A 126495-nucleotide genomic window follows, 5' to 3' on the forward strand; every position below is an offset into this window, starting at 1 on the left:
GGATTCGTAGAGGAGAGGCACATGTACAAGAAACATGGCAGAGACCAAGAGTCTAATCTTGAGCGCCAAGTGAAGGCTCTAGTTGAAAAGATGTTGGTGGAGAAAGAATTGTCTATGATGGAGCCACAGACACCAATGGGGCCACCCGGAGAACTGGCGGTAGTTGGCAGCCCTCCGGATGTTACTAGCAGTCAAGGTTCCAATGCAACCAGAACCCCCATCGATCACATACGGGCGCCAACCAGTTGCAAATTGGTGGTTCCGATGGGCAGGCAAAACATGATCATTGAGGTGGCAACGGGCGTGGCACATCCTCCGGGCGGCACGTGGCACAATAGGGACATCCCGTAGGACTACACTCGGGTCGAGGTGCATACCGTGAAGCCCAAGTTCATGACTTGGAAGATAGAACACCCTTTTCTCGAGGGGCTCGTGTTACTCAGAGATGTCATGAACCAGTTCATCCTCTGGCACAGACGGGACATTGTATTGACCGAGTCTTCGCCAACTCCGACTGAAGTTTATCCTCTAGAGCGACCCGTCGAGGACGGGGAGGTATACTCACCGGCCCATGACCATGACCACCACACGCTAGAGACTTCTCCACCTCGTACCGAGCAAGGGCATGATGGCATGCCACATCCTTCTCCACCTCGTACCGAGCATGGGCATGATGACATGCCACGTCCTTCTCCAGCTCGTACCGAGCAAAGGCATGATGAGATGCAACATCCTTCTCAACAAGCGCATCTGATACATGAACAACAAGTGTCTCATGAATAGCAATTGCCTCGTGAACAGCCGATACATGAAGAACAAGTGGCCCCTGGAGCAGGTGATGCACAAGTTGACAAGGACGTGCCCGAATGGGAAGCTCAAAACAAAATCCCAATCAAGATAAGGCCATCGTATGTGGGCATTAATGACATCTCGTCGGTGCACAAGTGGATGGCCCATGACCAGTTCAAGCCTAAGAACCAAGTAAAAGAATTCAGAGCACCAGCTTCTGAGGAGGGCACCACTAGCAAACTGCACAAAGGGTTTAACAAGTATCCAGCTGTTGATAACCTCAAATGGTCAAATGATTGCCTAGATAAATATGAGAAAGGCAAGAACTTCCTACCAAACTGAGTCATATAGTGCTTACCACATGGAATGAGAAAGTTCCACGATTGGTACTTGCGTGCTTAGATAACAGAACTAGAAATTTTACAAGCATGGATCCCTGTCGACACATTTGGAGCCCCAGGTGGGCAAATTGCCATTGAGTTTAGGGATATCCAGGCATGCTTCCACCTCGGACAAATGGAAATGAATCTAATTCGCATATGGTGCCTGTAAGTCCTTGCCCTCTCGATATGATATGAATGTAATCTTTTGATTTTGTTGTAACTAACCCACGGCATGATTTGTAGAATGCAAGCAGACTTTGTGAAAAAGAGGCCAACTCTGAAACATGGGTATATAGACCCTTCACCTATAGCATCAACAAATTTTAATTACCCTAAAGAGTGGAAACTAGATTGCAAAGAACTAGGAGCTGGAAAGACACTTAAGGAGAAAGAGGACATCAGGAAAAAGAAAATATTGGAAGAGTCCCTCAAGGTTGTGGCATACATTGCTCTATGTTTTAAAAATCTCCAACAACACGATAATATATGGATACCATACCACTTCAAGTAAGTTCGACTGTATACTTAGCTTTGTTCAATATACTTTGTTCAATGCAAAAGAGCTTATGTGTTCCTTCTATGACTAAATTCATGCAGCGATCACTGGATTTGCATAGACGTCTGGCTCTCACATAGCATGGCATGGGTCTTTGATTCAGCAGATTTCCCAGTCGAGACATACAAAGACTTCATAGCGATTGTCAAGACGTATACATATCGACAATCCTCATTTTAGCTACTATGTTTGTATACATACTTGTAAGGTTCAATGTGGGATACTAACAAGTTGCATTTGCTAAAACCATTGGAACAGGGCATTCAGGCACTATGTCCAGGAACATAAGGGGAGGCATCATCTAAATAGGAAGGAAAAGTTGTATGTCAAAACTCTATGTGCGGTAAGTGTCATTTACTTTGGTACTCCATATATTACGTGTCTGTCAATAGCATTACTTAACATCTCCATATGCAAAACATACAGTGCCCCAAGCAGAAGCCTAGGAGTCTACATTGTGGATACTACACATGTATTATGATGAGTACCATCAGTGGCTACAACAGAAATCCCAATCTGGTAAGTTTGAACCTCTTCGCTCGTAGTATGAAAAGTTCGCATATGTTGTGATATAGTAAACCTAAACTTATTCTCTTGTAGTTGGAGAAAGATAAAGACACGAGAAGGAACCCATACAAGGATGACGAGCTCTTAGAGATGGTTGGCGACCTTTGCAACTTCATAATGGACCAGATTGTGTACCATAAAGGCACTTACCATCATCTTCTTTCCGACTTAGGTAGTAATCCTCTATACCAACACCTTCGGGAGACTGATAGGCTAGCCCTAGGCCGTTGATGACAATGTGGACTTGTGGTATGGTTTGGATCAGACTTTGGAACGGTTTGGACTTTGTTTTGCATGTGGACTTATGGATTTCTTAATTGGAGGCGGCGCTAGCCTGGTGCCGCGGGCTGGCTATCCGGCCGGCCGGAGGGCTAGCTAGCTCTCAAGCGAGGAGAACGAAGAGGGCGGGAGCCAAGTGAAGTGAAGCGAGGCAAGTGCTGTACCAGTAGTCGTGGTGGTCGAGAACATTATTTATAGCGCCCCGCCCCCGCATGCGGCGCTCTCGCTCTTCTCTCTCACAGGACCACGGCTCGCGCGCGCGGTCATCGACTCCGAAATAGATAGATCTCGTCTCAGTTGCTTTGATGATGTTCTAAATAATGGTCTTGTGTTTGTGGATGTATATATGTATATTTGTGACGGTCAGATTCGAATTTGAATTATATATATATATATATGGTCAGATTTGAATTTGAATTTTTTTTACTGGAAAATCCACTGTAGGGGCGGTTCTTGATTGAACCGCCCTTACAAAAACACACAGCAGGGGCGGCTGGTGATACAGCCGCTCTTACAGAAATCCACTACAGGGGCGGCTGATATTACCAGCCGCCCCTACAGAGGGCACTGTAGGGGCGGCTGAAAACACCAGCCGCCCCAACAGAGGGCACTGTAGGGGCGATCAAGAAACCGTCCCTACATAGGCACCCTCTATAGGAACACCCTGGGAAGGGCGGCTGGCGCAGCCGGCTGGCGCAGCCGCCCCTATAGAGGCTCTAGAGCCGCCCCTACAGTTAACTTCTGTAGTAGTGTTCCTCGCTAGCCTGGCGCGCCATTGCTCGGCAGTGGCTTTACAAGCTCCAAACACCTGCCTGATTGATGCCCTTTCTCCTCTGAATACGAACGCATTCCTTGCTTTCCACAGCTGCCAACACAGAGAGAGCGATGAAAGCTGCAAACTCTTCTTGAGGCAGGTTCCCTGGGCGTTGTAGCTTGTGCAGGTCACGCACACTTTGCCCTGGAGGCATTGTAAAGCCAATCTTTAGCCAATATTGCCTCGCGATCCCACAGCCGTGAATTATATGCTAAAAAAGAAGCCATCAAGGTCAAGGACGATCAACCAGAAAATTAGAAGCCATGTCGGAAGAGCTGGTAACCAATTTTATTTTGACTTTTTTCTTTCGTTCATCTTCGGCTCCATCTAACTATCTTCACTTCTTGATGGGAGACTCTTTGGTGGTACTGACGTGACATACAAAATCAGACATCCTATTACCTTGAGTTTCACCTTATTAATTACCGTGAAATAAGCATGTCATTTCATTTTTTTTCCTTTCGCACAATTAATGATATATATATATATGTGTAGCCACGCCATATCATTCGTTACCAGCTATGTGTTTTTACCATACAAGCTTCCCGAGGGTGAGGAAAACATTGCTCATTCGGTTTTTTCGTGAACGACGTTGACACGTTTTTCATTAAAGCGAGAAAAAGTGAAAGAACAGCTTACACAACGCAACTATGGGAGAACCCATAGTGCACGATAAGAACCACAGAGTAAGTGGTTAGGAACCTAAACAACAACAGAAAAGAAAGAAATGCAATAGGGGTAGGACCTTCATCACAAACCTAACCGACTGGACCTGCAACGTAAAAATACATCAACACAAGGTTGTCGACATAGGAGATGAAGCCGTGGTGGCAAAGCATCCATCGAGAAGAGATGATACTACGGCGGCAAAGTATCCGCTCGAGCACGAACATCTAGTAGAACGGCGGCAAAGCATCCGCCAGCGGCAACGCAGCAAAGTATCCGCAAGTAAGGGGTGGTCCCGCACTCAGTAGCAAAGTATCTGCCTGAGACAGGTGATCGAAGCGACGTCAGCGGTAAAGCATCCACCCGAGCAGCAACGACAGCAGCAAAGCATCCGCCAAAGAGAGCAACAACGGCTAAGTATCCACTGGGAAGAACCAAACGACTATGGCAACATCAAACACAAGCTGGGAAGACCAGAGCGAAGACGAGGTTGAAGCACACGTAGGCACATCACAACAAGAGCAACTCTGACGAGAGAAGCGGGAGGTGAAACACGGACACGGCTGCAGAAGCTCTCCAACGGAGCCTACAAGAAGGGGCATCCGCAGACGCCAACTACGTTGGGAGAAGCGCACGAGAGTGGGCTTCCGTCCCACAGCCTACCCAGCGGCATGCGCAACGAACCAAAACTTCGACGACGCCTCCAAGAAGGTACATGGCGTTGACTGCACCACCGTCGCCAGCCCAGAGCAAGAAATCGGGCAGGGTTTTCACCCAGAGACGGTTCGACCCTAGGCGATAGGGGAGGCACCTTGCGGATAGGCTTCGGCCGCCCATGCTAGGCACCTAGTCGCCTGCCGAGCCACACTGCCGGAGTGGGGGAAGGGAGACCACAGGGTGCCACCTGTCCACCCTCCAGCACTAGGGTACTCACCGGCCGCACTGCCGAAAGTGAAGACACTCGAATGGGCAGGGCGAGCGGGGTGGCCGCGACCCGAACCGCGGGGTACGCGATGCCGACTGGCCATCGCGACGACCCCTAGCGGAACCAGTCGCGGGCTAGTCCGGATCCCGCAGACCATCTACAACCGGAGAGGGGAACCGGGCCGTCGGTACCACGCCAACCCCTAGATGGTCCCCTCTCCAGCGGAGGCGAAGAGGGGGCCGAGGGGGTAGCGGCGTAGCTCCACCCGGCGCGCACCCGTGGCAAAAGCTTGGAGTGGACGTCCTTGGGCACGGCAGCGACCATGGCCACCAACAGTAGTGCCCGACTAAGGCAACCGCGCCACACCAACCTCCGTCATGTGCACGAATCCGTAGATCCAGGTAGGAGAGGCGAGATATGGCCCTGGGTGCCTGGATCCATCCCGTTGGGTGACCGACTTGTTGGAGAAGCAAGTGGCGGAGGAAGAGGGTGAAGGAGTGGGGGGTGGAGGGTGGGGGCTGCGACGGGTGCCCGTTTTTGCAGGCCGTCGCTAGCCACCACCGCCGCACACCAGAGGGCGGCGTTGGAGGGGCGCTTGGGCGGCGCCGGCTAGTCGCCCCGAGTCATACATGTGTCCTTTACATTACTCGGTTATGCCTCATGAATTTTTGTCTAGAAATGAGCTTTCAAGAAGTTAAATAATTTCTCTTTCAGATTATTCAATTGGCCAGCAACATATCGGCTTTCACACCCTTCGCCCTCAAACCAATTCATCATGCCGGACTACTCCACCTAAATACTAGCACAAACACAACACGTCAATAAACAATGCAATATTCCTGCCCCTATACCACCTAATAACAACTGACATTATGAAAATATGAAGTAAAAAAACCACATTATTCATTTATTCTAATGAACTTACTTTACGAATTGTTCAAGTACTACATAGTCCACGGCAAAATAATCTACTGGAGTACTTAATTAGTATTTACTTTGAAACTTTGATGTGTCTTCTTTGAGTTGTTGCTCAAATTTTCCACAGCAACATGCGGAGAACTTATTTAGGCCTGTCAAAATTTTCCGCAGCAACGCATGGAGAGTTCACCTAATATAGTGTTTGTTCTTCCCCCAATAGTAAATGTGTAGTTGTTTACATCAGAATTTGGAAGAAGGACCTCAGGGGCTCGAGAGCTCCCAAGATCATGTCAGCAAAGGATCAATTGCGTGCAGACCAAAAATAGCTAATTCGGATGCAGCATTAGAATCGACTTTCTTCAGATAGCGCCAGCAGATAACGACAGAGGCTACGATCAGCGCTGGGACGAGACATGCTGGACTCTACAAAAAGGGAAAGATTAGAGTCCAAGTTATCTTAAATTAGGAATGTTTTCATTTATGCCAAAGATTGTAACAAATCATGCTCGAGTAGGATTCATGTTTAGACTCCGGGTATAAATATTAAACCCCAGCTATTGTAAAAAAGACACACAATCAATCAAATACAAGTCAATTACTTTTTTCGGCTCCGGCCACCCCTTAGGAGTAGGAGTAGAGTAGATCTCAGCGAGTTCTTCAACAAGTACGACAGCATCGATCCGGTCGACCTCCACTGCTTGTTGTAAGTACCGTCATGGCTTATACCTCTGTTCGTACGGCTGTATCGATCCGGTCGACCCCCACTGCATGAATTAGATCAAGGTCAAGTTATCGGCTCTACCTTAGAATGACAATCTTTGGTAGATTCATTAAGTTACCAATATTGCTTATTGCTTTCATTATTTATCTAATTACAGCAATATAACTCTGTCCGATTGAGATTGATTTGGATCGGCCTTATATCTTATTTAACCCATCGTTTGCTAATCTAGAACTGACCTAGTCTATACCCTAAACGATGAGTTATGTTTTTATCGGATGTTTTATATCAATCATAATCGTGCATAGCGTGCGGTTAAGGCATATTGCGTCTTAAGTAGATCTATTGGCTAGCGAAAACCGTTTTATGGCCCGTTATCACGGCCTGTGTGATTCTGCCTCACACCCCACTGTTAGCACCGTGGAGTGGGAATCGTTATTTAGTAGATCTATTCCTGGTAAGGCATGACCCTAATTGTGCACTATGTCTGAATCGGCTGTTTTAGCCGATGTCGAGTGCTTTCACGAACAATTCGCATCACTAGACCGTTGAAGTAAAGATAGGTTAGCCCCATGATCTTATTATTGTGTTACGGCCTGCATGATTCTGCCTCATGCTCCACTGATATTAGTAATGAGTTAGGATCAAGTCTATCGTTATTTCTACGGCCTGCATGATTCTGCCTCATGCCCCACTAGTCATGGCGATAGATGAGATCTAACATGTTCACTAGATTTATCTTTATTAAACGGTTAAATGATGTTGAATTGTTTCTTTATATAAAAAGGGGTTCAGTTATTTGTAATCATTGGCTCAGCATAAACCGATCATTGTTGACATTTTTTTGCCATTGATTAATATTTGTTTAAATGATGATATTTACCCTGAATGATAACCGATTTCTCTTATACAACCCAATGAGTTTTAATCAATTTATTCTTATGAATATGCTGGAATCGACTATTTAGTCGATCTCCTCTCATATCGGCTCTCATAACCGCACATTCGAGACTGTCTGGCAACACCGGCAAGTTCCGTCCTTAATTACTGATAAATTTTCTCTCCTTGTCAATTGCAGGGTCAAATTGACTGGCACGTCTCGGGAGGATTGCGCAGGATCGACCATCCCTGCGCTGAAGCTAGGCGGATCTGCTCCATCGAGCGGACCCTTCCAGCTTGCTGCGTGTGTCCTCGGCACGGGACGAAAATTTTGTGTCGACAGTAGTGTGTACCATAAAAAATAACAAATTGAAAGTGGACATCTAGAATAATAACACACATACCCCTCTGTCCCTAAATAATTGTCGTTTTTGTTTTCCAAGCATTAAACTCTTTTAATTTCGACCAAATATATATAAGAAAATATTAATATTTATATTACATAATAAGTATCATTAGATACTCCCTCCGTCCCAACATAAAGGTCGTTATGGGATACGTGCAGATCAAATTTTCTATAAACCCAGTCAAACTAGCACGGATACTGTAGCGACAGTTGTTTATGAACGGAGGAAGTAGTTAAATTTCTGATTTAGTCCGAACTTAGAATGAAAGCATAACATTGAAAAACAGTGATGGAATCCTCCAATCCCGATTTCATCTTATCTCCTAGACAAACACAGCCTCAATTTCAATGTTGCTTCTCTCCAACGGCCCACGCCCAAACCTCCACTCCGTCCAAAACCCCACCTTCGCAGCCATGCTTCGCCGCCTCTTCCTCCACCACGCTCGCCAGCGCCTCCACTCCTCTGGCACCGCCTCCTCCGTTCCCCTCTCTACCCCAACCTTCGCCATTTTTGGCGCCAACACCGGCGTCGGTAAGACCCTCGTATCCGCAGACCTCACCGCTGCGCTCCTCTCCTCCCCCTCCCCTTCCGTCTCAGTCCGTCGCCTACCTCAAGCCGCTTTAGACCGGCTACCCCATTGACTCCGACACGCACTTCGTCTTCAACAGGGCCGCCGCTGCTGCTCCGCGCCTCCCCCTTCCCCCGATCCACCCGCCTCGTCGCCTCATCACTGTTCGCCTAAACGGATCGTTTAGCTCGTTTAAACACCATGTAAACGCTACACGGTGGTGCACCGTTTCCGTTTAATCACCCGTTTATCCCGTTTAATTGGCCGTTTAGCCCGTTTAATGGGACATTTTGTCCGAATAATGGCTAAACAGTAGGTGACCGACTGTTTACCGTTTAGCATTTAGGAAAATACTGCGCCTCATGCCGCACCCTCTTCCTGTCACCCGCCGTGGAGGCCAAGGCGGAACCCCTCCACGAGAGCCAAGAGAAGGTGGTGACCTACAGAGCGGGTGCCGTGGAGCAGACGAAGGTGCTCGCGTGCTGCACGGCGTACGCGTGGCGGGAACCGGTGTCGCCGCACATGGCAGCAGAGAGGGAAGGAATGGCGGCGGGGGATGATGAGGTCAAGGGTTGCGTCGAACAGTGGCTGCTGGAGGAAGGCGTGGGGGAAGGTGGGGAGGTGTGGAAACTGCTGGTGGCGTTGCCAGCCCCGGTGCCTCCGGTATGCTGTAGTGCGGACCTCTACCGGTGTGCTTGCCTTTCACTCCTTGCAGCTTGGCTATTGATTTCATACACATGCCTTATTTCTTTGCTTGATTTTATTGAATTTGGATATGATGTGTCTAGGACAGAATGGACACAAATGACATTTGGGTTTTGTTTGTTGCCTGTGGTGGTTGTTCTTGTGCATTGCAATTCAGCATCGTGATAATTGATCTGATGTCCATGCATGTTGCATATACTCTATCTGAAATATAGTTCAATGGAAGCATAATTTAGTAGACTCTTGTATGGAAATCATAGTCTTAGTGGCATTCCGTACAGCCATATCAATTTTTAGAAAAAAAAGAAGTTTATTCCGGTCTCTACAAGAGTTTTGCACATAACCAATTCTTATTACAGTTCCAGCCTCTTGCTGTTTTTTCAGCTCTCAAAAAGCGAAATCAAACAAAGGGATGATTGACTAAACACTAAGCCTTTTCAACAACGACCATCCATGCTTCGTGAATATTTCTATAGCCATAGTCTCTATCATGCGACATGTAGCAACAACAACAACAACAACAACAACAAAGCCTTTAAGTCCCAAACAAGTTGGGGTAAGCTAGAGTTGAAACCCAGCAGAAGAAATCAAGGTTCAGGCACGTGAATAGCTGTTTTCCAAGCACTCCTATCTAAGGCTAAGTTTTTGGGTATATTGCATCCTTTCAAGTAGGGATGAAAACGGATCGGATACGGACGGATATCACCGATATTACATTTGTTTTTATATTTTTTGTCCGGATTCGGATTCGAATACGGATAGTGTCAACTATGTCGGATAGGATATGATTGGATATCGACATCATAAATATGCGATTTGAGTATTCGGATATGGATACGGTATCGGATGTTGGATATCCAGACTCCGATACAGACAGATCTCAACCCCTCTAAACGGATTCGGTTTCGAATACGGTCGGAAAATATCCGTACCGTTTTCATCCCTACTTTCAAGTCTCCTTTTATTGCCTCTACCTAAGTCAACTTCGGTCTTCCTCTGCCTCTCTTCACGTTACAATCCTGGCTTAAGGATTCCACTATGCACCGGTGCCTCTGGAGGTCTCCGTTGGACATGTCCAAACCATCTCAACCAGTGTTGGACAAGCTTTTCTTCAATTCGGTGCTACCCCTAATCTATCACGTATATCATCAGTTCCGAACTCGATCCCTTCTTGTATGACCTGCAAATCCAACGCAACATACGCATTTCCACGACACTTATCTGTTGAACATGTCGTCTTTTCGTAGGCCAACATTCTGCACCATACAACATAGCAGGTCTAATCGCCGTCCTATAAAACTTGCCTTTTAACTTCTGTGGTAACCTTTTGTCACATAGGACACCAGATGCTTAGGCACCACTTCATCCACCCTGCTTTGATTCTATGGCTAACATCTTCATCAATATCCCCGTCTCTCTGTAGCATTGATCCTAAATATCTAAATGTATCATTCCTAGGCACTACTTGACCTTCCAAACTAATATCTTCCTCCTCCCTGAGTAGTTGTGCTGAAGTCACATCTCATATACTCAGTTTTAAGTTCTACTTAGTCTAAAACCTTTGGACTCCAAAGTCTCCCATCATAACTCTAGTTTCTGATTCACTCATGTCCGACTTTCATCAACTAGCACTACATCAGTCCACGAAAAAGGACATGTCGCTCTTCTTCTGCAGGGTGTTCCAGTGGTAATTGAAAATAATAGTGGTTTTTTCCCAACATGGTAAAACCCAATTTCATTAACGAAGCTACAAAATTACAATGTTTACAAGTTTGCAGACATAACTTCCTACCAACAACTTCCCCATGCCCATGCCTCTGACCACCAAGGGATCAACTGGCACTGGCCCTACTGAACACATCAAGCAAGACAACAGAACAAACAATGTTCACCAGCAAACACCAACCCAAGTACGGCTACTTAAACTTTTTTCGATACAGGCCAAGGGCACTGCCATCAACATGCAGGCTAGAAAATAGGACAACTACAGAAGACGATCACCCTAGCGCCATGAATGATGAGTTGCTAGTCATCTTGGTCGTCTTCCTCTGTGAACTTTCTTGTGGAAGTAGAGTGACATCGCCTTCAGGCTCTCCGCTCCTTGCTTCATTTGCCTTTCCATGTCTGGCTTCTGCAAGCCTGCCCAATAATCAAGAAAGGAGCACATCATACAGATAATCTCAGTAGGAGATTTGATTCATTTGTCCTAAAAACAAATAGCATTTCTTGTGCACCATATTGCCCAACAAAGAGCCGCCAGCCCCACTGCATATACAGGTTTACCATTCGGTAAGCTAAGCTTGATCCAAACCTAAAACTGATCAATATTACAAGGTCTGCAACTGACTCCAAGGGCATATGCCATCAGACTCCAAATGTATTTCGCCGTCATGCATCCAAAAAAGAGTTGTTCCACCGATTCCTTTTCTGTACACAAAGGCATAGATTTGATGGCCTTTCCAATTTCTTTTTGTGAGGTTATCCTTAGTAAGGATAGCGTTTTGAAGCTGAAGCCACATACAGAATTTTCAGGGGGATTTTGGCTTGCCAAATATGTTTAAAGTTTTGACACCGATGGTTTCGATATAAATGTTTATACACTGATTAACAGAGAAAGTTCCAGATTTTTCTCAATCCCATTTTGCCTTATCCTTCATATTCACATTGCATCTATATAGGATGTCATGCAATCTCCTAAAATGGCTCTATGGATCCTCCGAAAGGCATATCCTAAAAGCTAGCCGCCAATTTCTCATTTCTATGGTTGCAACTGAAGCAAGATTGCTCTTCATTGATCTCATATAACCTTGGAAACTTGTCCTTAAGGGACACCTGCCCACACCACTTAGAACACTAGAAGCTTGTGCTTTCCCCATTACCCACAAGCATGATTCTCCCTCTTAAGTAGATATGTCTTACTTTAAGCAAATCATTCCACACAAGGAGAATTGTTGTTGCTTTTTTCAGCTGGGAAATACCACCAGATTTCATGTATTTCCTTTGAATAATATCATGCCAAATACTGCTAACATTTTCCACCTTCTGCCACCATTTACAAAGCAAACTAATGTTCATTGCTCTCAGATCTTTGGTGCCCAATCCTCCCTTTTCTTTGGATTTGTTACCTTTACCCATTGGACTAGGTGATATTTCTTTTTTAGCCTTCCCCCTTGCAAAAAAACTTTTTCTAATAGTGTCCATATTTTTTATGGTAGAGATGGGTACGAGATACATAGACATGGCGTCCCAAGGCATGCTACTTAGGATGGAGCTAATAAGAATCACCCCCCCCCCCCCAAAAAAAATAGAGAGATCCCCTGCCATCCATCTAGCCTCTTTACCATCTTTTCCTCAATTGGAAGGCAGTCAACAATATGTAACCTGGTTCCAGAGATAGGGACACCAAGGTACTTGATAGCCCATTTACCAATTGCACAGGTTAAACATATTAGAGAAGTCAACCATTTTGTTCATGTCTTGGCTAACCAGAATCACCTCACTTTTTGAAAAGTTAATATTCAACCCAGACATGGCTTCATTACATGTATAAGAGCAGCTTTTCATTCCTTGTTTAACACCATTCCTAGTATAAGAGCAGATTTTGAAAAGTTAAAATAAGCCCCCTGGATATTGTCGATTTTGATGCTAAGGGTCCCAGAGGTCATGATCAGCTTTATCCATTGACACCATTTTTTATTAAGACCTCTCTGTCTGAGACATTCAAGCAACTATTCTGAAGTTTACTAGGCTATATACTGAATATTTCAAAAAGGTAATACAAAGATTCTACAATTGTATGCAAATAAGCCTAAATTTTAGTCAAATTCAAACATCTTGAGTTGTATGATGCAACTTGCAACAACAACAAAGCCTTTAAGTCCCAAACAAGTTGGGGTAGGCTAGAGTTGAAACCCAGCAGAAGCAATCAAGGTTTAGGCACGTGAAGTCTTCCAAGCACTCCTATCTAAGGCTAAGTCTTTGGGTATATTCCATCCTTTCAAGTCTCATTTTATTGCCTCTACCCAAGTCAACTTCAGTCTTCCTCTGCCTCTCTTCACATTACTATCCTGGCTTAGGATTCCACTATGCACCGGTGCCTCTGGAGGTCTCCGTTGGATATATCCAAACCATCTCAATCGGTGTTGGACAAGCTTTTTTTCAATTGGTGCTACCCGTAATCTATCACGTATATCATCGTTCCGAACTCGATCCCTTCTTGTATGACCGCAAATCCAACACAACATACGCATTTCCATGACACTTATCTGTATGATGCAACTTGACTCCTTAAAAATCGCTGCCAGGAATCCCTATATCTCATTCTTTGTTTCCCTCCCCATGTTGTCACTGAGATCGCCTGAAGGACATAAAAATTATTTGTGTCTATGCTCTGGCCTTCTCTTGCTTCGACAGATTCTGATTTGTCTTTAGGTGAGGATAAACAAATGACTGTTCATGCACCGGAGCAATTCCATGTTATCACAGCTCAGTAAACAATTGCATACTCCAGTTTCTGGTTCTGGATATTATCTGGCTAGTTTACTATTGGCAATTAATGATTCCTGAATTATATTTGTTGAGCTTGTGAATTCATCGAATAAAGCTTGTGATGTTCTGCATATTATTCTCTTCATTTATTTCCCTTCTTTTACATTTTAAGTTTTGCATGTAAAATAACTGCTAGGTCAAGCGATGGATTAAAATTGAAAATGCCTTAACCTCTTAAATCACCTTCTGATGTTAACTGTTAGCTTGAAGCCTTGGACACTTTAAACGTCTCTTTGTTGAGTTGATCTTTTAGCTGGCTATTATTGATTTGTTTCAACTCTTGACAAGCCTTTAGGTTACCTGCTATTCTGGTTGGAGATGGCCGTCTTGGTGGTATTTCATCCACTTTGTCCGCGTATGAAACTTTGTTGCTAAGCGGGTATGATGTGAGCGCAGATATTTTGGAAGATCATGAGTTATCAAATGACAAATTCTTGCTTTCTTACTTGAGAAATAGGTTTCTATTCATGACCATCTGTTTAATTCTATTATTTTATTAAATGAGTAGTTCTGCGGCTCTACTTCTGTTTATGATAGCTTTAAACTCTGTTGATTTTGTTGTTTAGGCTAAATGTGCTTACCTTGCCAAAAATTCCTGAAGATCCTTCAGATGACCTGACTGGTTGGTTTTCTAAGTCATCCTCAGTTTTTAATTTTCTTAAAGATGCCCTGCAATCATTTCATTTCAGAAGAATAGAGAGGTTAAACAGCATGCAAATAAAATCGAAGGATTTATTGTGGTGACCTTTTACTCAGCACAATCTTGTCCCTCAAGATTCTGTTACAGTAATTGATTCACGTTATGGTGAGAATTTTTCTGTGTACAAGGTTTGTCCACTTTCTAGTTCTACTCTTCTCTCTTCATTATTTCTTCAAAAGAAATTTGTAATGAAGTTCTGGTTGTGCAGCAAGGTTGGCTAACCATTATATTCATTCTCTAAATCTTTGATGTAGATTAAAGACAAAATGCTCGTCCCTCAATTTGATGCATGCGCTAGTTGGTGGACTCAAGGGCCTGATTCTAACTTGCAGGTTATGTTCTCACATTTCCTGCATATGTGATTTATTTTGCTACAACAAGAACTCCCTTTTACATTTTTTATTGTTAAAGTTGTGTATTTTAACTTTTGACAAGCAATTTTGTAGCCTAAACTTGTATACTGGAACTTTTGACAGGCAATTTTTGTAGCCTAAAGCCTCCCTTTGAGTGTCCTTACCTCTTTGATATATGATATACTGCCGTTACATAAGTACACATATTTCTTTTTTTAAGCCATGGCATTCCTAAAGAACACTTGTATCTGAATCGTATTTATATACAAGTATAATATCATTTGAAGGAGAATAGGAGCATGTCCTTTTATGAAAAGGCTATGGATAGATGGATTATCAGAGAGACCCTAGATAGCCACCCTTCCTGGGGGACTATCTTAGGATTCTTGCTTGACTCTAAACGGATACATGATGGTCCATTTTATAGAGACAACTTAATTACTTGACCCCTAAAGAAATATCCTAACCGAATCAATCTAACTTATCCCTTGCCATAACATGTCCGTTCTCTTAACAGTATATCTTGCCCATTCATGCATATAATTATGCACTTCAAAAGCTAACTGATAAGGTTTACTCTCAATTTGCAGCTGCGGGATGGCACACTTGTTAAGCAGTTTGTAACACCCAAAAATTTCAGTCTTTTGAAATAAGAAAATTTTGATTTAATTATGCAATTATATGTGCTTTTTCAAATTTAGGAAATAATATTTTTATGAAATTAAAAGTAAATATAAGGATAGAAACATGTTGATGCAATCATGCTGCTGCACATTTGTTTTTGTAATGATTAGCTTTGACTAAAATTTGAATTGAATTCAAATTCAAATTGAAAATGAGTTTGGAAAATTTATTTGGAAAAAAGAAAAAAAAAGAATTTCCTTTTTCTCTCCCCTCTCTTCCTCACTTTTGGCCCGATTGACCTTTTTCTTCCCCGCGGCCTGCTTGCCCTCCCCTCTTCCCTTCCTAGGCCGGCCCAGCTCGCCCAGGCGGTCGTTGCCGCGCCTTCGCCCCGCTCTCAGCCGCTGATGGTTCGGGCCCACATGTTGGCGCCGTACCCCTCCTCCCACAACCGCAGCACGCGCGTCAGCCACAACTGCCGCTACTCTACGCCCACGTCCCGCGTCGTGGGAGCGACCCCCCCACGCCCGGCCTCTACAAAAGTGAGCCGTGACCCCACTGCCCTCCCTGTTGTTTGTCCCCGCTCCATCTTCGCGTTCGCCAGGCGCAGAGGAAGTCGTAACCGCCGCACGGAGGAGCACCGTGATCCGCTGTCCTCCCCTCCGCGCGGACAGCCATCCCCGAACCGCCTCCGTCCATTTTTCCACCCGCGGTGAGAACCCGCTTGCTTCTCTCTACCTCCCCATGCCGTTATTTTCTATTTTAATGGCTTGTATGACCGTTTTCGCGTGCGCCCGATAGCTCCCGGCCGCCAGCCATGGCGACCGCCACCTTGGCCGCGTCCTCCGGCCGCCATATCGGCCTGGCTGAGGCCCCGTTCACCCCCGCCGTCTCCCGGTGCCCTCGGTTCTTTGAACCGTGGCCCATAGGCCAAGTTCTGCACTCGCCGGTGACTTCCTCGCCGCCGGCAATGGCTGCACCGCCGTGGTTGCACTGTTCTGGCCGGCGCCTCCCTTTCTCTCTCTTCCCCTCTCTAATCCGAGCCGTCCGTTGCTTGATCAACGGCTCTGAGTCGCCGATACCCCTTCGCGGGTGATTTTGCTAAAGAGTCCCTCGAGTTTGGACAAATAGAACCCGCCGTCCATAGCACAATTTCCAGAGTACGCTTTCCCCTTTTGAAAACGCAAAATACACTGTTTTAGTCCAAAATACGTTTTCGGTATTTACAGAAATGTCATTGCACTGTTTTGCTCATAGAATCGTAGTTTTAGCTCCGAATTGACCCGTTCAAATCGCGTTAGGTTCGCAATTAAGTTCTCTACTTATTAATACCACTGTTAATCATGTTTGCAACTTTTAAATTTCATGGTTAGATTTAATTAAATAAATTGCTATAGGAAATCTTGTTTAAATCATAACTTTCACGTATTAGCTCTGTTTTTTGTGAACTTCGCGTTGCCGTGATAGTAGCGAGACGTAGATTTTTTCATAAACATTTTAATTTGTTTTCTATACTGTTGGTGTACTGTTCTAACTGTAGTATTGTTTGCTTTGCATGAATGCTCCTGGAATGTTGTATGTTGTTGTGTTGGTCGTGTTCAGACGGTGAGGAGAACGTTGGTGACCAGGAGTACTTTAATGACCAGCAGGATCAGCAGGAGTTTGCTAAACAAGGCAAGTATAGCATGGGCCTACCTTGATGTCCTATTCACTTTAATCATTCACTCATGTGCATGTGTCTAACTTTGATAACCATAAGGACATCCTAGTTATTTGATGACGTGTTCCCTTGACTCCTTTGGGTTAATTGCATATGGGTAGATTGCTAGCGCTTTAACTGAACATGGTCTACACAATGGTTAATAGTTCTATGGAACTAAAGGTAAAACATGCTTTATAACAACTGATCCATAGGGCGAAGGAGCAAATGACTTTCAATCATGTTCCTCTTGGCCCTCCATAAGGACTTATATGTCGGCAAAAGCTAGGACTGATAGTGCAACCGTGAGAGTCATATGGCTCTGACTTTAGCTTAGTAATAGGATCTTTTCTAGCTTGTTAGAGGTTACCTTTATGGCGCAAAAGGGGCTTGCCACATTGGGTATAGGACTGCCTCTGTTCCTATGTGTATAGCCGCGATGGATATGTGCCATAGGAAAGGGGAGTCCCTACATCTGCCTACCGAGGAAACCGAGCGGCCCTAACTTGTTAGACAAACCTATGAAATGGCTTCATAGTGTACCCTGCCCGCTCACCTTGGCAGTGATATGGGAGTAATTAACCCGGGCATATGGGAATCACGACTCACGGTGAATGTGCACCACCTCTGCAGAGGGTTACAAACTGTTATAACAGCTGTGCTCATGGTCACGAGCGGCCCAGAAAACTCACAAAATAATTGGTTACTCATTGTGGTTCATTTATGATGGTATACGATGATAATATGATGCAAATGATTCTGATATCTGATTATGTGGGTATAAATGGGAGCTTAAGCATAACTTGATAATACTTGATAATAAAATCTTGACTTACTAAAAGTGCTAATTGCAGTAAACCAGTGTCATCCTTTTTGAGCTGCATAACCCCATGTTATCTTGTTAAGTACGGGAAGTACTTACGCTTGTTTACTTTCTATATTTGGATAAAAATCCCAGATGGGTAACAGATGACAACGTGTATGAGGAGTTTCCTGAGGATTATTAGGCTTGTGGTCAACCAGTTGACCTTCCCTGTGATGGAGTTCCACGAGAGAGTTATCATTTTATTTTCCGCTGTGTTGTGTAAGACTATGTGTTGTTATTAATCGTGTTATAAGATACACCGTGATGATACTTTATATAATTTGTCGACTTATGTGTGTGACTGATCCCTGGGCACACATGAGCTTTATGCATTCAATTTTATCCTTAAAATTGGGTGTGACAAATTGGTATCAGAGCCGTGTTGACTGTAGGACGCAAGCCTAGTTAGAAACGGTCATTTTAGCATCTTTGCTCCTCTGGTTTCATGCTTACTGTCTTATTCTTGTTATTTTATTAAAACATTTATGCTTTTCATACCTTAATCTATTACATAAAATTGTTGATTCTAATTCTATCTCACTTTAAATCTATAGATGTCTCATAACCCGAAGACCGCCCGCCTCAGCACTATAGGCTACCATGCCTTGTTCAACCCCCGTGCTCCACAGGTGGAGAAGGAGATTGTGATCATCTCCGACGATGAGGAGATGGCTACCCCGACACCTGCACCTGCTCCTACTCCAGTTGTTGCACCTGTCTATCCTATTGTAGCTACCTAGAGGAGTCATCAGCTACTTCACCGACACCTATGCCATCCCTAGCTGTCCCTGTGGTGGATGAGGAGATAGGCTGAAAGTGCAAGTACTACTTCAAGCCAGCCCTAGAGACGGCCTACTACCACACCCTCCTTACACATGTGTTGGATGACTACTGTCCTGATCTACATGCCTCCATCAGCTATCATTGTGCAGAGTACCAGCATCCTTTGGAGGCAACCTTTTGGAAGGTAGAGCTGGTTGTCACTGCTTGGAATGACATAAAAAATGGACATGAGGTGGAGATTGTCCATCGTGCCACTGCCAGGAGGGCCCATGCATTGGATGGCATGGAAGATGCAACACAGGACGCCTACATCTACTACCATGGCTGTCGTTTTGAGGCCATAAAGGAGGATCATTTTAGGTACCTTCCTCGCAATGATCATGAGGGTAACTGGTAGGTCCTGGCACCACCAGAGAGTGACCCAACTCTGGAAGCAACAGTGCACCATGTCCATGCCATGCAGGGGATAGATGAAGAGGTCAAGGGAGAGCTGCGTGCATCACAGAGGGCCGAGAGACACCTCCAGAAGCAAGTTGATGAACTACGTGCTCAACTTGGGCAGCCACCGATCTACAAGAAGAAGCGTCGGTCGTTCACCATGATTGACACCGCCCCATAGATGTTAGGTGCCTTGTTTAAGATTACAACGTTGTTCGTTCGTGAGTCATTTCTAGTCTTGTTTGGTCTTGTGAACTTTAATGATTAGATGTTTTTAATTGTGAACTTGGATGATTTGGAGTTTGTTTGATTGCTGGAGGTTTGTGGGCATGTCCACAACTTCCTTAGGTTTGAACCTTAAGTTTAGATGATGTTCTTAATGTAGATGAGTTTGCTTTATCTTATCTCTGTTGTGCTGTTTTCTGGAGCAACCTGTGTTCTTTATCTTGTATCTCGAAATCTAGGTTGCCAAAAATTCTGAAATTTTTGTGGAGATAACTAGACTTCTGTATCTTTCAAATGTCTCTAGAATCAGGTCAATAGCTGTTTAGGTTTGTGAGATCGAGCTGTCACAAGTTGAGGTTTCTGCGCAGATTGGAACCCAGAACAGATTCGGTTTAGCTCTATTTTTGACCATGTGTATGTCAGAATCTGTAAAAGTGATCTAAATAAAAGTTGTAGCTGATCTCCTAAGATTTCCAACCGTTCTTGGTACAGCTCTATTGGACCTCTGAAACTTGAGTTATAACAGATTTACTAAACTGCTGTATTTGAATCTTGTCTAGAAAATTTTCAGCATTGTTCCTTATCTTTATAAGCTCTCTATAAATTGGAAATCTCTAAAATTTTGCGCATTTGTTGGAAAGCAGATGGCCACAAGAGGAGGAAGAGGCAGAGGTCATGGTCATAGACGTGATGCTCTCATAAATCCACCACCACCTCCACCAGTGACTATGGAACAATTGATGGGAATGCAAGCGCAATTGATGCAAGCTATGATGCAACGCTTGGATAACGAACCTGCAAGAGGACCACTGCCTGTTCAGGTCAGAGATAAGCATGGAGAGTTTATGAAGGGTCACCCACCGGTGTTCACCCATGCCTCAGACCCTATGGAGGTAGATGATTGGTTGCGTGCTATGGAGAAGCAACTTAACATGTCACAATGCAATGATCTTGAGAAGGTGTCGTATGCTTCTGGTCAACTCTAAGGAGCAGCTTAGGATTGGTGGGATTCTTTCTAGTATGGATGCCCAAACAATACTCCTGCTATCACCTGGTAGGAATTCAAGGACAACTTTCGGTCATATCATATCCCCAATGGATTGGTGGAATTGAAGCAAGAGGAATTCAGATCCCTTAAGCAAGGATCCATGACTGTGGTGGAGTATCGTGACAAGTTTGCTCAATTGTCATGCTATGCTCCAAATGATGTAGCTAAGGATAAGGAGAAGCAACGCCATTTCCTCAACGGACTTTATAATGGCCTGCAGCTCCAGCTAATGTCCAACACCTACCCTAACTTTTAGTCCTTGGTGAACCGCGCTATTGTGATTGACGATAAGCGCAAAGAGATGGAAGTCAAGAAGAGGAGACTTCAAGGGCAAGCTTCTGGAAGCAACACCCATCCGTGTGCCTATCCTCGGTAGGGTTTTCAGCAGAGGAATCAAGGACCATCTAACCAGTGAAACCATGGTCAGTATCCTCAGCGTAACCAGTTCCAGCAATGCCCTCAGTACCAGCAATAGTATGGTAATCAACGTCCCCTGTAACAGACTGGCAATCCGGCAACACGCCAGGGAATGTCCAACAATGCTCCTATGAAGAGTGGTGCACCCAATAACCCCAATGCATGCTACCGCTATGGAGAAGTAGGTCACTATGCTCATCAGTGTCCAAAGAAGCAGAACCAGCAAGCTCCTCAGAACTAGACTGGCAATCAGAAGCTCAATGCCCGACCACCTCACACTGCGAAGGTGAACTATGTGTCATCTGATGCAGCTCAGGAGACGCCCGAGGTCATTTTGGGTACGTTCAGCGTCAACTCTATCTCTGCTGCAGTACTTTTTGATTCTAGTGCTTCGCATTCTTAAATTTCCCAAGCTTTTATTAGAATACATAGCATACCCTTGTGTGCCATGAAAAACCCCATCCTAGTAAATTCACCGGGAGGTAGTATGCTTGCTTCTTATTGGAGTCCCTCAACTAGCATTTCCTTAAGGGGGGTAGACTTCAAAGTGAAACCTATTATATTGAGAACAATGGGAATTGATCTTATTCTAGGAATGGATTGGATGAAACAACACCGGGCAGTGATTCAGTGTCAGAAGAAATCTGTGGTTGTGACATCACTCAATGGAGATAGAATCTGTGTAGAAGTGGTAGTGCAAGCTCAGCCTATAGCCATAGTGAACCAGCTGGATGGTGATGCCTATAAACAAGATTGTGTTGTGGTAGAGTTCCCGGATGTCTTCCCCGATGACTTGCCAGGTATGCCACCTGACCAAGACATTGAATTCATTATTGAATTATTACCTGGAACTACACCAATAGCTAAATGTCCATATAGAATGGGGGTTAATGAATTAGAAGAGCTTAAGAAACAACTAAAAGAGTTGCAAGAAAAAGGTTTCATATGCCCTAGTTCTTCCCCATGGGGGGCACCTGTGATCTTTGTGGATAAGAAGGATGGTAGTCAACGGATGTGTGTGGATTACCGTTCACTTAATGAGGTTACTATCAAGAATAAATACCCCTTGCCTAGAATTGATGATTTGTTTGATTAGTTGAGAGGAGCCTATGTGTTCTCCAAGATTGATCTCCGCTCAGGTTATCATCAGCTTAAGATTCGAAACTCGAACATACCTAAGACAGCATTCACTACATGATTTGGCTTCTATGAGTATGCCGTTATGTCTTTTGGATTGACCAATGCACCTACATACTTTATGTATCTGATGAATAAGGTGTTCATGGAGTTTCTTGATAATTTTGTGGTGGTATTCATTGATGACATACTGATATTCTCCAAGACTGAAGAAGAACATGCTGAACATATAAGGTTGGTCTTGCAAAAGCTTAGAGAACATAAGTTGTACGCTAAGTGGAGCAAGTGTGAGTTTTGGTTGAAGGAGGTCTCTTTTCTGGGTCATGTTGTCTCCAATGGTGGAATAGCAGTGGATCTAGGCAAAGTGCAAGATGTGTTGAATTGGAAACCACCAACCAATGTAAGTGAGATTCATAGCTTTTTGGGATTGGCTGGATACTACAAGAGGTTCATTGAAGGTTTTTCCAAGCTTGCTAAGCCTATGACTGCTCTGTTGGAAAAGAATGCTAAATTTGTATGGTCGAATAAATGCCAAGCAAACTTCGATGAGCTAAAGAAGGGATTGACTATAGCTCCAGTATTGATTTTGCTCAACTTAAGCAAGAACTTCTCTATATATTGTGATGCATCCCGTTTGGGCCTTGGATGTGTGCTTATGTAGGAAGGAAGAGTGGTGGCATATGCATCTAGACAATTAAGGAAGCATGAGTTGAATTACCCTACTCATGACTTGGAATTGGCAGCTATGGTTCATGCTTTGAAAATCTGGAGACATTATCTAATTGGGCATAAGAGTGATATCTATATAGATCATAAGAGTTTGAAGTATATCTTTACCCAATCATATCTGAATCTGAGACAACATCATTGGTTAGAATTGATCAAAGACTATGATTTGGAAGTGCATTATCATCTAGGAAAAGCAAATGTCGTAGCTAATGCACTTAGTAGGAAGAGTTATGCTAATGGACTTGGGATGACATTTATGTCAGCAGAGTTGTGTGCTGAAATGGAGTATCTCAACTTGAGTCTTGTCACTAATGCAATGGAATCGGTGATAGGGCCTACATTGGAGTAAGAGATACGCAAAGGTCAATTGGAGGATGAGAAACTAAAAGAGATAGCGGAGAATGTAGTGCTTGGAAAGGCACCAGGATTCAGGATGGATGAGAATGGTACTCTTTGGTTTGGGAAAAGGATATGTGTACCTAAAGTGAAGGCTATCCGTGATGCCATTCTGCAAGAGGCACATGAATCTGCCTATTCCATACATCCCGGAAGTACCAAGATGTATTTGGATCTCAAGGAGAAGTACTGGTGGTATGGATTGAAGAGAGATGTGGCAGAGTATGTGGCTTTGTGTGACACTTGTCAAAGAGTGAAAGCTGAGCATCAAAGACCTGCAGGGTTGTTACAACCATTGAAGATTCCTGAACGGAAATGGGAAGAAGTTGGTATGGATTTTATCGTAGGTTTGCCTCGCACTCAAAGAGGTTATGATTCAATATAGGTACTAGTGGATTGACTCACCAAGGTTACTCACTTTTTACTAGTCAAGACTACCTATATGGGTGTAAGGCTAGCAGAGTTGTACATGGAAAGAATAGTGTGCTTACATGGTGTTCCCAAGAAAATTGTGTCGGATAGAGGCACTCAGTTTACATCACAATTCTAGCAGAAAGTACATAGATCTTTGGAGATAAAGTTGAATTTCAGTTCTGCTTACCACCCGCAAACTGATGGACAGACTGAAAGGATCAACCAGATTTTGGAAGATATGTTGAGAGCTTGTGCACTACAGTATGGTAATAGTTGGGATAAGAGTCTGCCATACGCAGAGTTCTCATACAACAATAGTTACCAGAAGAGTCTCAAGATGGCACCTTTTGAGGCGCTGTATGGATGTAAATGTAGAACGCCTTTGTTCTGGAATCAGACTGGTGAAACTCAAGTGTTTGGACCCGTTGTTCTTAGAGACGCGGAAAAACAAGTGAGAATGATTAGAGACAACTTGAGAGTGGCTCTGTCCCAATAGAAGAGTTACGCTGATACTCGTAGAAGAGAGCTGACTTTCGAAGTTGGTGATTATGTGTACCTGAAGGTGTCACCAATGAGAAGTGTAAGAAGATTCAATATGAAGGGTAAGCTAGCACCGAGGTATATTGGACCTTTCCAAATTATAGAGAGACATGGAGAAGTGGCCTATTAATTGGAACTGCCGGAAAGTTTGTCAGGTGTGCATGATGTGTTCCATGTTTCTCAATTGAAAAAGTGTTTGAGAGTACCAAAAGAGCAAATTCCTTTGGAAGAGCTTACTATTAAGGAAGATCTTACATATGAAGAGTATCCGATAAAGATCTTGGAAACTGCAGAAAGAGTTACAAGAAGCTGAACTATAAAGATGTGCAAGGTGCAGTGGAATCGGTATACAGAGGATGAGGCCACATGGGAAAGAGAAGAGGATCTGAGAAAGTCTTATCCCCAACTGTTTGAGTAAGCAATCACCCGAATCTCGAGGACGGGATTTATCTTAAGGGGGTAGAATTGTAACACCCAAAATTTTTAGTCTTTTGAAATAAGAAAATTTTGATTTAATTATGCAATTATATGTGCATTTTCAAATTTAGGAAATAATATTTTTATGAAATTAAAAGTAAATATAAGGATAGAAACATGTTGATGCATTCATGCTGCTACACATTTATTTTTGTAATGATTAGCTTTGACTAAAATTTGAATTGAATTCAAATTCAAATTGAAAATGAGTTTGGAAAATTTATTTGGAAAAAAAAAGAATTTCCTTTTTCTCTCCCCTCTCTTCCTCATTTTCGGCCCGATTGACCTTTTTCCTTCCCCGCGGCCCGCTCGCCCTCCCCTCTTCCCTTCCAGGGCCAGCCCAGCTCGGCCAGGTGACCGTTGCCGCGCCTTCGCCCCGCTCTCAGCCGCTGACAGTTCAGGACCACCTGTCAGCGCCATCCCCCTCCTCCCGCAACCGCACCGCTCGCGTCAGCCGCCGCTCCGTGCCCATGTCGCGCGTCGTGGGAGCACCCCCCCCCCCCACGCCTGGCCTCTACAAAAGCGCGCCGTGACCCCACCGCCCTCGCAATTGTTCGTCCCCGCTCCTTCTTCGCGTTTGCCAGGCGCAGAGGAAGCCATAACCACCGCACGGAGGAGCGTCGCGATCTGCCGTCTGCCCCTCCACGCGGACAGCCATCCCCGAGCTGCCTCTGTCCATTTTTCTCCTGTGGTGAGAACCCCCTTGCTTCTCTCTACCTCCCCATGCCGTTATTTTCGATTTTCATGGCTTGTATGACCGTTTTCGCGTGCGCCCGATAGCTCCCGGTCGCCGGCCATGGCGACCGCCGCCTCGGGCGCGCCCCCCTTGCTTCTCTCTACCTCCCCATGCCGTTATTTTAGATTTTCATGGCTTGTATAACCATTTTCGCATGCACCCGATAGCTCCCGGCCGCCAGCCATGGCGACCGCCGCCTCGGCTGCCGTATCGGCCTAGCCGAGGTCCCCTTCACCCCCGTCGTCTCCCGGTGCCCTCGGTTCTTCAAACCGTGGCCCGTAGGCCAAGTTCCGCGCACGCCGGTGACCCCCTCGCCGCCGACAATGGCTGCACCACCGTAGCCACACTGTTCCAGCCAGTGCCTCCCTTTCTCTCTCTTCCCCTCTCTAATCCGAGCCGTCCGTTGCTTGATCAACGGCTCTGAGTGGCCGATACCCCTTCACGGGTGATTTTGCTAAAGAGTCCCTCGAGCTTGGACAAATAGAACCCGCCATCCATAGCACAATTTCTAGAGTACGCTTTCCCCTTTTGAAAACGCAAAATACACTGTTTTAGTCCAAAATACGTTTTCGGTATTTACAAAAATGTCATTGCACTGTTTTGCTCATAGAATCGTCGTTTTCGCTCCGAATTGACCCGTTCAAATCATGTTAGGTTCGCAGTTAAGTTCTCTACTTATTAATACCACTGTTAATCATGTTTGCAACTTTTCAATTTCATGGTTAGATTTAATTAAATAAATTGCTATAGGAAATCCCGTTTAAATCATAACTTTCATGTATTAGCTCCGTTTTTGTGAACTTCGTGTTGCCGTGATCGTAGCGAGACGTAGATTCTTTTCATAAACATTTTAATTTGTTTTCTATACTGCTGGTGTACTGTTCTAACTATAGTATTGTTTGCTTTGCATGAATGCTCCTGGAATGTTGTATGTTGCTATGTTGGTCGTGTTCAGACAGTGAGGAGAACGTTGGTGACCAGGAGTACTTTGACGATTAGCAGGATCAGTAGGAGTTTGCTAACCAAGGCAAGTATAGCATGGGCCTACCTTGATGTCCTATTCACTTTAATCATTCACTCATGTGCATGTGTCTAACTTTGATAACCATAAGGACATCCTAGTTATTTGATGACATGTTCCCTTGACTCCTTTGGGTTAATTGCATATGGGTAGATTGCTAGTGCTTTAACTGAACATGGTTTACACAATGGTTAATGGTTCTATGGAACTAAAGGTCAAACATGCTTTATAACAACTGATCCATAGGGCGAAGGAGCAAATGACTTTCGATCATGTTGCTCTCGGCCCTCTATAAGGACTTATCTATTGGCAAAAGTTAGAACTGACAGTGTAACCGTGAGAGTCATATGGCTCTGACTTTAGCTCAGTAATAGGATCTTTTCTAGCTTGTTAGAGGTTACCTTTATGGCGCAAAAGGGGCTTGCCACATTGGGTATAGGACTACCTCTGTTCCTATGTGTATAGCCGCGATGGATATGTGCCATAGGAAAGGGGGGTTCCTAGATCTGCCTGTCGAGGAAACCGAGTGGCCCTAACTTGTTAGAGAAACCTATGAAATGGCTTCATAGTGTACCCTGCCCGCTCACCTTAGCAGTGATATGGGAGTAATTAACCCGAGCATATGAGAATCACGACTCACGGTGAATGTGCACCACCTCTATAGAGTGTTACAAACTGTTATAACAGCCGTGCTCACGGTCACGAGCGGCCCGGAAAACTCACAGAATAATTGGTTACTCATTGTGGTTCATTTATGATGGTATACGATGATAATATGATGCAAATGATTCTGATATCTGATTATGTGGGTATAAATGGGAGCTTAAGCATAACTTGATAATACTTGATAATAAAATCTTGACTTACTAAAAGTGCTAACTGCAATAAACCAGTGTCATCCTTTTTGAGCTACATAACCCCATGTTATCTTGTTAAGTACGGGAAGTACTTACGCTTGTTTACTTTCTATATTTGGATAAAAATCCCGGATGGGTAACAGATGACAACGTGTATGAGGAGTTTCCTGAGGATTATTAGGCTTGTGGTCAACCAGTTGACCTTCCCTGTGATGGAGTTCCACGAGAGAGTTATCATTTTATTTTCCGCTGTGTTGTGTAAGACTATGTGTTGTTATTAATCGTGTTGTAAGATACACCGTGATGATACTTTATATAATTTGTTGACTTATGTGTGTGACTGATCCCTGGGCACATATGAGCTTTATGCATTCAATTTTATCCTTAAAATTTGGTGTGACATCGTCACTACTGAATGTGAAAAGAGTGGTCTCATTAGGAACTCTTGTGCAATTGAGCTCAAGGCTGAGGGATCTGATGCTGGGTATGTCACTTATGAATGAGTCATTATATTTTTTAAGCTTCACTGACCAATTTAGTATTTTTCTTGGAATAAAAAAACTTTTCAAAGAGGATCAAAAGATGGCTAGTTTGGCATCTTTTGCTGCACAGAGTTTTGTTATGGTCCTGTCGAGTTTAGTTTGCTCGAGAATATTTTCTTGTTATCAAGAATCTGATTATATTGAAACTATTTTTGTGTGTATAAAGAATCAGATTATACTGAAACTGTTTTTGTGTGTATAAAGAATCTGATTATACTGAAATTGTTTTTGTGTTCCTAGTATCAATTGGTTGTACGAGATGGGGTGTGTGTGTGGGGTGGGGGGCGTCCTAAAGTGTGGCCAAGCCGTCAAAGTTAGCCATGCCCGTGTTGGGAGTTACAGGCACTTAGGAACCATCTCCAACAGCCGATAGCTCCCTTCTGTCTGATGAGACCAGATGTGTAGGTCGTTGCAAGGCGATGAGATTATTCACCTGACACAACAAACGTTGCAAACCAGAAGACCTGTTACGCACCTCCCATATGTGCCAGAGGAGGGTCAGTAGGATGGAGTGAACAGGTGAGGTGGAGATGCAGTAGTCTAGAGCGTCTTCAGCGTCCATTCAATGTAAATTTTGCAGTCCTGTACTCCTATCACACACCACAATGTTGTAGTCCCAATATGAAAAAATATAAGTAATTTGAAATTTCTTATATTTTTTCTCTCGAATACGCAGGAGGCCTGTGTATCATTATAATATTGATTGACCTGGATTATAATGACAGCTATCATATATAGCCAGATGTCTCCCTAATTGTCCATCTCATATTCGAAACAAGAAAGTAACGAAGCCTCAGACTATAACTAACTCAACAGAACAGATAAGGAAGTCAAAACCTGATCTTCTGTATAGGCTGACCCTACTGGTTTCTGACTCCACCTTAACAGCTTGCTTCTTCCTAATTTGGTACTCGATGCCACATATAACAGATTCATATACACAATTGTGCTAGAACCACTGCAAATGATGATGGATCTGGTCATTCCTTTGTGTAGTATAGGAGACCTCAGTATTTTCTGCTGTACCCATGGAGTTCATTTGACTCTTGCTTCTTCTCCTCATGGGTGCATTCTGTAGCTTAATTTGGTGAAATACAAGTTCTTACAGTTCCAGTTTGGGCAAAGTATTGTGCTTAATTGTGATAATTTATTCAAGTAATGCTGGATTATATTTACTGCTATGCTATGAGTTTTCATGCCGTTCCCTCCGCAGGTACGCTTCACTCTACGCAAGTTCCTTGGTGCAACAGCTCCACAAAGAGCATGATGTTTACATTAGGCCCCTGCGTAACGTGATATACCTCATGTGTGGTCCATGCACACCCCAAGATAGCTGCATTCGACAACTCCTCAAAGTACACCGCAGGCTTTGTGAGCTCAATTGAGTCGACTGGAAAGCAGATTTTGGGAATCGAACAGCCTTGTGACAAATTAAGTTTCAGGCCATCAGTTAACCTTTAGATGCTATACATGGCCCGTTCGGCTTACCCCATATTCGGTTTGTTCGGCTTGTTTTTTCAGCCAGAATAGTATTTTTCTCTCACAAAAATTCAGGCAGAACAGTGTTTTTCAGTCAGTTTCAGCCAAGATTCAAACTAGCGAACGGGGCCTGTTGTGTTCATTATCATTATGACTGATAGGCTCCTATTCGCTGCGGCAACGTCAATCACAATTGGTGACGGTAGCAGAACATCCTTTCTGGAGCAGCACGTGGCTCCAAGGTCAAAGGCCCCAAGATCTAGCGCCAAATATCTTCCAAATTTCAAAAATAAAAACAAGTCGCTCAACAAAGCTTTGCACAACAGAGCCTGGATTAGGGACATAGACCTACAGCATGCAGGTTTCACTTCCCAACACTTTGTGTTGTATGTCCATCTTTGGCACGCCCTAAACCACTTTTAGCTCCAATAGGACAGGGAAGACAACATCATTTGGAATTTCATTCCGGATGGTAAATTCACAACAGGATCAGCCTACCACGCGCAATTCATTGGATCAACGACGACCAATTTCAAACGACTGATTTGGAAAGTTTGGGCGCCACCAAAAATGCAAGTTCTTTGGATGGCTCGCCATCCAAAACTGAATCTGGACCTCCGATAGACTACAAACGCGAGCATGGCCAGATAATGGTGTGTGTCCTCTTTGTAGACACAATCAAGAATCTGGAGTACATCTCTTTCAAGACTGTCGTTACACTAGGCTCATTTGGGAGGGCATTGCAATGTGGCTAGGCAACGAACACCTGTGACCTTTCGCCTGGGTGCTAGGAGACTCCGTACAAACTTGGTGGAAACCCTAGATCGAACACCTTCGATGGCGAGGCGAGGACTACGCTCCATTGTCATTCTTGTTTGTTGGGGGGTGTGGAATGAAAGAAATGCAAGAATCTTTGAGCGCAAAGAATCCGCACCAATGCATCTTCTCCAGAAGATCAAGGAAGAGGCTGGCTTGTGGGTAATGACGGGAGCAAATCATATCTCCAATTTATTATTGCGCATGTGATTTGAGGCCACATGAGGTGGGGCGTGTCAGGCTTTTGCTCTCTTGTCCACATTTGTATATGTTTCTACAGTACCTTTCTATGCTCCCTTCTTTTTAATACAATATAAGGCAGCTATCATGCCGATTCCGTTTCAAAAAAAGAAAAGAAAAAGAAACGTCAGACTTGTTCTAATGCAGAGGGTGCCGTTCCTAAGCTTGATGGTACGATGGATTAGTTTTAGGCATCGTTAGTGATGATGAACTAATTACTGAATGCTTTGCTGTGTTTCTAGTCGATTTGATTGTATGTACCAGTGAATTAATATATGGTTTGGACCCGTTACATTGTTGGTACTCAGTCTTGGATCCGTATGTGATTTTATAGGTGTATTGCCAAAGGTCTTGCGACGTCAACAAAAGTTCAGTCTTGATGGGCGTTTTAAAAATGAAAAAAAAATATTTTTTTTTAAACTGCATTTCACGCCCAGTGGGACTCGAACCCACAATCGCCTGATTAGAAGTCAGACGCCTTATCCATTAGGCCATGGGCGCCTGTTGAATTTCTCATCATTTGTTACTTTTATAAGGAAACATTAGCAGGCACAGACTTTGCCCCCACCCGTATGAATAACACCATTAAGCTAGTCTTTGGTTTGAAATTTTGTCATTATGCAGGGTAAGAAATCTCGTAACACATGTTTGGTTCCATGCCGGCGCTAATCAGCCAGATTGAGAGGCTCCCCGGAGCATAGTCAAATCATAGTAATTTGGTACAAATTTTGTATCCGATGCCGTTACATTCCAAAACCAAACAAAGACCATAATGATTGACCCCACTTTTAATTACAGTGTAACCTGATTTAGTTACCATTTGCATTACCACTGGTCGAAGCAAAACACCATGTAAATCCTAGAATAAATTTTCTTTTTTTAAAAAAAAAAGACAAGCACTCGTGCTAAGTTAAGTAAAGGATTTGAACGTGGGTGAACAGATTTCACCACAAGAAATCTGATTCGCCACTATATGCTATTGTGAATAATAGAATGAAAAATAGAGCAAAATGTATTAGATTTTAATCTACAATGATGAAAATTATGTCTGAGAGGAAAATGAACATTATGTAGACACATCACGGCGCCATCACCAGCACCAATTAAACCAGAAACACTAATTAAAACTGTCACCTCAATATCATATACCTTCGCAAATCCAATATCCATATACATTCCATCAAAGCCTCCCTGCCTCACCATTTAGCTAGATACATTACACATCAAGAGATAAAACTCTCTATTTGCCTCCGATAAAATTCTTCCTCCATTTGTCGACATTCGAACAAATCATAAAATAAAGCATAGAACAATGCACATGCTGTTTTTTTTAATCACGCCACTTGCTGCTGCTGCTGAAGCTGCTTCCTTAGCTCCTTGCGCAATATCTTGCCCGATGGGGCCTTGGGGATCTTGTCAACGAAGATCACTCCGCAGACCTTCTTGTAGTAGATCACCTGGAGCATAAGGTCCCTCAGTCAAAAGGGGGAAAAAGATAACAAACGAATGTATTTGTTTCTTTAGCTTTGAGTTCTATTATTGCTATTGCACTCCTAATGTTCAGATTCAGCATCAGAACGTGAACTCAAAAAGGAAGCAAACATTTTCTAGCTCAAGAAAATAATACTACCTCCTTGGCCACGAATTGTTTGACGTCATCTTCGCTGAGCTCACTCCCTTTGGCCTTGGCCACAAAGGCGACTGGGATTTCCCCGATTTCTGGTTCGACTTGTTTCCTGCAATGATGGTAGACACCATGCATCTCAACGACTGAAAATACCAAGTGATGAGCAAATGATGATGAGGTCAAGTGATTAATACCCGACGACAGCGGCATCGGCGATGCTTGGGTGGGTGATGAGCAGGGCCTCTAGCTCCGCGGGGGCCGCCTGGAGGCCCTTGTACTTGATGATCTCCTTAAGCCTGTCGACGATGAATATCTCGTCGTTGTCGTCCACAAAACCGACGTCGCCGGTGTGCAGCCACCCGTCGGCATCGATGCTATTCTTCGTCGCCTCCGGGTTGTTCAGGTAACCTGATGACCAAAAGCACATCGGCCCATCAACTCTTCTAATTAAGTTCTAACCATCAAAGTTGTTCATATAATACTGTACTGTGCTTTATTGAAGAACAGAGAGTAACTTAACCAAAATCCACAAAAAGAAGGATAGACTACAATAATACTGGGTGGCAACCAAACTAAAAGCTTGACAAATCCAGCTTCACAGTATGCATCACTTCGTTAGGTGAATGACGGCAGCATCCAGTGTCTGTGGGAACTACGACCAATTAGCAGTTATCATTAAAACGATAATGCAAAATAGATCATAGATGTGACTACATTTCATTTCTTTCCATTAACTACATATTCCATTTTATGTCCTTGTCATCTGTTGGTAGTAGATCCATATCTGTCAAGACTCCAGAACACGTGCTTGTCGCCAATATATGACAATTTACAGTGGCCTAACTGAAACTGACAGCTGCTGTCGCCATTGCCCATTGTCATGCAAGCAGCTATCAAAAACAAACATTGCTGCAAGCCCCACTTCACTTTGGCAGGGATCAGATCTATTCAGAACAGTCCACCATTCATGATGATTTATTTCAGCTATCACACCAAGGGAAGGGAGGGAGACTTCCATAGCCAGAACTGAAGCTGTCAGGTCTCATCTCAGCTAAGACCATTTAATTTATTATTTATGTTGCCAATCTGGACAGAAAGCTACACATGGGAATGAAATGGTTCATCTCACTCCACTTTGCTTTGACTATGACGATTAGGATCGAACACAAAGCCATCTTACAGCTCAACCGCTGCACCACCAAATCATCATCAAGGGTGGGTGGACAACGTCATCGATCGCAAGGGACTAACTGACAAATAAACTCCTCGCAATGCCGTCTGTGTGAACCATTTATGCAGTGCAGTGTGCAAAGGATGGCACAGCTCACCTCTTGTTGACCGAGCTAGATTAATTTGATGCACATTATTTATTTATTATATATCACGTGGTGATACTTTATTCATCAATCAATCAATCGAAGTTGAGGAGTGATTAAGGATATCTGAAGCACTAACAGCACAATGTTGCAACTTCCAAGTGAGATTAGATCTAGGGATGTGCGGGCCAGCCAGCCAGCAGTCCATCCATTCTCTAATGCAAGCATGCAGCTGCCCGAAGTCAACATTTGGAGGTTGGAGCCAACGAAGGACGACGACGTGCAATGCAAGAGACAAGAAACTAGAGTAGTACAGTACCTTTCATGATCTGCTGGCCCCTGATGCAGATCTCTCCGGGCGAGGGACTTGCCGGTGTCCGGGTCGACGATCTTGAGCTCGGCGTTGCGCACCACCGTGCCGCACGCGCCGGACTTCACCTTGAAGGGCTCCTTGGCGAACGCCAGCTAGGTACATGGACAGCACCGGCCCGGCCTCCGTCATGCCGTACCCCTGCGTTGCGTGACAGGCGATACACGAACAGATCAGTACGAGTATAGTATATGCTAGTTGTGATGTCCAATGGACTGACTGACTTTGCATTGTGTGTGTTGTGGACGTGGTGGTCGAATAACAGAACAGGTCCATCACCAACTTGCTTCGACTCTACTGGACACACTGAATCCAATGCCTTTAGCTAATAGTCCCAACTAGTAACTCATAATAAACTACCTGGCTAATATAAAGCTGTTAGCTGGCTATCGTAAGTCCGTAATGAAACATCTATCGCAAACCATTAGTTAAAACATCTAAACAGGACCAGTCAATAGTAACCAAGTTGATAAAAAGCTGCTGTATAAGCTTTTCGTAGCTAGCAGATAGTATTAGAATCCTATTAGTTGGCACCATCATATCATTGTGTACGTGCCCGGATTAATCAATTGAGTTGTCAAGGTATCCCATGCCTGTGAACGAATTTCTCCATGGGCGTCGTTGGATTGGATCAGTCGAACGTGCCAATGAATGATGTGAGGGTTGACCTACGCGAATATCAAAAAGGCAATCTAAGCCACTCAAGGAACATCCAACGACCATGGAAAGCTTATCAAGACCATCCATCCAATGCCGTCATCGTTCACCGTCCGATTATCAATACGTAGAGTCGTAGACCCCCCAACACTAACGTACCACATTCACATAGTTAACATAATCAGGAGAAATGGGCACTCAGAATTCAGAAAAAGAAAGGGGAGTCTAAAAAAATCAAGAACCTGGACATAAAACACGACGCAAAAAAAGCCAAAAAGTGCAAACAGAAAAGAAAAAAACAGCCCAAATGAGACAAGCAAACTATGAAAACGGAGAAAAACGGCCGGTGGTGTTTGGTGCGTGCGGTCTGGCATGGCACGTACCTGTCCGAGCACGGCGCCGGGGAGCTCGGCCATGAAGGCGTCCTCGATGTCCTCCCCCATGGGCGCGCCGCCGGAGAGCACCATCCTGACCGAGGACAGATCGTGAGCGGCGGTCTCGTCGCTCTTGGCGACGGCGACCACGATGGGCGGCACCAGCGGGGCGATGGTGATCCGGTGGCGCTCCACGAGCTTCATCATCCTGGCGAGGTCGAAGCGGCGCATGACGACGATGGCGGCGCCGACGCGGAGGCCGCACATCATGATGGTGTTGAGCGAGTAGATGTGGAACATGGGCAGCGAGCACAGGATCACGTCGTCCGCGGTGAAGCCGATGTTGGGGTTGTCGCCGTCCACCTGCTGCGCCACGCTGGTGCTCAGGCTCCGGTGCGTCAGCATCACGCCCTTGGGGAGCCCCGTCGTGCCGGACGAGTAGGGAAGCGCCACCACGTCGTCGGGGTCGAAACCCGCCGCCACTTCTTCTGGTTCTTTGTCCTCGTCGTCGACCTCTTCGTCGGGGACGCTGCCCATGACGTCGTCCCAGAAGTGGAGGCACCCGTCGCGGCGCGCGTCGATGAGGACGACCGTGAGTCCGCCGTTGGCCTTGACGGGGACCTTGTCCACGGCCATGGACTCCGTGAACACGACGGTGGCGCCGGAGGCCGCGATCTGGTTGGCGATCTCGTGCGGTGGACATCGGGTTGGCGGTGGTGACCGCGGCGCCCACGCGGGACGCGGCGAAGAAGGAGAGCACGAACTCGGCCGAGTTGAGCATGAGGTTCATGTTAGATTGATCTCTTGACCAATAGGCCCAACGGCCTATTGGGCCTTGGTCTCGCGCCCTGATCGGGGGCGCCCAACCCTACATGGTTGGTGGGCCTCCGTCGCACTGCGCTATATAGAGAGAGGTGGGGGCCGGCGGCTCGATGTACGAGGTTCGCCGTGAGCCGCAAACCCACCGACAAAACCCTAGACCGATCTACGAGGGCGCGCAGCCAGCGACGGGAAGCTCCGCTGATCCTCGCCGTCGCCACTGCTACGCCCGACCGCACTGCATCGACGTCCGTGCAACCTCTACTCCATCCGTCGCTGCCCGTGTGCTGCCTCCATCACCGAACCCGCGATGGCTAGCACAACCACGACATCATCTGGAGGCTCAGGTTCATCACCAGCCCTCTCTCCCCTATCTCCCTTTCGGTGTAGTGTTCTAGGTCTAAATGTGTATGTGTTTCATGGTTCTATGAGTTCACCGGCCTAGATCTACCCTAGTCGATACACAGAATGTTTTCAATGGTACCAGAGCCTACTAGCACGTAGATCTAGAACGGGTACCGATTAGAAAAGAAAAAAGACGAAGAGATCCAGTGCGGATCTAAGCAGAAAAGGGTCGGCCGACGTTCGGTTGAACCCCAAACTCGATCCGTCGGATCTGAGAAAAGTTTTGTTTCGGATGAACCCTAAACCTAATGAGGTTAAAGAAAAACCCGAAGGTGATTCGGGAAAAAGAAAACAGTTTCGTTCCCCAATCCTAATCCCTAACCCTAATCGGGAAATCGTGCAAAATCGGGATAAAAGAAATAGGAAAAGAATGAAAAGGATCCCGATCTCGGATCGAATGAGAAAGAACCCTAACCCTAGAAATGAAACCCTAACCCTAGATCGGGTTTTGGGGAAGGAATAAGATGGAGAGGGGAACCTACCCGGTCTTCCCGACACCGCCGTCGCGCGGAAAGTCACCACCGTGCGGGCGGTGATCACCGCCGCCATGGTTGGTGAGCGGACAGAGGCCCGGCTCGGCCGTGGCTCAGGACAGCGGTCCAAAGCCGCTCGACGACGGCGCGCTCTGCCATGGGCGAGCGCGCGCACCGGCGAGGGGCTTGGCACCGGTGTCGTCCTCCCTTCTTCTCCGGTGACGAGGTGGCCGCGCGCTCCCTTCGGTTTTTCGCTACCGTCGCCGTGGGAGAGGAGAGGAGAAAGAGGAAATGAACCTAGGGTTCAGGGAGAGTGGCTGGCCGGGCGGTTTTGTTCGGGCGAAACGCGCGGGCAGCCGTCGGATGGAGATGGACGGCCACGGGCGACTGGGCCAGCGCCGCAGCCCAGGCGGGATAGGCAACAAGGCCGAAATCCCGGCCCAGGCCCAGGTTGCGGCCTGGGCGCGGGGGAGAGAGCGCGCACGGCTGGGCGCGGGGCTGCGCTGAACGCGCGGATGGGCCGCGGCTGGCTGGGCCGATTTCGCTGGCGCGCGCGCGCGCGTGGGCCGCGCGTGTGCTGGCTGGGCCGAAATGGTAAAATGAATAGAAAAGTCACAGTTTTTGTTTTTCTTATTTTCCAGAAGACAGTTTGATTAATTTGAATTGATTTTTTATGATAATTTCTGTACAAAATTTATCCAACGATATTTTTTGTTCAGTAAATGGTAAATTTGCTTCTGGAAAATAGGAAAAGATTATTAAATGTTAAAGTTTCCGCTGCATATTTAAAGATGTAATTTTCATTATTAAATTCGAACCAACGGGAGAATTTAATTTTGAAAATGGATATGTTTTAAATTGATTATAATGTTGTTGTTATTCTGACCAACGTTGATTAATGACAATATTATAATGTTTTTTGTTATACATTAATTCTATTTCTGCCCAACGGTGATGTAGAATTAGTGTAGAAAATAATTGTATGTTTTAATTTTGACCAACGTTAAACTAAGGCATGCAATTATTGTTGTTATTTCTGTTCTCACCCTATTTGAATTATGTTTTCAGGAGGATACAACTTGATGAGTTGTATCAAAGAAATCCCCACTCTAAAAGGTGATAACTATATTGAGTGGAAGAAAAAGATAGACCTGGCCTTTATCCTCGCTGAGGTTGACTGGGTTGTCACCACACCGTGCCCTAAAGAACCTGAGGCACCGGTGAGAGAAACAGATGAGACTGATACTGCATGGCAGAACAGAGAGCGGGATTTTGCTCCCGTAAAGATGTCCTATGACCTTGAGCATAGGAAATGGGTCACTGCCAACAAGAAGTGTCTGGCAGTGATAAAGAATACGATTGAGCCTGCAATTGTGGGCTCAATTCCAGACTGTGACACGGTCACAGAGTACCTAGACAGAATAAAGAGTCAGTTCACTGGCTCTTCAAAGACATATGCAACCCAGCTGATCAAGCAGCTGGTCACAGAAAGGTACTCTGGTGGCGGCAGTGGCATTAGAGAGCACATACTGAGAATGAGCAATCTGGCATCTAAACTCAAACCAATGGATTTGGCACTCAAGGATGAGTTTCTTATTCATTTGATTTTTGCTTCTTTGCCCAAAGAATTTGACACATTTGTTGTTAATTACAACATACAGCCTGAAAAATGGGATTTGGAAAAGCTCATAGCCATGTGTGTGCAGGAGGAGGAAAGAATAAAAGTTTCACAAGGTGGTTCTGTCAACTACCTAAAAGATAAGAAAAAGAACTATAATAATAGTTCTTCCTCCAAATCATCTGGAAAAGGTCCCATGCAACAGTCTCAGAACCAACAATTCCCAGTGGCTAAAGACCAGTGTCTCCACTGCAAGAAGACGGGGCATTATAAAAAGAATTGTCCTGATTTCTTAAAGATGATAATGAAGAATAAAGGTGAGAACATTATTACGTTCGTAAATAAATCCTTGTATGTAAAGTTTTCAAAATCTACTTGGTGGATTGATTCAGGTGCAACTATTCATGTTGCTAATTCATTACAGGGATTCCGTTCGATGAGAACTTTGCAAAGAAGCGAAAGTTTCATTAAAGTCGCAAATGGAGAACAAGCAGATGTTGAGGCCGTTGGTGATCTTCAGTTAGAGCTTGCTGATGGCTTCATAATTATTCTTAGAGATGTTCTTTATGTACCTTCTTTACAAAGAAATTTGATTAGTGTTTCAAAGTTGGACCATGATGGTTATGATTGTCATTTTGGAAATGGCAAATGTCAGATATTGTTTAATAATAAATGTATTGGTCTTGCTTTCCGACAAGACGAGCTTTATTTGTTATCACTTCGTGAAAATGTTAATTCCGTATGTGATGTGAATGAAAATGGATCCTCATCGAACAATGGAAACAGAAAACGAAAGAGAGCTCAAGATGCGTTGTCGAAATTATGGCACTGTCGTTTAGGCCATATTTCGAGGGGGAGAATAGAAAGACTAGTTAAGAATGATATTCTTCCTCCGTTAGAGCTCTCAGAGTTAGAACAATGTAGAGATTGCATAAAAGGAAAGTATGTAAAGAAAATTAAGAAAGATGCCAAACGAAGCACAGGAATCCTACAGATTATTCACACAGACATATGTGGTCCTTTTCCTGTGAAAAGTGTGGATGGTTATGACTCATTCATAACATTCACAGACGATTACTCTCGGTTTGGCTACATTTATCCAATTAAAGAAAGAACAGAAGCGTTGGATAAATTTAAAATATTTAAAGTAGAAGTTGAAAATCAGCATGATTTAAAGATTAAGATAGTCAGGTCTGACCGTGGAGGAGAGTACTACGGTCGGCATACCCCATATGGACAAGTTTCTGGACCTTTTGCAAGGTTCTTACAGGAGAATGGTATAGTCGCCCAGTATTCAACACCGGGCGAACCTCAGCAGAATGGAGTAGCTGAAAGGCGTAACCGTACCCTGATGGATATGGTGCGTAGTATGATAAGTTACTCCACTTTACCCACGAGTCTGTGGATGGAGGCGTTAAAAACCGCCATTCATATTCTCAATAGAGTACCAAGTAAGTCGGTGCCCAAAACACCGTATGAGTTGTGGACAGGAAGAGTACCCTCGCTTAACCACTTGCGTGTGTGGGGGAGCCCTGCTGAGGCTAAAGTTTTTAACCCAAACATTGGGAAGCTAGATCCCAAAACAGTGAGTTGCCATTTCATTGGCTACCCAGAAAAGTCAAAAGGTTTTCGTTTCTACTGTCCTAACAGACATACAAAGTTTGTGGAAACGAGACACGCTGTCTTCCTAGAGGATGAAATGATAAGGGGGAGCATGGTAGCTCGAGAAATTGACCTTGAAGAGAAGCGGGTGTTTGCACCCACTCCGATCATTTATGAGCCATTTTTCTCACTACCTGCTGTTGCTGCACCAACAGGACAAGACACTGTGGTGCCAGCACCTGTTGTTATCCCGCCTGTGGCAACAATGAATGATGATGAGGAACCTGTGCCCCAGGATCCTATAGAACCTATTGTCACACATGAGGGGGAGCAACAACAGCCTCAAACAGAAAATGTGCCAATTGAGGAGGCCCCTAGAAGGTCTCAAAGAGTTAGAAAATCAGCTATTCCTGCTGATTATGAAGTGTACAACACTGAAGAATTTTAAATGGAGGATGATCCCACCTCATTTGAAGAAGCCATGAAAAGTGACCATTCATCAAAGTGGCTTGAGGCCATGGAAGATGAGATGAGATCAATGAATGCAAATAAAGTTTGGGATTTGGAGATAATTCCTAAAGGAGCCAAAACAGTAGGCTGTAAATGGGTCTACAAAACAAAACTTGACTCTCAAGGGAATATAGAGAGATATAAAGCCCGACTTGTGGCAAAAGGCTTTACACAAAGAGAAGGGATTGATTACAATGAGACCTTTTCTTCAGTCTCATGTAAAGATTCCTTCAGAATTATAATGGCATTAGTGGCACATTACGATTTGGAATTACATCAGATGGATGTAAAGACGGCATTTCTCAACGGAAACTTAGAGGAAAATGTTTACATGGCACAACCGAAAGGTTTTGTCATGGAAGGAAAAGAACGTTTGGGATGCCGCCTAAAGAAATCTATTTATGGATTAAAACAAGCTTCAAGACAGTGGTACTTGAAGTTTGATCAGACAATAAAGAATTTTGGGTTTAAAGATAATGTTGAGGACAATTGTGTCTACGCAAAGTTTAAGAATGGGAAGTTTATCTTCCTTGTCCTGTATGTGGATGATATCTTACTTGCTAGTAGTGATGTCAATCTACTACTGGAAACAAAGAAGTTTTTGTCCTCAAAGTTTGATATGAAAGATCTTGGTGAAGCTTCGTTCGTTCTAGGGATCGAGATTCACCGAGATAGAAGTAAAGGGGTATTAGGACTGTCACAAAAGGCATACATAGAAAAAGTCTTAAAGAAATTCAGTATGCACAAATGTAGTCCCTCACCTGCTCCTATAGTCAAGGGCGACAGATATGGGGATTTTCAATGCCCTAGGAACCAATATGAGATCGATCAAATGAAAGTGGTTCCATATGCTTCAGCTGTCGGAAGCTTGCAATATGCTCAAGTATGTACGCGCCCTGACTTGGCATTTGTTACCGGGTTACTTGGCAGATTCCAGAGCAATCCTGGAATAGAACACTGGAAATTGGTAAAGAAAGTCTTGCGTTATTTGCAAGGAACGAAAGGCCTCATGATGACGTATAGAAGATCTGATTCACTCCATATAGTGGGATATTCAGATTCTGATTATGCGGGAGATAATAGAAAATCCACGTCTGGATATGTGTTTACTCTCGCAGGGGGAGCTATTTCATGGAAAAGCTCAAAGCAAACCGTCACTACATCGTCCACAATGTATGCCGAGTTTGTAGCATGTTATGAGGCAACGGGGCAGGTGAACTGGCTAAAGAAGTTCATACCCGGTTTGAAGGTGGTTGACGACATCAATAGACCACTGAGGTTATACTGCGATAATAATCCAGCAGTACAGTATGCTCACAACAATAGGTCAAGTGGTGCTGCCAAACACATTGACATAAAGTATTATGTTGTGAAGGATAAAGTCTGGGATCAAATGATAAGTCTTGAGCATATAAGTACCGAAAAGATGCTCGCGGATCCGCTTACAAAAGGCTTACCACCCAACGTGTTCAGAGAACATGTAGCCGGCATGGGTTTAAGGGAAAGCCTATGATTCCTGGACTATAAAGGGCCCAAAAGTTAAAGTAACTGTTTCAGATCAGAGACGTGCATTGTAGCTGTCAAATCTATCGGCGATTGACCGAGACGATGAAACATGCTCTATGCATCATCTGTGAAGAAATGAGTAAGGTTTAAAGGATTGAAGTTTAAAGTTTAAAGATAAAAGTAATAGTGAGATCAAGGGGGAGAATGTTAGATTGATCTCTTGACCAATAGGCCCAACGGCCTATTGGGCCTTGGTCTCGCGCCCTGATCGGGGGCGCCCAACCCTACATGGTTGGTGGGCCCCCGTCGCACTGCGCTATATAGAGAGAGGTGGGGGCCGGCGGCTCGATGTACGAGGTTCGCCGTGAGCCGCAAACCCACCGACAAAACCCTAGACCGATCTACGAGGGCGCGCAGCCAGCGACGGGAAGCTCCGCTGATCCTCGCCGTCGCCACTGCTACGCCCGACCGCACTGCATCGACGTCCGTGCAACCTCTACTCCATCCGTCGCTGCCCGTGTGCTGCCTCCATCACCGAACCCGCGATGGCTAGCACAACCACGACATCATCTGGAGGCTCAGGTTCATCACCAGCCCTCTCTCCCCTATCTCCCTCTCGGTGTAGTGTTCTAGGTCTAAATGTGTATGTGTTTCATGGTTCTATGAGTTCACCGGCCTAGATCTACCCTAGTCGATACACAGAATGTTTTCAGTTCATCACCACCGCGCCGCGGCCGAGCCCCAGCGGCGCGCGCCGGAGCGCCACGGCCAGGCGGCGGGTCAGGCGGTTCACCTCGGCGTAGGTGAGCACGGCGCCCGTCGCGCCGTCGATGAGGCACGGGCGGTCGGCCACCTCGGGGAGGCGCTCGAAGCAGTAGCGGTGCAGCGGGAGGGTGTTGGTGATGGCGATGTCCGGGAGCTTGGACTGGAAGATGATCTCCGGCGACGCCTCCTCCACGACGGCCACCGGCTTCTGCTGCTCCTCGGTGGACCCCATCGAGATCAGTGTCACACGAGGGACAGGACAGGGAGGGCTTGCTTGGGCGAGGTTTGCGTGTGCAAGATTTGCAGTGTCCGGTACTTGCTACTTATTGTCGTCTTTGCTGCATACAAAGGGTGATGCATGATGCAGCATTTGGTGGGAAATCGCAAATTAATTTGCGAAATAAAAGTGCCAAATGTGTCGAAAGACTGGACTATGGGAGGGAGAGGGAGTGGTTTGTAAAATGTATATTCGTCGAGGGTTGCTGCTTGCATTGTTGGATTGTTAGGAGACGGTCACTGAGCTGTCTTGTCAGAAGGTCAAACAATAGGAATTTCGTGTAAGCATAAATTTTCAACTATTATACTACCTGTTTGTTTCGTTGAAAAGTCAGGCTAAAAAATATTGTTCACTAATTTGTTGTAAGAGAAAAACACTATACCATGTCTGATAAGCCAGACTGATAAATTTAAGCGAACAGGGTTGATTGTGCCACAGACTACTTCGTATGTACTATATTTAGGCTTGGGCTAGCGCAACCTCTCAACTTCCAAATGTTTTTTTCCAATTATTAATTTCCTTTTTTTAGAGAAGCCATGCGACGCACTTTATTGATTATCAAATAGGACTACATCGTCTACAAGACTAAGAATAAAACCAGGGGTTCATCGACCCAAATACAAATATCTTTTGCCGATAAAGCTACTTTCGCTAACTCGTGCGCCACCTTATTTGCTTCCCGATCACACTTCTCAAGATATATTGCTTCAAAGTTCTGCCATATCTGGAAACATTCATCAAAAATTGGCGCCCCCGCGGTAGATGAGATGCCACTTTTCATAGTGTCCATAACCTCCGTGCAGTCTGGATGAACGATGAAGCCGTTGCATCCGATGTGTTGAGCAAGTAGCAGTCCTTCCCTTTTTATATAGTAACTAGGTAGCGTGCCCGTATGCTGCTATGGGACAATAAAATTTTTATACTAAAAACACACGAATCGCACAACAGATTATATTCCATCCCTACTATTTACAATTCCAAAAAATATATATTCTAACCTCTAAATTTCTTTTTGACAAAAATAATCTACAGTTTGTTGGAAGATTAAAAAGATGACAGCCACCATGTACCCTCTAACTATCAGATTTCGCCGTCCCTTGCCACACCGTACTTCTAGTTTCATGAGTGTGCATGTGCCGACTCGTGGAGTCTATTTTGCATGTCCAGTTCTTAGCTCAAGTTGTGCCTTACACTCAGGTCCATCTCCACCACTCAACTGTCAATACGCATTTGAAATTGGGAACAAATCCAACATTCAAAAGGATTCAATAATACTGAAGAAAATGGGAACAAAATATCAGCATGCTATGCAATGTAACTTCTGTTTTGCCAACATAAAAGAAACTTATCCGTGCTAAAGGATCACAGGTTCATAGTGTACAATGCCAGAAGAGCATCCTTACCAGGTTTCAAGTTTCTATATATTATGCCATTGGCATGTAAACAGTCCATTCCACAGTTAATTACAGTGTGTAATGTGTGTATCTAGTTGGCTAGGCCAAATGCTGTTCAGATAAGTTTTCAGTGACATTCCTGGCAGTAGCTCAATAACAATCACCATCAATGGTCCCTTCCCAACTCCAATGAACTGCATGAGTGCATAAACAGTTATGAGAAGGTCCCAAAAAATGACAATCTATGTATCCACACAAACATGTCATTCAGACCAGGAAGTACCTTGACAAGATTCTCATGGTTCACTTTACACATTATATTTACTTCTCGACTGAAACAGGCTTCAAGTGTTGCTTTTTCTTCAGAAGTTTTTCCACGGTTAAGAACCTATCGCTACAATTTGATCACTATACCTATTCAGAGATACAAGGAATACAGGACTACTGAATATGACTTAAACATACTAAAAGACAAATGAAAATAAACTAAAACAACAACTAATGCAAATACTTGAAATTCAGTCCAATAAGGTAGCCACATACATGTGAAAAATTAGGTGCAAGTATGCCTGTCTTAAAAGTATCGTTACTTCCTCTTGTGGACCTTCCTAGTTTGTTCCCAACGAACATCAACTTAGGATCAACAAGTAGCTCCCTATCTTCAGATGCCAGAGATCAAAGTAATTAGATTCTACAAAGAATTGGGCATTAGAAGAAACAGAGCAATATTATTATTATAATATAATCTGTAAATAAAAAGGTAAACCGTAAGGCAGTTGTACAATAAACGCTATGTTCAGTTCATATTTAGATCAGAGGAAAATTGAAAAATATTTACCAAGCATGGTTGCTTCAGATATATATTAGTGGAGAAAACTGAACTTGAACCACAACTTACCTTTGAGAGTCAATGCCAATATATTTCGATGGTTGGCTTTAGGACATTAGTAGTTTAAGCAGTACTGGAGCACTACTGTCAAGAATATCGCAAATGCCGACGAAGTCATCATCGTGTCATCCAAACCAAGCATCCATCCTAGCATATTCACATATGGTCGTTACTGATCTACCAGCAAGCAGCAAAATTTATTGAGCACAAGAACTTATTCTACATTCGATTATTTTTTTCATAGTTGCTTTGGCAGCTGGTTGTGCTAAGCATCAAGCATCACTGTATGAATGGTAACCATTGATTCATCATGTAAAATTGCAATAATTCTAGGCAACCCAAGGAAAAAAACCATCTTAGTTAACATATAGTCTCTGATAGCCTGATTCCACCTTTTTGGATTTGCTCATTCTAAAAACAATAGAAAATCTCTGGATGTTAGTTTTAATTATTTTGTTTTTCAGATGAAATATGGCAAAATAATATGTACTATTCATAGTTTCCGAATTAGTTAAAACCAACTCGGATTTAGGGAGGCAATCAAAGAGATGGTATAGAATTGAGTGCCTTACATCCTCTTTTATCTTCAGAACAATCCAAGCTAAGAGGTTGATGAAATGACAGTCCCCTCGCTGCCTAAAGTTAAAAAACAACATTTACACATAAATAGTGATGGTGACAAAAATTGATTAATCCACTCCAACAATAGTAATCTAAAAAATTCCAGTAATGTCTCAACACAGTAACTAATCTATCTGAGCAAATCAAATCTTGCCAACCAAACATTTGGCTTTGACGCCAAAGAATTTTCAACCAACAGCTCAAACACTTTATAAATTGAAAGATACTGACATACCACTGAATTTACATGTAAGACCATACTTTGTAGACAAGCGAATGTAGTTGAAACGTCCTACCTACCAGAGAAAAACAAGGATCTATGCATTAGAATCCTGTAGTATATTTGCTAATCCATTTCTGAAAAAAAACACACTATTAATAGAAACTCTACACTGAATAGCGATAAGCAGGACACAACTGACAGACTGATCTAACAAAATTTGCTGTTCTGACAAAAGCTCACTGGAAAAGAAATCTACATGGCCAAAAGATTTCGAGACGAACCTGAAAACAAACATTGCATTTGCTACACAAACATTGCTTGCTCCTGCTAAGAAAAAAAATAAAAACAAATCATTGTTACTAACCCTTAACAACAAAATTGGTTTCACACTATATCCCATGTTAGTGCTGATTTTTTTGACTCATTGTAATGAGAATATGAGAGTAATGTCATAGCCCAGTGTTCGAAGTGTTCTTGTATGGGCTCTAGTTCAAGGGACACCTGAGAAAATGACACTCACGGTTTGTTAATGATTTGTTTCTGATGATACTCATGGTGACTCTGCTACAAAATTCAATCCTTCGACAGTGGTAACTATTCAATCATTGGTCTTTATAGAGATTGTAGGCAAAAATTAAAAAGAAGATATCCGAACAAAATGAAGTGCTCGAACGTGGACCCAGAAGCCTTACCAACCAGCAAGGAAATCTAAAAGCTCTAGATGATTTTCAATATACTACATGCAACAATATATTTCATCAGTCTTCTGTCTAAGCAAAATGCACCAGCAGTAAACTAGATCTTTCCTTACCTATAACCATAGAGGTAATAATTAGGCCTACACCCGATAAAAAAATCCAGTTAAACACATCGTTAAATTTTAAAAAGGTCATCAAGAAGATTAAAGGAGAGCTAACGTACTCCCCAACCCAAGGAAGGCAGATTCTGGATGACCTGCTCTTGATTTGGTTCTACTTCTCCATCACTAAAGATCAACACTCTCAACAAAGAGATATTTTTCTCGACCTCGCTCTTTCAGAGCCTAATAAGAAGGTGAATACCAATCAGGCTGCAAGTAGTATTATAATAAATCACTTCGCTTTGAGGAGCATAGAACAAGGATAAGAATCAATGGCATGCTGACATCACGGTAGAGGTAATATAAACAAACATACTATTGCACTTGACTCCTTGTAAATTCCAATGTTGTTCATGTCAACAAAAAAAACATGCAGTCCAACAAGAAATAATATGATGGACTTGTTTCCTTAATATATACCTATTGTTGTTATCTTCAGCATAAGAGAGGACATCTAGAAGAAATAGAAATATGGACATGTGTCATAGAGAAATAGTAGCAAATGCAATTGCTCCTGCTTGCAGAAATTGAATTTCCCCTGCCTAAGTTTTTGTTCATGTCCACTTATCTAATCTTTGTAATGCAAAATTAAGGGGGATTTCAGCAAACACTCCCATCCAGTATTACATAAGCTTCCCTCCCCTCTAAGATATCATATGCAACCATCTATGGTTCAAAATTGAAAGGTACCTTAATTCTACTGGATTTTGGTAGATATAGCCAAATCACGCCAAGTATTGCATTTAAGTTTGCAATCACGTGCACACTCTAGAAATTCAAAGAGATACATATGTGGCGTAATAAGAAGCACATCATGTAATTCATCCAAATGATAACTCACGACTCAGAACAACTTCTCACCTGGCTAGTGTGCGCATGGACAGGCGGGTTTTGAACGGACCATGCTGATCGTCATGGAAGTGCAGGTGCTGCAGTTACTGAAACCGTGTGGCAGGCTAAAATAGCAGCGCTGGGGTGAGGGGTTCCAAGGACACCTCCTATGTGGCACCAGCACCACGAGCGAGAGGAACCGCTCCTTCCTGCAATGGAAAAAAACAACAAATACCAATTATACATGTTGAGTAGATCATATGTTATTTAATACCAACATAATTATCAGGTACTTGCATCGTGTTTGAGAGAGGATGAAGACAACCAGAGATGGTCCCTTGAGCACGTGCACACGATTCTTTATTTGCTATTCTATAAGACAAGCAATATAAAAATGGCATGTGTTAGTCATTTCATCAAATGCAAAGAAGACATAGGACCTTGAGTCATGGATGAACAAATAATTAAATAATTTATATATTCACAAATCGTAATGTGTAGAAAACATGGTCTGTTTCTATGGACGAATAATTAAACTGTAGACACTATTGAGATGCCAGAACTAATTCAGTAGTCAATACATAGTTTAGCCGGAGGTATGGGTACAAATCATTATGTCAATCACGACAAGACAAAATTACCAACAATTTTGCTATTATAAACTGAGCGAAAGGTGCATAGCAACAGTACATGCTTGCCTCTGCTAGTAGATTTACCAAACTATCCAATTGCTTCTGTTGGATTCGCAAGGTAGTTCATCCCTAAACCCTCCATCACTATAGAGCAAATCAACAAAGCCAAGACCAACAGTAGGGGCGGATCCAGTAAAAGGACACAGTGGACATATGCACACTTGATAACTTTTGTAGAAAATCGAATTTGGTAGACTTGATATTAGATCAGATCTGAGTACACCAAATAGCTTAGGTTAGGGTTTGGGTCCTCGGCTTCGCACAGAAGAGAGAGCAGGGAAGGGATGGCCGTACCTGTTGGACGCTTGTCACCGGCGAAGGGTCCGGCGAAGACATGGCGAAGGGCCTAACGAAAACCTAGGCACCTAGCGTAGGGCTACCGCGATGGTCTGCAGTCGCCACGAGAGAGAGTGCGCGGGGGCCCTGCGCCCTGGTGGCCGGCGGCGGGAGTCCTGTATTGCCATGCCGGAGGCAGGCAGCCTGGCGTCCTTGGCCAGCGCCCTCGCCTGATGGGTGGCTCCCTCGCCTAGTGGGCTGGTGCCTCATCCGTGGGGGAGACATCGTGGAGGAGTCAAGCGCGTGCGAGAGGAGGCGTTGAGGGAGTGGGGGAGTCGCGCGGGGTGGGAGGCGGCGTCGGGGGCGAGGGGGAGGCAAAAAAATTCGCACGGATGGGCAGAGCGACGACACGAAATTTTGTCGCACGGGGGAGGGCAGGACGACGAGGCGAAGTTAAATTGTCGCACCAAAAAGTGTCCACGCTTTGTTTTTTTAGTTGTAGGAGACATGGCCAATTTGCTTTTGTTTTTGTAATAATCTTTTTTTCAACCAGCAAATCTAATACCCCTTAAACCATTGACTTCGCTCTCCATTGTACCAAGTGATGCCATCATCGTCATCCACTTTACTTCCTTCGTTTTCCTTTTATTTGGAAATGGGTTCCACTACCACATTATATTTGCAAAGTGAGATTTGACCGAGAGGAGCATGGCCCACATCACAAGCTCACATCACATCTGACCAATTCTAGACACATATGTTAGCTAATATCGATCAGAAGAAGGTGCTCATGTTCACTGGCATATACATTGACTTCTTGTTAATTATAGTGGTCATCACCAATGGGGCAATAAGGCTTATGGAATTTTTTTATATATAGCAAGAATCTCTTGCACGGTAGACAACATAAAACCATGTGACTGTCTTTCCAAAATAGTCTCTGATACTATGCATTGTTATCCGATTTCCAATCCTGTACATCACAGTTAATTCATGTGTCCAGCTTATAAAAACAACATAAATGACATTATCCATTAGAGGAGGTGGTTTGATCGTCAACTCTAAGCACTGTAGTTAACGTGTGACACTCTTAGGGAGGACATCAACACCATCAATACATCCACACCTACACTAGTATAGATTACTGGACCAATTACTCATGCTCGTGCACATCAAAGCAATTATCAGGTGAGTTCGCTCTTAGACTTGTGTCCAAACTTACTTGGACCATGGAAACTTGCACACTCTTGTGTTGATTAGGAATGATGGAGAACATTATTAACAAGGAAAGGGTCTATGCAGGCTGTATACATATTACAGGACTACAACAACTTGTGGCAGTCACAATGACTCTATATGGACTCTGATTTTGTTGTTTTAGTACTTAATAAAAATATTATCAAGTCTAGTTTCCAACGTATGTATCTATCCTCACGCACATAGCTTATAGGTGTAAGCCGCAATTATCGATTAAGTACAGAGACCTGTCTGCCGACAGTGTTGTGCCACTCTATTTTTGCCTAATGGGTCGTGTATCAAGTTGAGTCCATTAACTATGCATCCTAGAGTTGGAGCATGATCTCAACACCTTGTGGTCATCCTCCCATCTACTAATAAGGTTTACAACCGCCAAGAACAACTTAGATTTTGTTGATTTCGATTATATATTTAGCCATTTCTACTTTGCCTTGCAACATGAGTGTCGTATAGATTGCTCGTCTACTTGTCTTCAAAACTCCACCATATTGTGATTAAAGATTGAAACCTTCATATTGATCTAGCAATTCAATACTTGTTCTTGCTAGTTCTTTGATTGCTTATAGGATGAGTGCCCTTGTGGCTAGGTTGATCATGCTCCCACAAGATCACGAGTGACTATTAGAGTTGGTGTATCCGTTGCTAAGGTCCAATCAAAGATATCTATCTCTACCAAAATATATGGCCACCATACCCCTACTCCCATCAGCCTCTCCAATAAGCTAAGTGGTTAGACAAACATGAAGCGAAGCGAGTGTTGCGCTAGCCTACAAAAAATGCAAGCTACCTATCCACAATTCTAGTGATTATGATCTCTAATTCACACAATGGCTAAGTCACTACTCTCTAAGTTAGTGAGCTCTTAAAAACTAACTAAAGAGCCTCACTAACCAAACTAGACAAGACACAAGCTAGCTCTCAAAACTAGTTAGACTAAAGAGCTTAGGTACACTAGGAAAGTAAATACACAAGAGAGGTAGTGAGTTATACAGTCGTGGCAAGAGAAGATCAGTCAATCACAATGAATACTAAATGAATTTCTTGGAGACAAGATGACACAATGATTTTTCACCAAGGTTCACTTGCTTGCCGGCAAGCTAGTCTCCATTGTAGTGATTCGCCCACTTGGAGGTTCACGTGCTAATAGGCATCACACGCCTAACCCGCAATCGAGTGCCGCACAACCAACACAAGATGGGGATCTACAAGCTACGAGCAATCCACCAGAGTATATGTTGGCTCTTCGCCGGAGAAAGGTCAAGAAACCCTCATAATCACCACAATCGGAGCCGAAGACAATCACCTTCCTCCACTCGATGATCCTTGCTGCACCAAGCCATCTAGGTGGCGGCAACCACCAAGAGTAACAAGCGAAATCCATAGGGAAACACAATCACCAAGTGCCTCTAGATGCAATCACTCAAAGCAATGCACTTGGATGCTCTCCAATCTCACCAAATGATGAATCAATCAATCTAGATGAGTGAGAGAGGAATGGCTAGGCTCACAAGGTTATATTCTCAATAGAAATGGCCAAGAGAGAGAGCCCAAACCGGCCAAACCACTTATATAGGCACCCACACGAAATAGAGCTGTTAGGGTCAAGGTGTGGTACCCCTACGCACTGACCGGGCGCGCCGATCAGGTTGACCGAACACACGCCTTCCCACGTCCAGTAGCGCATCTGTTGCCACATGTCACCGCTTTGAATGTTAGCCGCACGCGCGTCACTTAAGTGGCGACCGGACGCACCAACATGTGACCGGACGCAACCAAGCCGTGTAAGGTCATGTGCACGCCTACACCCCTGAGCAAACGATAGGACATGCCGTTAGTACGACCGGACGCTCCACAACATGGAGTCCGGTCTCACCCATTTTTACACCGAGAGGTCCAAAATCAAGATTTTTGTGACCTGACGCGTCTGATCAAGGGTGACCGGACACGCCCTAGCATTCGATCCTCTCTATCTCCTCTCAGCGCGCTACGTCAGCATACGTCATCACTGACTAGACGTAGGCCCTATGCGCCCAGTCCTTCACCTGCTCAGTGTCCGGTTACAAATCGAGGACACGTCGTTCTCTGCACGCCACTGACTAGACACAGGGGCAGATTCCTATCCTTGCGCAACTCCTCCTTTTCATCTCCAACTTCTCCACCCTTGATCAAATGTGCTAACCACCAAGTGTATCACCTTGTGCACGTGTGTTAGCATATTTTCACAAACATTTTTAAGGGTGTTATCACTCACTAGAATATAAATGCATATGCAATGACTTAGAACATCTAGTGGCACTTTGATAACGGCATGTCACGATGAGTTTCACCCCTCTTAATAGTACAACTATCTATCCTAAATGTGATCACACCCACTAGGTGTCTTGATCACCAAAACAAAGAGCTCCTATCAAATATACCTTTGCCTTGAGCTTTTTGTTTTTCTCTTTCTTCTTTTCCAAGTTTGAGCTTTTGATCATCGCCATTGCCATAACCACCATCATGATCTTCATCCATTTGCTCCTCCACTTGGAATGTGTACTAACCTATCTCATGTTCACTTAGAGCTAAGTTTAGCACTTAGGGTTTGTTGACGGTAGTTAACAACCATTATAAACCATCAATAAAACATGTATAAGGGCACAATAGTGATCACCAATAAAGGTCTAGGGGTTTAAACTAACAAATTCCATGAGTTTTGGTGAATCTGTATTTTCTATAGGGTTTATCTAGAAAACCGTCAAGGTGGACCTACATGTCAGAATTAATCATGCTTATCTATTGCAAAACGGGCACCAGAAGGTTCCAAAGGACTCTAGAGGACACCACACCAAAGCGGGAGCCGAGGGGCTACCAGGTGGGGCCACCCATAAGCCTCTGCCTCGTTATGTCGGTTCTCCACTGCCTCCTAGGTTGCATCTACACCATTCTTTAAGCCGGTTTGATCCAAGGGTCATGATAGACATTCTGGCCTATATATATCACCCCTGCCCCCTCCCTCAGTAGATCCCTAAAACCCTAATTCATATCTTCAGGATCAGAGCTAGCAATCAAGAAAAGATTAGTCCTCCATAGGATCTAGTCTTATAAATAGAAATAGTGAGATAGAGAGTGAGGGAAGAGTTTGGAGGAGGTGTCGGCCTATTGGTGCTCTCTCTATGGCTTGTACCTTGGCGAATTCAAGTTCTACCTGAGCTTGCTTTTGAGATTTCTCTGGTAATCAACTTCTGATTCAAGTAAGCATCTTGTTTATATTGTTCATTAGGTTTGCGACTCTTTTGAGTGCTTTATTCTCTACATAGGGGGAGTAAAGTATTAATCGTAAGTGTAAGCATGGTGCTTAGACTTGGGTTAATCATGGAGGCCCCCTACATTCCGAAAGGTTGTAGATCGTGTGTGTGACATAAGTTCTATATAGCCTGTACTATATAGCTTCATTGATCCTTTGTATTCCACCTCCCGTCTGTAGGTGCAAGTAGAACGTGGCTGCGAAGGAAAGCATCCTCTGCTAGTGTCTTTCCCGAGTAATTTCCCTAGTTGAATAGTAGAAGACATAAGCTTATCCAAGTCAGAACTATAGAACCTTAGTTATCCTCTCTACGCTCTAATTTATTTTAACCTTGTTGCTACCCCTAGTTAAATTAGACCGTAGTTAGTCTCACATGTTTCCCTGTGGATACAATACTTGGAATACCTCTAGGTGAAAGCTACAGTAATATTCGTGCGCTTGCGGATTTATCTGCGTGCATTAAAATATACCAACAGGGTTTTATTAATTCACCAAAACCAAACTAGAGCTTTGAATCTCCCCCTTTTTGGTAATTTATGACAACCCTTTCACCAAGATATGAATTGAAATTCATTTGAATCTATGTTGCTTGCTCAAGCATTTTTACCATGTGTAAAGGATTTTAGACAAGTTTCATGAACCCAAATTGGTAGCATTAGCTCCCCCTACATATGTGCTAAGAGTTTAGATAGAAGCTTGCACATATGCATTTATTAGAGTTGTGGGAGAGTAATGTCTACCAAATGATGCTAAGGTATAAGAGATGGACCTTTGAAGCGTGATACCAATCAGAGTGCACCAAATATACCATCCTTAGCGCCATCGTTAGTTAGATACCTCTTGCAAAGACAAAGAACTAGATACCCCGTGAGATCAACATTATAAACAAGGTTCTAGTACCACTTGTGAAAACAAATGCAAGGCATATCTAAATATCATCCTATGCATGCTCGTTTTTCATTTCATCAATCAAAGCTACAACTAGCATACTCCACACAAGCCTAGATATTAAATCTAAAAACTTGTGCCATGCAAGCAAACATATGAAACACACATTCAAGGTTCTCCCCCTTTGTCATCTTTTCCCTATCTTTGTGCACTAATTTCTCCCCCTATGTCAAGGTTCTCCCCCTTTGTCATCAAGACCACAAAGGTTCAATTTTGGATAGGTTAAAATTATCAATGTCAATCAATAGGGTGAGGATCATTTTTCCCAAATTTGGTTCAATCTAGAACACTTGCCAAAGATATTTAACTTTGTTTGATCCAAGGACAAGCTTCTTCACACCTCATTTCAAGGGTTATCTTGACCATGTTGAGTTAAACACTTATAGCTCATTTTCTAGATCAAACACTAGGTTCACAAGCCCACAAACATGTCATATGCTACCACTAGATCAAGTCAAGCATAGAAGCAATAGTGGTACCATATAGGCACCAGATTCATTTGATTTTCATGCATAAGCCTATAAAACATGAGGAATGACTAGATGCATTAAACAAGTCCTTAGCAAAGGATGGATGCATGCCAATCAACTTTTACCTTGCATTGTTCGATGAAGAGGCATGTCATATAAGTGGGGGTGCATCAACACATATTTGAGAAATCCAATATGTTCAACTCATTCCTTAGCTTGCAAAACCTCTTCTCATCTAATGGCTTGGTGAATATGTCGGCAAGTTGATCTTCGGTGCCCACAATCTCAATTGAAATGTCCCCTTTTTGTTGATGATCTCTTATGAAATGGTGGCAGACATCAATGTGCTTTGTTGTTGCATGTTGAACCAGATTGTTGGTTAGCTTGATTGCACTCTCATTGTCACATAGCAATGGCACTTTCTTGAACTTGATTCTAAAGTCATTCAAGGTGGCCTTCATCCAAAGAATTTGTGTACAACTACCAGTGGATATGTATTTGACTTCGACGGTTGATAATACAACACTATTTTGCTTCTTTGATGATCATGAAACAAGTGATCTTCCCAATAGTTGACATGTGCCCGAAGTGCTCTTCCTTTCAACCTTGCATCCCACATAATTGGAGTCAGAATAACCAACTAACTTAGACTTTGCACCTTTGGGATACCACAAACCAACATTTTGTGTATGCTTCAAGTACCTTAATATTCTCTTTGTTGCCTTCAAATGACTTTCTCTTGGTTAGGCTTGAAATCTTGCACACATGCACACACTAAACATGACATCCGGTCTTGATGCGGTCACATAGAGTAGGCTTCCAATCATAGATTGATACAACTTTTGATCCACCATGTTGCCACTTGCATAACTATCCAAATTGCCATTTGTTCCCATTGGTGTACTAATGGCCTTGCTCTCATCCATTCCAAACTTCTTGAGCATATCTTTGATGTACTTGCCTTGACTCATAAATGTACCATTCTTCATGTGCTTGATTTGAAGACCAAGGAAGTAACTCAACTCTCCAATCATGGACATCTCAAATTCATTTGCCATCATCTTTCCAAACTCTTCACAAAAGTCTTGATTGGTTGATCTAAATATGATATCATCAACATAGATTTGCAACACAAACAAGTCATTTCCAATCTTCTTGGTGAAAAGTATGGTGTCAACCTTTCCCATCTTGAATCCCTTAGAGAGAAGAAAATCTCTCAATCTCTCATACCATGTTGTAGGTGCTTGCTTCAATCCATACAATGCCTTCCTTAGCTTGTACACATGGTTAGGCTTCTTGTCATCTTCAAAACCGGGTGGTTGCTCAACATAAACCAACTCATTGATGTAGCCATTGAGAATTGCACTCTTGACATCCATTTGATAGAGCTTGATGTTGTGGACACAAGCATAGGCTAACAAGATCCTAATTGCTTCCAATCTAGCAACTAGAGATATGTTTCTCAAAAGTCAAGACCTTCTACTTGAGTGTAACCTTGTGCTACTAATCTTGCTTTGTTTCTTACTACTATCCCATCTCTGATCTTGCTTGTTTCTAAAGACCCATTTGGTTCCAATCACATTGTGGTTCTTTGGTCTCTCAACTAATTCTCATACTTAATTTTTTGTGAAGTTGTTCAATTCTTTATGCATAGCATCCACCCAATCAACATTATTCAATGCTTCTTCTATCTTGTTTGGTTCAATGGATGACACAAATGAGAACTGCTCACAAAATGATGCCAATCTTGATCTTGTTTATATACCTCTAGAAATATCTCCAATTATAGTGTACAATTGATGATCTCTTGCAATGTTGGTTGGTTAGAGTATTGGAACTTGATTGCTTGCACTTACTTTATCATTAGGTTGAGATGATGAGCTAGCCACTTGATCTTGCACATTGTCATGAGAACCACTTGTACTTACTTGATGTGTATCATCTTGCACATTTGAGTTAGAGAGCACTTGCACTTGATCATCTTCATATCATTCACTTGCCTAGGCCTTAATTCACCAACATCCATGTTCTTCATGGCATTTGAAAGTTGAATGTCTCTAACATCATCAAGATTCCCATTTTCATCTTGGGAACCCTTGGTTTTATCAAATTCAACATCATGAACTTCTTCAACTTGCCAATTTCTAAACTCTATATGCTTTGCTTGTAGTGGAGTAACCAAGCAAGAATCCTTCATCACATTTCTTGTCAAACTTACTCAATCTAGTGCCCTTTATTCAATATATAGCATTTGCAACCAAAAACCCAAAAGTATGCAATTTTGGGCTTTCTACCATTCAAGAGCTCATAAGGTGTCTTCTCTTTCAATGGGTGACAATAGAGGGTTGCTACAATAGCAAGCCATGTTGATTGCTTCGGCCCAAAAAGATTGACTCACATTATACTCACTAAGCATAGACTTTGTCATGTCAATAAGGGTTCTATTCTTTCTCTTAACAAGTCCATTTGATTATGGAGTGTACTAGGCCAAGAATTGATGTCTAATTCTAAAATCATCACATAACTCGTCAATTCTAGTGTTCTTGAACTGACTACCATTGTCACTCCTAACTCTCTTGATAGTTGTTTCAAACTCATTGTGTATGCCCTTGACAAATAATTTGAAAGTTGCAAACACATCACTCTTGTCCACAAGAAAGAATACCCAAGTGTATCAAGTATAGTCATCCACTATCACAAAGCCATATTTGTTTCCACCAATGCTAGTGTATTGTCTTGGCCCAAATAAATCCATGTGCAACAACTCAAATGCCTTATTAGTACTCATTATGCTATTCTTAGGATAGGTGTTTCCAACTTGTTTTCCGGCTTGACAAGAGCTACAAAGTTTATCCTTCTCAAATACCATATCTTTCAAGCCTTTAACTAGAAAGTGCTTAATCAATCTATTCAATTGTTTCATTCCAACATGACCAAGCCTTCTATGCCATAACCAACCCATTCTAGACTTAGTGAACAAGCATGTTGACAATTGAGTTTCAGTAGCATTGAAATCAGCCAAGTATAGATTCTCATATCTAAAGCCTTTGAAGATCAAATTAGAGCCATCTACACTTATGATCTCTACCTCATCTACTCCAAATATGCACTTAAATCCATGATCACACAATTGAGCCACAAATAGCAAATTGAAGTTCAAGCTCTCAACTAGCAACACATTGGATATGCTCAAGTCATTGGATATTGCAATCTTATCAAGCCCTTTGACCTTGCCTTTGCCATTGTCACCAAAAGTGATACTATCATAACCATCATTACCATTGGTGTTGATTGAGTTGAACATTCTTGCATCATCGGTCATGTGTTGAGTGCACCCACTATCAAGAACCCAATGCCTTTCTCTGACTTTGTAATTGACCTACAAAAGAAAATCAATTCATTTTAGACACCGAAACTTGCTTGGGTCCTTGAAGGTTAGTGACCAAGCTCTTTGGAACCTAAATGGCTTTCTTCTTTGAGCCCACAATTGTTGTACCAACAAACTTAGCCTTCACTCCATTCACACCCTCGATAAGCAAATAACAAGAATCAAACTTAATTGAGGATACATTAGTGTTCTTGTTCTTGTTCTTGCAATATTGCTCCACATGCCCAACTTGCTTGTATCTATTGCAAAACCGACCGTTGTTCTTCACAAAACTAGTCTTGTGAGGAGCAAAGTGAAAGCTCTAGTTTGGTTTTGATGAATTGATGAAACCCTAAGTGCTAACCTAGTTTATCAAAGTGAATATGAAATAGGTTATGCACATTCTAAGTGGTGGAGCAAGATGGAAGTGATCATGATGGTGATAGCCATGAAGATGATCATGTGCTTGGGCTTAGAAAAGAAGAAGAAAGAGGAAAACAAAAAGCTCAAGGCAAAGGTGATATCCATAGGAACTTTTGTGTTTTGATGATCGAGACACTTAGCGAGTATGACCACATTTAGGATAGATAGCAGTACTATTAAGAGGGGTGAAACTCATATTGAAATGCGGTTATCAAAGTGTCACTAGATGTTCTGACTCATTGCATATACATTTAGATTCTAGTGAGTGCTAAAACCCTTGAAATTGTTTGAGAAAACATTCTAACACACGTGCACAAGGTGAAACACTTGGTGGTTAGCACATTTGATCAAGGGTGGCGAAGTTGGAGAAGAGGTGGTGCTATTTTCAGTGGCTGGACTCTGACTCCCGTAGTGACCGAACTCGGTGGTGGAGTGTCTAGTCAATTTTAGTGAAGGTGGCATGCTCGGGCTTGGTCTGGTCTGTGACCGGACGTAGAACAGTGAAAGTGATCGGACACGCAGGGCCTGCATCAGGTCTGGGCTGATGTATGCTAACGTATGTGTGTACGCTTGGCCAGAGGCAATCGGACGTAGTTGCACATCTGGTCATCAATGATCTAACACGTCTGATCGCAAAAAATCATCTCTGGATGCTTATTGGAAACGAACTAACGTTGGGAAGTCACAGGGAGCGGCGTGTCTGGTCATGGCATGGCCATGGCATGCACGCGAGTGCCCTAACACTGATCAGCGTGTCCAGTCCTGCAACAGGCACGTCCGGTCTTGACTTAACCATGCAGGCGTTGGGAGTTAGCCATTAGAGATCAGTGGCTTTGCTGAATGGAGGTGACATGTGGCAGTGATCCCATAACCGGACGCTGGGGCATCTACATCCGGTCAAACCGACTGGCGCATCCGGTCACGTTGTGTTTGCTTATAGTAGAGAGCCAACATCTGTATTTTAAGGGGACACCTATATAAGGTGTTTGGCTCGCTCTAGCTCACTCTCTTAGCCATTTGCATTGACATAGCAGCCTTGTGAGCTTAGCCAAAGCCCTCTCACTCATCTCCATCATTGATTCTTCATCTTTGTGGGATTGGGAGTGAATCCAAGTGCATTGCTTGAGTGATTGCATCTAGAGGCACTTGGTGATTGTGTTTCGCTGTGGGTTTCACTTGTTTCTCTTAGTGGTTGCCGCCACCTAGATGGCTTGGTGCAGCGAGGATCATCGAGCGGAGGAAGGTGATTGTCTCTAGCTCCGATTGTCATGATTGTGAGGGGTTCTTAACCTTTCCTTGGAGGAGAGCCAAAAGGTACTCTAGCGGATTACTCATGGCTTGTGTGATTCTCATCTTGTGTTGGTTGTGCGACACCTGGTTGTGGGTTTGGCATGTGATGTCAATTAGCTCGTGAACCTCCAAGTGAGTGTATCGCCACAATGGGTACTAGCTTGCCATCAAGCAAGTAAACCTCAATGAAAAATCTTGTGTCATCTCTTGTCACTGGGATTCTATTGTGATTGATTGGCTCCATCTTGTGATTGGCTCATTCCTCGACACATCGGTATAAACATTACTACCTCTCTTGTATTTACATTCTTAGTGTAGCTAAGCTCTTTAGTGTAACTAGTTTTGAGAGCTAGCTTGAGTCTTGTCTAGTGGTTAGTGAGGCTCTTTAGTTAGTCTTTGAGAGCTCACTAACTTAGAGGCAGTGACTTAGCCTTGTGTGTGAATTAGAGACTATATTATTTAGAATTGTGGTTAGGTGGCTTGCATTTTTAGTAGGCTAGTGCAACATTCTCTTCGTCTCATTTTTGCCTAACCGCTTTGCTTAAGTATTGTTGTAGATTTTTTAATAGGCTATTCACCCCCTCTAGCCATTAGGACCTTTCACAAAGGCCGTCTTGCCTTTCTTGGGGGTATAGCCTAATCCCTCTTTGTTGAGAGAAAACCTTTGGCTACCCAAGCACTTTAGCAAGCAGGCCTCACCACCAAGGCATTGCCTAAGCCGCGAGTGAGCTCATTTACCTCCTTCTTAAGGGTTTTATTCTCAACCATTAGTGAGGCATCACAAGTGAAACCACCACTACTAGATGAGGTAGAAGTGGAAGTGTTATAAGAAGGGTTAGTGGGAGCAACAATAATAGACTTATAGATGGATTCATCAATTATATCACAAGTTAAGCCTATGTCACATTTTTCAATTACTTTTTCTTTTTGCTCAACAAGAATGGAATAAGCCTTTTCAAGCTTAGTGTGAGCCTTACCAAGCTTCTCATGGGCATCCTCTAGCCTCTCATGAGATGCATTGAGCTCATCAAAGGCTTGCTTAATGGCTTTTAGTTCATTATGCAAGTCTTTGCATTCCCTTCTCTTGATGTCAAAGTGAGTTTTAGCATATTCAAGTATGTCAATTAGTTCATCTTTAGTTGGTTCATCGTCATCATCACTATCACTTTCACTTTCACATCAATCATCATGAGATTGTACCTTAGTGGCCTTAGCCATGAAGCAAGTTGATGGAGTGTCGAAGAGAGAAGGCTTCTCATTTATAGCAGTGCTTGCAAGAGCCTTCTTCTTGGTGGTCTTCTCATCATCACTATCATCATCATCACTTGAGGAAGCATCACTATCCCAAGTGACAACATATGAACCACCCTTCTTCTTCTTCTTGAAGGTCATCTTGTCCTTCTTCTCCTTATTGTCCTTTTTCTTGCTCTTCTTGTCATCATCTTCATTCTCACTATTGTAGGGGCATTGAGCAACAAGATGATCCTTGCTACCACACTTGAAGCACTTCCTTGAATCATCCTTGTTCCTTGATGATGACTTCTTCCTTCTTTCCCAATAGCCCTTCTTCATCATGAATTTGCCAAATCTCTTCACAAAGAGAGCCATCTTCTCATCATCAATCTCATCAAAGCTTGAGTCGTCATCTTCACTTGATGTTTCTTGCTTTGCCTTGCCCTTGGACGATGATGTGGCTTTGAATGCCACACTCTTCTTCTTCTCATACTTCTTGTCATCTTTCTTCTCCTTGTTCTTCTCCTCTTTCTCATCATCATCTCTATATGTATCATTGGTCATCACATCTCCCAACACTTGGTTTGGTGTCATGGTGTTCAAACAACTCTTCACTAGAATAGTGACCAATGTGCCAAATCTTGATGGCAATCATCTCAAGAAATTCTGAGAGAAGTCCTTGTCCTTCACTTCTTCACCAAGTGCTTTGAGATCATTGATAAGCACTTGTAGCCTTTGGAACATCTCCAACACACTCTCATCTTCCTTCATCTTGAAGCTAGCAAACTTCTCCTTGAGAATATATGCTTTTGCACCCTTCACCACATGAGTGCCCTCAAAGGATTCCTCCAACTTCTTCCATACCTCATGAGCCATCTCAATGTTCTTGATTTGCTCAAATGTCCTCTCATCCACAGCATCATGAATGGCACTAAGAGCAATGTTATTATTTTAGAGCAAAACTTCTTCGGTCGTGGAGGGAGCTTCTAGATTTGCTACCTCAATGTTGGTCTCCACCACCTTCCACACATTTCTATTGATTGACTTGATGTAGGTGGTCATCTTAGCCTTCCAATAAGGATAGTTTGAGCCATCAAATTGGGGTAGCTTCTTAGTATTGTTGATTTGAGCCATTTTGACACCGAAGGTTGTTAAACCTCAAATCAAGGTGACCACAGCTCCGATACCACTTGAAAGGTTCTAATGGCTAGAGGGGGGTGAATAGCCTATAAAAATTTCTACAACAATACTTAAGCCAAGTGATTAGACAAATATAAAGCAAAACGAGTGTTGCACTAACCTATAAAAAATGCAAGCCTCCTATCCACAATTCTAGTGATTATGATCTCTAATTCACACAATGTCAAAGTCACTACTCTCTAAGTTAGTGAGCTCTCAAAGACTAACTAAAGAGCCTCACTAACTAAACTAGACAAGACACAAGCTAGCTCTCAAAACTAGTTACACTAAAGAGCTTAGCTACACTAGGAAAGTAAATACACAAGAGAGATAGTGAGTTACACCGCCGTGGCAAGAGAAGATCAATCAATCAGAATGAATACCAAATGAATTCCTCGGAGACAAGATGACACAATAATTTTTCACTGAGGTTCACTTGCTTCCTAGCAAGCTAGTCCCCGTTGTAGCGATTCACCCGCTTGGAGGTTCACGCGCTAATAGGCATCACACGCCTAACCCGCAATCGGGTGCCGCACAACCAACACAAGATGGGGATCCACAAGCTATGAGCAATCCACTAGAGTACTTTTTGGCTCTCCACTGGGGAAAGGTCAAGAACCCCTCACAATCATCATGATTGGAGTCAGAGATAATCACCTTGCTCCGCTCGATGATCCTCGTTGCACCAAGCCATCTAGGTGGCGGCAACCACCAAGAGTAACAAGCGAAATCCGCAGCGAAACACAATCACCAAGTGCCTCAAGATGCAATCACTCAAAGCAATGCACTTGGATGCTCTCCAATCTCACCAAATGATGAATCAATCAATCTAGATGAGTGAGAGAGGAATGGCTAGGCTCACAAGGTTGTATTCTCAATAGAAATGGCCAAGAGAGAGAGAGAGCCCAAGCTGGCCAAACCACTTATATAGGCACCCTCACTAAATAGAGCCGTTAGGGTCAAGGTGGGGTGCCCCTGCGCACTGACCGGACGCGCCAGTCGGGTTGATCGGATGCACACCTTCCAATGTCCAATCACACATCCATTGCCACGTGTCACCGCTTTGAATGTCAGCCGCTCTTTGCAGCTCGCGCATTACTTAAGTGGCGACCGGACGTGCCAACATGTGACCGGACGCACCAAGCCACGTCAGGTCACGCGCGCGTGCCCCCAAGCAAACGATTGGATGCGCCGTTAGTAGGACCGGATGCTCCACAACATGGAGTCTGGTCTCGCCCATTTTTACACCGAGAGGTCCAAAATCGAGATTTTCGCGACCTAGCGCATCCGGTCAAGGGTGACCGGACGCGCTCTAGCGTCCGATCCTCTCTGTCTCTTCTCCATGCGCCACGTCAGCATAGGTCATCACTAACCGAACGCAGGCCCTGCATGTCTGGTCCTTCACCTACTCAGCGTCTGGTCACAGACCGAGGACGCGCCCTTCTCTACGCGCCACTGACCGGACGAAGGGGCAGAGTCCAGTCCCTGCGCAACTCCTCCTTTTTATCTCCAACTTCTCCACCCTTGCTCAAATGTGCTAACCACCAAGTGTATCACCTTGTACACATGTGTTAGCATATTTTCATAAATATTTTCAAGGGTGTTAACACTCACTAGAATCTAAATGCATATGCAATGAGTTAGAACATCTAGGTTGCCCTTTGATAATCGCATTTCACGATGAGTTTCACCCCTCTTAATAGTATAATTATCTATCCTAAATGTGATCACACCCACTAGGTGTCATGATCACCAAAACAAAGAGCTTCTATCAAATATACCTCTGCCTTGAGATTTTTATTTTTCTCTTTCTTCTTTTCCAAGCCCGAGCACTTGATCATCACCGTGGCCATCACCACCATCATGATTTTCATAAGTGCCAAATTTTGATCCGTCGGTCACCGTTAGTGTGCCTACCAGTTGTCTGTTTTGCTATCTTCTTCCCAATGGAGATCCTGAGCACATTTGGTTCCATTCAGATCACCCTTGTCCACAATCACCATGTTGCCCAGCCGCCATGGATCACCATCGTCACGGACGCCCTCACCAATGATGCGCGCCATGCAGGTCCGCAGACGCCCTCGTCTGTCCTGCCACCGCCTATGCTTCATCCACCTGTCGCGTGTTGCTCAACCCTCACCTACCGCTGGCACCTAGCTGCGTGGAGAAGCTGAGAGGGATGAGGAAACGAAAGACACGACTTTCAAAAAAAATATCAAAAACATTTTAGCATCTATAGTACTAAATAAATGTACTCAAAAGATTTTTTTTCATAGTGGATTTAATAAAAACTATTGATATTATAGTGAACGGAGCATAACTCAGCTGATTAGGTTTCTCAGGTTGAAACCTATCTAGCCAATTTCAAGATTTAAGCCCTCAATTTAACGTGGCCGTGTGGGCGATTATACTTTTCTGAATTTAGACGTGGTAGTTGTCTAACAGTAAGATTCTCATAGTTCATCTATATATTTTTTTAACAGAGACACTATTTATTTGTATCATTTATCCCTGCCCTGTACAAAGTTACTATCACTTTCTATTAGTACAAGTGTTTTCATGGGCAGGGTGGGTATCCCTGTATCTTCAGCCCTTCGCAGAAGCTTCATGTGATTCTCACATAATGGGGGCCCAATTGCAACGCAGGGTTTAGGGCTGCCATTCGCACTAGCCCATGGCTTCTCACTGGATTCATTTCCGCCCAAAACACAAACTTTCGCCGTCCCGGGGCGAAGCGGCGGCGTCCGGATACGGGATACCATGGCGGCGGCGGCGGCGGCGGGCGCGGCGAAGCTGGGAGCGGAAGGTGATGCGGTGGCGGTGGAGGTTCGCCTACCGCCTCTGTTGGAGGCGGATCCCCTTCACGCAGAGAAGAAGGTACGGCGCAGGCGTTAGAAAGAAGCTCGGCTCTTTTCGTAGGGTCAACCCATATGAGAAGCCTAATCGATTGTAGTATTCCACTTGGTTATGTGGAGTTTGGTCAAGGCGCGGATAGTTCAAGTTTAGTTACTGGATTGGAAAACTGAGCTTTTTTTGTAGGGAAACAGCTAAAATGATCAGAATTTGTTTGTGGTTAAGGGAGGGAGGGAGGGAGACTAAAGGAGATGAACTTGCTGGGAATTTCTTACTCACTTTTACTTGAAGTAGACAATTGCTGGATTTTATTTTCATTTTGCAGGAGTACAAGTGTACAACCTAGTCGATGAGTGATATTGTTAATTTAAATCTTTATTGTTTGAGCTGATGTAAGGAGTGTTTATTCCTGTTTCTTCTAAAAATTAAGGATCTTCCCTTTCTTATAGAGCAAAGTTTTGCATTCCTTAAGCGAGTTCTGATATGATAGATGGCTGTTGCTGGCCCTGAAGAGAACTTGTCCAGCAGAAAAGGTGTCTGCTACCGTTATCTGTGTGGCGTTTTTTTCTGACACGGTAAAGATTGTTGTTCTTTGGTTTCTATCAACTTTGTAGTGAAAGCCTACTGCAGTATCAATTTCTGAGTGATTTCTTGTGATGCTGGGTTAATAAAAAGATTTTACCAGTATTGTTTGTCATGTGGATTTCCTTTATTTTGTGTTATGGTTGAACAGTTTCATGCCAGATGTTGAGTTGGAATAAACTGACAATTGTGTTTTCTTTGTTGTCATACAATTTTGCTAGTCTTATTTTTCTGTGGAGAATTACAAAAATTTCCAGTAAGTTCCTTTTGTTTCTTCTTAAATGCAGAGGATACTGGAAGATAGGAACCTATCTTGTGAAATTCAGATTCCTGTTACATGTTCTGCTGCCGATGCCCTCAAATTACTGGATCAGATTATTGAAGCTGCTAGGGTAGTGTACATGGATGAGGTATTCCATGCTGTGTCACTCATTATTGATTGGTTCTTGATTTTATTCACCTCTACATTCTAACGAGATGATCTCTGTGAATTTTCTGCAGCTAGAGCTTTATTTTGCAGGAGATGATGTCGGTCCATTCTCTGCAAGGAATGAACTTGAATCCCTAAATCTTTTGTTCAAAATATTGAAAAAATTGCAACTCACTTCCAATGCAGCTGCCAAGAAAGTACTACAGATTCTACAGGATGAGATAGTTGTGAAGCTCAGATCTGTTGGAAAGTCAGATGATGCTCGGATGGTTGTTCAAACACAGAACCATGATGCTGAAGATTCTCTTCTGAAATGGGGAGAGCATCTTGGTGTTAAATCTAAATTGCAGATAGCTTGTAAGTCCCCATAGAATTTGCTGATAAATTATGAGTGCTTTGAGCACATTGCAATGCCATCCATTGAAAATTGAGAGCTTTTCCTACATTCTTTGTTAGAGTATGCACGTAAAGAAAATCTTGATGTTACAATCATTTGGTGTTCATTAGGTTTTTATCTTTTTACACTTAATTGTGTTTGCAAATCAACAATGTCTATTTGAGTTTTTATGTTCATCCTATTATAACAAATGTGCTGACAATCTTTATGTTAATGTATTTTAACCAGAAGATAGATGAGAGAGTGGAATAGATGGCGAGTCAGTAGATGTCATTCAATGATCTAGTGAGAAGTTTGTTTACTCTTTGCTGAATAATAGGACCCTTAGCTATTCTACTAAATGTCTTATCGAACTTAATTTCACTAAAATTGATCATTGGATCTTCATGGATACTTATTTGTATCAGCATACATATCATTTATCTGATTTCAGAAGGTTTAGTTTTTCAGGGAGCTGGAAGAGGAATGGTAGCTTCTGAAAGTATAGGTGTGGGGGATATTGCTCTTGAAATTCCAGAGTCCCTCATCATATCTGATGAACTTCTTTGTCAATCTGAAGTGGTACGTTCTCCTTTGGTAATCTAATTCCCTGTGTTTCTTAAGCACTGAAATACTTTCAGTACTGACTGACTCAAAATGTGGGTTTCTGATTTGTCTATAAATAAATCTTTCTATATTGTTTGCAGTTTCTTGCATTAAAAGGTTCCAATAATATCACTTCTGAGACTATGTTATTGTTGTGGAGCATGAGAGAGCGGTATAATCTAGCTTCAAAGTTTAAACCATACTTTGATACACTCCCAGCAAATTTTAATACAGGTACAAGAATTTTATTGTATTTTGTAAGAGAAGTCCTTAATCTAGTTCAAATAATAATTTCACCAAATGCCCTTCCAGGCTTGAGTTTTGGAATCGACGCCCTTGCTGCATTAGATGGAACCCTTCTTTTTGATGAGATAATGCAAGCTAAGCAGGTAATACCATTGTGGTTTGTGATATTGTTCTTTTAATTCTGTAAATCACTGCTCAATTGGTACAAAGCAGTAATTGGTTCTTTATTGCAGCACTTGCGCCAGCAGTATGATGAATTATTTCCCTTACTATGCACAAATTTTCCTGAGATATTCCGGAAGGATGTGTGCACATGGGATAATTTTCTGTGGGCATGTGAACTATGGTATTCCAACAGTATGATGATTGTTCTAAGTAGTGGGAAATTATCAACTTGCTTGGTTCCTGTTGCTGGACTTCTGAATCACTCGGTTTGTAGTTCTGTCCCTGGAAGTTTTCTTTTATTAGTCTTCAGATTTGTTTCTCATGTTCTCTTTTTCATATTTTCTCAAGGTGTCCCCTCATATTTTGAACTATGGTCGAGTAGATGAAGCTACAAAATCATTGAAGTTTCCTTTGTCTCGACCCTGTGATGAAGGGGAGCAGTGCTTTCTCAGTTATGGGAAACATCCAGGGTCACATCTCGTTACATTCTATGGTTTCCTACCAAGAGGAGATAACCCTTATGATGTTATACCTTTAGGTAATCTGTTACGGTAGTTGTATTCCTAGCTGCATGTAGATCTGCAAGTAGAGAGGTTACTTCTGCTGTCTTTCCAATGAAATGTTTGTTGGCCTAGATCTCAAATGCCTAATTTACCTGTTACAATAGTTAAGTCTGGCTATCTTGATTTCTGTCCAACCATCATAGCCATTTCAATTGCTTAGGGACTAGGCACAGTTTCCATGAATAGCAGGCTCCCTGTTTGTGATCAATAGATTTTGTGCATCCTTTATTTCTCTATGCAAGCAAGTAAAATCTAGATAAAATCATATTACAGATGCATGATTATGTGCAGATCTTGACACATCTGAGGATGTTGAGGATGGCACAGCTCAGTCTGTGACTACAAGCCAAACCACTCATATGGTTCGTGGGACATGGCTGTCCAGATCTAGAGGGTTTCCCACGTATGGTCTGCCTCAGCCCTTGCTGTCCCATCTCCGTGCTGCTCTAGGTTGTAGTATAGACGAATCCACTATGGAGGCTGATGTAAGGATGCTGTGATGTTTTCATGAATGATGTGCGGGCCACGTCATTTGATCGATGTTCATCTAAATCCCATCTTTTCATTGTACTTTCAGATAAAGGAAAACGACAAGGTGGTGCTGGAAACAATCCTGTCCATATTTAATCCCATGCTTGAAGTATTGCCTGAGCAAGATGATTCCAACCGGTGCTGCTTCGTGCTCAAACCCATTTTGTGCTGATGCCATACACCAGCATCACTTACCCACTCTAGTTCATCTGATTCCCTGCAGGGAGGGCGCCAGTTGGGATGTGAAGCTATCATTGGACTACAAAGATCTGCAGAGAAAGATAATATCGTCCTTTATCACTTCCTGTACCTCAGCCTTGGAAATTTTATAACTCCTGCTAGATGGAATCATGGATGGAAGTGCTTCACTAATTGAATTGCAAGAACACACACGCACTGGGGCCCTGTTGGAATGCCTCTGCTGACGTGTCGATTGCGAAGCTGTTGCACATGGGTTATCTGCACCAACTGCAATTTGTGACCATCTCTACTAACTGAAGTTGCTCGTCATGAGTTGCTTCATCCGAGGAATGCGGAGTCATGGGGTTGTGCTTCCGTGGCTTGTGATGATTTAAGTCGCACCTGATTGTTACCGCATAGTAGCATTTGGTGAAAGAAGCTACGTTTGAACTAGTTCATTGGGAACCGAACTTGCTTTTGGATTTTTGGTGAACGAAAGCTACTTTTGAACTAATTTCAGCGCAATGTGGTTGTGGTCCATGTGCTAAAATCGCTAAGCAGGGCTATAATGTGTGTTGAAACACTTTGTATATTCGACAATACATATTGGCCATCACCGCTAGTACTGCTAACGGCCGGTGCCCGCTCTAGTTATAAGAGCGTCTCAACCAGATTGAGGATATCCAATTCTCTATATGCAGCTTAAGGGAATTGAGAAAACAGACTTTTGGAGTATTGGGAAATTGTGCTCTAGTTCTAGTAGATTGAGGGAGAAAAGAGGATTGAGAAAAAAAACCCTGCTTGCTCCCCTCTATTTGAGGGATTTTTTTGAGAAAAAAAATATAGGAAAAGGGGATCTGCTCAGTTTTTTTTTCACCCCGTTCCTATATGATAGTTTTTAATTTAAGGAAAGAGAATTGTTTTTAAGGAAAGAGAATTGTTCTTCTCAATCTAGTGAAGTTGACCATCAGTCTTTCTAAAATTTACTTTTTCTGTATCTTTGTACTAACAATTTTTCTGTGTCGTGCACTCTATAGAGTTATTTTCGCTCATCATCTTTGACTAGCGAGATATCTGGAATAGATAATCTATATTTGAAGTTTCAATTAAAGAGTCAGTTGGAGGGTTTTTTTCTCATCAAAATATCTATTTCTATACATTACAAAGGATATAAAGAGTCTCGAAGTTACTCTAAGTCCTATGTGTGACATCAGTCTCAACCAGAGCTTTCTTAAAAGATTAAAAGATTGCTTCCCTAGTGATCTTGTTTTTACATATTGTCTAAGCTAACGTGGTCCGTAAAACAAAGATAAGTGATTTGATGAAGTGTAAGTAAACGTTCATTAAATATTGAGATGTGTGTAAGAAAACTTCGCATATCTGTGAGACAAGTATTTATTGTTAGCCAACGTCATTATTCGTAAGGTAACGTGGGTAGTAACTACTCCATAATGAAGTGCATTCAAAATTTGTCCTCAAATATAATACATTCTAGAGGACAAAAATCAATTTTACATTTAATACTTTCCATTTATCAACCAATCACCATTAATCACGTTGATGATAGCATCTGGTTAGGAATTAAAATGAGGGTACATGCGTCTTTTATGTTTTCTCTTAATTTGTCTTAAAATTTATAGAACGCGCTATATTACAGGACAAAGGGAGTAGGTCATCTAGGTGTGTATTTTGGTTGGTGACCACTGTCCGGAATAAACAGTATACCCTATATAATATATGAACGAGTCCAGGACATCTTAATTTTATTTATCAGTTGAATTCACTCTTGTGTGTACAGTGATCCTCTCGCTCTCAGTTTATAGATAAGAAGGCATGTTATAAGAAACTGGACCAAAACTCATAGGAGTATTTAATTTGCACTCCATCAGTTCTAAATTGTCAGCCTGTTCGCTTGTTGGTTTCAGCCAGCCCAAATCAGCCAGTCAATAGTGTTTTCCTCTCATAATAAACCAGCACCAGCCAGCCCAAACCAGCCCAGAAACCAACCAGCGAACAGGCCGTGTAAGTCCTAGTTTTTTAGATATAAATATAGTTTTTGCTAGCACCAAGATATATATTTTGTCTAGACATAGGTATGTCATAAAACCACAATGGCTTTCAATTTAGAACGGAGGGAGTAATGGTTTTGTGAGTTGTGACCACACATTGAGCTTCACCCATATCACAAATGTTAGGAGACATGTCTCAATCGAATTAACATCGTCATAATTAATACCTCAACCAAATGCGGTGTATATGAGCAATCCTCAATAGTATGAGCTAGTTCTAGATAGCTTCTCTAGCGATGTTTACTAGACGGACATAACAACCTCACATGATCTTGCAATGTGTGAGACTAGGGCCTCGTTTAGATTACGAAAAAAAGTGAACCCGATGAATAGTATTACTTTCGTCTTATTTGGCAAATATTGTCTAATCGTGGACCAACTAGGCTCAAAAGATTCATCTCGTGATTTTCAACTAAACTGTGTAATTAGTTATTTTTTTTACTTACATTTAATACCCCATGCAAGCGGTTAAAAATTGATGTGATGGAGAGAGAGTGAAAAAACTTAGAATTTGGATGACATCTAAACAAGGCCTAGCTTTTAATCAAAAGATATTTTCTCTCTTCTACTGAAATATAAAATAAATGCTTAGAACTACCTCAAGTGGATGTGGCCAATGCTTGCTCGCCGCCATGCCTCTCTGCTCCATGAAAGAGTAGAAAAAAAAAGTAGAGCAGCCGGTAATGAGCTGAAGCTCGTCCTGTCAGCTTCAAGGGGCTCAGCCACGAGTTCTTCGAGGAGACACAGAAGAAGCAGGAGCAACCGTTCCTTCGGATCCCGTTTTTGTTCCAGTTTTTGCTGGCCTCCCTAGCTGCAAAGGGACACTGACGCTGTGGGTCTGGCTTCATAACCCGGGCCAGGTTCGATAAAAGGAACCATGCAACGCACTCTGGCTGATACACGATCTGCCTCATGAATGATTATTGGGCCCACTTGCTTGGGCCTTGGTAGAGATAGCAACAGGTAACCGCTACGCAACACCCAATGAGTTTTTACCTTATTAGGATATGGGCATGATCAATTTCTATACTCATGGGTACGTACATTAGTGAGAATTTCATGTTTGCACTGATTTCTCGATTTTTCTGATAGGATGCATCCAAACTTAAGTTTTTGAAAATTAGTCCGCTTTTCAACATGAAAAAAAAATAGGAGCGATTGCACTAGTTTTAGGATGGGGAGGGTTGTTGATTTTGACAAAACCAATTTCATGGACTTTGTTTAGTCGATTGTAGAGCAGTACCCACCAAGATATAATGAAAATATTCATGTGCTTATCTTGAAAACTTTTCCTGAAATTAAAACAGACTAAGGTATGCTGTTACAAAAAGACCGAGTCAAAGGTCGTTGACATAACCATTGCATATGCTCATCCTAAGGAGTAGGAATGAAAACGGATATTTTCCGACCGTATTCGAGACCGAATCCGTTTAGATGGGTTGAAGTATGTCCATATCCAAGTCCGGATATTAAACATTCGATACTGTATCCGTATCCAAATGCTCAAATTGCATATTTATGATGTCGATATCCAATCTTATCCTATCTAGCATAGCTCACGCTATCCGTATTCGAATCCGAATCCGTACAAAAATATAAAAACCAAATATAATATCAGTGATACCCGTCCGTATCCGATCCGTTTTCATCTCTACTAAGGAGCCATATAATCCTATCATTGAATGGCCAAATGAACCTACTGATGTTCCATCTCAGATTAAGCAAATCAAGCTTTTGAATGTGAAACTTCCCAACGGCAACACTACCCTGCTCCGTCCTAGGTTACAAGTTATTAGTTATTGAAAACTTTTCGAACCATCTCGATGTACATAGTTAATTGTTTCTGAATGGAGTTTTATGCTACAATGGGTTTTGTCGAACATGAATTCACTCCTCTCTCTAGTCTCTTTATTTAAACAATGAGTTCTCTTCTATTCCAATCTTCTCCCCTTTATCTGAAGTTATAGGCTTCCAATAAAAAATTGAATTCAAATCAATTGAGAATTTTCCTCATAATTAAAATAAAACACTTGATTTCTAACGTGAAAGTAATTCATTAGAAGTTAACTAGACACACCAGCGCGTCAGGCATAAACGAGAAGCCACTAACCCGACCCAGCCCATTAACAGAAACACGGGTCCCACAGCTAGCATGCAAAAGGAATGACAAGAGGCCTAATGCTAGTCTCGGTGGATAGTTTCATGCTGTTATTTTTTAGACTGTCATGTCATATAGAATGAAATGAAACTTGAATGAAACATCAATTCTCAATACAAAGTTTCGTTCTATAGTTTCATAGGCATTTAATTTAATAACTCATAGAGAGTTGATAATCGTACCAAAATAAAACTTATTTTTCTCTCTTTTCTTAAATACACTGTCATGTCATAAAAAAATACATATGTTACAACTTATTTAATGCAACATAGGATAGGGTTTGCGTACGTAGATCGCATACATGTATTTATAGAAGGGAGTATACATGTGTGTTGAGTATCTACGTTTGTAATTCGAAATGAAACATTCACTGACACTGACCTAACAATCAACAAGCACAACAAATGGAGACGGCACACGCACGACGGCCTATCGACACTGAGGACAAGCATACACAGCAACGTAACACTAGCCTGTGGTGTCATGATCACATTGATTCGTTCTGGAAAAATGTCCATTCTACCTCATTGAATTGTTATGGTAGTTTGTTTTTTCAAAAAATCATTGAAATTACCTCCCTGTTCTAGTTTTGAGTGATCTTAAAGGTGGTTTTATCCATTTTTAATTAACAAAATTGGTAAATACTTGATAATGTTTTGCAACCACAAAAAATATGTCTTGATGCCATTAAAGATCCAAAAAAATACTATAGATAGATTGGGATATGAAAAATTCAAATAAAATATTAGAGCTAATTAAACGTTTTTATAAACTTAAAAAATATAGGTTTAGCTCTAGGAAAATGGAAAAATATCTAAAAATAGAAATTTTCTAAAACATTCTAAGCACTGTATAAACTTGTTTTAAAAACTTTGCTCGACAAAAGTATGAGATGGAAGCGTCATGAATGCATCATGCTATGCATTCGTGATGGTTGTGTATTACATATTTTGTTGCGAAAGGTTTTAAAAACACAATGACATATCAACTAGAATGTTTTTAGAATTTTTGGATATTTTTTCTATTTTACTAGAGCTAAATTTATTTTTTTAAGCATCTAGAGATACTTTCATGAGATCTAAATATTGATTTTGATTTTTGTATCCAATCTATCTCTAGAATTTTTAAAAGCTTAAGATATATTTTGAAACCTTATTAAGTATTCACAAAAAAAATTAACTAAAAAAAATTCAAAATCACTGTCGATGAAATACGTCTGGCGGTCTACCGAGGGGTATGCCCACGGTAGTAGATGAATCGGTGGAGGTACGCGGAGGGAACCGGATTGTGTCACAGAACATAAGAGACAGCGATTAGACAGGTTCATACCATTAATTTGACGTAATACCCTACGTCATGTGTCTTTGTTGATTGTATTACGAGAGATGAGATAAAAAAAATGAGGGGGTCCCTACCCGCCTTATATAGCTCGGGGGTAGGATTACAGATCAGTTGTTTCTATTATGATAGAACCGTCCAATTTATATAAGATCAAGTACGGCTGTTCCCGCTAACACATTGACACACACATACTTTCACTCATATAAACTCAGTAGTCCACCGAGTGTCACGAAGGACCTCGGTAAATCAACATCACAACCAAGATCGCGTGATTAAGCAAATACACATCACATACGCAGAGTTGCAGCGGAAATAATATTATAAATAGGTTCACAAATAATAGTACAAGTTTGGGTTTCAAAACCGATTAGTGAAAACAACATAGCTTTCAAATGATTACATTAATATAAGTTCCAAATACATTGCTAGCATAAGTGACATCCTCTGATAAAAGCATATAGATGAGAAGTACATATAGAGTCACTAAGCCCACCAGCGGTTAGCCACCATCTTCAGCAGGCCGAGAATTTCACCTGAAACATGATGGGATAAACCCTGAGTACTCGAATGTACTCAGCTAGACTTACCCGTCATAAACCAAAAATAAAGTGACACCAACGAGTATGCAAGGCTTTATAGGTGGAGCTAGCTTGATAATATTTTGCATAAAAGCCACTAGTTGAGCTATACATTTTATAATTCGGTAACCAAGTTAATTGTAGCTATTCATCTTTAGATTAGCAACTAACCTGTGTCAAACATGTAAAATATCATTTAGTAACAGGCAATAGTAACCATATCTGGTATAATATTGTAACATCATCATCATCATTATAACCATCAAGTTTAATTAAGTTATTCTACATTGCGACTGCTCAGTCAAGTTCTCACTATCCGGGAGAGACGGCGATTCGAATCGATACCTACCCAGCTGCGGAATTATTCCTAACACACACCCAATCAACATGATCAGTGGTTGTCTCAGGTCACCTTTGGTACAACTCAGGAACTAAATTCATGGGTCCGAGCAGCGCCGCACTCTAAGGGAATCCACTCTGCCAGGAGGTCAATCTCTCATTTGGACTTACGTCAATGGCTCCTCGCACATCTTTACTACCGCCAGAGTGCGCACTTTCACTTTCCGACTTCTGGTCTGAGTTGAGCTACTCGGCTTCGTGGTCGGAATGAGTTATCTAGACAACTAAGTGATAGGCATGTGTTCAACATGACATGAGGACGTACAACGCATCGGTCCTTAAACGACATAGACAGGGATAGATCCACACCTAAGACATCCATGTCTTCTTGTTGCTTCTCTATCGACATCCCGTCTGGTCTCTATTCATGATTAACACATGGTTATTTTCACGATAGCAAATATAGCCAACCATGCTTTGGTATCCACCTATCTCTCGTAGGTGACAGAAAATCACCCAACTTCTACCGATCTAAGCATTGCTAAGCATACATTCGATCCTAGACCTATATAGGGTTCAAGGTATATTTTTGGACAAGGTAGTTCTATGCATCAAGTGGTTCCAATCAACTCTTATAACCTAATGCATCAAGCATAAAGAACTCCACTGATATTTATAAAAACGTAGGAGACTTAGAATGCTCTAGGGCTTGCCTAGGATCCAATACTAGGTTAGTATTTGTTAGCGACACTCGCTTGGCGAGTATCTCCCATCCTAGCACTTGTCTAGTCTTTCTATCTTTGGGATAGGTCCACCATACACCGTCTTCGGGTTCGGCTCCAACATCACGTCCTCCACGTGGTTCATCTAGCGTACCTAGATGAGATGCAAGATGTAAGTGCATAAATATGAAGAATGGTAATATGGGATGCATCACATAATAGCATTCAAGGCAAACATAAGATCATGCAAGACATAGGCACCTAGAGTTATTTAACTAAACATCACACAACCTATTATAGAGGGATAGCAAGCATATTAAGCATGGCATACAAGTGAAGTTAAGTTTAGATATTGCACACATGCATCGATCAAGAACTAACCAACATGTTTAGCCAAAACAAGAGCAAGCTAAAGCAATCACCTAGCACATGTATAGAAATCTGGACAGCAGCAAAGCTGTCACTTGTTTTAACCATAACTAGAGATCCAGACATCCAAAGAAGGTGATCCTAGACTTTCTAGAAAGCTAATGAAATTGCCTATAATATTTTTGTTATTACCAAAAGCTTATTCCAAAGCTAACCAGGTCAAGCATGCCAATATTTCAGATCTGTCCAAAACTAGGACAGAAAAGTAGTAGTAGTTTCAAAAAGCCATAACTGGAGTTGCAGACATCAAACAAGCATGAACCTTAACTTTTTAGAAATCTTATTAAATTATATAAAACATGTTTATTATCATCACAAGGTGATTCCACAATTAACAAGGTCAATCAAGCATAATTGAGCACCTCTGTCCAGACTTGGACAGATTCTGCCATGCAACTTCATAAGCTTATAACTAGAGCTCTACAACACCAAAAGGGATGATCTAGGATAATTTGGAAAGCTTAAGGAAAGCATTATAACTCTTATATTATCACTAAGACATGATTTCATACTTAACTAGGTCAAACAATGGAATCCTTCAAATTTGCACAGAACATAGACCAAACATGAGAGATCATTTGTCAAATCCATAACTCCTAAACTATCTGGCCTATGGTCATGAAATTTGAACACAAGCAAGATTATGAAATTATCTACAACTTTGATATTCACTACAACCACAACAAACATCATTTACCCCATGAAAATAATTGCACAAACAAAACTGTGCATGCAGCCCAAACAGCAGTGGCACAGAAAACTTATAGGAACTTCAGAGAAGCATAACTAGAGTTCTAGACCTCCAACAAACATGAATCATAACTTTTTGAAAAGATTATAGAGTTACCTACAACTTTATTATTATTATCTTAAGATGATTCTACAGCCAACAAGGTCAATTAATCCAATGAATGCATCTCTATCTAAAACATGGATAGAATCTGACATGTCACTTTAAACAGCTATAACTAGATTTCTACATGTCCAATAAATGTGGTTCTATACTTTTTAGAAATCTTAGAAAATTCTAAACAACTTTGTTATAACACACCTACAGCTAATTCTACTATTAAAAAGGCCCCACAGTACCAACAAGGTAACCCTGTCTGGGTTTGGGCAGAAACAACCACAGAAATTTAAACAACAATAAATAAAAATCTACTTAACCAAAAATTATGTTATTTAGCTTTTTGAAAAGCTTAAGAAAATTACTACAACTCATGGATTCTCATCAAGTCATGATTCATAACTTAACTGAGCCAATTAATACAAACATGCAGTCCTATTCAGAATAGGAGCAAAGCAACACATGGCATTTGTTATTTTTATAGCTCTTAAACTATCAAGGCTAAACTCCTTAGATTTTTACCAGACCACAACCATCACCTGAGTAGAAGTCCATAAAAATTTCACATTTATTTTAGCAAAACAACTACAGTTATAAAAAGACAAGACACAACTAGTATTAAAAACCTAACTGCATAAATTGATTTTTATAGCAAAAACTTTAAACTAAATTATGCCATATTATAGATCTACTGCATATATAATTTCACAAGAATTCCAAAAAATCCTCATTTTCTATTTTTGGATTTTTCTACAGTTTGTTACAATTTTCCAAAGTTTAGCTGATTATATGCATATAATGAAAAAGAAAAGGAAAACGCTTTTGCACCAGGGTCCCTACAGAAAGCATGAATTAAATGCCAGGGAACCGGCCCTTCTTGGTACTATTCCTCTGAGTCATGGCTTCGCACTGAGGCCCTCCAACTTCTTCTAATTCATGCCCACGGTCCTTCTCTCTTCTCTTCATTACAACAATGGAGCAGCGACTGCTTGGGCCGGCCAGGCTTGGCTAGCGAGAGCCGGCAGCGGCGGTGAGGGGCCAGCTGGGCTCGGTCATGGCTAGCTATGGCCACGCTAGACCCTAGCTCAGCTGGCTGTAGCCGGTAGCGGTAGGGCCATGGTGGCAGGCGACCAGGCAGCCAGAATGACGGCGATGGCAGCGCACGGTGGGTCTCGGCTCCACCTAGGGTTTGGGGAGGCGATCGTGGAGCCAGAGGCATACTCGGTGGTGGTGCTGGAGGGGCTGCTACAATGGGACGTGATGGATGTAGAGCTAAGCTTGGGGTGGCCATGGCTGTGCGCGCTCTACACGCTCGATAGAGGCAAGGGTGGGTGAGCAAGCGGCGAGAGCGAGTGCCTAGGAGTAGGGAGTGAGGGCGAGTGAGGAGATTGCACTTGAGCATCTCGCCATCGGCGCTGGGGCACGGGGCACACGGTAGCAATGGTGTGGGCACGGCCGGTGCATGGTCGCCACGAAGGCAAGTCATCGGACACTTGGTGTGTGCAAACCGACCTGCTTTGGATCCTATTTTTGGCATATTCCACTTGGATTCAGACCTAGGTGCCTGTACCAAAGTTGTTGCTCTCTAAGTCCTCTCCTACTTTCGTTAGGGTAACTAGCCGTTAGGGCTGCAGGTTAGTGGCTAATTAAGCCCCAAAGTGACAGTGTTAGTGTGTTAACAGCGGTTAAGTAAACCCAAGATTGAGGACCAAAACGGAGTCAAACTTAGTCCAACTTTTTATATGCTCTTCTCCACCATGTATACTCCAACTTTTATTTTGGTACCAAATCAAGTTGCTTAACAAAATTTGGAGAACGCGGAATGCCGACATGTCAATGTCAGTTAAGTGACAAAGTAACTTTTGCTGTTTTGGAAACTATTTTCAAGATCCAAATAAACTCCAAATTTGATGAGACTAGATTTATTGTTTCCACCATGAAAGCTACTTCAACTCATCTTAAGGAATCCAATTGAGCTACCACATGAATTTGGATGATAAAAATTCACAAACATGTCAACTTGCTGTTGTCAATCGGGGACTTAGAATATTTTTCTGAGAGCCAAAACAGCAGCTGATTCAATCTTCAAGCCTCTGTTTAACTTAGTTCCAAGCTGATCTGGCTCTTGGTCCAAAAACAAAGTTTGTTCTACTCTACTCAAACTTCAACTTTTATTTAAGGTGCAACTCCATGCAAGCACTGTAAGCGATTGGTCAATATAGGTCAAAATAGCATCACGGTAAAGCTTAAATTAAAGTTTTAGACCGATTAAGGCATTTTCTTGACTTCTGCTCAACACGAACCCTTCATGACTTTTGTTGTAGAGTTCAATTAGAGTCATTTGGGCAAGGTAGCAAGGTTTGGTCAACATCTCATATTCTCATTTACTTAATAAAGCCATCCAAGAAAGATTATAACTTATCATTTCATGTGACTTCTTGGTTCCAAACTTCATAAAACTTTTCCACTGGTCAAGATGGATGCATGTTGATGTAATGTACATGAAATAAGCATGTTTAACATTACTCTTGCATAATCTTAACAAGGGTCCACATGTAAACAAAGGTGCATTGTCCAAGTTTAAGTTGGAGCTCACTCTAGATTTGGTCTTGGCACCTTCATCACTTAACATGTCATGTTTGACCTCAAACCCATTGCTTAACTGGTGACAAACACCTAGGGTGTTACATCTATCATGATCGGTTTTACAAGATAGGAAGTTACAGATATCACGGGATCTGGCATATCCGAGCAGGTTTCCTAGATCACCGAAGATCTTCACGTAGTCTTGCGAGGCATGCTGACCTGTGTTGTGCCTTGCACGGTGTCGTCCTATAGGCTAAGCATCCACTAATGGCATGGCCCATGCACAGTCTTGTGGGCTAGACCTCCACTTGTGGCTCGGCCCATGTATAGCCCTACTGGTATCGGGGGTTATACCGCCACAGCTAGTCCCCAAGCGTCTTGCATCCATTGAGCAACACTGTCTTGAGCTTGTCCAAGCTGTTGAGCATGCATCCGAGCTGCTGAACATTCCATCCAAGCTATTTGAACATGTGTCCGATCTATTTGAGCATGCGTCCGAGCTGTTCGTCTGGTTGCTAGAGCCGAGCACACTCGAAGCTAGGGTTTGTCAGAAGGATGTAAGGAGCTCAAGTAAAAAAATTTCAAAGTCTTCACCTTTGGTGAAGTGTGCCCACTTAGGTTTTAGGCATCGAAGTTGGTCGCATGGTGTCCTTGACTTAGTTAGTGTGGAAGAACTTAGCCACTTTGTAGAAGATTACGTCAAAAAATAAGCACACTCACCGCGAGGTGAAGTGTGCCCACTTAGTCCCCGAGTTTGGAAGTAGGTGAAGTAGTCACATGGTGCCAAACTGCCAGGGTCCAAAGTAGTAGTCTTCAGGTGTTGGCCTAGTCCCCAATGTCGCTGGAAACTAGTGTAGAAATAAATATAGTCATTGCGAGATGACGTGTACAGACGTAGTCTCTGAGTCTGCTCGAAGATTATGAAGAAATCTTGTAGTAGGGTCAAAGAAAGAAAAATATCATGTCGTAGCAACGCTCAGCATTGAATATCAACCCGCATTTGACATGGTTTGATGCGGTGGCCCACCAGGCCCACTTAGCAGCCCAGCGGTGTGCGGAGACTTTAGGAGAGAATGCAGCCACCAGGCACGATTTCCCAAAAACCCTATAAGGCGGAGGGTTAGGGGTCGAACCGTTATAAGAGCACTACGACCCCGACGCACATTCCCCACTTTCTCTCCATCACTTCATTTTCTTCCTCGCATCCTCACCACTTTGCATACCAACTGCTCTACCACTAGAGCTATCGTAAACGCGCAGCCTCCTCTAGGCGATGGATCTGTTAGATGGCACCCAAAAGAAACCACGATGGTTTGAGTAGAGCATCATGCGATCTCAATCGCACTGAGGATTGGGTGGGGTCCATCAGCAACGAGGTGGCGCTCAATCGGTTGGTGGAGGATGATGTGCTGCCCGATAGGGTGATGTCTGGCTAGCTGTGAGAGCTTTCCAACTCCTCACAGTGACGAATTAGTAGTTTTTGAGGATTATTTTTATCGCGGATTTGGTATTCCAATCCATCCGTTCCTCTATGGATTGATTGAATATTATGAGATTAGTCTTTGCAATCTGGGCCTGAATTCCATCCTTCATGTCTCTGTCTTCATCCATTTCTACGAGGCTTATCTTGGCATTGTTCTACATTTTGATCTCTTCCGCTACTTCTTCTATTTGAAAGCCTAGGGGGATCTGGATCTAGGATCGTAGGTGGCACGTACTTACATCTTTGGGATGGGATGGTTGGCCAATACATCGCCACCCTGTTGAACACAAATGTGAAGTATTAGGCGCAGCGATGGTTCTACATGCCACAGGGGGGAACACTATGTGGTATGCGACATTGATTAGATTCCCATGAGCAATGCCAAGTGGTCAGAGAGACCTGGTGCCAATAGGATGGAGCAAGTGATGGAGCTGTTGGCATTGATCGATCGAAGAAGGGTGGATAGGGTCGTAGTTGCGACAAACTTCACTTTTCGGCGATGCTAGCCTAGCAAGGAGAGAGCATATCCTAGATATGAAATCTAGGGAGATACTGATGGGACCTGTGAGGTGCCTGAGCCGATTAACCAGGATGAAGTCATGTGGCAAATTGGAGTGTTGTTTAACCTTGCGTGGCATCATAGGATCGATGATCAGTAGAGGGCCTTTAGTGTAGGGACCCTCCCACCATGGGTAAGAGTCTTCTTTTTAGTTTTGCTTTATCCCTTATCTGTTGCCATTGCAACATACTCATTTGTTTTTTTTTGAAGATTCGTGGGTAGCATCTATCGGTATACTTCTCGGCGGTGCTGTCAGCTGACTGGCCAAGGGGTGTTGATGCCTGGTCAAGCCATCCTTAGTGTTGATCTAGCCTAGAGGCTAGTGGGGTAGCTTAGCCAACCTTGACAATGGAGATGAAGACAAGCGAACATCATATGTCCACGAGAAGCACTAGGGGAAGTGGCTAGCTAGCGAGGAGCCATCCCCAAAAAGAAGAAAAATAGCTAGATCATCTCACCGTGAGGAGACATCGGTAACCATTGGAGCGTCCGCCTATCCTCAAAGATGCAGGTGTTGTTGTTGAGCTCGTTGGACTATGATGGACAAGCAGTGCCTCCTTCACCAAGGGCCATGATGCCCCCGCCGTCTACGCCGGCTAGGACAAAGACGCATGAGAGGTGGTGGATGTAGGAGGCTACAGCAACAATGCCTAATAGCACGTGGGCGACACCAGCAGTAGTAGCTCTAGTGGTGCCATCAATGATAGCCTAGACGGCTACCATAGTCCCTGAGACCACGCGGATAACTCCAGTGGCGGCAGCGCAAGCGACCACCGCAGTCCCCGAGACCACGCGAGCGACTCTGGTGGCAGTGATGGAGACGCTAGGCGGTTCGGCTACCGGGCAGACCAGTTCTAAGTGGGGACACAGGTTCCAAGCTATGCAGCGGGAGTCCTAGTTGTAAATGCCTTTTTACTTGTAATATTTCTTTGGCATGGTGGTTTGCTTCTTGATGAATTTCTTGCTTGTTGTTGTGCGGGGTCAACGGAGGTCTTGCAGCCATCGTTTGCTGATGACAGAAGGCACATGGAGGAGCCAGTAGCTCCTAATGCCAAGCAAGCACAAGCAAGGGCGGATCTAGTTGCCCCCACCATGGAGCAACTGACGGTTGTGGAACTGACCGCCTCTACTATGGAGGAGCCTTCAACAATTGGACTGACCTCGCCTGGCGGTTGATTGCATGATGAGGGTGATCCTGGTGTAGAGGAGGCATGGGATACTATGGTGATGTTGAGTGGCCTTGCCAGAGTAGGTACGGAGCCTACGGGGGACACGCCGAGCAGTGTGGTGTAAGGTCCATCCATGGTGGCTAAACAAACGTCGTCTGCAGCGGTGTCAATGGCGGGAGTGGCGCTTAGACACTATGTCCGAGCATGGAAGCATCCAAGGAGGGCACCTTTGTTGGTGGCTGTCATGGAGATCAAAGAGATAGTGTGGGATCCCACCCCGCCTCCCCAACTCCTCCACATGGTCATTCAGCGCAGCTAAGAGTTTGAGATATTGGAGGAGGTGGAGGTGATCATGGAGACAAAGAAGCTGAGGGCTGATCTGACATCAATGATGGGCCATATTGAGGTAAGCCTACAGATATCTTCTTTGTCCTTTAAAGAGCATAGTCTATTAATCGGTTTGCCCACTACAGAATGTGATGTAGGTGCCCGAGCAGCGTTGGTGGCAGCTAGAGGAGATGACTCTGGTACTAAAGGAGAACAAGAGCCTACAAGCATCGGTGAAAGACCTCTAGGTGCGCCTGCTCCAAGAGTGCCACCATAGGGAAGACTTGGAGGTGAAGGTTCTAGCATTGGAGAAGGAGCACTAGCAAATGGAGGTGAAGGACCAGTCGATGGCCGAGTAGCTCAGCCATAGCACTGATCGACAAAAAGGTAGGTCTCAGAATTTTGCTTTGCTGGTATTTAGCATTGTGAGATGTCTGACTGTTATACATAGCACTAGAGATGGAGCTTGGCCTTTCCTAGGAGGCCTTTGGCTAGCTTCAGGAGGCGAAGGAGAAAGCAGAGGAGAAGGTCAAGAAAATCACTAAAGATCTTCGACGTGAGTGTTTTCACGCTATTTTGACTTGTGCAGCATTAAGCACATGCTTATTGTACGACTATCTTGTTTGTAGAGTATCGACACCAGGCGCAGGCATAGTTCTAGGTGCTCGTGGAACAAGTGAAAGCCTGTGATGACAAGCTAGAGACGATGATCATGGGAATCCAGCCCGTGCTAGACTGCATCAGTCTTGAGCAACCTGAGGGGGCACGGCTGCCCTGTGATGGGCCGTATCAGTCAATCATGGATCGTTGTTGGATGGCATGGGTAGACTTCAAGGAGTTCACACGTAGCGCCACCCATGGAGCCATTGTCCACGCACTCGTGTAGCTACGGTCACACTACCCTTCAGCGAACCTCCGACGAGTGGCAACCGAGTACACACAGGGCACAGATGTGGAGAAGATCGCCAGGATAGAAGACAATGTGGAAGAGCCAGCGAAGAGGTTGGCCAAAGACGTCAAGCTTTTTGGTGAAGGGGGAGCAGTGCGCCGTAGAGTAGAAAAAACTCAAGTTGAATCGTTGTACAAAAGTGCCTAGCAACTTTTGGTGAACACTTGTTGTTATGGTATGTTTGTGTTTATATTTGATATAAACCATCCGATCAGTAGTGTATCGCTGAGTCCCCAGCCCTAGCTAGCCTGTTAACCAAAACACAGGGCACAGGGGCCATGTGCATGTGGGAAGAATAGGGCATCGCTAAGGAACCGCTACCGACCACCCATGATGTAGAGGGAGGACGCTCATGCACATGTAGGGAGAAGTCAGAGACAGGGTCGTCTCTGGAGGGGTCGGAGCGTGAACGTGTTTGTTTGGGCGTTTGCCTTAGGCATAGTTGGTGTGTCATCTTCAAGATGTTGTACGCAAAAACAGAATCAGTTAGAAAAAAGCACAAAGATAACAATATGGAGAAATACTAGAACAAAAACTTTATTAAATACTCGAATATGAACGGTACATATCTCTGAAAGGACACCCTTCAAGGGTAGAAATGCCTAAGAAGATCGATGTGCCAATAATTTGGGACATCTCTTTCATCCATGTCACATAGCTGTAGGAACCTGGTCAGGTGACTACCTTGACGATGAAGGGGCCCTCCTAGGGTGAAGATAGCTTGTGCATCCCTTCGATCTTTTGCTTCTTGTGGAGCACTAGGTCTCTGGCCATGAAGAATCGATCGTTGACGTTGCGATTGTAGTATCTTTGCATGCTGTCAAGGTACTTCACTATCCAAACACATGAAACCAGGCGCTCCTCCTCTAGGTTGTCCAACTCAATGAGCCAGCCTTGGTCAGAGTTTTCTTCGTTGTAGTTCTCCACTCCATGTGCTTAGAAAGCGATGTAAACTAGTAAAACGGCCTCGGAGCCAAAAATCATGAAGTATGGGGAGACGCCAGTGTTATGACTAGGTTGGGTCCTTAGTCCCTAGACCACAGCTGGCAATTCCTTGAGCCACATGCCGACGTGCTTCTACTCGTTCATGTAGAGCCTCTTCTTCAACGCATCGAGAATCATGTCGTTGGCGCGCTCAACTTGGCCATTAACCCTAGGGTGCGCGACTGAGACATACTTAACTGAGATGCACCTTTCATCATAGAAGTCCTAGAAATCATCACCGGTGAATGTGGACCCCAAGTCAGTGATGATGTTGCTCGGCAGGCCAAATTGGTGAATGATGTCATCCAGTAGCTCAGCTGCCTTCTTCACTATAGCTTGGACCAAGGGTTTGTATTCAATACACTTGGAGAATTTGTCAATGCATATGTAGACCTAGCAGAAATCTCCCAGCACAGGCTTGAAGGGCCTGATCATATCCAGCCCCCAGCATGTGAAGGGCCAAGACGTAGGAATTGTTTACAAGGCTTGGGCCAGGATGTGGATTTGCTTAGCAAAAAACTAACAATTCTCACACTGGCGAACGAATGCCTCAGCATCGGCAACCACTAAAGGCCAATAGAAACCATCTTGGAAGGCTTTGCCAACCAATGTTCTAGAGGCTGCGTGATTGCCGCAAGTGCTGGTGTGGATCTCCTTGAGTATATTCTCGCCTTGTTCTATGAAAATGCACTTCTGGAGTAGCTCTCCCTTGGCGTTCTTGTGATATAACTTTCCTTTGACTAGGACATAAGGCTTGCTACGGTGAGTGAGGCATTCTCTCTCTGTGTTATCACTTAGGATGTCTACAGTGGTGAGGTATTTGATGAAAGGTTCCCTCCAAACATTGCTTGTGCTAGGGATCGATGCGACTAACGGCTTGGCAAGTGGCTTTTCTTCAACACCTTCTTGCCCCTGCTTGATGGATGGCATCACTAGGTCCTAGATGAACATCTAGCTAGAATTTTGGCTCGAGTCGACCCTAACTTTGATAGCTCATTGGCTGCTTGGTTGTTAGCCTAGACCACATTGTGGTACTCAATGCCATAGAACTTGTCTTCTGATTTTCTTATCACAGCGCAGTAAGCATCCATCTTCTCATTGGTGCAATTCTAATTCTTGTTGAGCTGATTAATCATGAGTGTAGAGTCACTGTACACCTAGAGGCATTTAATGCTGAGCTCGACAGCTATACGGAGACCATGAAGTGACGCCTTGTATTCAATGGTATTATTAGATGCTCGAAAGTGTAGGCAAAGGACATAGCGAAGCTTATCCCCCAATGGTGAGATGAAATATACACCTATGGACCTACCCTAGCGCAGTCAAGGTTGAGGGACCCATCGAAGTACATGGTCCAGTGCTTGTGGTGGTCGATCGGGACAGGAGTCTGCATATCCGTCCACTCGGTGATGAAGTTGGCGAGCGCCTATGACTTGATCATGTGGCAAGGCCTAAAATCAATGGTATAGGTGCCAAGCTCGATTGCCCATTTAATGATGCGGCCGCTAGCTTCCTTGTTGCAGAGGATGTCGCCGAGTGGGTACTCGGTGTCTACCGCTATGTGGTAGACATCAAAGTAGTGACAGAGCTTCTGGGATGTGATTAGGATGGTGTACATCAGCTTCTGGACCTAGGGTAGTGAGTCTTAGACTCATTTACGACCTCGTTGATGAAGTAGACTAGGCATTGGACTTTGTATGCATGTCCAACCTCTTCTCGTTCAACAACGACGGCGGTGCTGACTACCCGGTTGGTCGCTGCGATGTAGATTAGTAGGGTTTCATCCTTTTAGGGGGTGGTCATGATTGGAGGGGTGGTGAGGAACCTCTTGAGCTTGGTGAATGCCTTGTCAGCGTCCTTTGACCAGACAAATTTCTATTAAGCCTTGAGTAGCTTGAAGAAGGGGAGTCCCTTTTCACCTAGATGGGATATGAAATGACTTAAAGCCACCATGCACCCTGTTAGCTTCTGGATGTCCTTGACATAGGTCAGTGGCTTCATGTTGGTCACCACCACTATCTTCTCTGGGTTGGCTTTGATGCCACGGCGACTGATGATGTTGCCTAGCAGGATACCGGATGGAACGTTGAAAATGCACTTAGTGGGATTCGGCTTCCAACGGTACACTTTTAGGGCTTTGAAAACTTCAGTGAGGTCGGCTATGAGGGTGTCAATAGTCTTAGACTTAACCACCACATCATCGATGTAAGCCTCGACATTCTTCTCGATCTGGTCCTTGAGGCAGCACTGGATGGCTCTTTGATAAGTCACACCCACGTTCTTAAGCCTGAAGGACATGGTCGTGTAGCAGTAGGCGCCAAAGGGCGTAATGAATGACATCTTGATCTGGTCTTCTTCCTTCAACATGATCTAATGATAACCAGAGTAGCAATCTAAAAAGCACAGGAGCTCGCAACTAGCTATAGAATCTATGACCTCGTCAATATGAGGTATGCCAAAGGGGTCTTTAGGGCAGTGTTTGTTGAGATCGGTGTAATCAACACACTTTCTCTATTCTTTATTCTTTTTTCTTACAAGAACCGGGTTGGCTAACCACTCTGGATGATACACCTCTTTGATAAAACCAGTAGCTAAGAGCCAGGTTATTTCTACTCTATTGGCCTCCTTTTTATCCTACGTGAATCGTCGAAGCTTCTGCTTGATCGGCTTGGTGGTCGTCGAGACATTTAAGGAGTGCTCGATTAGCTCTCAAGGCACACCAGGCATGTCCGCTGGTTTCCATGTGAACACATCAACAATCTCCCTTAGGAAGCTGACGAGCGCATCTTCCTATTTGGGATCGAGGTCAGCCCTAATCCGAGCAGTCTTAGACTGGTCACCGAGGATGAGGACCACTTCCTTCACCTCCTTAGACTTGGTTGATGCTTGGGCAGCCTCCATGGTTGGGATCTCTAGGTCCTGTAGCAAAATCTACTGTGAAGACACGAGGCAGTCCTACATGTGGATGGAGATGTCAGTAGCCTCGACGAGCGCAAAGCTTTCCTTCTAGCAGGAGTAGGCGTCATTGAGGTTGGCGCACAGGGAGAGGACCCCCTGCTCCATCGGCATCTTCAACACCAGGTACGTGTAGTGCAGCACGGCCATAAACTTGGTGAGAGCTGGTCGGCCAAGGATGGCATGGTACGCCATGTTGAAGTCAGCAACCAGGAAGTTGACGTAGTTGACATGAAAGTGCTTGGTGGTGCCAAATTGTACCAGTAGTGTAATCTGTCCTAGAGGCAGGGACGCTTTTTCCAGGAATGATCCCCAAAACAGAGAGTCCATGGGGGTAAGGTCTTCTTTCTTGATCCCTAGCTCCTCTAGGGACCAGTGAATAGGATGTTGAGGGTGCTCCCTCTGTTGATGAGGACCTTCTAGAAGCACACATCCTTGATGATGGGATCCAAGACAAGTGGGAAACGCCCTAGGGATGGGATATCTGACCACTGGTCACCCCTAGAGAAGGTGATCAGGTGCTCCGACCAGTCGAGGAACTTGGGATCAGCAACGGGGCCATCATATGTATTGACTGACATGACATGTCAGGCTATAAGCTTCTACTCTTGCTTGTCTTTAGAGACAGCTCTCCCACCAAATATGGTGGCGACGGTCTTGGTGGGGTCCTAGTAGGTTGGGCCCTTGTTCTCGCCTCGTTCTCCACCTTGACCATCTTCGGTCTCATCGTCATCATGTTGTGGCTTCTTTGATGATTCGCCATCGAGCGCTATTTTTAGGCCTCTACACTCTCACATGGTGTGCTTGGCATCCTTGTGGATGGGGCATGGGCCGTCTAGTAGCTTGCCAAAATTAGCATCGTAGGTGCGCTTAGCACGGGTGTTGACGGTGTTAATGGAATTATCCGACCGACAACAGTGGCCTTGTCTGCCTCTTGAGCTATTCAGGTGGTTGTCATGCTAGGGATCGTAGTCATCTTGGTGGTGGTTGCGGTCATCGCGGGCGATCTGAAAGGTCCTTGTTTGGTTTTGGTAATTGAGTGACAACTTAGGTGGACTAATTGTGTTTATGTGAGATACACAGGTGATTAGTCCATAGGTACATGTGTGTGAGCAACATATGCCATGAAGGTGAAAATGGCTTAGAGATGTTGCAAAGCTCACACATGTGATGATGAAGGAGCTTAAATGCCCATGAGACATGACATTGAGTCATGTGATCAAGGTGGAGAAGATCAAGACAAGACTTAGCTTGATGGACCGGTTGCAAGCGTGAAGGGCAAGTCGAAGGCTTTGGAGTGATGGACCGCGTGGCGGTGAAGCTTGAGCAAGACTTGGCGCCAATGGACGATGGCAACGGCGAAGAGCAAGTAGAGTCAAGATCGATGAACCAATATGATCATATGATGATATGAAGTGAATCATATCATTGTTGATCGTGTTGGTGCATGTGTTGCATCAACATTGGAGGAGATGGAATGGAATGCGCAAGGCAAAGGTATAACCTAGGGCATTTCATTTCACCGGTCATAGGTGTGTAGAGAAGTTTATGACCGGGTTTAGGATAGATGGCCGTACTATCAAGAGGGGCAAACTTATTTGCATATCGGTCATCTAGTGCCACTTGAGTGATCTAACTTTGCATTGTCACTAGGATCGAGTGGCATGGCAAGTTGAGTGGCTAACATCCTTTGGGAAATGATTGTGAAAATGCTAACACACATACACATGGTGGTGTACACTTGGTGGTGTTGGCACATTTACAAAGGCGGTGGTGTTTGCAGGGTTGAGATGGGTTTGGGTCCCTCTCTCCCTCCTGCCGAGCTTGCGATCTAAAAATGGAATGCCTATTTTCTATTGCGCCGGATGCAAATTCTTGTGGTTAGCAAACTTGAGCAAGGGTGAAGAGAATGGAGAAGATGCTGGCATCAGTCAACTGACCAGACGCTAGATCTGAATGCACTGGACGCTGGTAGGCTGCGTCCGGTTGCGCTGACGTGGAGTGTAGCAGTAGCTAGAGAGTGACCGGACGCTGGCTGCGTCCGATCGCGTTCGACCGGACACGTCTGGTCATGCTCGGGAGCTTACTGGAAACGACCGGACGCTGGGGGTTCAGCGTCCAGTCAGTTGAAGCTGCTGCGTCCGGTCAGTTGAGTGCTACTGCGTTCGGTCAAGTCAAGTGACCGTTGGAACCGAGACACGTGGTCGTCTGCAAGCGACCGGACGCTGAGGTCCAGCGTCCGGTCAACATGACCGGAGCGTCCGGTCGGCCCGACCGTTGCCCAGTGAAGGGGTAACGGCTAGTTTAGCCCTTGGGGCTATAAATAGAAGTGGCCCTCAGCCATGGCTGGTGTGGAGCACCTCAAGGGACTTAGTGTCCATGCTTGTGAGTGCTTGGGAGCCCTCCATCACACACATACTTGATAGTGATCATTCGATTGTGTGAGTGAGCGATTCTAGTGCGATTGCATCATGAGGTTGCATCGAGTGGCACTAGGTGATCGAGTTGCAAGCCGGTGGTGCTTGTTACTCTTGGAGGTTGCCACCTCCTAGATGGCTTGGTGGTGGTCTCCGTCGAAGCGCGCAAGAAGCTTGTGCGGCGCTCCGGAGAAGTGCTTGTGAGGGGCATTGTGCTCGCCCCGCGGGAGCCACAAAGAGCATCTCTAGTAAAGCGTGTCATTGAGCTACCCTCACTTAAGGGGTAGGTTCTTGCGGCGCCCGACGTGCGGGCTTAGCGGGTGATGCTAATTAGCCGCCAAACCTCCAAGTGAGCGGTCGACACAACGGGGACTAGCGTGTTGGCAAACACGTGAACCTCGGGAGAAAAATCATCGTGTCAACCTTGTTCTTCCCATTGGTTTATATCCCCATTACACAAGCTTGCCATTACTTTTATACATATTAAGCTTGTGTAGTTGCTCTTGTGATTAGATAGCTTGTGTAGCTTGCTAATTACCTTCTTGCTTGTGTAGCATAGAAGTAGCTCCCTTGCGTGGCTAATTTGGTTTTAGTAACCTTGTTAGTCACATTGCTTAGTTTGTGTAGCTAAGTATTTGCGCTCTCTAATTAGGCATTGGTTGCCTTGTTATTGAGCATTGCTAGTGAGCTTAGTTATCTTTGTGCTTTTGCTTACTAGCATGTGTAGGAGCTCCCTTGTTGCTTAAAGTACTAGTGGCATAGGTTTGTGTAACCTTGCTCCTAGAATTGTTTAGGAGAGCTCTAGCTAGCCCAGCACCTTTGTTGCATAATTGTTATCTTTGCAAGGTGCTAGTGAACATATATAGTGGGGTGTAGTCTTGGCTAGACCGTTAGTTTAAATTCCGCATTTGTATCGGTTAGCCGACGTGATTAAGTTTTAGAAAAGATTATTCACCCCCTCTAGTCGCCATCTCGACCCTTCAAGTGGTATCGGAGCCCGGTCTCTCTTTTGTGGTCTTCACCGACCCGAGAGGATGGCGAACTTTGGGCTAGAGGTTGTTTGTGACACACACATTTTTGATGGCACAAACTATGCACGGTGGAAACGTCATATGCTTGATCATTTCCGTGAATTGGGTCCCAAGGCATGGTGGATCATTGTTGTTGGTTTTTCTCATGATGCTTTGGATAAGGACAACCTAACCCAAGCACAAGAGGATTGCTTACAACTTGATCATTGTGCTCTTTATTATCTAATATGTGCTTTACGTGATGATATTTTTAGACATGTGTGGGACTTGGAGAATGCACATGATATGTGGCTAGCACTCCAAGCCTTCTACGGTGATTCCTCCACATGGGATGATGGAAAATTCAAGAAGGAGGATGAGCCCAAGAAGGAGACACATGAGTGTGTTGAGCCTAACCACAATTTGGTGATTGTGGAAGATTGCTCCACCTCATTGTCAAGTGAAGATGATGATGATCAATCCACTACAAGTTCACTTGACAAGGTTGATGATGATGCCACAAGTGTTGCAAGTGATGTTGCTACCCCACGCACACTTGATGGTGATGATGGTTCATGCTCAAGCCATGATGAAGATGCTACTACAAGCTCTCCAACTACATCACCACATTGCTTCATGTCACAAGGTGACACCAAGGTATCAAATGATAATGTGGTTGATCATGTTAATTCATATGATGAGCTTGTTAGTAGACTTGCTAGCATGACCATGTCTTTAGAAAATGAGAAAGCTAAAACAATAAAATTAGAAAATGAAAACTCTTTTCTAAAGAACTCTTGTGAAGAACATAAGAAATTAAATAATGCTTATAAATCTTCACTTGATGAGCTTAAATTGAATCATGAGACACTACTTGCATCTCATGATGAATTATTAGAAAAACAAGCTTCTCTCATTAAAATATTTACAAAGAAACTTAAAAATAATGAGAGCTCATCACATGGGTCAAATGATCAATCACATGTTGTTGCTAACCCTTGTGATGTAGTCAAGAAGCATGTATCCACCTCTTGTGATGATTTATTAGATATGCCATGCTCTTCACATATAGATGCTTGTTCTACTTCTATGTCTTGTGAGACTAACATTTTGAAGGAGAACAATGAGCTCAAAAATGAAGTGAAGAAATTGAGCAACAAGTTAGAGAGGTGCTACAACTCAAAAGTCACCTTTGAGCATATGTTGAAAACTCAAAGAAACTATGGTGACAAGTGTGGCCTTGGCTTCGAAAAGAAGATGACAAAGGGCAAAATGAAGAGAGAAAGAAAGATGAAGAAGCTACAACAAAGAAAGCTCTCTCATACCATGTGCTTCCGGTGTCATGAAGTGGGACACTTTGCAAATGGTTGCCCTAACATCGAGAAGCTCAAGAAGCTAAAAGAAGAAGAGAGGCTTAAGCATGTCAAGTGCTTCAAGTGCGGCACTTGGGGTCATCTTACCTCGATGTGCCCAACCAAGGAATTGGTGAAGCAACAAGTAAAGCCTCAACCAAAGCCACAAGTTGAGCAAGAGAAGACACCCCAAGAGCAAATCAAGATCAACCAACATGATGGTGATGATTTGATGATCAAGAAGAAGAAAACAAGAAGGGGTGGAAAGGCAAGGCATCCAATGCAAACTCAAGATGCCAAGATGATGAGCAAGAATGAAGATGAGAAGAAAGATTTTGCTCACATCAAGTGCTTCAAGTGTGGAAGTATGGGACACTTTGCCTCTAAGTGTCCTAACAAGCTTGAGAAGAAGGCTCAAGTAATCCATGAGAGGCAAGGCAATGAGAAGCACCACATGAGCAAAGAAGAGAAGGCTCAAGCAAAGAGAAAGTGCTACTCATGCCGGGAAAGGGGACACATGGCACATTCATGTCCCCTAGGTAACATTCCTAAGCCTATTTCAATTAATGATGATTCTATGCTTAGGAAGGATGGCAATGGTACCCCATTGGTTGCAATTGTAAAACATCCCGCTATTCATACTAAGGCTACGCCTAAGTATGTTGCTCCTAACTTGAGAGGACCCAAACTTGTTTGGGTACCATCAAAAAGTGGATGAATGTTTGTAGGTACCATAGGCATTGGAGACTTGATTCAATTGATCTCACATTGTTCATCATATGTTGAGACAAGATATGAATCTTAGTGCACATCCAATCCCAATGCCATGACAAATTGAATGAAGTCCAAGTGCTACAACATACAAGTATCATATTCAAGTTGTGGTGATTTATTGGAATATTTGATGACTTGCAAATAATTGAGATAAAGCTTGCTAATTGGATGATCATGAGCTAACTAAGGTATATCTCTTGTTGATCATTTCATTTGGGTGCATATGAGTTGATTGAATTGGATGAATATGCAATGTTGCTTGCTATAAGATGATTGAATGGATAATTGCTTAGTAATCAAGTTTGGATTGATTTGTGTTGGATAAATTCATGAGATGACATTTAGTAAGTGATTTGAATGGATATATGTCTTATGGAAGTATTCAAACAAGTTGGTATCAAGTTTGATTCATATTTGATGAAGTATAGCTCAATTGTTGAAATCTGTCCTATATTGCAAAATCTGAGCTAGCTGTGATCATAGCCATGTTTGAGTGATCAAATCTTATTGGATTGGCTTGAAAATTGGTGTACATGCTCTAGATTTATGGTATGAGATGCTGTAGAAATTTTATGGAAATTGGATAAGAAATGCTTCAATTTTGGAGTGGTTCTTGTTAGCTATAGTGCAGCAGTTTTCAGCATGTAGCATTGGTGGAAGAATTAAAATTTTGGCAGTCATATGAGATCAAATGAAGCCAAAATTTTTATGGCTGCTAGATAACTTAGTGAAGCTCATCTCCACCAAATTTCATGGTAGTTGGATTTGTACTTTGAGAGATATGCTTACTTCTTTGAAGAGTACAGAATCTGCCAGAAAAGTGACAAATGTTGGATGGATCTAGAGTCACTTTGATTGAAAGGTCCTCAAGTTGGAAATATGTTTACAAGTGTTTGAGGTACCTAAGTTTGGTTTTGAAATAATCTTGAAGCATGACAAGATATGAGTACAAGGCTATTTGATTGTGGAGTGTATTTTGCACATATTTGGTACTCAAATTGGAAGATCAAGATCAAACTTAAGATGAAGATGAAGTTTAAGTTCTAGTGACTATTGGAAATCATTTGATAGAAAGAAAAGACTTAAAGCAAGAAGAAAGAAAAGGACTTAAAGAAGGAATCAAGGTTACTCATCAAGATTAAGTCCATCACTTGGATCAATCAATCAAGTCATTTCAAGTGAGTATCAAGAATGGTTCTTGGAGAGAGGTCACTTCTCCCTAGTGTAGGGGCTTGCCGCCTATGTAGTAGGTTAACCAAGTGTGGTACTTGGAAGGCTAACATGGAAGTGGTGATCCGAGGAACATTTGAGATGCTTAGTTGAAGCAATCAAAAGGGTTGATCAAGAAAAGCAAGCAACACCCAAAAGAGAGCTAGTCATGATATTACAAGTGGTATTCTCAAATTGATGCTCTCATGCAAGCAAAGATCAAAAGATAAAGCAAGTCAACCACAACAAGAAAGTACACTTGATCATAAGTGGTATTCATCTCATATGGGTGAAGAATGTAATTCAAATTGGTATCTATTGGTCTTCACCAAGCTTTTAATTGGACTTCACATTGCTATTGGAGTAATGAATTGGAATCTATGTGACTATCCTCTACTCCAACATAGCAAAGGTATCATTGTAATGTGCATGATCATTTCATCCCTTACTAGTATGCGGTTAGTGCATATAGTACATGCTTCATAGGATCATGCATTACAAATGAAATGTTTGAAATTCATAGCCCTACCACTATTGCTTGAATGATTACTTGATCTAGTGGTTAGTACATGAATTTGTTCATGAGCTAGTGAACCCAAGTACTTGACTTAATTTGGATTGCCAACAAGTGACAAGTACAACATTGGCAAGATAACCCTTAAAAAGAGGTGTGAAGAAGCTTGTCATTGGTTCAAACCGGACTTGAAAGCTTAAGCAAATCAATTTAGTTCAAGTCACATAAGAAGCTCATGATAATGATAAGAGTACAAGCACAAGACAACAATGCAAATGGATATCTAGTTTGTATGTTTCAACTCACAAGTGATATCCTATAAGTGGTACTCATGAAGATAGTAAATGTTCAAGAAACGGTCTTTATTGATAAATCAAACAAGTGGTTCCATACTAGAAGACTCTTTCAAATGGTATTCACTTCCTACAAGTGGTATCTATACATAGTAGACGATGGTTCCACAAGTGATCCTCAACTTTAAGTGATCATCAAATAAAGAATGCATCCCTCACCTACAAGAGCTTAAGTCAAATAAAATGGATGACCCATGCATAAGAATAATAAGATACTAGTAGTACAAGTTGCAAATTCTAAATGGTATCTACAAGTGGTGTCATTCCAACAATCAAGTAATGTCCATCAAAAATGCAAGTCTCAACCATCTACCCCAAAGAGCATACCTTTGCATCAATAAGAAACACACCTTTTATGGAAATTGATGACAAAGGGGGAGAAATTGTACAAAGATATGAAGCTTGATTGAATGGGAGAGAGATTGTACAATGGGAGAGATGAGATACAAAAGAAATAGAGGGTGGACATGGACAAAGAGGGAGCAACATTGAAGAAAAGAGATGGATCAAAATTCTTGGACAAGAGAAGCACACAAGTAGGGGGAGCAAGCTCATGAACTTTGATTGATTGCATTTGATATGTCCATAATCATGTGCTTGTTTGCATTGCATAAGTTTTTAAATTCAATATGCATGCTTGTGTGGTGTATGCTAGTTGTAGAACTTGGATGATGATTTGATAACTAGCATGCATAGGATGATAGCTAGACACTTGGCATGTTTTTCAAGTAATGCTAGTACCTTGCTTTTAATGTTGATCTCACAAGGTATCTAGTGCTTTTATTTTCAAGTGATATCTAGCTAACCATGGTGCTAAGGATGAACTTAAAGGTGCAACTCCGATTGGTATCATGCTTCAAAGGTTTATTCTATACACCTTAGCATCATTTTGTAGTATTTACTCTCCCACAATTTCAATCTATGCATATGTGCAAGCTTCAAATTAAATACTCTAGCACATATGTAGGGGGAGCTAATACTACCATTTCGGGTTTATGGTACTTGTCCAAAATCATTTTGACATGGTAAAATTGCTTGGGCAAGCAACATGAATTCAAAAGAGCTTAATTTCTACATCTTTGTAGAGTTGTCATCAATTACCAAAAAGGGGGAGATTGAAAGGTCCTTGTTTGGTTTTGGTAATTGAGTGACAACTTAGGTGGACTAATTGTGTTTATGTGAGATACACAGGTGATTAGTCCACAGGTACATGTGTGTGAGCAACATATGCCATGAAGGTGAAAATGGCTTGGAGATGTTGCAAAGCTCACACATGTGATGATGAAGGAGCTTAAATGCACATGAGACATGACATTGAGTCATGTGATCAAGGTGGAGAAGATCAAGACAAGACTTGGCTTGATGGACCGGTTGCAAGCGTGAAGGGCAAGTCAAAGGCTATGGAGTGATGGACCGCGTGGCGGTGAAGCTTGAGCAAGACTTGGCGCCGATGGAGGAGGGCAACGGTGAAGAGCAAGTAGAGTCAAGATCGATGAACCAATATGATCATGTGATGATATGAAGTGGATCATATCATTGTTGTATGAAGTGGATCATATCATTGTTGATTGTGTTGGTGCATGTGTTGCATCGACATTGAAGGAGATGGAATGGAATGCGCAAGGCAAAGGTATAACCTAGGGCATTTCATTTCACCGGTCATAGGTGTGTAGAGAAGTTTATGACCAGATTTAGGATAGATGGCCGTACTATCAAGAGGGGCAAACTTGTTTGCATATCGGTCATCTAGTGCCACTTGAGTGATTTAACTTTGCATTGTCGCTAGGATCGAGTGGCGTGGCAAGTTGAGTGGCTAACATCCTTTGGGAAATAATTGTGAAAAGCTAACACACATATACATGGTGGTGTACACTTGGTGGTGTTGGCACATTTATAAAGGAGGTGGTGTTTGCAGGGTTGAGATGGGTTTAGGTCCCTCTCTCCCTCCCGCCGAGCTTGCGATGCAGGATTCGGCACTTTCGGGAAAATGGAATGTCTATTTTCTATTGCGCCGAATGCAAATTCTTGGTGGTTAGCACATTAGAGCAAGGGTGAAGAAGTTAGAAGTGAAAACGAGTTGGTCGCGAAGATGCTGGCGTCGGTCAACTGACCGGACGCTGGATCTGAATGCACTGGACGCTGGTAGGCTACGTCCGGTTAGGCTGACGTACGATGACGTAGAAGCTGGAGTGTGACCGGACACTGGCTGTGTCCGATCGCATTCGACCGGACGCGTCTGGTCATGCTCGGGAGCTTACTGGAAACGACCGGACGCTGAGGGTCCAGCGTCCGGTCAGTTGAAGCTGCTGCGTCCGGTCAAGTCAAATGACCGTTAGAACCGGGACACGTGGCCATCTATGGGTGACCGGACGCTGAGGTCCAGCGTAGGGTCAACACGACCGGAGCGTCCGGTTGGCCCGACCGTTGCCCAGTGAAGGGGTAACGGCTAGTTTAGCCCTTGAGGCTATAAATAGAAGTGGCCTTCAGCCATGGCTGGTGTTGAGCACCTCAAGGGACTTAGTGTCCATGCTTGTGAGTGCTTGGGAGCCCTCCATCACACATATACTTGATAGCGATCATTTGATTGTGTGAGTGAGTGATTCTAGTGCAATTGCATCGTGAGGTTGTATCGAGTGGCACTAGGTGATCGAGTTGCAAGCCGATGGTGCTTGTTACTCTTGGAGGTTGCCACCTCCTAAACGGCTTGGTGGTTAGCACACTTGAGCAAGGGTGAAGAGAATGGAGAAGATGCTGGCATCGGTCAACTGACCAGACGCTGGATCTGAATGCACCAAACGCTGGCAGGCTGCATCTGGTCGCGCTGACGTGGAGTGTAGCAGTAGCTGGAGAGTGACCGGACGCTGGCTGCGTCCGATCGCGTTCGACCGGACGCGTCCGGTCATGCTCGGGAGCTTACTGGAAATGACCGGACACTGGGGGTTCAGCGTCCAGTTAGTTGAAGCTGCTGCATCTAGTCAGTTGAGTGCTGCTGCGTCCGGTCAAGTCAAGTGACCGTTGGAACCGGGACACGTGGTCGTCTGTAAGCGACCGGACACTGAGGTCCAGCATCCAGTCAACACAACCGGAGCGTCCGATCGGCCCGACCGTTGCCCAGTGAAGGGGTAACGGCTAGTTTAGCCCTTGGGGCTATAAATAGAAGTGGCCCTCGGCCATGGCTGGTGTGGAGCACCTCAAGGGACTTAGTGTCCATGCTTGTGAGTGCTTGGGAGCCCTCCATCACACACATACTTGATAGTGATCATTCGATTGTGTGAGTGAGCGATTCTAGTGCGATTGCATCGTGAGGTTGCATTGAGTGGCACTAGGTGATCGAGTTGCAAGCCGGTGGTGCTTGTTACTCTTGGAGGTTGCCACCTCCTAGACGGCTTGGTGGTGGTCTCTGTCGAAGCGCACAAGAAGCTTGTGCGGCGCTCCGGAGAAGTGCTTGTGAGGGGCATTGTGCTCGCCCCGCGGGAGCCGCGAAGAGCAACTCTAGTAAAGCGTGTCATTGAGCTACCCTCACTCAAGGGGTAGGTTCTTGCGGCGCCCGACGTGCGGGCTTAGCGGGTGATGCTAATTAGCCGCCAAACCTCCAAGTGAGCGGTCGACACAACGGGGACTAGCGTGTTGGCAAACACGTGAACCTCGGGAGAAAAATCATCGTGTCAACCTTGTTCTTCCCGTTGGTTTGCATCCCCATTACACAAGCTTGCCATTACTTTTATACATATTAAGCTTGTGTAGTTGCTCTTGTAATTAGATAGCTTGTGTAGCTTGCTAATTACTTTCTTGCTTGTGTAGCATAGAAGTAGCTCCCTTGCGTGGCTAATTTGGTTTTAGTAACCTTGTTAGTCACATTGCTTAGTTTGTGTAGCTAAGTATTTGTGCTCTCTAATTAGGCATTGGTTGCCTTGTTATTGAGCATTGCTAGTGAGCTTAGTTATCTTTGTGCTTTTGCTTACTAGCATGTGTAGGAGCTCCCTTGTTGCTTAAAGTACTAGTGGCATAGGTTTGTGTAACCTTGCTCCTAGAATTGTTTAGGAGAGCTCTAGCTAGCCCGGCACCTTTGTTGCATAATTGTTATCTTAGCAAGGTGCTAGTGAACATATATAGTGGGGTGTAGTCTTGGCTAGACCATTAGTTTAAATTCCGCATTTGTATCGGTTAGCCGACATGATTAAGTTTTAGAAAAGACTATTCACCCCCCCTCTAGTCGCCATCTCGACCCTTCACGGTCTTGGTCATCGTGGCGGCAGTCGTAGTCATCGTAGCGCCTGTCTTCATGACGGTCATCATTGCGGCGTTGGTGGTGAGCCGAGCAGGCAGCCCGTTTGGCTTCTTCGATGTCAGCATAACCATTTGCTATTTGTATTAGTTCACCAGTGGTTTTGGGCCTCTTGCCATATAGCTTGCCATGGAGTTGCTCACGCTAGAGCCCTTTGGTGAAAGCAGCGATGGCCTAGGCGTCAGTGGTATTGGGAACAGAATTTCTTGTCTCCAAGAAGCGCCTGATGAAGTCACACAGGGACTCCCTAGAAAATTGATGAAGCTTCTCTAGGTCATACTTGGTGTTGGGTTGCTCGCACGTAGCCATGTAATTGTCAGTGAAGACTTTCTTGAGGTCATCCCAAGATTAGATAGAATTCTCCCACAGACTGAGGAGCTAGTTGCTTGTAGACTAGTTAAGCATGATGGGTAGATAGTTCGTCATGACGTCTTCATCTCCACCTGTGGCTCTCACGATGATCTTGTATAGAGTTAGCCACTGAGCGGGGTTGGCCTTTCCGTCATAGGTGTTGACACCAAGAACCTTAAAACTCATAGGCCATCGGACGGCTTAGAGCCTTTCTGTGAAGGGGCAAAGTCCTGATGTGCCAGTAGGAAGTGGCGCTTAACGGGCAGCAAATCCTGCATGTTCAGCGTCGAGTTGCCGACAACGCTCTATCAACGAAATATGGTCGGCAGTCTACCTAGGGGTATGCCCAAGGTAGTAGATTATTAGCAGATAGATGCGCAAGCTACAAATAAGATGGTGACGCAAGACAGACACGAGGTTTTATCCAGGTTCGGCCGCCGTGAAGACGTAATACCTACGTCTTGTGTCTGATTGTATTGATGTATGTCAATGAGAGATGTTTTTTAGAGGGGTCCCCTATCCGCCTTATATAGCCTGGGGGGCAGAGTTATAGCCTGGGGGGCAGAGTTATAGATCTAGAAACTAATCCTAACTAGTTACAATTGCCATAGGTGGCCGAATAAGGATTCCAATTCTAACCGACTAGGATCTTGCTTTATCTCTAAGTCTATCTTGCTTCCTTGCGCGGGACTCCGAGCAGATTGGCCGGGCCGCGTGTCATCTTCTAGTGGGCCAGATCCCCTGGTCCAGGCCAGCCCAAGCCAAGCCATAAGGGTATAGGGGTTAATACCCCCACAGCTAGTCCTTGAGCACCATGTATTATGTTGTGACATGCTGTTCAATCTTCTTCAACTAACATGATCTGTCTTCATGTTATCTTCAACTGGCTGAAACATTGACCAAGCAAATGTGCCAGTATTCTGGTCAGCACAGAGAGTAGTAGACCACGATTATAGCCGAAGATTCCGGTTGTCCGAAGAATGCATGGTGCTCTAAAGAAAAAAGAAAAAGATTCCTTTTCTGATCAAGTGTGCCCACTTGTATTTTTGAAAAGAAATGTAAGTCACCCTTGTACAATAGTAGTTATGGCCAATAGTCAGAGCATAGGGGTCGATAAAATAAGCACATTCACCGCAAGGTGAAGTGTGCCGACTTAGTCCCCAAGCCTGGTAGTAGGTGACGCAGGCATGTGGTGCCAGGGTCTAAAAAGAATTCCCACTTAAGTTGAGAATCCAATTGTCGTACAAGCGATATGAGATGCACTGGCAGGTGCATCGTACCAATGTAGTCCCCGAGCTTACTGAAAGGTGAGGTATCAGCCTTGTAGCAAGATCTAAGTGAGAAAAAATAAATGCCTCTCAACTGTATGTGAGTACAAATCACATGTAGCCAAGGAGAGCGGTCTTCGAGCAATGTTCAGAGAGTGGTCGGGGCAGCCCCCGAGCATGAGAGTGGTCGAAATGGTCCCTGGGCATGATGGTGGTCTGGACAGTCCTCGAGCACGATAGTGGTCTGGATAGTCCCCGAGCACGATAGCGGTCTGGGTAGTCCCCGAGCACGATGGTGATCTGGACAGTCCCTGAGCACAGGGATAGTCGCGATAGTCCTTGAGCACAAGAAGTGTGGCAAAAAACCATATGCCACTTGTACTATTATTTTATTTATTTATTTATTTACTTGCTCTGTCAAGTCCAATCTGACACGTCTGGTCAAAAAAGTAGACGGATATAGCACGTCATACTACCTTTTTATCTTGTCAAGCAAACAATTGTGTGGCACCTATTAGTAGATGCGTTAGCGTGGGCCCTCCCACACTAGCAACGAAGAGGCGCATATATTCGCATAGATCTCGAGGCTGTGAAAACAACTGTCTGCGGCGTGTGCACACGTCTCCCAAGAATCTCGGGCAGATGAAACGGCATAACTCTTGGGTTAAATACAGTATAGGATAGGTAAGTTACTTTTTACTGAACCCCATTGCCATTCGCAGCCGCATCCTTCTTCTTCCTCTCGCCAACCCTAATACCTCCTAAATCACCACCAATCAATCCTCCGCCATTTCTCGTTCATCAGCAAGGCCAGATTCATGGCAAAAAGTGATGCGTAGAAGAAAGCAGGAGTCATGGCGAAGGAATGGTGGAAATCGAGAAGCAATGAGTAGACCATTGAAGACCTCGTCACCATGGGGGTACTCCACAACAAGGAGCTCATAGGATGGCGTGCACCGGAGGGTGAGGGGTACCCCGATCCACAACCAGGTGAGATCGTGGTGTTCGAAGACTTCTTTAAGCGGGGATTTGGGTTCCGGTACATCCTTTTCTTCAGGGGCTCTATCTTTACTATGAGATTGGGATTTGCAATCTGCATCCCAACTCGATCCTCCTTGTCACCACTTTTATACATCTTTGCGAAGCATATGGCGGCTTCTAGCCCCACTTCAATTTTTTCTGCCATCTTTTCTATCTGTGGAAGAAAGGAAGCGGCGGTTCGAAGATAGCCGAGGGTGTGTACCTCAACCTCCGTGACGGCATGAAAGCCTAGTACCTACACTGCCCATGGAACACGTCGCTAGAAGACTAGTATAAGAAATGGTTCTACATCCATGGAGAGCCAAACACAATTACACTGTGCGACATGGGGTACATTTTGGAGAAGAGGACAAGCTGGTCAGAGAAGCCTGAGCACCTAGAACAGATTCCAGAAATATTTGGAATTATCCTATGGAAAAAACTAGATTGTTCGAGCATGGTCAGGAACTTCATTAGCCGATGGATCTAGCCCTGCCAGAGGAGAGTACATCCTGTCTATGAATATCAAGGTAGCGTAGACCCAATGAGGACGAGGTAGGGGGCGCTTGACAAAATCGAAGTCAAAGCCAGAATTGGAGAGCTATTTAACTTAGCTGATCCAAATTATGCCAGATTGAACAACATTGAGCACGCTTTCAAGCTTGCCCGACCTCCCCCAAAGGTAACTCGTCTTGCCCTGTACCCATAGTTTATATTGTGATAGGATAAGTGGAAACTCACCGTGTTCACCCATTTTTGTTACCCAGGTTAATGGTCGGGATAGAGCGACATTATTTGTGTCGCCACCCCCTGGAGTGGAGTGGCCACAAGAAGCTGGTCCCACCACCTAGACCAGTGTTGAGATCGAAGACAAGGACGTCGACTAGGCGGTGCTCGAAGCTGGAGAGGAGGCAGCGGCCCTAGCCGCTGGTAAGCGACCGGCTACCCCAAACAACCGAAGAAGAGATTAGCAACCACCCTACTCATTGGGGGGTGCTAAGTATTAATGAGCCCGAGGAGGGCCCGAAGGAGAACCCAGCCAGCAAGTGTCGACAGACAATTTTTGCCTAGTCGGATGATGACGCAGAGGAGAGAGAGGATGCAGACATGTTTTGACTTGTCCCTCGAAAGAGGAGGAAGCAACTGGAGTCTATGGAGCAAGGTGTCTCCTCCATGCCTATGGGACCCACATTGTCGACGGCGGTGAAGGATGCAGCCGGGTCGACCTTGGGAGTACCTGGGCAAGGAACTCGACCAGAGATAGGAGCGACAACTTGACCGAGCACGCCACCGACCACTATAGCGCAAAGGGCAAGCGGCGGAGGGGTCGAGCACCAAGGCCCAGCGACAGTGCTGGATATAGAGGGAGACCAGGTGTCACCCACACAGCACATGGAGCAAGTACAGCCAAAGAGACGCGCCTTCGCCACATCATTCCGCGCTTCCAACATGTAAGTATTTGTAACTTTGATGTAAGTTAGCAATTTGCATTGAATATGATTGCCTTCTAAACTTATCTTGGATGTACTAGCTCGGCATCCACTGAAAGTCTAGACCAGCTAGCCGGAAGCGGCGTGGCGCCGCCAATAAGCGTAGAGCAGACTGCCTAGTGGCTGACCATCGAGGAACCCATAGTAGAAGATCCATCGGGGCCTCAGCAAACAAATAGTCAGACAACAGTCCCTGAGCAGGGGGTCGAGCGAAGAGCCAAGCCAAGCACGAGTGCTCTAAGTGCTAAACCTGCTGAGGGCAACACCTCAGTGTCAAGGGTAATGGAATAGACCAAGGAGCAGCAGCCAGAGGCGAGAGCATAGACCACATTTGTTGATGCTGTAGCCCGTGGGAAGGCCATGGTGATCACAGAAGCCGCTGATGTCGGACCAGCACCGAGACTCGAAGAAGAGCCTAAAGAGGATGAAGTGGAGGAAGCCCTAGGCCATCCGCAGGACAAGCGACAACATGTGTATGTGTCGCGTTGGTGGAATGACCAATGGGTTGTCCATGAGGAAATCCCGGAGGTTGAAGAAACCAAAAAAGTTGAACAGGCGGCGAAACAGCTGGTGATGGAGGTGCAGGTAAGCTTCGCTTCACCCCCTGATCTTGCTATCTAGTCGCAGCTATCTTACTTAGCTATCTGCACATAGGACTTAATAAAGACCACAAGGTACCACAAGAAATGCTTCGACCAGATCGAGGGGATCGCTGCAAGCAACAAGGAGCTGACGGCGGAGGTGGAACGCTTACGCCAGTGTCTTGAAGCCGCCAACCATGAAAAGACAGTGCAAGAGTCCCAGAACCAGAACCTGGTCATCTAGCTCAGTAATAAAGAGCAAGAAAGAATAAGTAAGTAGCCACTTTATCACAATGACTACTGACAAGTGATGTTTTGTTGTTGGTAGTAACAGCTATAGTGCAGGCTTAGAAGCCAAAGTGGTCCGTCTCTGAGAGGAGAACAGTCGTGCGGTCGTGGAGTGTGATCACCTAAAAGAGGACAATAGAAAACTAGCGCAAGACCAGTCGCAGCTCCGGGACCACATGACCAAGATGACAGAGGAGCTGAAAGGTGAGTTTTCCAAACCCCTTTGCTCATTTTTGTTGCCTACCGTAGTTTGTCGTAATATAGCGTCTTAACAGCATGTGCGGTTTGCAGTTATAAAAATCAATGCGAAGAAGCATCTGGAGGCCATGATAAAAGACCATGACGGCTGGAAGGCGCAATGCCAAGAGATCACCAAGGATCGTGACACCTAGAAAAACCGATGCCAAGAGGTGGCAATGAGCATTTTGCCGGTCCTTAACCTCATCGATCCGGTGCTAGCAGAGGACGTGCCAAGGACGCCGTAGCTTGGATTGATCGAGAGATGCCAAAGGGCATGGGTATGGTTCCAGGAGTTTCTGAAGGAGGCGGGAGAGTACACAGGCGCACATGTGCTAAGCATGGTACGTGCTCACTACCCCTTGATCGATCTCAAGCACCTGGAGGCTAGATACCCGAAGGAGGTAGATCCAGACAAGGCTGAGGAGCTACGGATGACCTAGCTAGACTTGTCGGTGAAAATAATTAGCGATATTAACCTATGCGGAGGCGCGACGCCACCCGTATAGGGAACGCCATCAACAAGTCAGCTAGGAGCGCCATCATTTTCAAGCCAACCGGTGAAGCCTGCGGTCTCGACCAGCCAGGCATCGGCAGGGCCATCTTCTTCAGCTCGATCAGTACCAGAGTCCCCAAGACCCTTGCACGATGTCAGGCCCAACGAGCAGTAGGTGCCGCATGCCCCGACTAGCCAATAGTATAGGCTATAGCTGTAGAAGAAGATGTAGTTGTGTTATTGTAAACTTGGACCTTTTTAGGCAAGCTTGTAATAACGTAACTGTATATCAGCATAAGCTTGTTTGTTTTGTAGAAAACATGTTTAAGCTCGGATATCGTGTTGGTGTAACTGAGTTAGAACGTGTTAGCGTTCTGTTCGGTTGTACCAGTTTAGTCAACATGTCATCCTGAAAGGTTTGTATGGCCCTAGTTTGTCTTATGGTTGGAGTGTGAGGTGCGTAGCTTGTGCACACGTAGAAACACACAAGTCAAACAAGAGAGCACTTACCGATCACCCGTAGCGTAGAGAGTGGATCCCATGCACGTGTTGGGAGGAACCGGAGATAGGGCCTGCTACGAAAACCTGAGAAGAAATGGTGGTCGATTTTAACTGGTTGAGTTAGAATAACAATAGACTTCGAAGTGACACATTAGAGTGGTCGGGGAAATCATAATAGCTTTATTGAATTAAATCAAAAGTACAAGAGGGCTACATATCTTAGTAGTTAAGCATAGAAATGCCTAAGCTTGTCGATGTGCCATGAATTGGGTACGTCTGTACCGTCTAGGTGAGCTAACCTGTAAGATGTTGGGCATGTAACGTCTTTGATCATGAAGGGCCCTTCCCATGGGGTTGCGAGTTTGTGGAAGCCAGCCTGATTCGTCTTCCGCTTTAGGACCAGGTCCTCAATCATGAAGAACCGCTCCTTGACGTTCTTGTTGTAGTACCTATGCAAAACAGCAAGGTATTTGGCTGTACGTATACAAGAATCGAGCCGCTTCTCTTCTACACTATTCACTTCTAGCTCCCGTACTTCATTGGCCTTGTCTTCGTCAAAGTTCTCTACCCGTGCTGATCTGAAGGCTATATCTACTAGGAGCACTACCTCAGCGCCATAAACCATAAAGTATGGTGATACGCCGGTATTATGACTAGGCTGGGTTCTGAGACCCCAGACCACGGCTAGTAACTCTTTGAGCTATCTTCTGGGAGCTTTGTCATTTTATCTGTACATCCTCTTCTTAAGTGCGTCTAAGATCATACCATTTGCCCGCTCGACTTGTCCATTAGCTCTAGGGTGCGCCACCGAGACGTATTTTACTACTATGCTCCTTTTATCGCAGAAGTCCCAAAAAGCATTCCCGGTGAATTGAGTACCCAGATCAGTGATGATGCTATTGGGTATGCCAAAGTGGTGGATGACCTGGTTGATGAATGTGATAACCTTTTCTAAAGATGCCTTGACCAGGGGCATGTACTCTATCCACTTGGAAAAATTTGTCGATCAGCACAAAGACGCATGTAAATTTCCTAGGGGCCAATTTGAAAGGCCCGATCACATCTAGTCCCCAGCATGCGAAGGGCCAAGAGGCTGGTATTGTCTAAATCTCATATGCTGGTATGTGGATTCTCTTGGTGAAGAACTGACAACCTTCACAATGGCGGACTAGCTTCTCTACATCGGCTATGGCTAACGACCAATAGAACCCTACTCGGAAAGCCTTGTTAACTAGCGTTCTCGAGGCCACATGATTGCTATAGGAGCCAGAGTAGATTTGGTCTAGGAGATGTTCACCATCCTCCTAGGTTATACACTTCATCAAGATTTCCTCCTTCGTGTTCTTGCACCACAATTTGCCATCGACGAGTAGATACTGCTTACTGCGACGCATTAGGCATTTGTTTTCTGTCTGATCAGTGTAACCGCTACCATCTGTCAGGTACTTGATGAAAGGTACTCTCCAGTCAGGCTCCTTAGTGGTCAGAGGTGGTTCAGTGGTGTTTGACGTCGGAACCGTAGCCACCAATAGCTGGTCTGGAGGCTTGTCGACCACGAGATCTTCTTCTTCGATGGAAGGCATGAGTAGGTCTTGAACAAATACGCCATGTGGGACTTTGGCTCGTGATGATCCTAACTTTAACAGCGCATCTGCTGCTTGATTTTTGTCTCGGACCACATGTGTGTACTCGATGCCATAGAACTTTCCTTCTAGCAATCTGATCGATTTGCAGTACGCGTCCATCTTTTCGCTAGTCGTATCCCAGTCCTTGTTGAGTTGGTTGATGACTAGAGCCGAGTCTCCATAGACATAGAGACATTTGACACTGAGCTCGACCACAATGCGTAGACCATGTAGGCATGCTTCATACTCGGTGGCGTTATTAGATGCCGAGAAATAAATCCTAAGGACATATCGGAGCTGCTCCTTGGATGGTGATACGAAAAGGAATCCTACTCCTACGCCGTCGATGTTAAGAGAGCCGTCGAAGTACATCTTCCAATACTCGATGGGCCCCTAAAAGGCAGGTGTGCTTAAGTCTATCCACTCGACGATGAAATCGATAAGTGCCTGAGACTTGATTGTAGTACGGCTAGCAAATTCCAAGGAGAAAGGGCACAGCTCCATTGCCCATTTGACGATGCACCCATTTGCATCCTTGTTGTGAATGATGTCTCCCAGAGGGTACTCAGTCATGACCACCACGCGATATCCATCGAAGTAGTGTTTCAACTTTCAGGATGTCATTAGTATGGCGTAGATCAATTTCTGAATCTATGAGTACCTAGTCTTGGATTCATTGAGCACCTCACTGAAGAAATAAATTGGTCGTTGTACCTTGTAGACGTGGTCAGGCTCATCGCGCTCGACCACCATGGCAATGGAGACCACTCGATTAGTTGCCACAATGTAAAGCAGGAGGGTTTTGTCTTCTCTGGGAGCAGTGAGGACCGGAGGTGATATAAGGAATTGTTTTAGCTGTGTAAAGGCAGCGTCTGCTTCCTCCGACCACTCAAACTTCTCAGATGCTTTGAGCAGTTTGAAAAACGGTAGTCCTTTTTCACCTAATCTTGATATGAAATGACTGAGGGTAGCCATGCATCCGGTAAGCTTTTACCTTCTCTAGGTTAGGGCATATGCCATCGTGACTGACGATGTTGCCGAGCAATATACCAGATGGAACACCAAAGATACACTTCTTTGGGTTTAATTTTCATTGGAATGTGTTAAGAGTTGCAAAGGTACATTCGAGGTTGTCAACAAGGGTGTATGCTTCCTTGGTTTTAACAACTACATCATCAACATAAGCCTCGACGAGGTCATGTTTTATCTTGTCTTTGAGGCAGGCCCGTATGGCGCGTTGGTAGGTAGCCCTGGTGTTCTTGAGCTCAAATGACATGGTCGTGTAGCAGTAGGCGCCAAAGGGCGTGATGAAGGATGTCTTGATCTGGTCATCCTTTTTGAGAGCGATCTGGTGATAACCAGAGTAGCAATCGAGAAAGGAAAGCAACTCACATCCGGCAATTGAATCTACGACCTTGTCTATGCGAGGTAAGCCGAAGGGGTCTTTAGGGCAATGTTTGTTGAGATCAGTGTAATCAACGCACATTCTCCATTCATTATTCTTTTTGCGTACAAGAACCAGGTTGGCTAACCACTTCGGATGATACACTTCTTTGATAAATCCAGCTGCCAAAAGCCATGTAACTTCTACCCTAATAGCCTCCTTTTTGTCGTGAGCAAACCGTCATAGCTTCTGCTTGATAGGTTTGGCCTTACCATCGACATTTAAGGAGTGCTCGATCAAGTTCTGAGGTACACCGGGCATGTCAGCGGGTTTCTATGTGAACACACTCACGTTGCTCCTCAAGAACCTGACGAGCGCGTCTTCCTATTTAGAATCCAGGTTGGCCCTAATAAGGGCTGTTTTGCTGGGATCACCGTCGACCAGTTGGATCGCTTTGTGCTCTTTGGACTTGATGTTCTTGCGTGGGGCCTCGAGCTCTGGGATCTCCAGGTGGTCGGCTAGGGTCTTCTTGGCATCAAGCGTGGTCTCGGCCATGCGAATAGAGAGGTCATGAGCCTCTGCTATTTTGAAGCTATCATCCTCGCAGGTGTAAGCTGCGTAAACGTTGCCCCTGAGAGTTAGAACCCCCTTCTCAGTAGGCATCTTGAGCACCAAATACATGTAATGAGGTATGGCCATGAACTTGGTGAGCGTTGGTCTGCCAAGGATAGCATGATAGGTGCCTTCAAAGTCAGCGACCACAAAGTTGACATAGTCGGTGCGAAAGTGGTCTGGGGTACCAAATTGCACAGGCAGTGTGATCTGCCCAAGAGGTGTGGAGCTCTATCTGGGGAGAACACCCTAGAACTATGCCTCATATGGCTTGAGATCAGCCTGGGTTATCTTCAAGGCTAGCAAACTATTCTTGAATAGTATATCGATAGAACTACCGTTGTTAATCAGTACTCTATCGAACTGAACCTTGTTGATACAAGGATCGAGAACCAGAGGAAAACGTCCTGGCTTAGGTATTACAGCCCATTGGTCCTTTCTGCTGAAGGAGATCTCACGGTGAGACCAAGGAGGGAGTCGTGGATCGGCGATGAGGTTGTCGGCATTGGCCACGTTCAAGCAAGCGCGGGCGAGCAGCTTGTGTTCTCGTTTGGTCTCGATGGACACTTTGCCCCCAATGATGGTGTGGACACAATCGGTTGGCTTGACGTACTTGTGATGGGGATCTACGTCTTCATCGTCATTGTCCTCATTACGCTACTCCCCTACATCATTAGGCTTGTCGGATGTATCCAGAGCATGTTGGCGCGTGTAGATAGATTTGAGAATATGGCAATTCTCCATGGTATGGTTTGACTTGGGATAGAGCTGGTAGGGTCCTTTCAATGCTTTAGCATAGTCTTCTTCGTAGTTGCGACATCCACCACCTTTTTTAACGGTGTTGACCTCGCTGTCGTCTTCCTGAGCATGCTTGCCCCTGTAATCATCACGACGATTACGCCACTGATTACGCTGGTCGCGGTGGTCGCAGGAATCATTGCACTGGTTGCGGCGATCGAAATTGTCGTTCCGACCACGGTTGCCGTGGTAGTCGTCGTGGTGTGGAGGGTGGTCAGAGCGTGGAACCCATACTGCTTCTTCGATGATTATCTTTTTAGCATCATTGGCATCCGCATATTTTTTAGCAGTGGCTAGGAGCGTTGTGACTGATTCAGGTCTCTTGCGAAGGAGCTTGTCCCTTAGGGCATCATGGAAGCGGAGACTAGTGATGAAAGCCTCGATTGCCTCATTGTCGAAGATTGACGGGACCTTGATACGCATCTCCAAGAAGTGTCGGACGTACTCGCGCAGTGGCTCATCTTTGCGATCTCGAATCCGCTGCAGATCATATTTGTTGTTGGGTTGCTCGCAAGTAGCAATGAAGTTGTCAATGAATGCTTGCTTGAGCTCTTGCTAAGAATCAAAGTAGTTCGTCGGCAAGCTGACCAGCCATTGGTGGCCTGCATGGCCGATGGCGACTGGGAAGTAATTAGACATGACATGCTTGTCGGCCATGGCTGATCTACATGTGGTTTCGTAGAGCATGACCCATAATTCGGGGTTTTTCTTGCCGTCGTACTTCTGAAGTTTTTCGAGCTTGAAGTTCTTGGGCCATATGACTTGGCGAAGGTGTGGAGTAAACTACTTCAAACCCGAAGGGCCGTGGGTAGTATCATATTCCATACGACGATAGCTTTCATGGGATGCACGATCGTTGGCTCTTTGGTTAATGCGATCGTGCAGATCGCGTTCTCTGAGGGAATGGTGGAGATCGTTATTGCCATCATGGTGATCTCGATTGCCACCCTGGTTAACCCTGCGACCACGGTTATCATGGCGATTGTCGCGGTTGTCGTCCTGGTAGTCACGGCGGTTGTCATCCCGATAGTCGCGGCGATTGTCGTCCCGACCACCATCATGACCACCGTTTCCACCTTGACGGTTGTCTGATGGGTCATTCTTGCGTGAGCCACGTTGGGTGGGTGGCTGTGAGTGACTTGAGTACTGGCGGCTATGGCTTGATTCGACTGAGACGAATGGAGCCCGGGCTTGATTTATAATCTCTGCGATCTGGGCCATAGCAGCCATCAGGTAAGCTTGTATATCATCACGAACTGCCTAGATTTTTGGGGTATTGGGTAGTCGTTGCATTATCGCCATAGCAACAACTACGTTGGCGCTTGGAGTCCTAAAGACCTGCTTGTCCCCCACCCTATCAAAGGCATTATTAAGGTTGCATGGCTAGACCCTTATGCATCGTGCCTCCTCTTCTGCCTTGGCTTTGACTTGTCGGCGATTAAACCGGTTAATATTGCGTGCTTCACGTGCTAGCCTTTCTTGTTCTATTTCACCAACTACCAGTGGTTCGTCATTACTGACAGCATTGATCAAGTCTCCTCGCCTTGGTGGGAAGGATGGGAATCATGGGAACCCTGAGGCATGGTCTGGGATATCCAGATCATATTCAACGCCTTCATTGTCATGATGCTGGAGCTCGGTGTGGACGGAGCCATTAGATGCGACGCCGGATGGGGAGCTTGAGCCACCCTCTTGAACTGTGTGGACCGATCCTTCCTGATACTCCTCAATCCGAACCATGTTGACGAAGTTGTGCAGGCCGTAGGGCTGAGCCTGGTAGTTCTCCATCGAGGCTTCGCACTCGGAGAGCTAGAGACCCGTCGTGGGGGCTGGTCGGCGATGAACAGAGCGCCCTTTAGGAGTAGATGTGACCATGAGATCCGTACCGAGTCATGCAGGATGGCTGGCCTGAGCTGGTCGAGTAGATCTGTTGTGGGTAGTGGTTACCTGCTCATTAGGTTGACTTTGAATCGAACTTACCAGAGCTAGAGTTTCAGCAAGTTTGGTGCTGACCTAATCGATGGAGTCGAGTAGGTCGATGTTGTCGATCTACCTCCCTTTGTAGCAAGGAAGCGGATGATGGGTTGTCGGTGTGGCCGAAGATGATGCTGGTGTGGCCGGAGCTAGATCCACTGTGGTCGGAGCCATAGCCGATGCAGGTGAAGTAGTGTTCGACGCAGATTGAATCTGTGCCTCCTCCGTGGTCATGGCGATGAAGTCATCGGAGCCAGTGGTCTAGGTGATCTGGCCGATGGTGAACGTGAGGCCGTTCGGCGTAGCCATGGAATCGGGGATGATGACCATCTTATTTGTCTAGAGAGCAGTACGCACACCCCCTACCTGGCACACCACTATCGACGAAATATGGTCGGTAGTCTACCTAGGGGTATGCCTAAGTGTCGATGCGGGACCCATGGGGTTTCCCATGGAGAAGAGAGAAGAAGACCTAGTCTAACTAGGATTCCCTACATGTAATCCTACTAGGACTAGTTGCACGTAATCCTACTAAGATCTTTACTTTGTAACCAACTAGAACTCCCGCCTCTCCTGGACTATATAAAGGAGGGCAGGGGTCCCTAGATCAAACGACTGCGACACACACAACCACAACATACCTCGCAACACAACAAATAGCGCAGGGTGCAATATACTATCCACACCAAACTGGACGTAGGGCGCCGTGACTTTCCGGCGTGCCGAACCAGTATAAATCGTTGTCTCCCTGCGTTTACCATCGAGTTCCTACAAACACCGATACCCCTCCGAACAAATCACCGCCCCGGATATCCCGTGGCGGGTTGCCGGTGGTCAAACATCGACAGCTAGCGCGCCAGGTAGGGGTTCTCGGCGCTTTGCGTTTGAGAGCTCGGTGGACCTCAAGATCAAAGATTTGTTGTGCCTCTTGTTGGCTCTCATCGACAAGTCGCTGCAGCTCTCGTCGACCCTCAAGATCAACAACACATTCTCGGCGACAGGACCTCAAGATCAATATTCGTAGCCCTTGTCGACAACTCGCTGCGGCCCTCATCGGCCCTATCTGAGATGCATCTTCAGCACCATCCCGTAGAAGCTCGACTTCTCCATGGTGATCCCCGTCCTACATGGGCAACTCGTCCATGTCAACTCGCCGACTACATCGAACCAGATGCATTTCATCACGAAGCTAGCCAATGTCTCATCTAGATCGATCTTACTCTGTCCAACACAGGATGTGGGGTCCCTGATCCCAACGACCGCATTAGGCACGGCACTCGCACGGGATTCCGACTCTAGCGAGCCTAGCAATGAGCGCTGTAGCTACAAACTATAGCAAGCTAGCAGCCTGCAAGTCAAAGAAATCTAGGAAATCCATAGCGCTTAATCTCTGCCGTTACATGCAAGACGACAAGCCCGGTCTACAGAGGCGGTCCTTTGCATCTACTTTTTCCTGGAGCAAGTCAATCAACTCACCGTAATCTATCCGGGTCCGATCAGCAACAGACTTGTCAAATTCAAAGAATTCTGCTACGTATAACAAAGAAGCTACCAAAGAGATTCCAAGACCTTCGCTCAACATACACAGAAGACATACGCGAGCATTACTACCCCAACGTCCCCGATGACTACTTCAAATTTGCGAGAGCACTCGGCGACCGGCGGACGACTATTTCGACTACTCCTCTCGTTGAGAAAACTAGTCGAGGGTGGATTCCACGTGATCGACAACTAGTCGGAATCGACTCCGACTAGTCGGCTTCATCAACGACCGCCACGGCTTCGTCAACAACGCGGCCACGAGCCAAGCTAAGTCACATCTCATTTTTTATATATTCTGGATATTATTCGTATGCCTCTGTGGCCATATCATCTTCCCTTAACGGCTGTTAATTTTCTCGGATAGTAAGCCTTAATTCGTGAAGCTTGTTTTCTCGAATGGATGGTCACGTCAATGAACCTCTGAACCATACGGATGGTCACATCAAAGAACCTCTGAACCATATGGGTGGTCACGTCAATAGACCTTTGAACCATATGCGAGATTCAAGTGCTTAAACGTAATAGGCTACTACCTAGGAAATTAACCGACCTAGCAAGGGAAGACACAAAAAATCATCATGCGAGCAAACATAGTGCTCTAAGTCTTCTCTTAACGGTTGCTAAAGTCCTCAGGTAGAATAGACCTTAATCCATGAAGCTTGTCTACTCAAACGGATGGTCACGTCAATGAACCTCTGAACCACACGCGAGATTCAAGTGCTTAAACGTAACAGGACACTACCTGAGGAATTTACATGGCCTAGCAAGAGCAAGACGCAAAAAAAGTTTATATACATTTATAATGTCGGGGCCCGCCCCTGATTGATTATCCAAATATGGGACATGCTCCTGACTTCATATACGGAATGTCATTTACAACATATTTTTATGTTTAACATGCAGGAGAGCTACATCCGTACCATGATATCAGGAAAAACACGCTCCTGAGAGCTAGTCCAGAAACAACCTGGTTTCATCAAAAAAGAACCCCGACAAGGTACGGCATGAACCAAGACAAGCTCAGAAAGAACCCGGATTGATAAAAAAAACCCTCGAAGAGGTGCTGCAAGTACCAAGACAAATTCAGAAAGAACCCGGATTGATCAGAAAACAACCCGGACAAGGTACATACAAGTTCAGAAAGAACCCGGATCGATCAGAAAACAACCCCGAAGAGATGCTGTAAGTACCAAGACAAATTCAGAAAGAACCCGGATTGATCAGAAAACAACCCGGACAAGGTACAGACGAATTCAGAAAGAACCCGGATTGATCAGAAAACAACCCGGACAAGGTACATACAAGTTCAGAAAGAACCCGGATCGATCAGAAAACAACCCCGAAGAGATGCTGTAAGTACCAAGACAAATTCAAAAAGAACCTAGACGAAGTGCAAACAACTTGGAAGAGGTACATCAAGAACTAGAGAAGTCTAGAAACGACCTGGATGAATAAAAACAACTCAGAAGAGCATCACGGCTTAGTCAAACACTAAGCTTGGGGGCTCGGCATTCGCTTCAACTATGCCCGGGGGCTCGAATTCAAGGATGAAAGACCAAGAATACAAGTACTCAAGACTACAACAAAGACAACACATCAAGACCCTTCATCCAATTTCTATTCTAAAGAAAAGTACTCGGAGAAGGCTCGGGGGCTACGGGATACATAACCCCAAAATTTTTTTGAAGACAAGAATCTGGACCCTCCAACTTTTGCAAGCAAAGGCAAGAGGCTCGGGGGCTACACTCAGTGAGTGCAATTTTTAAGAAAAATTGCACCCATCGAAAAAGAACTCGGAGCAACCAAGAAGACTAAAGGGACCCTCTGGCTTCTTGTCCCAACAAGCAAGAGGCTCGGGGGCTACACTCACTGAGTGCACTTTTGTCCAAAAGTGCACATTAGCCGAAGAAAAGACAAAGAAGACCATCTCAAGGTTTCACTTCAGAAGAACATGGAATGGATTAACAACAACTCAACGAAGACCAAAAAGAACAAGAAGGCTTCTGAAGCTCATCCATGAAATGCTCGGGGGCTTGTCGATGCGGGACCCATGGGGTTTCCCACGGAGAAGAGAGAAGAAGACCTAGTCTAACTAGGATTCCCTACATGTAATCCTATTAGGACTAGTTGCACGTAATCCTACTAGGATCTCTACTTTGTAACCAACTAGGACTCCCGCCTCTCCTGGACTATATAAAGGAGGGCAGGGGTCCCTAGATCAAACGACTGTGACACACACAACCACAACATACCTCGCAACACAACAAATAGCGCAGGGCGCAATATACTATCCACACCAAACTAGACGTAGGGCGCCGTGATTTTCTGGCGTGCCGAACCAGTATAAATCGTTGTCTCCCTGCATTTACCATCGAGTTCCTGCAAACGCCGATACCCCTCCGAACAAATCACCGCCCCGGATATCCCGTGGCGGGTTGCCGGTGGTCAAACATCGACACCAAGGTAGTAGATTATCGGCAGACAGATGCACAAGCTACAAACAAGATGGTGACGCAAGACAGACATGAGGTTTTATCTAGGTTCGGCCACCATGAAGGCATAATACCTACGTCTTGAGTCTGATTGTATTGCTGTATGTCAATGAGAGATGTTTTTTAGAGTGGTCCCCTGCCCGCCTTACATAGTCTGGGGGGTAGGGTTACAGATCTAGAAACTAATCCTAACCAGTTACAATTGCCATATGTGGCCGGATAAGGATTCCAATTCTAACCGACCAAGATCTTGCTTGATCTCCAAGTCTGTCTTGATTCCTTGCGCGGGACTCCGAGTAGATTGGCCAAGCCATGCGTTGTCTTCTAGTGGGCCAGATCCCTTGGTCCGGGCCGGCCCAAGCCTAGCTGTAAGGGTATAGGGGTTAATACCCCCACACGCTCCATCTCTGCTTCGTAGCATGTAGACTTGCTATTTTCAATGTGGCTGTGGACGTCTACGTCGACATTGATGTGGTCATGTAGGTCATGAGAGAGGGGTTGATTGACCTCATGGTTGCAGTTGTCACCCCAACCTCCCTAGGGGGCATGGTGGGTGGCCATCATGGCGTGAATGAGCTTCATAGTTGCCTCTGGATCCTCTATAGAGGTAGGGACCTCTAGCTTAAGGTTAGGGGCCCTTGGCATCGTGATGTCGACCTCCTCCATCGTAGTAGGAGTGGCGGCTATGGGCTGATGCGGTGGAATAAGATAGGGCATTGTTCCAAAACTCGTTGACTTGGACTTGCGCTACTATGATATGTGCTCGGACCTTCTCAACCTCTAGAGTATGAGGGAGTTTGTCAAGCTCGTTGAAAGCGATGGCTAGATTGGCGCTTAGAGTCTGGTAGATAAGCTGGTCGCCCACCATGTCAAATGCCTCCTCTAGATTACATTGATGGCGGAGCGGGCCATGACCATCCTTGTTGGCTTCTTGGGCTGCTTCTACATCTTGACGATGTTGGTGATTGGCGTTCTTCGCTAGACAAGCTTCACGCTCTTCAACGATTTTTCCATCCTTGGTGACGCTGTTGTGGCTGACATGGAAAATCATGCCCCCAAACCCCGGAGGGAAAGTAGGGCAGCTTGATACGGTCTTGGTTGAGCCCTTGAAATAATCATCGAGGCTCTCGTTTAGGATGTTGTGGAGAGACTCAGCCAGAAGAGAGGGATTATTCGAGAGCTGGCGAACAACCACCATGTTGACCATGGGCGTGGGCTGACCGGAGTTGGTCGGGTCAATCATGTAGAGGTTGGTGATGTGGTCGCCCTCGACGTGGTCGATGAAGAGGTGGTGGATGGTGTTCTGGTACATAGACCCCGCACCCTCTAGCCCGAAGGGATAGTGCTTCGACAGGTCCTCCATTGGGGCCTCGTAGTTAGATAAACATAGGCCGGTAGTGGGAAGTGGTCAGTGCTGCACCGTGTGCCCCTCTAGAGCGGTCGTGACCACCAGATCAGAATTTGGCCGCCTTGAACGATGTGGCCGAGCAGGTCACTCGGTTGCAGTGGCTTGGTGATCTTGGAGTACAAAAAATTCATCGCTCGCACTAGATTGATCTAAGACCGAATCCATGAGGAGCTGACATTCCGCTAAGCGGTCTATGACCCGATCGATGGATGCGATCAGATCATCATTGCTGATGGATCTCCTAACCCAGGGCAGGGCGTTGGGATCTAAGATGTCATTGTAGGTGTTGGCGCGATCGATGCAGGGTGATCCTGCATCGCCTCCACGATCTCCCCGTTGCTATCGGGATCGATGACCTAGGTCATGGATCTAACCGTGAAGATCTGGCCTAGCTCGGTAAGGGCCATGGAGCTTGGGAAGGTGACGATCTGGTACGCCATGAATTCAGCACGCACACCCCCTACCTAGCGCGCCAGTGTCGATGAAATACGTTCGACAGTCTACCGAGGGGTATGTCCACGATAGTAGATGAATCGGTGGAGGTGCGCGTGAGGGAACCAGATAGTGGCATAGAACATACGAGACAACGATTAGACAGGTTCAGGCCGTCAGCTTGACGTAATACCCTACGCCCTGTGTCTTTGTGGATTGTATTATGAGAGATGAGATAAAAATGAGGGGCCCCTACCCACCTTATATAGCTTGGGGGTAGGGTTATAGATCGGTTGTTTATATTCTGATCGGTTTTACAAGATAGCAAGTTACAGATATCACAGGATCTGGCATATCCGAGCAGGTTTCCTAGATCACCGAAGATCTTCATGTAGTCTTGTGAGGCACGCCGACCTGTGTCGTGCCTCGCACAGCGTCATCCTATAGGCTGGGCCTCCACCAGTGGCATGGCCCATACGTAGTCTTGTGGGCTGGATCTCCCCTAGCGGCTCGGCCCATGTACAACCGTACCGGTATCGAGGGTTATACCCCCACAATCGCCTTGAAACCACTCCAAACTAGGACAAGGAGCTAATTTAATGGTTTTGAGAGTTCAGAAGGTAAGATGTTTTGTTTTAAAGTTCGAGAAGAAAAATCAAATTATTTGAGTGATAGTTGAGGAGGTTGAATAGACTTTTTCCGTTCTTTCCGACATTAGTGCATAATAACCAGTAAATATGCATATGTGCGTTGCAATGGGAGGAATGAAAATTATCAAATATCCATGAAAAAAGAAATGGGAAGTGCTATATATCTATTTTTTCTCTTTCTGTGTTGAGAGCTACCTGTGTCGGTCAAACTTTCTAAAATTGACTAGATTTATAGAAAATATCAGCAACATATTATAAAAATAGATTAAATGATCTATCTAATGATACTAACTATGTACTATGAATACTAATATTTTTTATATATTTGGTCAAAGTTAAAAGTGTTTGACACTCGAGAAATGAGAACGACATTTGTTTTAAGACGAAAATGGAGTATAATTTATCGCGAGCCACCTAGACATGTGTATGTATAGTCACGACATGCACGGATTTGGGGCAGTTTTCTAATAAAAAGAATATTATGGATGACGATTAGTTACGCTTTTTTTTTTTTTTTTTGCCACGAGTTCCATCAGCTTTTGCTTTTTTTTAACTCCGTATATATTACAATCTATTGGATGCCCACTAGTGGCGATCTGGGGTTTTCACGCTTATCATACCCATTTGGAAGCATAAGAACCTTTTTTTCCCGAATAAAGCACTGGAACTCTCTAGGTGAACAAATTGAAGTGCCTATGTATCGTTTATGCTTTTCATAAATCTCTTATCAGACCCCATTTGGAAGTGTAGGGAGGTGGAGAAATGCCTTGCATTGTGGCCACAAACTACCAACATCATTGGAAGGCGGGTAAGATATTTGTCCACACCGGTCACCACTCAGGCAGTCACCAGTGATGGTTGCTGTCTGTGTCAGACAGTGTCACACGTACTACGTATATAAAAAAAAACACACAATCAGCACACTGAATCCCAAGAAGTACAGTACAACTTTAAATCGACAACAATTTATCTTACTGATGCTGAGATATTTGGGGCGCATTTAGTTGGCCAAAATTTGGATATAAAAAGTTTGTATAGTGCTAGTTTTTTTACTGTAGCATTTCGTTTGTATTTAGTAATAATTGTTCAACCGTTGACTAATTAGGCTCAAAATGTTCGTCTCGCAAAGTACAACCAAACTGTGTAATTAGTTTTTAATTTCATCTACTTTTAGTATTTCATACATGTACCGCAAATTTAATGTGACAGAGAATCTTCTTTTTGTATAGTGCCAAAGTTGGGAACTAAATAAGGGTTTGAACACGAAAGCAAAGGACAGTAGCAGCAAGGGCCTATTTAGTTCCCAAAAATTCACTCCAAAATGTCACAGCGAATCTTGTGGCACATGTATGGAGTACTAAATGTAGATAAAAAAAACTAATTACACAGTTGGGTGAGAAAAATCGCAAGACGAAACTTTCGAACCTAATTAGTCCATAATTAGACACTAATTACCAAATGCAAATGAACGTGCCATAGTAACCAAAATCAAAAAATTTCGTCATCTAAACGCGGCCTAACTGGAAAGTATATTGCTAATTGGGTTTTGGTAGCTACCGACGAGTGGCTCACAACTTGTTTGTTGTTTGTTGTTGGAGTACTTCCTGTTCTGTTCTTCAGGTACACCGTACACGAGAAACCCGGCGCATCTGTAGCACAGGTCATTCGGTGCATAATTTGGTTGGTGCCTCCAGACTCAGCCCTGTTCGGATGAATTTAGAGAAATTTATAAGAAAAAAATATTATTTTGGATAAAAAAAAGTATATTAAGTTAGGTTTAAGGTTACGCAAACAGCCCTCAGAGCGTAGCCAGCTGATTAAAAATGATTGGCCCTCACAACTAATCACATGATATGTAATCATGGCTCAAGGTTCTCTCTTGGATCATGTAATGATCAAACAGTGCCAGATTGCCATCCTTAAAGATCTGATTACATTGATCAAATCACATCGTTATTTTTTTTAGTTCTGACAGATATCTTATCTTATATAAATAGATTACTGTAGCAATGAACTCTACTGTGCTATGCAAGTAATCAGAGTTTATTTCACAACAACAAGTAGCAGTACGGAGTATATAATATAAATAAAAGCAGCTGCAGCAGGCAGCTGCAGCATGTGTGTTGGACTGTTGGGTTTGGGGTGTGGCTGGCGCATCAGCGTCAAGGACGGATGGCCGCACGAGTCAGGCTCACCACCATCGCCATCCAAGCGACTAGCGAGCGACTATTTTGTTCGCTACCGGTTTTGCCCCTCTGGCGCTGGCGCCTTACCTGCCATAAACAGCCGACACTTTATTTTTTCTGGATAATTAATTCTTGTCCAGTAGTACTCCCTCCGTCCATCCCACAAAACACGTAATAATGCTCCTGTTCAAATCTTGTCTCAAAATTCATGTAATCATAGAATTTAGGATATTTTTTTCCAGATGGACTCCACTAATAAAAAACATTGCACCTTTGGAAAATCAAAGTATCCCATGTTATACTTTAATGGAACATTCTAGATTGATGTTGAGTTCTAATACATGAGAAAAAAGACGTAGGAGGGACACAGGAATAATTTCATATTTTCACTAAACTTGCGTTGAAAAATAAGATTTATATGTTTTGTGGGACGGAGGGAGTAGTATTGTTTATTCATGCGTTTCTAGTTTGCTCTCTGTATTTTTTGCGAGACCCTATTATAGAACCAGACGCTCACATACACGAGCGCATACTCACCTATGAACGCACGCACGCACGCATACCCTACCTCTATGAACACCTCTGAATTGTTGCTCAAAATTTCAAGAGCTTCCAAAGTTAAGCCCACAAGCACTGATCTTACAACATCATTGAAAACCTAAGAATTTGTAATATCATTGTGAGGAAGGATGTCGTAATTAGGAGATTTTACTAAGAAAATCTCTAATACCATGAGCTAGCACTGACTCTAAGCTGACAAATATAGAGAAGAGAAAGACACAAGCAAATAGTCTTAATCATCGTGTTTTGAGAAAGAAATACATCTTAAAATATGTGCGACTATCTCTTGAGTCTATGCTCGTTATTGGCTCCACATTTGAAAGTATTGTATCTTAAATTTTTAGAGTTTAGAAAGACAATGAGATGCATAAAGCCTTTGCCGTAGCAATCTAACCTAATTAAAGAGTGTCACAGGAGATAATTATCTTGTAACAACGCTTTGAGCAACGGCAGCGTCGGACGTCTGATCGGATATCCATCCGTTGGGCGGTACTATGGCTCGGGTCGATTCGTTTCCCCCGCTTGCGCCTGGACTCTGTGCCCGTGCCAGCAAGCCCCTTCCCCGCACCTTCTTTTCGTGCGCTCACTCTGGGGCTCGCACTGTAGGGGCCACTTGCGCCCCCTTCTGCTTCCCACACACATCCTGTGTACAACACCTGATTTATATTTGAAACATCCAGATACAACACTTGCAACATACGTTTGAAGATAGACGAAACACTTGAAACATACGTCTGAAATAGTTGCAAAAACACTTGAAAACCATTGCAAATATACATAACATCTAGATAAAAATTTGCAACCTATGCGTGGAACATATGCAACATCCATTAAACACACTTGAAACATACGTCTGAAAAAACAGATGAAACATTGAGGACATACGCTTGCAACATACGTGTACAACCATTACAACATAGGCAACATCACGATGTATTTTTGCAACATCCGTATGAAACACTTGCAACACACATCTAAAACATCTGAAAATTTTGAAATGTACACTTGCAACATGCATCATATCCCGGTATGGTCTCCTTTGTTGTCTACATCAGGGCGCCACAGCTGTAAAAGGAGGCGAGTGTAACACCCCTGGTGTTAGTCTTGCCTAATTGCACTTGCATTTCATGATCATGAGCATCATTCATCCATTCATGAGCATATATCACTTGAAACATGTGAAACATGACTATGAAACAAAAGTATCATTTCAATTGTTTTTCATCGTTTCAGTACCTTTAGTGCTTGATTATTGTATGACCAATGTGTGGTATGGCTAAATATATTGTTAAACATCTTAGCTATGCTTAGAAAGTCATTAGGAACAATGTTCATGTTGATCATTTTGCCTAATTAAGTTTCCAAGTCATGGGTTGACTTGTTTTGACCCTAGGACTCCTTGGTTTGACTGTTCAAAAAGTACCACTTAGAATGTTTGCATGTCTGAGTGACCTAAAACAAAGTTGTAGCAAATTATATAAGGAACAAAAGTTATTTTGTGACCAAGTCATGAAAATGTGCACAGCATGCTCAAAATAGTCCCACAAGTCAGAAATTGGGTTGGGTTCAACACTTAGAAATTTCTAAGTATAAACTCCATTTTTTAGTTTCTTGAACACGACTTTGGCATGATTTTACTCTCTGTCCTTTGCGAATTAGACATTGATCTCTAAATGAGTTTTGTAGCTGGCATGTAGGTGTACAACTTTTGTTTTGAATTCTTTCGCTAATGATCAACGGATTAGGAGATAGAGCACCATCATTTGGCGCTGTCAGTCAGTTCCTTGTTCTCTGAATCGAGCTATAGTGTTTCGGCTTCAGACAGTTCATGGCCGACCGAGGTCAGATGGTGGTCGCCGCGTGTCCGCCACGCGCTCGGCTTGCCCTGACCACGCAGCGCGCTGGCTGGCTTGAGGAGGAGCGCGCCCTGCTGCCCTCCGCACGCGCTCTGCCCTCATTCACCCCTCCGTGCCTTCCCCATTCACAGCCGCAGCGCACCGCCGATGCCATTAGCTCCGCCGAGCTCGGTCGAGCTCGCCGCGGCGCCACAGCCACCACCATCCAACCCGTAGCTCCGCCATCGCCTCACAGATCTCGTCAGTGCCCTCACGGAGCCAGCCAAGCTGTAGGTGAGCGACATTGCCGAACTGTGCACCACCGCGGCATGGCCGCCATGGTCGCCGTCGGTGATCTCACGCGGTCCTACCTGACCGCTTCACCGTAGCCGCTAGCCGTAGCATAGGAAGGTCCGCCTGGGTTACCAAGAGCTTACGCGCGCCTTGTATGGCCACCAACCGTCGGGGTTCGCCGGAGCACCACCGTGCGCCATGGTCGAGCCGCCGTGGGCCATGGTCGGCGTCCCTAGAGTCCACTAGAGTCTAGTTTTAGGAGTGCTATGGATGCAGGAGGCCGAGGTGGTCACGCCGTCGCCCTCAGTTCCACCGGAGAAATCATCGCCGACGAGAGGGCGTCGTTTCCGCGCCATTCGCCACCGTGCTCTGCTTTTCGGTCGCTGACGCGCGGCCCCTATTGTCAGCCACCGGCTGCGAGGGAACCGGAGCTGGGCTGCGCCATTCTGGGCTGTGTGCGCGCACAGTTGTGGGCCGCCTAAGCCGTTCGGGCTGGCCCAGTAGCGGATTAGGTTTCCTCTTTGTTTTGTTTATTTTGTTTTTCACAGATTTGTGTGCACAATTCAAAATTTTGTAAATCAAGTCTGGTAGATCCAAATGTTATGGTTCAAATTTTGTTGAGTTCCTGGTAATGTCTAGTATTTAATAAAAATATTATATGAGCACAGGTTTTAGAAAATTTGGATGAATTAAATAGGACTTTGAAATGTGTTTTTAGATGCATGCGAACTTGTTGAAATTTTATCTTGAGTTTCTGTAGTCCAAAAATTATGAAATTTTGTGGGTATGCTAGTCTTGCTTAGTAGAAACTCTGGTTAAAATTTCAGAGCTAGTGCATGTGTAGTTTGTGAGTTATAGATTTTCCTTTTATCATTGATTAATACTTGCGTGAATTTTCATAATTTTTCTATAGATCCAGTAAAGATAAAATTTGGTGAGTGCTATTCTTATGCTAGGGTGATACTAGGAAAAATGAGAAATCTATTGCTTGACACTTTTAACTAAGGTTTCCTATTTATGCCTTTTTAAGCACTTATGCCTTATCATTTTTGTGTAGACTATTTTACTTATCCAAATGCCATAAAAATTTTATGGTAGTCTACTTAGAGTAGTACTATGCTACTGTAATTTTCTTAGATTTTTATAAGCACCAGAAATATAGGTTGCTGTTGTAGCCCTAGTTTAAAATGAAATAAAATAATCCTCTTAAATGCAAGTTAGTTAATAATGTTCGCTTTGGTGTATCTTTGAAGCAATTAATAAGATGTGTTGACTTAACATATTAGTAGTAGAAGAGAATGCAATAGATGACATGTGCTTGTAGTATATTTTCTTGGATGATGTTGACTACCTTGCATTCAAACATATTCATTGTATTCATCTCATCCGATGCACCGATTGCATAAGCACTTACGCACATTACATCATATAGGATCGTAAACCGAGAACCCCATCATCATACCCAAGGAGCCCGAGGAGCAGTTCGAGGTGCAGCCGCAGGAAGTGCCAGAAGCCGACGAGGAGGACGTTGAGGAACTTCCGGAGTGCCCCGATTACCGTCCGAGCTCCTTCGAGAGAGGCAAGCCCTGAAGCATTTTTCTCCCGGTTTGCGATTATTTAATTAAATACTTTAATTTAATTGATGCATTACGTTTAGGAGTTGTTTGCAACCGTTGCTGCATTATACCTTGTCTACCTTTGTTATACTATATCCTTGTTACCCGGGTATCCACAGTCGAGTCAATGCTTAGCTGGCTTAGATCGGTAGAAGTCGGGTGATTCCCTATCACCTACGAGCTATAGGTGGTTACCTGGATCTGCTTGGATGACTATGAAGTCATGGTATAACTAAGTGTTAAATGAAGTTGAGACCGGACGGAGACTTGCAGAGTTTTGGACTGTAGTGCTTTTCCGTCTGTGTCGATTAAGGACCGACCGTTGTTGGGCCTTGAGTCATATTGAACGCATGCCTTACATTTAGCTGGCCGGATAAAGTACCTTCCGACCGCGAAGCTGAGAGATTTTTCGGGCCGAGTAGATTGCCCGCAACGCACTGTGCCAGAGCAGGTGTGGTAGGACACGGAGGCGGGATGATAAGACCAAAGTGCAGTCGATCGGCCCCGGGTACATGTGGTTCCTGGCAAACTCGAGATACCTGGAAAGTTGACTCGGTGATCAATATCTCACTTTAGCGGGTGAGTGAGGTTTGTGTAAGGAATAAATCACCAGCTGGTTAGGAATCGATTCGAATCGCCATCGCTCCTGGATAGTGAGCACTTGACTTGAGTGACTTCATCGTAGTAAATGTTTATGGAACACTTGGACAGTTATAATGAATATGACAGTATGAAAGTTGTTTAATGGTCATTGGTTATCATAATCTGCTGAATCATGTGTTTGCTCTAGTATAGGTGCAAATCTAGTTGACAGGTTAATAACAATTAACTTGGCAATAATGCTTTTAGAAAGGTTCTTAAAATGCTAAAAATGCTTCTTTTTGCAAATGAGTCAGCTACCCTACTATAAAGCCCTTCATAATCCTTGGTGTCATTTATTTTTGGTTATGTCGGGTAAGTCTAGCTGAGTACCTTCTCGTACTCAGGGTTTTATTCCCACTTGTTGCAGATGGGCAGATGTATTACGGCTACTGTATCAACTGCCTTTATCCTGCGATGGGTGATGCTTAGGACCATGGGTATGGTCATTCCTTACGT

At 44.1% G+C, this 126495-nt stretch overlaps 2 protein-coding genes, 1 long non-coding RNA gene, 1 other non-coding gene and 2 pseudogenes across 5 annotated transcripts; 3 read left to right on the forward strand and 3 right to left on the reverse strand.

The window, feature by feature from the left end:
- Nucleotides 1–2023: 2023 nt before the first annotated feature.
- LOC136473785 (uncharacterized) lies at nt 2024–2583 on the forward strand. The gene is made up of 3 exons (XR_010762727.1): nt 2024–2071; nt 2155–2247; nt 2329–2583. It is a non-coding gene; the product is annotated as an uncharacterized lncRNA (long non-coding RNA).
- Nucleotides 2584–8317: 5734 nt separating this feature from the next.
- On the forward strand, nt 8318–14898 carry LOC136468997 (bifunctional dethiobiotin synthetase/7,8-diamino-pelargonic acid aminotransferase, mitochondrial-like; annotated as a pseudogene).
- Nucleotides 14899–30686: 15788 nt separating this feature from the next.
- Nucleotides 30687–30759, reverse strand: TRNAR-UCU (transfer RNA arginine (anticodon UCU)). The gene has a single exon. It is a non-coding gene; the product is annotated as a tRNA-Arg (tRNA).
- Nucleotides 30760–31454: 695 nt separating this feature from the next.
- LOC136471891 (4-coumarate--CoA ligase 1-like) lies at nt 31455–42532 on the reverse strand (annotated as a pseudogene).
- An 18755-nt stretch (nt 42533–61287) lies between these two features.
- On the reverse strand, nt 61288–63878 carry LOC136468998 (uncharacterized). The gene is made up of 2 exons (XM_066467364.1): nt 63733–63878; nt 61288–61567 (listed from the first exon to the last, which is right to left on the reverse strand). The coding sequence occupies exons 1-2, from the start codon at nt 63876–63878 to the stop codon at nt 61288–61290; spliced, it is 426 nt and encodes a 141-aa protein (XP_066323461.1).
- A 606-nt stretch (nt 63879–64484) lies between these two features.
- On the forward strand, nt 64485–69069 carry LOC136471892 (uncharacterized). 2 transcript variants are annotated; one of them, XM_066469642.1, is made up of 11 exons: nt 64485–64692; nt 65538–65660; nt 65752–66037; nt 66520–66638; nt 66764–66896; nt 66975–67051; nt 67142–67339; nt 67422–67611; nt 67928–68121; nt 68214–68305; nt 68391–69069. In XM_066469642.1, the coding sequence occupies exons 1-11, from the start codon at nt 64576–64578 to the stop codon at nt 68497–68499; spliced, it is 1638 nt and encodes a 545-aa protein (XP_066325739.1). In that variant the 5' UTR covers nt 64485–64575; the 3' UTR covers nt 68500–69069. The 2 variants fall into 2 exon arrangements, with proteins under 2 accessions (XP_066325739.1, XP_066325740.1); XM_066469643.1 differs by lacking the exon at nt 64485–64692 and adding an exon at nt 65022–65243.
- Nucleotides 69070–126495: the final 57426 nt, after the last annotated feature.

Source organism: Miscanthus floridulus, chromosome 8 (assembly GCF_019320115.1).
Source record: "Miscanthus floridulus cultivar M001 chromosome 8, ASM1932011v1, whole genome shotgun sequence".
In the NCBI taxonomy this organism is placed as follows: Eukaryota; Viridiplantae; Streptophyta; class Magnoliopsida; order Poales; family Poaceae; genus Miscanthus; species Miscanthus floridulus.

Excerpts from the sequence above, each read along its gene's own strand:
- LOC136468998 (XM_066467364.1), bottom strand. The coding sequence starts at position 63,878 with ATGGCGCGCATCATTGGTGAGGGCGTCCGTGACGATGGTGATCCATGG. Across the intron at positions 61,568-63,732 it reads GATAGCAAAACAGACAACTG|TGCCATTCATGATGCTGTGG; the intron begins GTAGGCACACTA and ends CATTGCTCTTAG.
- LOC136471892 (XM_066469642.1), top strand. The coding sequence starts at position 64,576 with ATGGCGGCGGCGGCGGCGGCGGGCGCGGCGAAGCTGGGAGCGGAAGGT. Across the intron at positions 66,038-66,519 it reads ATCTAAATTGCAGATAGCTT|TTTTTCAGGGAGCTGGAAGA; the intron begins GTAAGTCCCCAT and ends CAGAAGGTTTAG. Across the intron at positions 67,340-67,421 it reads CTGGACTTCTGAATCACTCG|GTGTCCCCTCATATTTTGAA; the intron begins GTTTGTAGTTCT and ends TATTTTCTCAAG.